This window comes from Ammospiza caudacuta, chromosome 5 (assembly GCF_027887145.1).
Source record: "Ammospiza caudacuta isolate bAmmCau1 chromosome 5, bAmmCau1.pri, whole genome shotgun sequence".
NCBI classification, from domain to species: Eukaryota; Metazoa; Chordata; class Aves; order Passeriformes; family Passerellidae; genus Ammospiza; species Ammospiza caudacuta.
This window is the reverse complement of record NC_080597.1, coordinates 43163188-43273585: the sequence shown is the minus strand read 5'-3', so window position 1 is coordinate 43273585 and position 110398 is coordinate 43163188. Positions and strand designations below refer to the sequence as shown.

Below are 110398 nucleotides of genomic sequence, written 5' to 3'. Positions count from 1 at the left end.
CGCCTCAAACTGGCCATGAGAACAAAATGTCATTTGGAAAAGTGTATGTGTTGACCAAACTGCTTGTAGAGACAAACTCTCAGGGTTGAACACAACTCTTTCCCTGGTGCTTAGTTCTTAGGCTGGCCTGCAGAAGTCACGGATCCTGGCATCCTTTACTCATTAATACTGAATTAATGCTGGAGCCTGGAGAAGCACAGTTTCAGTCTTGCCCAGGCACGTCTGCAGGCTGGAGCTAAGTTAACCCATGCACATGACAGAAAGTTCATGTTTCCAGCCTGGCTGTGGGAACACAAGCATTACCTGACCTGATAGAAACTAAAAGTAGCAAAGAGAGACAATGCATATCAAACATAAATGCTGTTGATGCAAAGTCTAATCACTGCTATTTCTGAGCAAAGTTGAATAATGAGTGTGTAATGGAGGATACACTATTGCTCAGTGTGGTTTCGATCTGGCTCCAGGAACCTGACCAACAACACCCTTATTGCACGGTCCAGCCTGAGGTTTGCTTGCAAAGCTTGCCCATCCCAAAGATCTGTCAGGCAGCTCAGAAAGGGAGAGCAGCCAAAGTACAGGAACAGTGAATAGTCTCAGAAACAATCACACTTCAAATCTGCTCGATGTTCCTGCTGTCAGTTATACAAAGCAGCATTAGTGTTGTAGGACAGACTATTTTCAGATAGACAAACTGAGTCAGATTTCAACGTTCACTTAGATTCTTAGTTTTGCCATTGCATGTGTTAGGGGTTTTTTGTTGGTTTGTTTTTTCTCCCCCACCCGAACTGGCTCAATTAGACCTAATGCCTAGCACATATTCCCTGGGGTGGGCTGCCAAGCTGAACTGTGACTTATGCTTATTATTTAAGGCTCTTCTACTGTTACTTGGAGTGATTTTGGTTACACCAGTACTGCTCATGCTCTTCCAAAACAAATTAATCAGATGGGGTCTGTGATCCTCCACAATTTTTAAGAGTCATGCTGCAGAGATGTGGGTAAAGGAAACTATGATCACCTGCTCAAAATCTTTTCAGCTGTTCAATTTATTTAATATCCCTCCTTGGTAAAATAGGGGAACCAAGGAAAAAACCTTTGATAAAGCAAGTTAAAGTCCATGGACAAAAGTACCAGAGGAAAATGTTTAGGTGTTGTAAGACTTAGCTCTTAATGAAGAATTTTCTTCCTTCCCAGTGAGATTGCTGTGCCATCCCTTAGATTGCAATAATTATTTTTCTCTCCAGTACTTTCTTGCATTTGACATGTTTTTTACTATTTCTGAGAGTAGAAAAGACCTTACAGTGACCTCTTTACAAGGATATTAATAATTTAAACTCCCGGAGAATGAAACTCCTTTTGTCACTTATCCTCAGCCTCACATAAAGGACTTTCTTAGGATATGCAATTTGATCTCCCATTAGTCTCTTCTTGTGGCCTGAATTTCCTCTTTCATGTCCTCTCTTGCATTTTAACACTGTGGAAATTGTTTGAAGCCAGCAGCAAGCTACAGAAGTTTTTCACTGCTAGAATTTCTTTTTCAAAGAAGCCTTGCTATGGCCACTCCAGTCTCCATTAGCAGAGAAGGCCTTTGAAATGCATGAGGCTCCACAGCATGGTCATAGTAATGATGAGCACACACACACACACAAACCCCAAACAAAAACCAAACACACACTTAAAAAAAGAGCTGTTTGTTTTCACTGTTGGTAGCCACCATATAATTAAGGTGATGAGAAGGTCTGGAGTCTGTTTGTCTTTTAAAGGAAGGTTACTCACACACTGGTTTCTGCTTTGCTGCAGGTCGGGTAAACTACAGCCCTGCGACTCATGCTGTGACTGCCTTGTTATTTATGGTTTCCCAGATGGATTTGGCTCTTGCATCTTGTCACAGCCTCAGTGTTTCCCTGCTAAGCTGTGACTGTCTCGTGCACTGTAAATGTGAGGTTACCCATGCAGTGCAATACCTGCCAGAGCAACTGCAGGATTGCAGCAGCTGCACTGGGGGCTGCTCACTGACCTTAGGGTGTGACAGAGACAGGACACACCCAGAGATGACTTGGCCCTGGCTCCAAGGGGGTTTCTGGCCTTCAGCAAAGCAGGGACAAGCTGCAAATACCCCCTGGGAGCTCAGAAGCCACATGATGGGCCCATACTGAGGAGGGCAAGAGCCCCAGTGTGTGGGCAAGGTCCTGGAGAAGTGCTTCCCTTCTTGGCCTGGTGTCGCAGACATTTTTTCATAGAAATTCTTTCTTTGGGATTTGTTCATCTTCTGGGAAGCTGAGGCCCCAGAAAAAGAATGTAAACAATTGTTATCGGCTGGTGTGGAATGTAACAGGTGCAGCAGTGATTGGGCTTCTGTGAGTGTTTGGATTTGCTGACCACTTACAGGAGAGTTTATCCTTGCTTTCTGCTGGACACAGAACTTTGTTATTCATTCTTTTCTATGCTATTCTTAGTTTAGCAGCCTCTGCAACTTCTCTCCTTATTCTTTTTAGTATAGTTATAATGTATTATATATCATATATCCATAAATCTAGCCTTCTGATCATGAACTAAGATTCTCGTCCACTTCTCTCACCCCAGAAGACCCTCATCAGGTCACTGTAATAGCTCGGTGTCCTGCCTGTGGCCACTGCACCCTGTGCTGGTGCTGGCAGCAAGGGGCTGGCTGGAGATGCAGCTAGAACGTGTTTGTTTGCTTGTTTTGATGAGCCTTCAGCTACTGGACCTGGCTGGCAAACCCTCACCACAGCCTCAAGCCAACAGCAAAGACCGTAGGTGTAAGCCCTGTGAGAGGTAATTCCTAACAAAGTAATGCAAGGAGAGCAAGGAAGAGAGTCAATCTGTTTCATCCTATCTGTAAGCACACAAAAGTACTCAGTGACTCTGCCAGGTAATCCTGGCATGCATAGAATTAAGTTTGTTAGTCCCTTTGGTGAAGCAGCATTAGCTAAAATGAGAGCGCATTATATTCAATCTATCAAGCTAATCTGCTGTGCTAATGCAATAATCTTGAAAAGACAATTTGTGGGAGACCTCTAGGGAGCTGGGGGTTATTTTGTTTTTCTTTTTGCCATTTCTGTGAGAGTTCAAGGCTAAATCCATGAAACATCCAACTACTGAGAAGGTATTGGAGCTAAAAAGGATTAGTAGAAAACAATATAGCTCCATCCATGGAAGGACAAATTACTTCATCATAGCAAAATAAGCATTTTGTTACCACCACCACTTCTTTATAATCCATTTCAGATTGTAGCCATGAAGGATTAGACAAATATACTAATAAGAGAGCAAAACATGAGATTTTACATGACTGTAGAAGAAAAAAAAGCAATGTGGATTAAACAAACACCCTATTGCTTGCTGATGCAGGTTAGCCTCTCCACAGCATCTGCTCTGCCCTGCCATTCCTGTGAACCTTAACAAAAGATGGCAAAACTCACATTTGGAGGTGACAAGCTTTTTAACTTTGTGGAGTTAGGATCAGGAGGGTCCCAAGGCACAAAATGACCTTAACAGAACACTGAGGCATTCTAGAGTTTAATGATATCTGGAGGGAATCCCTTCCATGACAAAATGAGCCATGGTGACATGGGTACCTCACTGATCAGTCTTTGTTGCACACAGGCGAACACTGATCTGCTTGGCAAACTCAATGTCTCACCAGTTTCCTCTCATGACTGGGTGACCTGCAGCTAACACCCACAGCAGTGCCACCCCTGTTAGCCTGCCCCTTAATTCTTACCCATAAGCTCTTGACTCATTCTTCATCCACACCTAGGCAGTGCTCCACACATTCCAATTGCTCTCTCACATAAGGAATAGCTCCACCATTCTGTCTTGCTGTCCTGTCTCACCTACAAATTCTGTAGCCATCCATGACAGCACTCCCGTGCTGGGAACTGTGCCACCATGTCCCTGTAACTGCAGTGAGGTCGTGGCACTGCGAGCACATGGAGGTCTCTGCTTATTCCTGTTTATTCCCTGGGCTGTGTGTGTTGGTGTACAGGCAGTTCAGAGAGGGAGTCAAGAGCCAGACTTCCCAGGAGGGGGCTAAGAGGGTCCACCACAGCTATATACACCCCTGAGGTGCTTAACTTCTGGCTCTCCTCTAAGGAGATGGCTAAGGAATGTTTGTTCCTGCTCTGGCTGGCCTGGCTTACTCCCTAAAAAGGCACTTTGGATTATTCCCCAGAAATTCCTCAAAGCCATTTTGGTAATGTTGTGCCTCTGTCAGACCACTTAAGCCGGTGTATCCCTATTGAAAGGGGCATCTCCAGTATACCATGCTGGGCATTGGATGTGAGGGGCTGGAAGACCTGTCTGTGCTGTAATCACCTGGAATTCAACAACAGTGTACCTGCAGGTGCTCTGTACATGTAGCTTATGGCTTTCATGAATCCAGCTAGATGGATATGTGAAAATACTTGTATTTTATTCACCAGTGGTATCTGGAACTTGTTGAAATTTTTATTTTCATTAAACATGCAAGACCACTATGTACTGTGGTGTGATTTGAATGTATAATTTAGAGGGAAAATTATTTCTTTATATTTTATGAGGGTTGTTTGCTGCTGTTTCTGCCTAGAGTTTATTAAATCAGATTTCTTTTGTAAAACCAGTTACATATAAGGTAATAGAGGACGCAGCACTGCATCTACAGAGTCTTTTGCCAAAAGCAATACTAATTATATACTTACAAAACTTTAAAAATTATTTTTGTCAGTCCTTATGAACCAGCTAAAATCTGTGGGTTTTAATGAAAATAATCTACAGAGTATGAAAGGTTGACAAGTAATTCCCTGTATAATGCATTCACCAGGTCATAGTAATTATAATAAAAACAGATTGACTGCCCAGATTTCAGAAGACAAAATCTATGAGTCACTTCTGTCTTTACAACTGCAAAGGTTATTTGGTTGGATCCCACACTTTTAGTCTCCCCATTCATCTGAACTTGGAGCACTGTTCCATTGCTATTTTCTATGAAATCCAGCAGAAAATTTCCTAGACTTTTATTAGTTTTGATACAATCCCATCAGCTGCACTCAATCACATACTACTCCAGACATTCCAGAAAGCCTATACTCCTGTACACAAATTTTATCAGGTCACTCATAGTAAAGTTTACTTTAAGATCAGCATGTTCACCATGGAGAGACCAGATTATGAATATTAATTTTACTGTATATAATTGCAGTGTTTAGTGTGAAATTCAAATACAGATACAGATTTGCACCATAAAGCTCTTGCTTCCACAAAGTCCACTGAAGAAGAAAATAATTTTGAAGCTAAGCAAGACATGATCAAATAAAATCCCTTGATTGATACTCTGGATACTTGAGTTTTATGTGCCTTAGTCAAGCAATTTTCTACAGTTTACAAAACACTAAAAACAATGCAGCTGAAAACTGTGATCTAGTATTTTAAAGGTCTTTCAGATTTTCAGGAAAATATATCACCATGTCATATCTGTTACAATGCATTAACACTGCTGACTATTTTGTTTTGTTTGTGGGATGAACTACTTTATCTGAACTACATTACAATAGCAGAATTGCTACTCTCTTCATGGAGAACTTCAGAAACATTTACAGGTTGGTTAAATATTGATTGCAAAATTTTTACTAGAAAAAATAGGACTTAAGTTGGAGAGGAGGGGAAAAGTACCCCTCTATTTTCATTCAAATTCTGCTTTATAAAGATAAAAAAAAAAGACAGAATAAAGTGAAAGTAGTGGGAAGGCAAAAAGCTTAGTTATAAATATTTGCTGAAAATGCTGTATGTATCAGCATGAAGTGCTTGTAGCATTTGCTTTTACAAACCTTAATGGGAAAAAAATTTTCTCTGTTTAGTGTGCAGACCTGCAGAGGCAATGTACAGCTTTACTTGGCCTGTGCCATGCAAGTGATTAACTGTGGATGTTTTTTTTCTCCTTGAGGACCATGGAGGGTATCCTGGGCCAGAGGTGGATGGACATTTTGTCCCAGGACTCAGCACGGTATGCTCAGCACAAGCGCCTGGACCTAGTGTGGTCGGCAGCAGCGGGCAGGGAAGGCAGTATCCATGAATATCCTCTGGTGTCCTCCCAGGATGTCATACCACTGCTCAGTCAGCCATGCTCCATGTTCTCACTTGGCAATTAGACCCTTAAATCTGACATGACAGATGACATTTTCCATTTTCAAATTTTTAAACTCTGCTCTGTCTTTGCTGAACCTTCACTGATGCCCTGAACGTGGGCTTGTTAAAGGTTTTCTGTGATATCACCAAGGTGTTGCCACCAAGCTCTCTTGTGCCTATCTACTGTGCCAGGGACAATAGATTGTCCCTGTCTATCTATTGTGCCAGGGACAGCCAAATTTAGCCATGTTTATCAAATGATGCATGATGAGGTATGTGTATTTGTCATTCCCATGCTTTAACATGTGCTGTCAGGGCATTAGCAGAACGAAGATTTATTTTGTAGTAACTTTCATGAGGAGGCACTGTAAGTGATCCATGTGATGGGATGCAAAGTGCTGGCAGCATGCCTGAAATTATCTCACTAATGCATCCCATTATAATGTGGTAATCACAGGGGACCAGGACTATTTATAAACAATTGGGTAGGGAGTCTCAGAAATTGTTTTACGCACGTAGGGAAAAGTATTCAGGCAGCTTCTAGTTTCAAGACGCCCAAGGAACAGGAAAAAGAGCTAATCATTTGGCCAGAAATGATTAAGGACAGACAAATGAGTAGTTTTGAGGCAGTTTACATGATTCAGCAGCTGGAAGCTGTGGTCACGTTGGTTCAAACTTAGAACCAAGCTGGAAAGCCCAAAAGCCGCCCTGGTTTTCCCTTGTACCTCCAGCCTCACCTCCTGCTATCACCAAGGTGCGTCCCTCCCACCTTCCTCCTGCGAGGGAAAGCAGTGTGGAAGGAGGCAGCGAGGCCACCGGGATGCCTGCTCAGCACGGATGCCCACCATAATTTGAGGAGGAACGTGCCCTTAGCTGCTGACAGCGGCAGCCGTGATGGGCACAGCAGCATCGGGCTGTGCGCCCTGCCGGCTGCCGGGAGGGACGCTCGGGGCAGCACCGGCAGCACGGTACCGTGTCACAAGCAGGGCACAGATACCAGCCCAGCTCGCTGCCAGAAGCCACTGAGCGCTCGGACGGCATCGGGGGTGGCCAGCACAACACCGAGAGGGCCACTAGAGGGCTCAGGCACTGCAGACATCCAAACCCGTGGGGTTGCCGTGCTCTGCAGCTCGGCCATCCCTGCAGCGCACCTCCGTGAGATTTACTGCGCTGGGCACCTCACTGGCCACCACCAGGAGCAAATGGCATCGGCAAAACACCTTCTGCGCCTTTGACACAGCAGGCTGTTTACTCAGAGACGCGTGTAAGCATCATCGAGTCCTTCTGCAAGTGCAGGGCACTGATTGTCGCTGAAACTGAGTCCTCAGAAGTTGAAAGCAATTACTTAAGGAGTGAATGAAGTCCAAATTGCCACCTACAGGGGATTTCCCATTTTGGAAAAATTTTTACTTTCTTCTTACTGAAAAAAAAAAAAGACATAATAATTTACTGAATACTTCAAAGGTAATACAACAGGGAATTATGTCACAGTTTCAGGTTATATTGTGTGCAGCTTATCTGTGTTTCTTGATTACTGAATAAAAAGGCAAGCTGTTCCTCAAGCTGAAATTGCCAATTTCTGCAATATTTTTTTTTTTTTTGCATAGCCTGTGAAAGCTGTTCAAAAGCATTTTGGCTGAACTGTATTCTGTCATTAAAATATAAATATTTTTCAGGAGTGTTTCAATTTAAACAAAATAAGAGATGAAATAAAAGTCTTAAATAAGATCTCATAATGTAGTTTTTTTTAAAGTATTGATTACTAGCTCACTGACTGTACCAGAATATCTCCATTGAATAGCTGAAACGAACTGCTTTTTCTGAGATTTTTCATGGGCCCTAATCTGCTGAGTTCAGACACATAGCCATGTGAAGTAATACACCTTTAAACATCTTTCACATAAGGAAACTGCATTACCTGATGTACTCCTATAAATTCTCACTATTTAAGACATAAGTTTAAAGTACAGAGCTCACAGTTCATGTTCTTATTGTCACCTATCCACCTACAAAACAAAGCATTGTCTAAGCAGCATCAAATTCCTGCTTAATTCTGCAGACAGGATGCTCATGTTTACTTTCATTTTAAATATAGTACAGTGAATTTTATCATGAAGACATCATGACATAGTTAAAGAATGTCAAGAAAGGCAAGTTTATCAGTGTAAGCCATGTGATCTTATTTTATTGCCCTTAAAATAAAGTAAACAATGAGATGTGCAATGGCTTCCATTTCACTTCTTACTATGAAGTGTGTAGGTAGGCGTAACACATTTATCAAATTAGCTGAATTAAATTAACTTACTGTCAGACAAACAGTTCTTACCTCGCTCTAACAATATTATATAAAAAAACCCCAGATTTCTAGCCTGGGTTTTTGACCCCTTTTTGCCAGAGCTGATGGAGATACTGTGTGCTTAAAAGTTCATCCTAGTTTTTGCAGATATTTAACAAAAATATCACCTCTTTCTGCAAGCATTTCCTTGTACCAGATTTTGGAGCATCTTGCTTAAAACACTACTATGATAGGTATTTACTAAGACACTGATTTTTTTTGTTGCCTGACAAAATTTGCTTTAAATATTAATTTAAATATATATTTTTGTGCATCATTGAGTATTTTTGGTTGGCTACCAGTAAATATCTATTTCAGTGTTTATATCATCAAAGAAGTGTACTGTGGAATTTTAATTTTTTAGACCTGGGAAGATTGTTCTTGTGTACAGAGGCCTGAGTTACAGCCCTTCTTTGTTCATACCAGTGAATTGCACTGCCCTTGACATTATTAAATATTTCACAGATATATTTAGTTGTAATATATCTATGACATAATATAACTAAATGTCAGAGCTTCAATACTGAAAAAACTCAGAGCAAAATTCAGCAGATGCCAGGATTTAATCCTGGTGGAAGGTGCCTACTGCATGTCCCCAGATTATTGCACAATGGGTGTTGACCACAAGCCCCTGCTGTGGGCTGCCAGCACCAGAGACCCCCAGGGACCAAAGCACAGTGCAGAGAATAAAGACACTCTGTTCTGAGAGGGGTGCTCCTGTTAGAGAGAAATTCTGCAATTCCCCTCTGTTTTCTCTCTTGGTCAGGCAGTGAGTGCTGAAGAACCTCACTGTCAACAAGAGACTTTTTGTTGGTTGCAGGAGATGGAGACAGCCCCTGTTGATGCTCTCAGCATCCTGACAGGGCATTGATTCTGCAGTGACTCAGAAGGAAATGTGTCACGTAATGAGTCACCTGCACTGCTGCTCACAGCACCTCTGCTCCAGCAATTTAGGTCTCCCATGCAAGCTGACAGTGACCTCATCTTACTTCTGATTCTTGGGATGGTGGAAGCAAGAGATGTCATCACCATGAGGGAAAATTATCATGGAGACTGCTCAACTGTTACTCTGGAGTTTGACATCTGTGGTCCTTTTTACTCTTCTTCCTTTTTTTTTCCTTTTTTTTTTTTTTTTTGATAAGGATGAGCAACTGCTCAGGTTCTCAAGCAATGAAAACCCAGGACAGCATTTTCAGAACACTGCAGCCACTATCAGTATAATTATAAATATTACTTTTGATAAATCATCATACACTTTAGACTATGGGTATCTAACTATGATCTACAGCTGGACAAAAATTGTAAAATGTTTCCTTTTCTTTTTCCTTTTTTTTTTTTTTAATTTATTAAAGGATTACTACAAGGAAGAATTGGTTCACTTACAAAGTAAACTGGAAATTAAAAAGGCCGAGCCATTACAGGAGGCAAAACGTGCGCCAAAGAAGCTACTCCTAAATAATACACACTCCTTCAGGGGAGGACCTAACACAACAAACAATCTCTCACTTTTTTCCATTTAGCTAAAGGTTTTGAGTTTTACTTTTTTACTTTTTTAATGTTACTTTTAAATGTAATGTTTCATTTATTTTTTTTTTAATTTAAATTAGTTTTTAATACAAATGGGTGATTTGTTTCCTGTGCTAGTGTTTTTAACAATTGCCCCACCCTCTCTAGTCTGGCTACTCAGAAAACACAAGACACAGTAGCACATTGTTAAGGGAAAGATGCTTCTCTAAAAGCTGCTATTTCTAGTAGTAACATACTGTAAAATTTTTGCTTCTGCATCTCCTACCAGACGTGGATCATGTTCCCCTGAAGACCTTAAATCTCCTTGTTTGAAAAGGCACCAAACCCTTTAAGGGCCCCTGAAAAACGAGAGCCTGCCATGAGGTGCTGTGTGAACTTTGCCTTTCACTCCAAACCCCATCCTGGGTGCACAGAGCAGTGACCCCCAATGTCTAAAGGAGTCACAGAGCATGGCCAGAGGTGCTGCTGTGCTGGCATCAGGCATCCTTGCAGAATTTAATCTCCTGATTAAAAACACCTTGCATAATCCACACATTGCACTATATGAGACAGAATTCCTGAAACATCAGCAGTTTGGTGGTGTGCTTCTATGAGACCTGTCATCAACCAATATGCATATAAAGGCTTTTGATTTCCTAATCAAAAGGATGAATTTATCTTGATTCCCCATATGCTAATGAGATTGATTAGTGAAAGATATAATATATTAAAACTTCAGCTGATTAAAACGAAATTATTCATTGCAAATCAGTTATCTGACAAGCTGGCCATTATCATGTTTCTAAACCAATCAAAAACCAATCTAACATTCTCAAGCTCTATTTTGCAAGTTATTTCTAAGTATTGACAACACAGGATAAAAACATTTCAGAAAACAAACATGGGTACTTAGGTTGATTGTCCATCAATGCAAGATGGATAAGTCTGGGTCACTTGGACTGCTCTTAACAGTTTTACTGAATGTCTGAAAAAATATACAGATACATCTTATGCATCTTCCAGTACAACACTCTTACATATGAATTTTATGTATCTTGCTAGAAGATACAGAAGATATTTAGAAGATATTTAGTTGTTAAAGAACTTGTTTTCTGTTAGAGGAGGGACACAGTGAAGCATTTACTAGTGTGTTTTTACGTTTCTGAAGAGGTGGGTCTGAACAGCTGCAGCATGCAAAATGGTGCTCAGGAACTTATGGCCTTTCTCAGGTTTTGCATGGCCTGCAAGGCTACAATAACCCCTTTCTCTTTTATAAAACCAGCTTTACGCACAGCAGTAGTGCTTTTTCTACCTATAACATCTCAAAGCTTCCTGCTGCTTTCAAAGGATCAATGTAGCAAATGCTCCTGTATTTCACACTGCCAGGCTCCTGAGGAAGCAGTGTAACATACCAGTTTGCCACGTTGCCCTGTGGTGGCATCAGGCCTTGGCACACCAGTGGGATGTGGCCCTGGCTCCAGTGGCTGCCACCTGCAGGGCTGGGACCAGTGCCCTCCCAACAGCTGCCCCCAGCTTCCTTCAGGGCTCAGTAGCAGCTAGCTGGGTAACAGTGCAGGAAAGCAGCCCAGGAGGGTGAGCAAAGGCTTTTGTAACCCCAAAGCTGCTGTTTGTGGTGGGGTACCAGGCATCCTGCAATGCCTGTGTGCCCAAACAGCCCCATGGCCCAGCTGCCTGGATGCTGCGATGGGCACAGAGTTATCCATGCCCACATTATGGCACTGGTCGGTGGCTAAGGCTGGCACAAGCCCTTGCCAGTGGGCTGGATGCCACATGAACAGATGAAAAGCAGCACAGCCATGCCAGGATCTGGCTGACTTCAGCCCAGGAGCAGCAGCACCGGGGTCAGCAGCATCACACCTGCAAGTTGTTGGTGCCAATGAGCTTGGCTAAAGGTTTTAGACTGAGGTTAGTAACAACGGGGCCACATTGGCAGAGGAGCGTGTTTCTGTCACTCCAGGCCATAAGCAGATTATCCCAAAAATTTGAAATAGGAGTTTAATGGCTGCATGTGAAAAACAGCTGGATTGAGTTTTTAAATGAACAAAGAGGAAACAATTATTTGCAAGGAAGGTTTGGGCAGGGGTTTTGTTTGTGGGAGGGTTTTCAGGCTGTCAGATTATTTGCATTTTAGAAGCATCAGATTAGAAATCCTGTTCGAATTCTTCACACTAGAAGATGACTAGCATGATTAGTGTCTGAATTTTGATCAGGTTTTTGAACATTTTTCTTCTTTCAAACCAAAATATCTACATAAAAACATCTTTCAAGGAAAAATGTCACCCAGTTTTTTCATAATTAGAAGGATGTTTCAGGAAAGCAAAATCTTTTATCTACCTTTTAAACATGAATGCTATATTTCCATCTGACTAGGAGGGTCACTAGAGTTTGAAACTGAGGTGTATAAAATGCATTTCCAGGAAAAAACTGCCATGTTATTGAGCAAGGCTGCAGTTTCTTAGACCCAATAGTCCTGTCACAGTCCTTTCCAACAGAAAGAAGTAAAGGAGCCACCCACTGTGGATTATGTCTTTATTATTCTGTCTTTTCCCAGTCTCCTTTTGCAAGAGGAGTGGCTAAAGGGGTGAATAATTTGCAGAGAATTGTGCTCCTCTAAGTATTGCACGTCCTGGGTTGCCAGACTCGTGTGTGTAGCTACTGACAGCAATGCCAGACCTTTTTCTAATCCAAGCACTTTTTTAGCTGCAATCCTTCTCACTTCTATGATGGAACTTCACATGTGACACCAAGGCATGACTGCATCAAGCTAAGGCTGGGCAGAGCTGGAGTGCATGACAGCAGCACCCGGGGGCCGGGAGCTGCACTGCGGCCGTCGCTGCCTTCCACAGGGAGAGATTTCATAATCAGTAGTCATGGCTGCCACACCCTTGGCCTTGGAGGTGATCCTCCATGATGTGTCATTGCTGGAAAAAAGCACTTGACTCCAAGGTGGGGTTCCCAGATGCCAAAGCTTGTTTTGGCACGGTGGGGTACAAGTACAATCCCTGACGTATCAGTTGCTCTGATGGCACTGAAGAAATCTGTGGACTAAACTTTCCCTCTGACAGAAGCAGCATAGCTAAAGGCTTATAAAAATTCTGTCATGCAAAAGAGTAAATAGGAGCTAAAAAGGTCATTCAGACTTCACACTGAGAAGAGAAGGGGGATGCTAAAGAAAGTGCTGGATGGAGGCAAGTGTAGAATGCAGAATATACCAAGCAGGGAACACAAAACAAAGGTCCAAAAAAGCATCCAGGCTAGCAAAGTGCTTGCCAAAATCTGAAACATTGAGAACATTCCAAAAGACAGAGGTTTATGGGCAAGAATGCCCTTTTCCACTGATGAGCCAAATGGAGCTGAAGAAATCGTCAAAGGCCAGAGGGAGAGAGAAAGAAAGAGTCCCTGATGAGATAAAGAGAGTAACCTACAAGGGAATCCCAGAATGAGGGGGAGGAGGTATGACAAATGGTGTCATGAACAGTAAAAATTTACTGACCTAAATCCCAAATAACACTAAAATGCAGTGGGGAAATCAAGCATTTATATGCTAAATTTCTTATGCTGCTTAAAATGAAATTCAGTTGAACATATTTAATTCAGAATTAGTGTATCCGCAAGATTTGGATTCGGGGACAACACAAACCAAACTAATAGGGTGTATTCAGTGGTTATCACTGCTCCAGTGCTGCTCACCACAGCTACATCGCACTCACAGTTAGGAGATCATGATATGGAGATGGATATATCATAGACCTTTACTATCTACACTGACACAGGCATCCAGGGAGGGGCCTGAAGGGACAGTGGCAGAGGCAGTGCTGTGGGTTCCCCAGCCCAGGAGAGGCTGGCAGCCACACAGGTCAGTGCTGGCACACAGCACCTAGGCACACACAGTGGATGTCCAGCGTGGACTTTTGTGTCAGCTTCATGCCACACTCTGCAGGCATTTCATGCAAGATCAGAATTTCGTTTTGAAAGGTAGATTTGCAATAATTCCATGTTGAATATATGATTTAGAGAGTACCAACGGATGAAAAATGTTTCTTTTATAAGATGTGAAAAGAAAATCACTTCGGGTCACTCCTTTGAGGAGGTAAACAGGAAAATATTTTTATATGTAAGCTATAAACAAAATATAAATATATCTACAGTAGAACTGATACAGGGAGGTGAATATCTCTGATATTTTTGTTGTGTTATTGCACTTTTGTTCCTTCTGTATGTGAAGTGGATTTCATTTTTCTGGCAATTTTAGTTGGGTGTAGAAGTAGTGTTTCAATACTTCCACCACTGACTTACAATAATCAGGGTATATCCCCTCTGGAAAAGTTCACAGTCTAAAATAAACAAGAACTTGCACTTGAGAAGTATGTCTGTTGGCCAATGAGTGCAAATGCCAGCTATATCTTGCAGACAAGAGAAATCAGAATGCATTTTAAAAATATTTTGGTTTTACCATTTTTTTCCAGTTAATTGTTATACCAGAATTTCAGGGAGGGAATGTTTGTGTGGAAAATATAACTAAGCATCTCTTTGTCTCAAGAAACCCAAAAGAAAAAGAAAGTAATGTGATATGCAGCATCAAGGACGACTAGTGAGCTTTTATTTTCATCCCAGGAGATGGGTTTAGAAAGTAGGATCCACAAATTCTTTGTTTCTCTCCAGAGAACTGTAACAGTACAGTATTCACACACACAACACACATGCATGTGACACAGCCTTAACACATAATTCTTAGTTATCTATCTTCCTTTCTGTGGGTGGGTAAAACCTCTGTGCTCTTATAAAGAAGTGAAAGACTGTTTGCCCAGTTTGGAGAATACAAATGAGGAATTATTCTAAAGTAATTCAATAGCTTTTCTTTTCCCCAAACTGTGATAAAATGCAAAATATATGACAACATTGCAAACAAAAACATCACTGTTTGCACTTTTCTAGATTAATTTGTACAAATTATAGCTATATTATACCACGGGGATTTTAATTATATGTTACAAATGATAAATTTTTAATGCATTAGACATGATTAAACTTATGAAAATGTTCAGTGGTGGTAAGAAAAAGGTAAAGATACATTTTTATGACTAGGGTTAATTCCTTCCTCTGACTTAATTTTATCTATAGTATCAGGAACATCTTCTACGGAAACTACTGTGAGGCCAAGACACAGAAGTCACTTGACACAAGACTAAAGATATTTATTTGCTGATAACTACTGAAAATTTCATTGAATCATGCATTTATTTTATTTGCAATGGCAACAGATAATGGATGGAAAAGGTGAGGATGGACCCTTGCAACAGAGCAACCATGTGGAGAAACACAGAGAGAACAGGCTGCTTCTGGGGGCAGGTTGCAAGTGATCTGCCCCAGGCTTTGCTGAAAAATGATAACCCTGGCTCCACAGCAGCTGAGAGCTGTCCAGGGAACCTTTCAGGGCAGGTCCTGACCTAACACACTGCAACCTGGGCTCCGTTAAACACAAATCTTCCACAGGTAATTAGCAACTCTAACAGTGATCATACCTATGATAATATTGAATCTTGTCTTCCCAAATCCTGCTTATGAAGGGGAATTGCAAGGGTGTCTATAAAACTCCTTAGGTAAATGTGAATTCACTCATGAAGAGATAGGCCAGCAGAGATTAATGCCTAGCAATCAGTGTTTAAGTGTCAGTTCAAATCCAGACAATTTTGGTATGTATGACCCACAATTCACTCCCTTTTTTTTTGCTTTGGTGGTTCAACAACTGGAAGTGATGGCTCCAGATACTGCTTGAGTGGCTGATGGGACAGCAAAGTCCACACCTGCACCAGAGGAGAGAGCAATACCCCCTCAAGTAGCCCAGGGCTTGCTATGATGGCTGACTCATGCATTTCCCCCAAGAAAAGGGGGAAGAAACACAAAGGCCAAATTTCCTGGTGCCTCCTGCCCAGCAGAGCGATGCAAGGCAGTGCTCTCAGGGCAGGTCCAGTTGATGTTTTGCAGACAGATGTGAGGCCTCTCCCACAGCTCATCCTCCCTGAAAACAACACAACTTTGTTAGATGAGCACAGAGATCTGATTATCAGGGTTCCTGGGCTAAGCAGCCTTTTGTCAGTTTGCAATGCGACTAGCTGTGGGATAAAAAAGCAGCCCAAGACATGGCTATCTACCCTCAGGCTGTGATGCCATGGTGCTCATGCTGGACTTACACATGGCTGGATCACTGCACACTCTGGTGCCCCCAGAATGGGCTTGCTGACCCACACAGAGCCAGTTCTAAGCTTTTCCTGATTTTATGTCAATGGCTGAAGGATGAACAGTACATGGCCTGGCATGAAGCTGGGCTCTTGATTTGGCACAAAGCCTGCTGCCACAAAATTATTCCATTTACATTTTTCTAAGCAAATGTAAACCAACAGAAGAAAGACAACTTTCTTTGAGAAAGAATATTGGGAATGATGAAGTCAGATTTATTTTCTGACCAAACCTCAATTGTTTTCAGGGCTCAGAGTACCAACTATCCTTTTACTGGTTGAGCATGAGAAATATCCATAAATGTCCTCAATAAAGAAACACTGGAGGCTGAGTGGGGAATATGGCATAGGGCCAGATTATATGTGGTCCACTGAAGTTATCTCAGATTATCTCATATTTGTACACTTAAAAAAAAAAAAAATCATACTCATCAGCCTTTGACTAGTAGTTTACCTGGGTGCTAGTACAGATTGCTAACAAGGATGTGGCAACCATAACTATTCCTCACAAAATCTTTTTGTATCTTTTGCCATTCTAACAATACTAAAAAGAATAAAATTCTTGCTCATGAATTGAATATAACTGTGATTTGTCATACTGTCTTTATCCCTGGGGAACACTTGAACTGGAAAGGCCAAGCTAACTGTAGGGTAATCCAGTCCATTTGAAGTCCCAGTGAGCAGCTTTACCTCCTCATTGGAGCTTGATAGAGGATATTGTTACATGACTTTTAGCAAGCCACTTCAGTTCTTTTTCATCATCTCCTCCGTTTCTGTCTTGTCTGTTTTGACAGTAAGCACTCAGGAAAGATTGTCCAGCTATGTATTTATAACACTAGAACCTTGATCTCTGGAGCTTGTAATTTAAAATAAATATGCCTTCATACTAAAAAACCAGACATAACTGAATCAATATGAAAACAGTGGATGTTAGTGTTGATGCCTACATTTTAAGAAGTTAATAACAATTTCGTGTTAAAAAATTGTTTTTCTGCAGTTGAATTTCCCAGCCCTGAAAATGGCAGGATCCTTTTGAGGTTTTTTTTTTTTTTTTTTTAGGAATACACATCAGGATTACATTATTTTATATCTAGGATCTTTCTACTAAATTCAATCATTTCTGATTTTCTTATGCCAATATATTAATTCACCATATATTTTACCATGTGTACAAAAGAGAGACCTTTGTGCATACCTTCCTAACACAGGCATGAGTAACAGATCTTTATATTTGTGCACAAATTTATTTTTCAGGAAACACTTCCTGAGTACACAGAAAAAGTAATATTTAGGCTTTTAATTTGAGGAAATGGACTGTACAATTTCTCCCAGCTAGCACCAGCCATCCAAGTGCCACACATCACACCTATGCCAGATCACAGGAGGGACACCCACCCTCAGGAGGCAGCAGAATGAGTAAAAATTCCCCTCTCTCCCCACTGACTTGTAGGAAGACTGGATTAATGGCTTGGATCAGGCACTTCCTTCTCAGACAGCTAAAGGTGGTGAGATGAAGTGTGTCCCTAGCTTTCAAGTTCACCTGACTTAACATCAAAAGAAAGTTTAAAAAGTAAAATATATTTGTGTATATGAGCTACAGGGCTCCTGCCAGTACGTGACACTGTGACACTGTGTCCCTTCAGTTACCAGTGGGAACCAGCCTTGCTCCATTGCTTGGTCAGAAGGGAAAGCATGTGTGCCTGTCCCTGTGCCCAGGCAGGCACCACCTGAGAAACTGCTGCAGAAATGGGGCTTTGGTGTTTCCATTTCTAGCTGTCACAATCCACAGTGAAGCAGGAAACATCCTGGATGCAGATATCATAGCCATAAGTTTTACAAATATGAGCAATGTGTTTCAGGCCTGTACCAAATTCTGTAGGGGTCCCCAACAGGCACAGCAGTTTGTTTGCACAAGAGTCACAGCTGGAGTGAGGTCAGTCTCTTGAACTAGAAGGATTTGCTGCTTACTGCAAGAATATTTATATCACTGTGCATGTGATCTCTAAGAGACAGCAAGATGAGAGAAAGAGATAAATTGAGAGAGAGAAAGAGAAGGAGAGGAGGAGAGACAAAGGGAGAAAGAGAAGATCTCTTTGGATCTTCAACTCTGAAGATGCTGCCACTTTCTTCAGCGCCAATCCAAGCAAGAAGCAGAACTAGGCAAGGAGCATGGCTGCAATATAAGCCCTGGGCTCTGCTGGTGGTGATGGGAACATGGCAGGCCACTGAATTTAAAATTCTGCTTACTTCTCCTGAGACATGTCTGACTGAGGAAGCAGCAAACTGCCTTCATCAGTTGATTTCCATGTGCAGAGCAACTCCTCTGCTCTCAGATGTGAGCAGTTCTTCCACTAAGACTACTGAAAATGATGAGCGGGATTGGAATGGGAAGAAGTGTGAGAGGTTCAAATATTTGTGCATGCAATATTTACATCTGAATTTCTGTATCACGAGACTTCACAAATCGCTTGGGTTCATAGTAAATGAAAGTCTGAATTTATGGTCCTGAATGGGACTAGAATAGGGAATCATGCTGGTATTCAAGGTATCTGGGACAGATTTATAAAACACCAGCACCCAATCAACTGCAGCAAAACTCGGGCCTAGGAAACTTTTGGAGGGTCCTGAAATGCGATGTGCACATATTTATATATCTTGTTGGGCAGTGTAAAGGTGAATAAGAGGTCAAAGGTAGCTGCTGTTGCTCCATTAGAGAACACTATAACCCATGATACAGTGGTGTTGCCCAGCTGGAAAGGCTCAGTCTCAGCCCTGTGATGGTAATGGCGACTGGAGTTTCCCAGAGATGCCAGGGTTTGGGTTTATGTAAGCCAGAATAGAACATAATACAATTCAGTGTGCTGGCTGCAGACAGAGATCAGCTTTGATGCAGGAAATTCCCTCTCTCATCAGCCTAGCAAGATGTTGCTGGTTGAATTGGCTAGGGAGGTAAGCAACAGCTCTGAACTCAGGATCTGGGTTTCAGCCCTCATGGATATGAACGTAAGATACCCTAGACCGCTGCTGATGTTCATTCAGAGACATCCCATGTGATGATCAGCATCCCATCAAAGCTTTCAACAGGGCAGGGTTCATGGGCTCATCGTGCTGCCCAGTGGGATAGTGATACTGGAGTCCTCTGGCTTCTGGTGGGATGGCAGACTATCGTCAGCTGGTGTACTGAGAGTTCATTTGCTGTGCTCATTAACACTTATTCAGAGGAGAGCACATTTTTGGAAATAGGCCTGACTGTCAATCTTGAAAAACTGTCAAAAAGCAAGAACTAGAATTCAGCACTTTCCAGCCCCCCAGGCTGTTCCCTTCCCCAGTCAAGACCTGTCATAAGGGAAACAAATCATTCTTTTGCCTTATATACTGTGATGGCTTTCCTCAGGCTGCTGGCTATATATTTGCCCATCATTTTTGAAAAAAATGTGGCAATAACTCTTTATTCCCAGCTTAACTTTTAATTATAACTATCTTAAACGCTTAAGTTTATGTTTCTTTCAATAGACAATGCAGCTTGATGGAGAGAATGACCTATGTGGGTCACATTCATTGTAACTACCACAGTTAGTCACATGGAAAAGTCATGCGAAGGAGACCCCAACACCTGAAATAAAACATTGCCTGTCTTTTGACATGATTACAAGTGATGTCCTTTAGGCCTCAGTACTGGAGCCAGTTCTGTTTAACATCTTTATTAATGGTCTGAAGGAGGGAATTGAATGTACCTGCAGTTAGTTTACAGAGGACACTAAATTGGGTGGGAGAGTTGATCTGCTGGAGGGTAGGAAGGCTCTGCAGAGGATTTGGACAAGCTGGATCAATGGGCCAAGGCCAATTGTAGGAGATTCAACAAGGCAAAGTGCCTGGTTGTGCACAACAACCCCATGCAGTGCTACAGGCTGGGAGCAGAGAGGCTGGAAAACTGGTCATCAGAAAAGGTCCTGGATCAACAGCTGGCTGAACATGGAGCCAGTCTATGTCGGGGTGGCCAAGAAGGCCAGTGGCATCCTGGCCTGTATCAGCAATAGTGAGGCTGGCGGGACCTGGGCAGTGACTGTCCCCTGTACTTGGCACTGGTGGAGACACACCCTGAATCCTGGGCTCAGTTCTGGGCCCCTCACTGCAAGAAGGACCTTAAGGCTCTAGAGCATGTCTAGAGAAGGGCAGCAGAGCTTGGGGAGGGTTTGGAGCACAGGTCTGATAAGCAGCAGTTGATAGAACTTGGGTTGTTTAACCTGGATAAAAGGCAGCTTAAGAGAGACCTCACTCCTCTCTACAACTGCCTGGAAGGAGTTTGTAGCCAGATGGGGATTGGTCTCTTCTCCCAAGTAACATGCACCAGCACAAGAGGAAATGGCCTTGAGTTGCAACAAGGGAGGTTTAGATGGGGTGTTATGAAAAATTTCTTTGCTGAAAATCTGGTCAGGCATTGGAGCAGGCTGCCCAGGGAAAAGATGGCATTACTGTGCATGGCAGTGTTCAAAGAATGTGAGAAGATGGCACTTGGGGACACAGGTTAGAGATTAACCTGGAAGTACTGGGTTAACAATTAGACTTTCTGATCTTAAAGGTGTTTTTCAACTTAAGCAATTCTATGATTCCATGATTCAATTGTTTCAAAAGAGAAAGAGCACTTCTGACCAGGCAGCTCTCCAATGAGCACCAGCTGACTGCAATCTTGAGAACCAACATAAGAAGGGTTTCTGTTTCCCCACTGCCATAACTCCCATCTCTTTGGGGATAATGTTATTCAGGAATGTCAGTCAGCACCTACTCTGGCACTGGCTTGTGTCTCTAATGCTTCTCTCCCATGGAAAACATATTTCCATCTGCATCATTATTCTTCTCTTTGTCTGAACAGACACTTGAAACTGCTATCTCTAATTCTTGATTTATCCTCTCATTTACTAGCACTCTGGCAGACTTCTTAGTTGCTATACAGCAATGTGAAGCATCTTATTTTGGGAAAATGCTACATTTTATCTCCTCTTTGGGGTCATATTACTTTCCAGAATTGGCAGACTTCTTTTTAAATTTGGTATTTTTTTCCCCCTGATACTCTGTTATAATTAGCACTAAATCAGACACTGAAGGCACTGGAGCAGAAGGCTGAGAAAGGGTTCCCTGGTAGTAAAAATATGAAAGACTGAGATAAAGATACTTCTGCTCCCAATATTCCCTCCTGGAAACTACAAATCCAGCAGATGAGAAGCCATCTGTGTGGATACCTTGTGATGCATTTTAACGCTAAAATAGTAATTGAGCTGCACTTCTAGGGCTTCCCTTGCCAGCAGCCATCCCTGGAAATCCCCTGTAGGAGTGAAAGGATAGATAAGGACAGTGCCATGGAAACAACTGATCCTTCCCTTACCTTTCCTAAATACACTAGCAACCGGAAACTAATTGCAAAAGTCAAACTAACTAACCAAGTATGCACAAATCTAAATATTTTGTGCTCAATTTCAGTGTAATAGTTGAGAACTATGAGTAAATACACTAAGAAAATGTGAGGTCTCAGTACTTTTATTATCGAAAAAAAAAGTGTTGTCAACACCTCTCTGTGGTGAGATCTCTAACATTAGATTTGGTGTACATTTTGACATACCTTTATCCTTCTGTTATAGAAATATTTTTAAAAAATCAAATAGGCTATACTAATGAAAAAAATCTGCCATGTTCTTCTAGGGCAATGATTAATGCAGTACAGTGCTGTAACTCTACAACCTTCCAAAGGAAGCGATGGAGAGACTTTTGAACATCATTAAGTAAGAAAGACATTAGGGAGAAGCTGCAGCTTCAAAGTCATAAGTCTCACACTCACAATTGTAAGCCCAGCAGAAAACAGCAAACTCTGCTTTCTGCCAAAGCAGTATTTCACTGTTTTAGCTGATCAAACACACTTTGCAATTCAAGTTGTTTTTTCCAAGGGACTTAATCCGTAATCTGGGAAAGAAAAATACAACTTTGTTTCACCACTGCTGAAAAGCTGCCAACTCTTGCTCTAGGTGATTGCACTGTATTTGTTTTTCCCGAAGAATACGGTGACAATACATAGGCGGGAGAAAGAAAGACCCCTGCTGCATTCCAATTAACTTTTTGTTCTGTTTAAAAATTGCTTAGAAGGTTGCTAGTTTACCATGTTCTGCCTCCACTCATAACTGAGGATGGTGACCTTACTATGATTAATTTAATTTCATGTTTTGGAGAAGTTGAACAGCCTAACCCTGCCCTACACATACTCTGGGCAATTTCTCCCACTTCTGCGACTGCATTGCCCACATCTGTTGGTGATACTTTTGAGTCACTGAGCACTGACAAACCCTCTGCAGCTAAGCCTCATAAAAACCGCAGAGAATTCCCAATGAACACTGAGATCCATAAAGCATTTGGGCATTCTAAGCACGCCTGACTCTCTTGTTGACCTCTTCCCAAACTTGCCAGCGAAGTGCTGTAGGCTTTTATCCTTCTGTAGGTATTAGCAGAAGCATTGGCCAAGGAGTGCACAGGGCTGGCAGACAAGTGTTGTGAGTGCTTCAGAACATGCACATTCAGGGCCCAGCTCTCAGGAACTTCAGGTGGAAGGCTGTGTCAATGGCACCACGAGGATTGTTGAGTGCAGGACAGGTTTTCTGTAATCCTGCTTTCTAGCTCCTTCACCTGTGCTGCTACAGACAAAAGTTTTCAGATTGACTCCTACAGACATTCTTACACTGATTGACGATGGATGTGTATCAGCCTAGCCTGTGAAATAAGTCAATAGTAAGAGACCATTGATTAAATGAGAATCAAAATAGCAGATGCATATCAGTTGGTAGACTTAAAAAAGGAGGTAAAACTGTACCATACATGGTTCAAAATGGATTAGGACTGTCCACACAAATTAGCAGTCCTTGTGTTACATGAGCTCAGGGCACTTCTTTAATTAAGCAGATGCAACTATGGGAAACAGGCCTCACCTTTGTAGCAAAATGTACTGAGTCAAGACTAAAAGCAGCAAATATATGAACACATACTTGGCAATACACCTTCTTTGTTGGTGGTCCCGGATGTTATTTTAACACATTAAAACACTAAATGCTTTCACTTCCTTTAAGAAAACAAAAGAGGAAGTAGAATACACAGCTACTACAGCTTGAGTAATGAACTTCCTCAACAAAACACAGACTTAGGCAGAAGGACAGGTTAGATTTTTTCAATTAACAAAATTTAAATCACAATTTACACATATTGTGAGGGCTGGTTAGGTTGTTTATACTAAGCTAACCAGTCTAATACAAGATAACACACTTTTTCCCCCATTACTAGCTCTGTTAAGCTATTCAAGCTTCTTGTCCTATAAATGCTAATTTATTTGCATGTAAACTGTAATTTTGTAATGAGCAGAGAGATCAGTCCATGTAGATGTAATGATATCAGGTTCTTAGTTTACTTGCATCATATTGTTGGGAATTGTCTTAAATGACTTCTCTTTGGGAAAATGGAATGAAAATTAGCTTTTAAAAAAGAAACTCAGATCACTAAAGTGTGAAATGAAATATAACGAAGCAAAATGTTTATAAACAGATATAAAAGAATCAGACTATCTAAACACTTATTTAATAACACTGAAGGTTAATTGTATTGATTGTATTTTTCAGTCTAAAAGTACCACTCCTATATTTGATTTGTGGTAAAAGAGGAAATGTTTGATTTTTCAGACTGAACAACAAAAGTGGTCCAGAAGTTCATACTATAAACAGCATGTCACTTTAGGTACTGTCTAATGGTTTGATTCTAGCAAATGCATGAATTTGTCACAAAGGAAAGGTTTATGATTGAATAATAAAATGCAGTGCTTTCCTGGATGTATATACACATTCACTTCAATGACACAGCAGCCATGCTCATCACACAACTAAAGCTGGTGGCATTAAGAAACTGGTCTCCTGGCTTAAAAGGAAGACTGACTGCTCTTTTATCTTCAAAACATATCTATGTTGGCAGACATGTTACTGCAGCACCTTTATCTATAAAATATTAGTGTTGTGTAACCTGCTGAATTCTTCAGTAATTCTAAATTCAATTTGGAGGTTCAAAATCAAACCTGAGAAGAAAGCACACGTGTGAAACTATTGAAAGAAACATGCTATTTCTACTCATCTCTTTGCTTGAAATTTTACTTTATGATGATTTTACAACCAAACTAAGGTGTCAGTGCCATTGGGGTTTTTTTTGATGGAGCAGAGCAGCCAGTTCACAATGATGTTGGCCATCATCCTGTAAACACTTGTGCACAGGCTTAGCTTTTATACCATTGACAGTTTCATTGAATTCAAGGGGATTATTTGCATAAGTGTTTTGTGCATCAACGCTTGCTGTATTCAAGTCACTGCTATAACACACATGTTTTGAGGTTCGATAAATTAAAAATCCACTTGGGTCATCTTGTAAATGCTTTTCCACTTTATTAACACACCAAGGGGATAGCTGGACCTGTCTATCCACTGCTATCACACTGCAGAGAAAACAGGAACCTTGACACAATTTACTCCATCGTCGGGTCGTTCCTGACCTAAAACTCCCCAGGATAACAGAAAGGCCAGGCCGCTCCTTCTGCCTTCTGCAATCCAAAGGGAGCTGTCAGAGCAGGGCCACGGGGGATGGGACGCCCCCTCTGGAAGCTGGAGCTCTTCCCACGGGAGCGCGTCCACCCGGGCTGGGTCTGCAGCGATCCCCGCAGCCCGAGGGTGCGGGGCGAGGGAGGATCGGGAGCCCCGCTGCGCCCTGACCCCGCTCAGCCCCACGGCCCGGCGCTGCAGGCCTGCGCGCCGCCCTCTCCCCTCAGAGAACGGCATCTGGGCCGGGCGCGCCCCGGCCAGCAGCGTCTCGGCGGGGCCGGCGGAGCGCGGCAGCATCCGGCAGCCCCGCGGCCTGCGGGCCCTGCCCCCAGCACTGGGCCGCGAATCCCGCGGGAGGCGGAGGGAGCGCAGCCGAGGGAGCCTCGCTGCTCCTTCCTCCTCCCCTCCCTCCGGTCCCGCTCAGCCCCTGCGCAGGGCCGGGCCGTTGCGGGCGGTGCGGCGGCGCTGCCCCCGCCCCTCGGCGCTGGCGGCCGGGACGAGCGGCGGCGGGGTCACGGCGGCGGCCGGGTCAGAGGGTAAAGGTTGCTCCCCCAGCATCCTCCGTGCTGGATACTCAGCCATCTTGGATTCGCGGGACAAGAAAATTCATGCGGTGAGTCCGGCCCCGGCCGCCCCTCCCCGGCCCCGCCGCCGACCCGGGCCTCGCCGCCGTCTCGGCCGCGGCCCGATGCGGGAGGCCCGGGCGGCGGCGCGGCCCTCGGCGGGGCTCGGTGGACCTGGGGCCGCCCCACCGGGTTTCCGTTTGCTTTTGTCTCCGAGGGGGAGCGGGGGGGACGCGCGGCGCCCGAGCCGGGGGCGCAGCCGCAGGCCCGGCCCGGCCCGCCGCCCCCTTCCCTCCTCCGCGGCCGCGGGCGGCGGCGGCCCCCGGGCGCCGCTCCGGGGCCGGGCGAGGCCGCGGCCCGGCGGTGTTTGCCCCCGCATCCCTGCGGCCGCCGTTGGCAGCTCGCCCTGCGGCCCACTCGGCCCGCCCGGCCCGCCCGGCCCGCCCGAACGGCTTCTTCCCGCCGCCGCCCCGCCGGCTGCTCCCAGGCCTCCTCCGTCCCTCCGAGCCCGGCCCCGCGGGGCCGCCCGGCCCCCGCCCGCCGCCTTGCCCGGGCCCGGCGCCGGGGCAGCGGAACCTGCCGCCCACGGCCGGGGCTGCGGCGGCCCCGCGCTCCGCCGAGCGGCCGTGCGGCCTGCACCGCGGGCCCCGGGCGCAGAAAGGGGGTGAGACGGGGGTGCTGCTGGCTGGCTTTCGGGTGAAAAATTATTTTCTTTTTTCTTTTCTTTTCGTTTTTTTTTTTTTTTTTTTTTTTTTTCTGCCTGCGCCTGTTTCACTCTCCTCCTGGCGGTGGTTAAGGCGGTGTGTAAACAGGTTCTGGCTTTCCCTCGGACGTGTTTGTAAAACAAACTTGAAAGGGATAGAGCGCGGTCGCCGGAGGAAGGAATCAGCCTTCCCCTGCCCGCCTGGGCGGCGATGACAGGCTCTGGCGTGAACCTGACCCGTGCTGGGAGAGGAGGTGGCACTGGGTGACAGGTTAGGGATAAGAGAGGGACAGTAGGGCGGTGGGGAAAGATGCAAGCGTCAGAGTTAGCAGTTTGGTTAGCGTATGTATGCTCCTGGTGAAAACAAGATACCAGCTAGTGGGTATTCTCGGTTTTAGGGTGGGTTTTTGTTGGTGAAGTTACAAGTAACTTTGTTTTGGAGGCTCTGTAGTGTGGGAAAATTAAAATATGCATGTGTAAGGTGGTATTTGCTTCTGCTGCCTATTCAAACCTCACACAAGCATGTTTAATTTCTGCTGTCTCCTTTGTCAGGGAAAAAGTTGTTTCCAACTTTGCACTGTTTTATCCCCAGGGGAGGAGAAGGACTTTCTGTGTATCTTTCCTAAATATATATGTTTGTGTGACTTGAGTGTGTGAAGGAGACACTCCTGTGTGCCCCAACACCAGCAGCATCTGGTGCTGGTGACTGGCTGCTAGTCTTAACTCTTCTGCTGGAGAAAAATAGATGATCAAACCTGCTGTCATATCTGTTATTTGAAAACTTTATGTTTTGGGAAACTTGGATGTGTTTCAAACTGTTAAGACTTGTGAAGACCTGCAAGAGCAAAGTAATTGTAGAAGTTTATATTGCAAAGGTGTCTTCCTTTGATCTGGAGAATTGTTGTGTATGTGTTGATGTACTTTAGGCTCTCTTAAAATGACACATTAATAGAACGTGGCTCACAGGATCAAGTTTTGTGAACTTGAACATGATGTATCTGTCCCATACCTTTTTTTCCTCTTCTTTTTGTCCCCCACTTCCACTGTTCTTTATGTTGAGTATTCAGCTGGTATCAAGGTGTTGACTGCTTCTGATTTTAGAAAGGGATTTGAATACTCACTTATCAAGAGCTGACTGACTTGACTTGCAAGTGTATTTCCGTTTCATTTTCAGGAAGCTGTTGATAAAGCTAAGAGCATAGTCGTAGATAAACCTTGTCTACACATCTCCTCTAGAAACTTAATATTGCTGTCAAAGTAGTCATTGTTATTGCAACCTATTTGCGTGTCAGTTCTATCAAGAAATGAAAGAAAAGCCCTTGGCTAAAATGGAGAATAAAGAAACACCAGAAATTTATATTTAAAAAAAGATTTGAATTCTCTTTAACAGAATCTAGTTTTAGATAATTGTCATTTAGTGGAAAAAATAGGACAGTTAGTGTGTCCTGAAGTTTGATGCTAAAAAATTTTCCCATAAGTGTCTGTTTCCACCTGAAAATTTTGGTCTTTACCTCCGTCACTTCATATGAGAATTCTGTGCGCCTGCAGCGGACCAATACATCTCAGAAAGTATTTCTGGTTTATTTTTATATTTCTAAGTGCATTTCTGTTTGGATAGAGATTAGCTTTGAAATCAGGAACATTATTGCTTTTTAAGTCTTTGTTGTAGCTTTCTTAAAAATTACCCAAATATTCAGGTTAGTGCAAGGTCTGTAGTGTTGTAATTGCTAAGTTGTAACCTCATTATAGTTTTTAAAGGGGCCTTGTATCATAACTTTGTTTATTCAAACATATCTTCCACCTTCATCTTTTTATGAACTCAGGAAGTGAATAGAACTTAAAAATGCACCACAATTGAATTAAAGCAGAAGTTTCTGTCACCTGGCTTTTTGACTTTATCTGGAAGCTAAAGCAAAATATTGAATGGCTTGTTTTCCCATGAGGTAGTGTAGAAAGTGCACCAAGTATAGAATTTTATTCAAAAGGAAGTAGACCCCTGTATCTAACTTTTAAAATGATGTCTTGTCTTAAAGCTATAATTTGCTTGAATAAAAGGCCCCTTAAAAATGTGTTATTAAAAAGAAAAAACCCAAAAATTCCTAAATTCATGGCAGAGTATTTGCCACATTTCTTGTACATGTTTATAAATGTTAGCTTAAATAGAAAGCCCTTTACCAATTTCAATAGAAGTACAGTACCTTAGGAAGTCAAATCAGTATTTTTACAATAGATTTAAATGATTGCTCTGTAAATGATCCAGTTTTCCTCATTTAAAATTACTCTTAATACAGTATGTATGTAAATTTCAAGGATTGACAAAAGCATAAAGTTGAAGTTAGGTTAAATTTGCTTTATCTGAGCTTTTGAGACATAAATAAGTAAAAAAAAAGTATGTGAGCATTCTGCTATACAGCAGCAATCTGCTAATATATTTGCTTTAAATTTATGTCTCAGTTGCACTGCACTGAACAATTCAATATAACTTGTTTCAGTTGTCTTTCCTGAGTAGAATTGGCCTTTTTTTTCCCCTCTTTTTTTTTTTTTTTCCTTTCCAGAAATGCTTTAGTACATAGGTGCTATGTTTGTGTGTGTCCTGTTGGTCTCCTGACCTAAGTTCCTGGAAAAGAACACCTGAGCCTATGAACACCTGAAATTTGTGTGGTCTCCTTGACTCAAAAGCACCTGCTTACATGCTGATGGTTAACTTTGTGCATGAGTTTGCAGGATGGATGGTGTATTTTGACAGCTACCTATGCTTTTATTGAGCATTATAACAGCATAGCAAGAATTGTGTCAAATGAAAATACTGCACAGTAGGATATTTAAGTTGTCCTTGTGGAATTATTTTGATTTTTGGAGCAGGTGTGTATATACCAAGCATGGTCTGTGCTCATCAGCAAGAGATTCTTATGTAGGATTGAAAATATTTTTGTGGTTTTGTGCAAAAATGAAGAAAAAACCTAACAAAAAACCCCAAAACCCAGCCATAAAATGTTCATTGCTTATAATATATATTTTATCTTTCATTTTTAATACTCAAATAAAATAGAATATTTTTGTTGTAGTGGTGTGCGCTAGCTCATCTTCTGCTCTGCTTGTGTAATGGGCTCCAAGTCAAGGTGTAAGTGGTTCTTGTCCAAAGGGGTTACTGAGAACCCTTAATTTGTCTTGCTGTAGCACTGGTTATCAGTAACATTACAGAAAAGTGTGCATTATTTTTTCCCCCTGTCTTGGTTACTCTGCCATTTGATTGCTTTTTGCAGTGCTAGTATGTATAATTTCACAACTCTACATTTCCTAGGAGGATTCCTTTCAAATTATGCTGGTAGGTTAAAATTTTATTTTAATGAAGACTTTTTTTCAGACACATCTCTCTCTTGTTAAATTGAAATGTAAGAGTTGTTAATCAGAAATTCAGTAATAAGTAAACCATTGTTTCTTCCTGTTTCCCTTTTCATTTGGGATAATTTATGGGGTGATAGTTTTTAAGCATTAGTTTTCACCCCATGTCTCTTGGGATTTTTTCCTTTTTTTTTTTTTTTTTTGGTTTATTGAACTTCAGAAGCATTTTTAAAATCCTGCTTTCAGATTTTTTATGTGCTTGAGATCGATCAATTATGTTTGAAAATAGTTTGCTGTGGTCAAGTTATTCATCAAAAGGTGTAGTTTATTAAACTGAAAACTGGTATAAAAGGCTGCTGTATTTGTGGTACATAAAATGGGAACTCTTACTTTGCATTGCTGTTGCTGAGCAGACAGTAATCCAGTGGGCTGAGTTGGACCATGCTTTCTGTGTGAGTTACCTACTGCAGTGGTGGGTTACTCTGGGTAAGTCATTTAACCAGTTCATAGCCAAGTTCTAGTCTGCAGTAAGGGGATAATGGTTTCCTGTGTTTCACTTGCCTGGTTCAGGACTCCTGTGGAGCCACATGCCAGTAGCAGTTAGTACATATGGTTAGCAAAAACAATGTTAACCACCCAAAATGGCCCTATACCAAGTTCAGTAGGTCTGCTCTGTCCTTACGTGTTTCAGAATGGCATTGCCATTTTCATTGAATCTAAATGTGTGTGCATTTGGAAACAATAGGAGGGGGTTTTTATGCACCAAAAAGAGGCGGTTGGACTTATTATGGCCAACTATTTTTAATTTTAAAATGTTAACATTTAGATTTGTAGGCAATGTCTTGGCAAGCTAGTTTTTCTAAAGCTGTCTTTGTAACACAGACATTGATAATGCAATATCATATATTATCTTTTCTGTAAAAGGGTTGTCAGAAAATGCCTGTCGTGGTGTAAAATGAGCAACTAATGCTTGTGTCAGTGAACTGTACTTGTCTTACTGTCTACATGACTGAGTTTTTGCTTTGAGCTTCACTGGAATAGTATTTTTCCCCTTCCAGCTTATGAAAACCTTGCATTGTTTGGGGCAGAATGACTATTCCTTGTAAGCATTTTTTATTTGAATCATGAAAACTATTCTTGCAAAGGAAATGTTGCCAGAGAGTTATAATGGTGGAAAAAATGTCTGCCAGTCTTCCTTCTGTTGCTCTGCTGTGCAGGGGACTTGTTTGGGTATATGCTTGAAGTCTTTTACCATTCAATAGTGATGAGGTTTGTGAGAAAGTACTTGTTGCATATAAATAATTGTTTTTTGAAAAAGTTATAAAACAGAAAAATAGCCGTGAAGCACGTATTTTGTGTAATGACCAAGTAAGCTAAAAACATACAGAAGAATGTAATCTCTTGAATATTTGTACCATGTATTGTTATGTGGAGAAGTGGGAATCTGAAAGGTTTTCAAATAGAAATCAGCTGTAAGCAATGTCAACTTTGGAAAGACTGACAAGATGATGAGCAATTCTGAATGTTAAAGTACCTTGTAATACTGTGTCCATCTGTAAAACTGCTTGACTCAAAAAATCTTTCTAATGAGATGTTTGATTATTTATTGCAGTGCTGGTACTGGTCTTGATACTTTTCCTAACATGTCAAAAGCACTATCATAAAGTAGAAAGGTACCTTATGTTGAAATCTTAATTTGTTGACTTATTTTCTGGATGTGGATGCACATTTCCAGTAAGATGAAATTGATCAAGATCAGCATTACACATGGAAGTAAGTCAGTATCACTTTTTATTTCATGGTGGAAGTCGAAGTAAATTACGGAATTCAGGTTCCTTTGCTACTGTGGTATGGAATTAATTTTTTTTTTTTTTTGCTTGTTTGGGGTTTTTTGAGTTTTCTCTTGTGTGTGTTTCGGTTTTGGAAATTTCAGGATGATATGATTTGGACAATAAATATATGTTTTGTTTCCCCCAATCTCCTGGAAGTTAAATTAGGCAAGAACATAAATGTTGTGAGACTTCTATGATGGAACAGGGACTTTCAAAATTTCTTGCAAGGATAAATTTAGTTTTCAGAAGTTTGGTGCTCTTTTGAGCTAAGCTTAGGTCAGTGTATGTTGTGAATACCGGCAGTATATGGTTGATGGCAAGTAGTATTTTCATTGGGATTAGCATTTTAATTAGGAATTGCAAACTCTCAATATTAGCTGTGATCCTAATCTTTTATTGTCTCTGAAAGACATATAACTAGTTTAAATGATTTTTTTAAAGCAGCTGGCAGTTCTTTTACAGTCCACACGGTAGATTCAATTTTACACTAATCTGAATTAGATTTTATAGCAAGAGTTTAGCAAGTCTTGCAAACTGGGATGGCCAAGCGTAGGTTGGTAACCAGGAGTGACTCACTAAGAGCAGACATCTTTAACTTCCCCTTAACAACGTGCTCCAGTGTCCAGCTGCTGGCCTTTACTAATGAATACCTGCATCTGCTGAGTCCAGTTATTAAAGCAAAACCATTTTGAGCAGTGTATTTTAAAACTTAGTAGACTAAAGGTACTTCACAGGCCCTTGTGTTAATGTACTTAGGAGAGGGCCTGGAGGGGAGTAACAGAGACTGCAAATGAGTAAACTGTTGGTGGTAGTAAATGAATAAACTGTTGATAGTAGAATGTGCTTCATGGATTAATTTATGTTTGTAAGAAACATAAAAATATAAAATAAGTCAGATATATATAGATAATCCAACTTCGGGTTAACTCAAAAGTTAAGCATTTAACTGAATTTGTATAAATATGCTTCTCTGTGGAAACAGAACTCAGAAGGAGAAATTAAGATTGGAAGTATGGTCCTACAGACCTCATAAAATTGTGTCTAGGTGAAGGAAGGAATTTCATATTTGTGCAACTTCTTGTAAAAGAAATAGACATGACCTACAGGTATGTATTTGCTAGGATGGCAGCTGGTTAAGCATCCTGTAAATAAATACAGGCAAACTTTGAGTGTCCGCACCACAACTTTTCCCTGAAGTGGGGGGAAAGTCACAAAGAGATGTGGAAAAGAAGGAAGTTGAGGGTTATCACGGTTCAAGTATTAAGAAGCAAAACAAATCTTTAAGAAAGTAATTTTTATTAATTCTTCTACTCATAACAAGGTCGTTATGATTAGTAGGGCTTTTGTGTTGTGGTTTGTTTTTTATTTATCTACTGAATGTAAGTTAAACTTTATAGTCTCAGATGGTTCAGTATTTTTGGGACTGTCAGGAGAGAGCTTCAGTCTGAATCGAACCTAATATTCAGCTCCAGCTGAGCAGTTGTTCTTTGTGCCTATTGATGCAACTGTCCATGGCTCTGCAACAGATTCCAGTGCAGTACTTAATTTTGTAATGTGCTTCTAAAAATAAGTGCATAGTCTTATGTAACACATCTTGTATTGTTAGCACCTAGAGGCTTCATCCCCACTGGTATGAAGTGGAACACATCCTACATGATTTTTGATTGTGGGTATTTACATCTGAAACACTTTCTCTGTCAGTGTCTATGGGCAAAGAGTAGCTTTGTTTAAGGAATGACTAGTAGTTTTAGGAATATCAGGTACCTTGTTTGCATGGTGAAGTATGTTTCTCCTCTGCATAATTGAGCAAAACAACAATGGAAAGGTTCTACATAGTTCAGTAGAGATTTGCTTCCCTAAAGAAACTCTGTGGATTCCTGCTCGTGGGTATGTGCACCTTCTCAGAGCTCTCACTTTATTTGGCTCTGCACTGCAACTGTAAGAGTTCTGAAGTCTGTGGATGCTGCAGACATGAAAATGAGATGTTAATCATATTGATGCAGCTTTGAGGGCAAACTCAAAATCTTGAAGGGTGACATTTATGATCAAATTACACTATTCTGTTAGATTTTGTACAACTCTTGCTGTAGTCTTAGCAATGTTTTGTTCTCTTTAATGTGGCTTTTCTCATGCTTTTTGAATTCAGGCTGCAAATAACATATTAACTTAGATGATAAAATGCATCATGTCTTGCTGATAGGATGACACCTGTACAGAGCAAACTTGTCATATGTAAATAAGGGACAGAAATCAAATTTATCAAGAGTTACAGCTTTATCTGAGTAACTTGGTTCTCATTTTTCACCACTGCTTGAAGCAGATGCTGTGCTTTTATGTTAGAGGCACAGCTGAAATTTCAGAGTAGAGAATTGAAAGTTCATCTCAAAGTCTGAGGCCAAAACAGAGGCAACCATTCTTTATTCTCTTAGTGTCACTCTAGAAGTTAATTTTCTATAGTGCTGTTTACAGACATCCCAAGTGCTTCACTGTACAAAATCTCTCTTTTCCTGAGAGATCTGGTACTTCAGTGAAGAATGAATTCAAAGGGATCTGAAGAAATAGATATTTGTAAAACTAAACAAACAGGTAATCTCTTGATTAGGTTGCATCTTTAACAATAAGTGAGATGTTTGTAGATGCTTTTAATAATTGTTTTATCTGAACAATTCAAATTATTTAATTTTCTAGCAATATCGTGGCCATAACTTTGGTGCTGGGAAGCACTGTCAGCCCTCAAACTTCCTTTTGTCAACCATGGAGGTAAAATCTGGTAAGACTGAAAATGTAAAGCTTGATATTTATGACACCAGAAGCCCAAGCTTCAGTGTTACGGTTACCCTTGGCAAAGTATGGGTTGCCTTTGTCTATCCTAACAAAGGCAGACAGCACATATACAGGTAGTTAGATGTGTGCCATTTCTACATGTGTGGGTTTTGTTCTTTGTTTGGAAAGGCTGAGACTGTGCCTGGGCCCCGGTGGAGCAGGCATGCCCCTCTGATAGGCAGGGAGAAGGTGGACAAGGGAGGGAGGAGCCTCTGGTGTGCAGACCATGCCGTGTTCTTCTGTCCCTGGTCTGTCAGCCCAGACCTAGCCTGTCATTAACACTGTGCTTGTAGAGAAGAAATAGCAAATATGTTCTGTTCTGTCTGGTATTATTTCCTCTTTTTCTTGACTAGGTGTCCAGGGAGCCAAATGCAAGAATAATGTATTAGTTGTGTATTTCAGCATTTTTGTGCCCAGTCCTTTTTTTTTTTTTTTTTTTTTTTTTTTAAAGGGTGTATCCCAGAGTTTGCTCGCCACAGCTGTCTGTCATCTGTTTGTTCACTGGTAAGAGAAGACTGCTAACATGAAGTAGGTCCTGCACTGAGCCTTCTTGTCTTGATTTGAGTAGGGCTGTGTCAGGAAAATATTGGTTTCACCAGGTTTATTGGGGGTTGTTGAGTGAGAGGAGTTTAATGAAAAGAATGTGCCATTCATTTTGGTGTGGAGAATCAGTACACACTTTACTTTAAACAGTAAAGTTTTACTTAATTGTGCTGTTAATATAAATTCTATTTGTGAAATTGGTGTGTTTATCCCTCACTCATCATGTAACTTACTATTTATTAAAAGCTTCAGAGTTTTATGGAAGATGGCATAACCTCCCTTTCCTGTCTAATTAAGCAAAACCTTGAAGTTTTATGTGAGGTTTATTCAATGTCTACCTTTTTGATTGCAGCTTATAGAATGAATGGTTGGTCTATTTTATTGATTAACACAGGGTCAGAATGAGCTCACATCCCTGTAATGTTGCTCTTGCCATGGCATGCTATAAAATTGTGTGGGTATGTTTTGATCCTTCTGAGATATGAATATTTTGGCAGTGAACATGTTTTTTGTGAAAACTCATAGTCACTAATAATTGTAGTGACACTCTAAAGTATCTGTGACTGTTTTTACTGGAAAAAAGTGCATAAGACCACAGAGAATGACAGATTTTGCTTAGAAGGTAAGCTTCTGAAATTGTTATGCATGAAGACCATTCAAAATAATTCAGTTGTCAGTGTTAAACTAATACTGAAACAAGAAAAAAAAAATGAAAATAGTCTTGCTTAATCCATTGCCCTCATGCTTTGTAGCGTCAAACCCAGAAGGCATATCAAATTTTTCCTTGGTTTACAATACAAAGTTCCCTTTCGTGGTGTGTTTCTTCTGTATGAGTGCAACTGCCACGGTTCTGCCCACAGCATCATTCTTTCTTTTCTTTCTTTCTCTTCTCTGCTTTCCTCTTAGAGGTGAGATTCCAGCGGTGGTAGGGATATGGGTGGTAAGAGTGCTATCTTAAAACAGGATAGACAGCTGCTGATAGAATGGGTTCCACAGCAAGGCCTTGTTATTCCTGGGAAATGTTGCCAGGTCCTGCTCCTGACAGCAGTCTGACTTCTGTGGAAACTGCCAAACTGGTAAAGTAAAATGGGCAAAAAATCAGAATTATAAATGGCAAGATTACTAATGAAAATGTGTCCCTTGAGTAAGAATGGGACTCCTAGTGATACCTTGTAATTACACATCTGTTATGAGAATCTAATATAAATTTGAGGTTTGAAGTGATAGAAATCTATGCAACACTGCTGATATGGTCATATTCTTCACTTATGGGTTCTTTAATATAAAACATGTTTTAAAATCTTAACTATTAGAAGTTTAAGATTTTTTTCATTTAGTGTGAGAAACTTTAAGTTGGGTTAGCACATAAACCTGGAAAGGAGCAACTCTGTTCCATCATCACGAAGGCTTTCCAGTGTTAATATAGGCATGTTATTCTGAGAACTAAAGTTTTGTCTGAAGACAGGGGTTTAGGTAAGTGCAAGACACTCCAGGGAGCCTTTTTTTATCTCCAGTACTCCCAGAATGCCTCTCTTTTTTTTTGCCTTAGGTATTCTTATGGTTTGTTGGTTTGTTTTTGTTTAGGGTTTTTTTTGCTTTTCTTACTCTTTCATCAGTTCTTTTTGCTGCATTTAATTTCTTCTCCTGCAATTTAAGATTGAAAAGTCATGTTTTGGATCACCTCATTGTTCTTCCTGATGCTTAGTTTTTGTCTTGTGATGTCAAACTTGTGTAATTTTCAGTTCATAAACTGAGAGGGATATAGGTCACTGTTTAAATGAGCGTTTGAAGTTTTCTTGCAAACAAACCCCTCCCTCAGTACATAAAACCCTGCTTCAGTGGCCATTAAAATTGCAAACTCAAGGAGTCTGAATTCAAGGAATGTTGGAATGAAGGCTTTCTTTCCCATCTTAACTCAGGTTCCATATACATGTCGCTGTTACACAGTTTTTTGATCAAATAATGTTTTTCCCAGAGCACTCTGGTCTCATTGGTCAGAGAGGTTTCATGGTGTTCTCACACTGAGGTTTTTCTTTTTTAATCCTGTTTTTCAGATCATGCTATCCAAAATTATAGGCAAATACAGGATTAATGTTTTCTCTCCAATTTCTTCATTATAGTATCACAGAAGTGCTTTATAATATGTTTTTGAAAAACTACATTTTTATATTGCCTCACTGAAATGACAGCGATGCATTACAAATAGAGAAACTGAGACACTGGCTTAGGATTTCATAACATAAATACCTTCATTTAATTTGCAGCTGTGAATAGTTAATGCTTCTCCATAGACTCATGAAATACTTCAGGCAGAAGGCACTTGTACAAATCTGTGTGTGGCTCCCTCAGCATTGTTAAAAAATAAAAGAAAATACAGACCTTTATGGACAGACATAAAATTAGTTTACATATGTGGCATTTAAACATCTTAGCTGGACATGTTTTCTCTCTATAGTTTCTGTGTCATTAATTAGAAGAGGATAGAAGGAGATCTTGACGGTGCTTCCTGGTCCATTGAACAAAAGGATGGGAAAATCCAGAAGGGATGGGTCCAGGATCTGAGGCTCTGCATGCTGTAGTGTCTGAGTCTTTATGGCTCTGTACCTACCCATCGGCACCTTACACATCTGTCTTTTTCTTTCTGCAATTTCTTTTTCTGTTCCTGTTCTGAACTCCAATTCCTCTTCTGGTTTCCTCCTCCTCTGTGTTCTAGCTATTCTCCTGATAGCACCCAACTGCTATTTAAGACAATGCCAAGCATTTCTCAGTGCTAGGATGGCAGCTCCTTAGCTGTCTCGTGGCTGAGCTTGCATCCACAGCAGGCCCAGCAGTCCTGTGCACGAAGGGGAAATGTGTTGTAGATCAGAGAGAGCCTGCAGGGTCTCAGTGCAGCCCGTGAGCACGGCCATGCAGAGCTGTGCAGCTGAGGTGGATTGAGCAGCTCTTCATTGTGGTGCTACACCGTGGTTTCCTAAGACAAGAACAGACTGAACTTGTCACTGTTGCACAGCATTCAAGTACTAGAGCATCCCAACAGAATAGATTTTTAAAATGTTTTCAGCTGGAGGGGAGTGTTTTTCTGTTGAAAAACACTGAACTATCTTAGCTGCTCTAAAAAAGAATAAATTTGACCAGTTTTGCCTGAAAGATGGTTAAAGGTTGTGTTTGGTCCTAAAAGGCGTATACATTCTGTAGTTTGGGCAAGTGAAATAATATGGGGTCTTAATGACTACTGCTATACAATACAATATTACTGCCTGTGCTTTCTGTAACAAGTTAAGTTGGTCTTAATTTAATAAGACTGAATCAGTATGTTTTCATAGCTTTTTCTTCTTCCAAAGTAGTGCATTTGAAGGCATTTTTAAACAAGGCCCAGATTAAAGTGCATTTCATGTGCATGCAATTTATTGTGCCGTTCTGAACATGAAGCATAAGAAGAACTGTAGAAAATGTTTTGAAAATTCCTTAGTTTAGAAATGTTGGCTTAAACTTCAAATTACAGGATTTTGTTCAGAAATCCCAACTTTAAAATACAGAATTTTCAAGGGGGACTATCTGCCCAAGATTTCTTTTGAAAATGGCTCAGGAGTTAAATGCTTAGAAAAAGTATTTTGTGCTCTTGATTTTTTTTTAATTTTCTTTTCTGAAATAAAGTGTCACTTTAGGAGATAAGTTGTGTCTGTAGCAAGATTATTGATATTTTTAGAAATTGATTGGAAAGCAGTTAGCTGTAACTTCATGGTTAAGAGATGACTACCGCTGTATTGTAAATGAAGATACTTTGTGTGTAAGGGTATAGGAGAGTAATGTCGTGAGAAACAGGGTGAAGCAATTAAAAGTGAAACTGTTACAAGAGGAGTGGATGTTTTCAGGTGAGGTGAAGATTTTAGTTTTATTTGGTGTGTTCACCTGCATTAAAACTGTTGTGAAAATAGTAAAGATGTTTATTTAAGGAATATATGACTCATTTTTTCCACTTTGTGTTTTACAAGTGAGACTTAATACCCAGACTCAGCTGTAAGTCTTTGAGTGTCAGCTATAAGATCCAGATTTATCCCACATATCTTTCTGCACTTTGTTTTATTGCTATTGAGTCTTCTGACTTCAGCTGGCTAATATGTAGGCATGTAGGCCTCTGCAAGTCCAGGTAAAGATGTACAAGAGCTTGAGTGTCCTTGACAGTGCATGCATACAGCAGAAGTGGGCATTTGCTCTGGGATTGAATGTGCATAACTGAAAGAGTACCTGTGTTAGGGCAATGTGTGTCACAGGGACACTGTAAATGTTGCTGTACCCTTGTCCTCTTCAGACTGTGCTTGTGGCAATACACTTATAGCCAGGCTTTATGTTGTGCAGATATGCTGCAAATAATAATTGGGGATTTCACTAGGATGGACTTAAATGCGTGAGTTGCTGACATGGTGAGTTGCTGAACTTCTTCTTTTAATGCTTCAATTTCCAGATAGGGATATTTTTTCCTTATTATGCACGTCTTGTTTTCAGTGTGTAACACAAGGTTTTGGTAAAAATCTTCCCATATAAATAGGGAGTAGAACTGCTAGACCTGTGCTAAGGCATAAGAACCCTAAAAAACCTGGTATCAGTGTAGCAATTACAGTATAATAATGATTGAAAAACCTTTGAATAATCTTTAAAAAAAAAACACAAAAACCCAAAATCAAACCCCATGCAACAGTGTACAGTCAGTAGGATCCCTGTGGGATTATGCATTTTTTGAAGACTGCCTCTATGTGTGTGAGTAGTGATTATCAAGATTTCACATGGGACAATGGTTAGCATATTGTCCTGTTAGGGATCAGTTCTGGACTCACATTTTCTTCTCTGCCCCTCTGTCCTCCCTGTGTTGTGGTCCTTGTCCTTCTTGGTGAGGGGCCTGTATTGAATTATGGTTTGTTTACTTCACAGACTGCTTACTGCCTGCTTTTTAGGCACAGTGCCCCTGGAATCTTTCCTTTTCAAACTTCTTTGTCTGACAGAGTCAGAGTTTGTATTTCAGAAAATTTATTTAGATTCTTTTGGTTGAGAGATGTGATAATTTTTTTGATGTATAATTTTATAAGGATGTGCGGTGTTGCTTTTGCTGTCTCAGTGTGTGCTTCTCCTTTCAGATGCAAGTATTAATGATTACCAATTCTGACTAAAAAATGTGTTTAAATTACGGTTTCATGTGGATTTTTTTCTTTTTAATGAATCGGAACAGTATAATTTGGATTAGGAGTAGAACATTCATAATAAAAAGTTTGCAATATGTAATTTTTGCTCAACGGCTCAGTGTCCTCTCTGATTGTGCACTTCTCTTGAGATCTATTATGAAAAGGTCCCTACTGGGCCACCATGCTGACAGTATGAAGTTAACTCAAGATACAGACTTTGCTTGTAAAAACCTCCTTAAAATGTGAGCTGCAGTACTTGCCACCAGTCTGTCCTAACAAAGTTCAAAACCAGGCTACATTTTTCTCCAGCTTTTTCATTGCTTTTTTATTGTATTTTTTTTCAAGTATGTAATGTACTCAAGAATCACTGAGTTTTAACAGTGTTAATTTATCTTTCTGGTGTTTTTGTTCTTTAAAATGTCTATTAGGCTTTCTAGCTGTAAAAATACACTTGATACTGATGGGCCTACATAAACTGGTGGACTTGCTTATAAACAACTACTTTAATTTTTTTTTTAAAGAGTTCTGGATAATTACGAAAAATAATTTTTTCTGTAAAGAGACAGATACATAAATGGTTAAGGGAGCATCCATGAGGGCAGCAGACATACATTGCTCCCATGTACATCATGTAACTGACACATGTTAATTATGGTGTGCTTCAAATGAGTAAAACACTGACACAATTTCTTTCATTTGGGCTTTTGCCTAACTAAACCAATTAGAAAAGATCATGACACTCTTTCATACTTCATTTAAAACTTTTAACTTATGTTTCATGTGGTTTTGAAAATTCTTGAAGGGTCAGTTCTTTTAAAAGGTGAATTTCCTGTTTTATTTAGTGTCAGCCTTGCTGGATTTCATGTCCAGCATTAAAACCAATAGTTTCTCGATATTGTAGTTAATAAATTTAGTTGTGAAGATTCCTTGTGTGTCTGTTTATATGTGTCTTCATCCTCTTACAGAGAAGTCTTGAGATTTCTGGATATTTTTTTCTATTTTTGGTAATTCTTTAGTGAAGAGTTTATATGTTTACTCTTAATTTGCAAATATGAGTTGCAAGCTCTAAACTGATATACCATCAGGTATATATTCCAAAATTGGACAGTTAAGATTTTTACATCTAGAGTAGTTTTGAGGGATAATATAACTTGAGATTGTGGATATGGTAGAATTTTTTTTTTGCATAATTAAGTGAGCAATTCTCAGTGAACGTCTTCCTTATAGAACCTTCTTATGGGAAATGCACCAAAATTTAAAGCATGATATCCATTAAAAAATATCTTTAGCTTGTGTCCAGATAGGAGACAGAGAGTACTGTCTTCTGTTTGTTTCAAAGTAGGCCTTTGTTAAGTGAACACTTTGGATTATTTGGATGTTTAAAATGACCTGATGGACATTCTAAATAAGGTCTTGTCTCTAATGTCTCTGTTAGCCCATTAAGTAAATAAGGTCTCTCTTAAGGGTTAACACAGACATTACTTAGGCGTTAAGTCTAGCTTTCCTCACTTAACTCCAAGGAACTTGCCATAGGGTTGTTGTGAAAAGTAAATGTCCAGATATTCCTGTGCTGCAGCCGAATTAGGAGCCAGAGAACAGATTCAGAATCTTTTGGCTTTCAGTGTCCTGGAAGGTACAAGTAGTTGATAAACAGATACCATTAAAGACTGTAAGGAGGGTGCCCCTTGACAGCTGTTTAAGGGCTTATAAAGTAGAAGTTATGATTATTAAGCTATTCTTCATTTTTGTGGTTGCTCTGATTCCTTGCAGCTGGTCTTGCAGCTCACCAAGGGCAGAGAGGAATAAGTTGTGTCGGTGAGAATTATTTTTACTTATCTGTCATATTTTGAGAATGCTGGTGTTAATCATTCATAGCCTGCAAAAGGTGTTTTCTGCCGGCAGTTGTAGTGGGTTTGGCTGAAATGAATTCATTTTCCCACAGCAGCCCTCACAGTGCTGTGCTTTGCATCAGTGGCTAGAAAAGGATTGATAACACACCACTGTTTTGGCTACAGCTGAGCAGCTCTGGCACAGCATCAGAGCTGTATCTCCAACATTTCCCCCACATCAGTAGGCTGGGGGTGGGCAGAATCCTGGGAGGGGACACAACTAGGCCAGCTGACCCAAAATAACCAAAGGACGTTCTATACCATATGAAGTCAGCTGTGATGTAAAAGCTAAGACAAAGAGGAGGAAGGGGGGTGGTGTTTGTTGTTTTACAAAGTTTGCCTTCTGCAGCAGTTGCTACAGGTGCTGAGGCCCTCCTTCCTGGGAAGTAGCTTGCTGAGGGGAAGTGGAGAGTTAACCTCTTGTTTTCCTCTTTACTTCTGCATGTGCAAACTTCTGGTTTTGGTTTAGTAAGTAGACGTAACTGTGGAATTGTCTTCTGTCTTTCTTTCCCCTGTGCATGTGGGAGGGGAGAGCGATTGAGCAGCTCGATGGGCACCTGATACCCAGCCAAGGTCAACCCATCACAGAAGCAGAAAACATTCGATGGAGAGATTTTAGAAAAATTGTGGAAATTGAGTTTTTGGACAATGTGGACTGTTCAGAACAGTGTCACATTTTCTCTTTTGGAAGCAAGACACAGAAACCACTTATGCAAGATGTTGGTTTCCCCTAGACAAAGATCATGGAAGAACAATATAAACATATTCTGTGGTGTCAGCCTTCTGAGTGAAATATCAGCTGCAGAGCAATGGCTCTGATACAGCCATGTCTGAGCAAGCTATTTATGATCACTACCAGCACAACAAGCTTTGTGCTTCCTTTTTTCTCTGCATTCATAAATGCTTCCTGGCAAACAATGGTCCGCCAGCACAGGTACCTGTATGAGAGGGAAGTGAGCAACTAAACAACCCCAAGAGATCTGGCCAGCCAGTAAACTGGCTAGAAAGTTGCTGTGAGAACCAATGCAGAAGTTGGTTGGCAGAGCCTCCTCTGATAAATGAGGAAAGTAATTTTTAAACTGTTCCTTGCTAGACCGGCTTGCAAGCCCTGCCTTAGGCTCTAACAATTATCTCTGATTTCCAGCAAGGCAGCTGAGTTAAAGAGAGCTGCTACATCCGGAAAAGATGAACAAGTTTCTAAAGAGATATTTCAGGTAGTTTGCTGTGTTTTTCTCCAGATAAAGCATGATCTAGGAAGCTATTACTGTTCTTGGAGGTTCTCACAGAATGAGGTTTTGGAGGTCACAGATGGGAGTGTTTCATAGATGGAGTGAGATCTTGGCTTGGCAATGAATTTAAACGTGTCATTGAACTAAGACGTTTTTGGTCTGCTCATGGTGTGATATTTCACGGAGTATCCTCTGGAAATTGGCTGAGTTGAGGTGAAATCCAAAATTCTTTCTATGTAGGATGGCTTTTTCTGTTTGAGCATGCATACTTCTTTTGCACACCATTTTCAGAATAAGTTCAGCTTTTTACAAATATCACATAGTAAGCAACTAACCCAAAATAGAACAGTTCAGTTGGGATGAATTTGAAAAATGAGTTATGGCAAAATTAAGCTATGTGGAGGAAAATTTTCAAATCTGCCATCTTACATGCCTCTCTGTTTTATTTTGGGTTTTTTTTTTAGTTTGGTTTTGTTCAGATTTTAGCTCTATGCCTGTCTTATCCAAAGGTAGTTTTCTGATACTTTCCCAACAATCAAATTTCCTTTTGTCTTCAAGTGTGTCTGTTTCCAGGAGCCAGACTTCTGTAGTAGCAAGTCCTAAGTCGTGCTCTTGGCTGCTATAGGTTGAGTATCCCTTATAGTAAACTTACAGAATTTATTTTGCTAAGAATAGCAGTTTTTATAGTACTGTTTGTCTCACTTCTCAAACTTTAAATGGAGACAGAAGCTGCATTCTTTGCATTCTGTCCATAGTGAGGGAATGAAGGAGGTAACTCGTGCTTTTCAGTAAAGAGTATAAACCTGGGATTTGCTCTTCTGCATAGTTGCAAAATATGCTAACAATTCCCTGTGACTTTTGTTTGTGTTGCTAAATTGGTTAAGATCTCTCCAGTACTAAAAAAAAAAAAATCAGTGCAGAATTTTAGCTTTAGAGATTCTTCAATAATATGCAAAGGAAGAAAAAACAGCTCTTATCATGTTAATTCTCATTCCCAGTCTTAGGGACAATGGGGCTTACAGTATTAGCAATCTGTTGCTCTCAGTGTTTAAATGGTACTGTCTGAGACCTTTGGGGTTTTTTCCCTGGCCTCAGTTTCTCTTTATGTTCTTGTCAAAATGAGCAAAAATTTAATGTAGATGTACGTGTTCAAGCCAACTGAAAGCAAACTCAAGAAGAGACCTATTGTTTGATCATATTCTTTATTAAACATTAACTGTTATGTTATGCTTTTTTCAAATCTTTGAATTTGTTCTTTTATTCTTTTTTGTTTGAAGAGTGTGCTGAACTTTCAAAAATATTTTGCATATTGATATTGTAACTTAAAACATACTCAGACTCCTGATACGTATAAGAACAGAGATTATACCAGCATTATTTTTTAATTGATTTGCCATGGAATGGTTTTGAATACTTGTTTTGTTATTGTATTGTTACAGAGCTTTTTTTAAGGGACAGAAGCTGTCAAATAGGTAGCAAGAAGTATTGGAATGTGAGGTAGCTAGCAATGAAACTATTGGGAAAAGTTCCTAAAAATACTATGTATTTTTATATTTAAATCCATGTAACTATCATGGTCTCTAGCCTTGACTTTGGAGCATTTTTGGATACTTTTGGATGATACATATCTTTTATTCTTAATTGCATATAATCAAGATAATCTCTGGGTGCTCATTTCTAGATGCTTAACACTGCAGAAGAAGGATTTAGCATACATAGTAACGTTTGTAATAATGAAATTTGACTTAGTCTTAAATGTTCTAGTGTATCTTACTTTAAAAGCATGATTCTTAATATATTGTAAAATAAAGGAGTGCTCAGTTTAGCTGCATTTATGAGTGCCTGTGTAATGACACAGTTTTAAATACAAGCTCGTTGTGCTTTCAGATGTATCTGTGCTTACATTAAAGAGAAATTTTTTTCTTTAGCTGCCATCTGAATGTTACTAGTGCCTTACGAACTAGTGAGTGCAATTACTGTTCTGGTCCATCAAGAAATGGAGAGCATAGACAAAATGGGGTAGCATAGACAATACTGAAACAATCAATAATTAGACCCAAAGAGTTTGCCATTTAGCCATTCCAATTTAAAGAGCAAAAGGCTGAATCATTTAGTGACTTGAGAACTGAGCAGGTTTATGAGAGACAAAATGAATAAACTTCATGTTTTTTCTAGGTACTTTGGATTTACCAGTCAGGAATAGAAAGGTGTTTACTAATCAAAAGTAAAATAACCTGGACACTAATCAGCTGCAAGAGATGTGCAGTTTGCTTAATTGTCAGTACTATCTTGCTCCATCTTATTCAATGAGTGTAAAATCTGGATGGGCCCTGGAAGGAGTAATTATAGGCTTAGTTTTGGTGTTAAATGCAGCTAGATTTTTGTAATTTTGATTGAGAAGTACACGTGCTCTACAAAGAATAAATTGTTTTATCTGTTAACCATGTCTAAATATAAGCAGTCGAGTCTAAATTGTTAATTTGGCCAAAGACAGTTTTCAGTTAAACATTCAGTTAAAAGAGACTGTGCTGTGATATTTAATGTGTAACCCAACTTTTTTTGAAATTCCCATATTAAGGATATGTTATTATGGGGCAGATATATATACTGGTGTGCTTTTTTTATATCTTTCTCCTTGAATTTTTCTCCCTTGCTGTCTGTTTAAAGCAGGAGGAGGGAAAAACAAAGGCAAAGGTGAAAGTCTCTTCTACAACCCTCTTTGCCTCCTTACAAAAAGGAATATGGATACAGCTTTATTTTCAGACCCTAATTTAAAATGGTCTGTGCCCTGTTGGTCTCAGTAAAATTCTCTGTGTGTAAAAGCACTTGCTTTGGGGAAGGGATTGACTCCAATCCCTAACTAAACATAGCTTGATTTAACTCATGAGTTTCTGATTTGACTTCAGTGAGGCTCATTGTGTATATGGCATTTCCACTTAAAGAGTGTGTTGTGTAAAAATAAAGTAAAAGAGTGATTGAAAGGGCACTGCTAATTTAAGTTGATCTTTTCCAGTAACGTATTTTGAATACTTTACCATGAGGCCTGTTTTATTTATTCAAATACACTTATTTTTCCCCTGTATATCACTTGCTGATCTACAATTTGCTGCAGAAACCTTTGCTAGTCAGCAAAGGTTGCTAGTCAGCCAAGGTATCTTGCTACTCTGTTCTCCTGGAGCACCTTGTGCTGTCTGCTGTCTCTCCAGGGCCAGGGTTGTTGCCCTTGTACACTGGTTGGTCTGGGCAGATGGGAGTGCATGAGCAGAGCACAGCGTCCACAGATACACCACAAAGGGGCTGTGAGAATGAAACCAGTGATCTGCAAAGTGCTCTCAAGCCAAACAAGCAAAAAGGCTAATGATATTTTGAATTAACTTTCCTCAGTGGTTTGGTATTTGTTTGCCAGCAGGGCTGACAAGAGCATAAACCACTGTTTCATGGTTTAATTAAGTTCATGAGGGGTATTTAGTGAAGTCATGTGCTCTTGATTCTCCACAGAGTATGTGTATATTGAGGGTGAAGGCATATCTCCATACCTTTTGTATTCCTGAGTCCTACTTAGGAGATATGTAGCTGTTTATCATGAATTGCAATTTTATTTTGCTCTGATATTGTTACTGCATTACTGTAAAGTTACTCTACTGACAATCTAAAAATAAGGGCATTTGGAGTTACCTTAATATCCACTTAACCATCAGTGGATAAAATTCTTGAAACATGCATTGGGTAATGTACTGTGGTGTTGAGTTAAATGGAACAATTGGAGAAAAAAGATACACCCATGTCTGGGCTGTGTTGTTTGAATAAATTAAACAAAATGGATCTGCATCAGTACCTGACTGGATTAGACTAGCCCAGACATGCGCTTATAGCTCCACATAAATAAATGATGTTTGAGGAATTAAGTGGGAGAAAACTTGGAGAATCTATTAGATGAAATAGAGTGAAATTCAGTTTCAGTGTATGAATGGGTTTAGCTGCAATGGTGTATACTGACCTATTTCAAACAAAAAAGCAGGAATATTGCAGATGTGCTCAGATGAGTGCTCTTGGTGTGTGCTGAACTCCCAGTGTCCAGGGGCTGGGTTGTTGCTGTTGGGACTGTCTCGGCTCTGTTTCTGCACACGTTGTGCCAGAGGCTGCATGTGCTCTAAAGCTGGAGCTTAGATCCTGCATAAAACAGTTGGACAAATGCTTAGTTACCCTGTTAACTTATTTGCCCAAACATCTAATTGAATTTAATGCTCCTTTAACTATACTAAACAAACAGAAAATTATTTTTGCAGATTTTTAACAGATGTGAAGATTCCTTTACCTTTGAGGTATGAGTCATGTAGGTGTTCACACAGAGATCCTTGTATGCTCACAGCTATTTGAATTAGAGACTTCTTCTATTTGTAAGTAGTATTTAGCTGGAGTATTCTTGGTGCCCTCCCCTGTTTAATGACAACACTTGGCTGTTTTTGTTTTTCCATGAGCTGTGCAGTTTTTTTACTTGGAGTTTCTGGCCTTTAAATCTACTTGCCCTACTTGTCATTGGCATTTGTGTTAGTGACCTTGTGATCTTTTCAAGCTCTGTGTATTGTAGGACAGGGCCAAAAGATGGTGGCAAGGTGAAAAAATTTCTCAATAGCAGATGAGATGGATGCTTGCTTATTTAACTTGTCTGAGCATGTGCTCCAGGATGCGGATTTGTGGGGCATGGTGGTGGATCTCTCTTTCCCACATCATCTGGGAATGAAGTAACTCCATAATACAATACAGGTCTGCAGTCATCTTTGTCTGTCAGAGAGAGCACAATCCCTAGGTGCTAGTAGGATAATGGCTTCGCTTCCAGGGTTTAGCTGAAGGCATGGCAATGGCCTGTGTACTAGAAACAGAAAAGGGAAGGGATGCATCCTGCGACCTCACAGATGCTATGCAGTAGCTAGATTGTTCTTACCTGCAGGTATGGCTGAAGCCCAGCTCTGCTTCACTGCTGATTTCTGTTTTCTTGGCTGTAGGAAAGAAATGTCAGGAGTTCTAGCCTTCTAGGGGGATATTCTTGGTGCTGCCTTCATGTCTGGCTCAGTTGACACAGAGAAATTTTAATAGTTAGAGTTTAGGGATAGGCAGGAATATGTTTTGCCAAAGCACTTGTATTTGTTGTAGAGGATCTGCTTGCGTTGTTCGACCTGAAAACAGATGGTCTCATGTTGACAAGTTTTCTAGCTGACAGCATCCTTTTTTTTCCCTCTTTTATTTTTTAGGGGCTTTTTTTCCCAAATAAGGTGACTTTTACACTTCTTGGAGACCTTGGCTTCAGTTTTTCCTCACTTTCTTTTCAGACATGAAGAAAAATAGTCACAGTTGAAGGCTTTATAAGCTTCACCTCTAGCTCTAATGACCCATTGGTATTCACTGTGTTTGCTGTGACTGTAGGTGTCCCCAGCAGGTTCATATTGCCCATTTTGTCCACCTTGCCAGCAGTTTTCTTTCTCTGAAGTGAAAAAAACCCAGAGAACCAACCAGACAACCAAGCCAAAACCACAACAAACTCTCTCCTCTTCTTGATGCACTTAGCCACAAGTCCTACCATTCATACATGTCCTACAGTTTGTCACTACCTTTATCTTTCTGAAGTCACTGTGGACTTTTGTTGTATAAAATTTTATTGCACTACAGAGAGAGAGAATTTTTTATTGCCTGTTTTTCTAATATCAAAAAGGAGGAGAAAGATGAAATAATTTTATTCTGAACCGTTCATCTTCTTCTCTCCCTTTTCCTTCAGTCTTTGTGACTGGCCATTCCTTTGGCCACTTGGGAAATTAATTGATGTGTCTCTTGATTTCAAGACACTGCATCACAGAGGAAGTATCTGTATTTTTTAGTGATGCAGATCTGCTAAGAGTAAAATACCTGATTGATTGGCTTCTTTGCAGCGCTAAGGTATGGTGATGATGTCTCCTTCAATGGGAATAAAATGGGGTTCTCTTAACTGAAATTCAAGAAACTGTATTGTTGACTTGAAGCATCTTTTTTTTTTTTTTTTTTCTTTTCATCTCAATGGAAGACTAAACTTTAGACTCAGTGCCCAGAAATTTTGCCTATGTCCTATTAAGTTGGATACAGCTGACTGGAGTAATTTGTCCTGCTACCTGGATTAAGGTCCTTAGGGTTGTTTTCAAAACAACTTTCTCCTTCCAATGTAAAGTGTAATTAGTGTTAGTTTTACTTAATCTATGATGGGATTCACAGGGCTTCCACTTAGAGTTGTCCATTCCAGAGAAACAGAAATATTACGTCATTTTTCTATAGCTGGTAAGTGAAGTGGGAGGACTAAGAAGTTGCTGTCTTTGGGTGACAGTGATGATATATATCACTACAGTATAGCAGTATTGAAGAAAATGCTGTAAAGTCACATGATGTTCATCAAGACAAAATAATTTAACATGTCAGGGATTGACTTTCCTTTTCGTTGTACTCTGGATGTTTTGAGTACCTTAGCAGAAGCCTCAGTCACTCCATGACTTGGATCCTGAGTGGGAGGTTTGGACCTGTGAGGTAGACATCCACAGATAGAGCTGTTCTCTCTCTTATGCATCCACAGATAGAGCTGTTCTCTCATTCTTATGCGTTCTTGAAATATCAATTTCAGTTTATGATTGTGAAATGGTGTGTGTTGTGATTTGAACACCTTAGCCCAGCAGGGTCAAGGTTTGCCTTAGACCAGTGGGAAAGTTTCTTGCTCTTTTGAATAATATCCATGCTGGACTTGCTTCCACCTATTGTTGGAAGCCTGAAGATACTTTTTCATTTTCATTTTTCCAGCAGTTAATGTCTTCCGGATTTAGGATAATTTTGGTCTAATATTTCTTTAATTAAAATTTGGGATTTAAATAGTACAATGGATATTGTGAAATATCCTTCTTGAGAAGAAAAACACTATAAAACAGCATTATGGTTTGGGTAGCTGTAATTTCCAAGTCACAGAAGAGAGACAAGACCATAGAAGTGGGTAGTATCAACAGAAAATTGTGTAGTTTCACTGACATTGTTAACACTTACTTATGTTAGCCCAAACCAGAGTTACTACTTTTTTTTCTTCTTAAATTTTTTTTACCATTCCCATGTGAAGTTGCTTTCATCTGCATGTTTATTCTCATTTTCGGTTATTTAAGCATTGGAAATGGCTCAGTATTACTGTGATGTCAATTGGCTACTTTCCATGCTTTTCCCTGTACAATACATTAAGATTTTCTTGCTAGTGTATTGTCTAAGAAGACTACTGGTGTTCATTTTTACCACTCCTCCTTGTAAGGAACCTCTGTTACATCTGTGCAGTGGTGACCAAGTCAGTGTCTTTGCAGTGCTGTATTTTTATAAGTTTTTGTGGTGACATTTACTTGCCCCTTTTTATCCATTTAGCAGACTGAAATCTAATTAAATGAATGTTTTGTAACTTTTTTAGTCATCTTTATTAAAAATAAGTAGTCTTTCCATTGGAAATTCACTCCCCGGATGAAATCTTCAGTGTATATGCTCTCCCAAGTACAGAGAAAGACATGAGTGTGTGCACAGATAAGAGATGTTGATTTTAGTTATCTTGTCAGAGGTCCAGTATGTGGAGGAATTAAAAGTGGAAGATCAAAAGGAGTTGTCAAGTCATACAGGCTAATGAAGAATTTTGAAGGAAGCAGTTGAGAAATGCAATTGAATGGGAATATGGTTTGCCAGAAACTGAATATTATCTTAGGTTTTATGAATTTGAATACTCTTCCATTGCTCTTTGTGATCTTTTCAGGACAGGAGGAATAAAAGAAAGCTTATGTTATAGGAGTTTTATATTTAATTTTTTTAAAAAAATCCCATCAGTTAGTAGAGCTTTTGACATCTGTAGTTGGTTGGGAGACCTTTTTATTGAGATCTGTATGTACACACACGTGTGTATGTGTTGTTTATATCTTGATCTATGGATTGTTATTCCCGTGTCCCCTAAGTCTGGTGAAGTGAGAATGTTTGTTCTGCTGGGATTGTTAGGTTGTCTCTGTGATGTAAGTGAATAAGGTAAGGTATCAAGTAGAGAGGGTTCATTTTTGTTTACAAGGATACTTGACAGAAAAGTATATAGACATGTGCATGTATTAGGATTATCTCTCCATTAATATGTCAAAGCTAGTAATTCATAATCCTGCATTATTTTTCTTCATAATTATCAGATGATGACTCTTTCGGAATGGAAACCGTTATTGTAATTTGGATTTACTATGCAAAGAAAAGACAACAGTGATTTTATTTCATGAAGTGGTTAAAGGGGAAACTGATGCTAGAACAAACTCCAAGTTCTTTCTCCCTACTTAATTTTACCTGCATAGTTAGAAGATTAACTTGAATATTTTTGTGCATCTCTACTTACTAAGTTGAGTCTAGGAGGTGACCTTTTCTGCAAAGTCGTGGTGGTTCTGCTTTGAGAGCTGTCTCCCACTTGAGTTAATGGTGGTCGTGTCTGTAGTAAAAGATCATTCAGAATTACTGGTCCTTTATGCTTAATATTTGTTTTCTGTTAACTGTCTTTTGTGTAGTTATTTTGTGCTCTTGCCAAAACTCTGCACATTTGAGCAGTTTATAAATAATTTTTGGTTGTCCTTAGAGCAGTTGATTGATGCCTGTTCTACTTCAGGCTTCAGGTGCTGCATCCTGAGATACTAATGCCAATGTAGGGCTGTCTTAGGCGAGTGTAAGATGCAGTTGAAATAGAATATGAGAAAGAATAAGTAAATGAGCTCCAAATAAATATAATAAGTGGTAAACTCTGTTTTAGTTTGTTGTGTGTGGCTGTTCAGTTACTCATTTTAGATGCTAGTTGCATATCTGTGTGACAGATAAAATGATCATATTCTCTTTATCATGAGCCATTAGAATTCTGGTGTGACAAATTTAGCATTATTGGCTTTGTTCCAATCAGTAAGATCAGAGGAAATGTGAAGTATGCTCCAGTAGGTGCAGTGACTAGGTCTGCCTCACTTATGCTTTACTGCTTCTAACAAGTTTGAAATGTGATTCACCTGCCTCGTCAGAAATCTGCTATAGGCAGTGGCTTGAGGTCACTCCAGGAGTGATTCTGTCCCTGACACTTGTCTTTGCCTGTTAAACCTAGGTGTTGCTTTTGAAAGCACGATTCTTAATGCAGGATTCTTAATGTTTGAGTTCTTCAGTAACTGGCAAAGAACCTGTACTGCAGACTTGGTTGGTTTGGTGGAGCATACAAAAGGGCCTTATTACCTAGAGAAAACTTTTTTTTTTTTTTTTTTAATTTATGCTTTCGTAGACAGAGGAGGACAGTGCTATTTCTCTGTAAGTAAAAAAAAAAAATAATTCTCTGGACAGTTTGTTCCTGAAAAAGACCTGAAGTAGTTGGGATTAGGATAACTGATCAGATGAAGGTTTTCAGATGTGTAAAGTCAAAGCAGTGTAAGAATATTTGAATTTAAAGAACAATGCTGTAATAAAATTAATATTCAACTATGGCAAATGCAAATCAAAATTAAAAATAATGAAATTGTCCATCAAGACAATTGAGTCTGAGGCTACAGAGAAAACATCTTTCAAAGTAATTCTTCTACAGGGAAAAATGTAGGCAGTATTCAAAATACATCTCAAATATATCTCAAATAGAAGCAGACTGTAAGAAACTGTATCTGAGTTTAATGTAGAGGAAATTTTGCAAAATGACATGCATATTTTAATGTGCTTCAGTATAAACACTGTTTTGACTGGATTTTTTACTGGAATTTCAAAATTAAATAATGAAATCTTTCCAGTAGTGAAATACTTCCTGTTGTCTTTGCTCTATGTAACCTAAGGTTTTCATGTCAGAAGCATCTTTGGTTTAGCTTTGCATTAATCTGTATTAAAGTTTGGAATGCTTGAAGAAAGGCTTTTCAATTTTTCTGGCCCATATTGTGTGTGTTTTGGTATATTTTTTAACTGAGATTTCTTTGTATTGAGACAGTTGTCCAGACTGTATGGTCTGAGGTTCAGACTGGGACTTGCCAATGTGAATACTGCATAGTTTTTCTGAAAATCAAATGGGGGAGGGAGGAAGAGAAGCTGTTCTTTAAGAAAATATTTTATTTTCCTTTTTTCTCTCAGATCTAATATTAATAGCCATTTTTTTCTTTTTATTTTTCAAAGATTTTTATTTATTTTCTGTGACCTCTACTCTGTCTTACTTCTTAAATAAGATTGTTCTTTGTGTATGTTTTCTTGATTGGGTTTTTTTTTGTTTGTTTCTTTGTTTCTTTTTGTAATGTTATTGTTAAGGTTTTTAAACCCCTAGTAATGTTTTTTTCTCAGCCTTGTTAAAATGGAGGGTGAGTAACTTAGGGTTTGAAAGCTAAAGCCTAAACTTAGGTTGCAGATGGAGTCTGATTGGGTGCTTCTCTTGAAGCTTATTTTGAATGGTTTTGTACAAAACCAAACTATGCTGAAACCACCATGTGTTCTCCAGTGGTGGAGCAGGATATTTGAGTAGAGAAGCAATGGATCCTGTGTATTTCAACAAGAGCTTTTGGCATACACTGGTACAGTCTACATAGCTTAGTTAAGAAGGTGTGTCATAGACTGAAGCTTCTGTAAGTTGTTTGGAAAACTGTGCTATGAATATTTCACTGTGCAATTGTAGGAAATTTCAGGTTTCGTATGCATTTTCTTGAGGCTTGTACTTGACACTACTTTTCCTGAATTATTGACAGATAGAATAGAAAGTAAATGCAGACACTTTGCATAAAAAGGCAGATACAGAAATGCCAAACAGTACAAATATGTGATGAGGAGTACTGCTCAGTTAGCAGGGAAGGAGGTAGTGCTTGCACTGAGCAGTTAGACATTCAAACCTGCAGTATGTTGTTGAGGGAAAGAGGGAAACTGAGTGTTGGGATGTATTCATAGGAGTGCCTGTGTCCAAACACTAGTGAAATACTGTGGCTGTGTTCAACAATGTTAGGACCTCACATGGAACACTGTGCTTAAAGAAGTATATTAACTGTTACAAGGACTAAAAAAGAATGGTTCTAGCAATTTGGACCAGAAATGCAGAGAGGAAGCTGTGCAACAGGAAAGTGAGAGGGAAATGGAATTGACAATATTGTTATAAAGCTTTGAATAAAAGGGTTTTTAGGAAACTGGAGAGTATTGGGATAGGTGTGGTCAGATGCTGGGGAAAGGTTCCTCAGGGAGATTGTATAAGGACTCCCATGAGTTTGAGAGCCATTTAATGGTGTTACTAGTAGATACTGGCTCCTACCTTCTGGAGAACTGAAAGCCAGAAACTACCATGCAGGGTATGGCAGCAACTGCTCCTCTTCAGTGTGAGGTATCTCTTTGCTACATTTCCTGCAAAATTTTTAATCAAATTAACATCTAATTTGGAAGGGAAGAATACTGTTTGTTGCACAGCCTTTGGGCTGAAGAATTCTCATTTCCTATAAATCACGGAAAATTAGGTGAAATTAGGGTGATTTTAATGAGAATAGAGTTTGTCTTCATAGAGGTGAAATAGACTAATATTTGGATAAGCATGTTCTCTTCTTAATATAACATTATTTACATATGTAACAAAACAATGAAGATTGGCATTTTCTCATTGAAAAGGTTATTTCCAATTTGGTTTGGCTATAGTGCTCTCAAGTGTTACCTGTTTTGGTACTTGAGTACCCAAAGGTACTTGAATACTTGAGGGTCCCACTCATGCTTTATCAATCCCTATCTTAGGGATGATGAAACTGGAGTGTTGTGGAATTTCAGCAATACTGTTTTAATAGTTCTGGTAAAGTTCACATTGTAATGGTGTGAGATGTCTTTCTTCCATTGGAACTAAACAAAAGGCTGCTTTTGTGTAGTTTGATGCTGTAAAGAGAGAAGAAGGAGGAGCTGAGTGAAATCCAGCTTCCACTGTGACACTGCCTAGAGAGGCTTTGCAACCCAAGCCCTTTCCCTTTTTGCAAGGCAAAGGAGCAATCTAGTCTTGTGTTGGAATTATGACACTTTAGGGATTATACCCTGATACCAATTCCCTGTGCTGTGATTAAGTTTGTCATATCTGATCAGGAAAAGAATATAACCCTTTGTCTCCAATTTCTCTTATGACTTCATTATTACTTGCATGCCAGCAATGTACATGCTTCCATCAGTAGGTTTATAAGACTTGTTGACTGAAGCCATTCCATGTAGAGCAAGTCTGAACTTAATGTGATAAATAAATGTAGTAGCCTTTGTGACTACAGTGTTAGAAGAAGCACTTAGTACTTAGGGATGCTAGAATCAAAATTGTAACATTTTAAGGCAAGTAAAGAAAGCAGCATTAGGGAGTGTGAGGTGAATACAGAATCTACCCAGAAGGGAGTTGAGCAAGCTGTGAAGTTTTGTCCTACACGTTGAAGCTCCTGAAAGATCCAGTCCCTTTCCAGGCAGGATTGTTTCTGTAAGGCTTAGGTGGTGTAATTTGTACTTTTTATAGCCAATGAAGTTATTATAGAAATCTCTTCCTCAAAAAAAGAAGCCTATGGGTTTCCACAGTATTTGATACCACCTCCATTTTGTCAGATGAAGAGCCAGCTGTCAGACATGTCCTTGTATCCAGCAGTGCCAAGTCCTACTTGCTTTGGGCAGCAGTACTGCTCTTTGCTGCTGCTGGTGCAGGGAGAGTCTCTGGATTATCTGGTTATGTAACTTGGGAGACCAGGTTCATTTTGCAGAACCAGAAGCATCTGAAACTTTCTGCTGGCTTTTTGGTAGTGTATGTTGACTTTGCAACCTTTTTAAGTGGAAGGAGAAAGACAGCAGCTTGCGTACTATCCTCTGTGTCTGTGCTGGATGTGATGAGGCTGAGTGTGCTGTACAGTGTGTGCAGACACTGGAGACAACAGCCTGCCCTGCTTTTCTTCCTCCCATTGCCCCACCATTGCCAAACTGGGTTGTGTTGCACGGTGCACTGGACCTGGGGCTGTGCTTTAGTTGCTCAGGGACTGCAAGGCTGACTGCTGTGGACCTGGGCAGCTTGGTTTCTTTTTTTCAGGCTTTCTTCTAGGCTGTGTTTGATGGTAGCCTCCATGAATAGGTCCCCTACAGTGTCAGTGCTTTGGGAATGATTTCACTGAAGGCTTTTGGTTGAATGGCTTAAAAAATTTTGCAGAATAAGTATGTCCAAATTACTTAGCAAATGTAGTTTGAAATGTTGCCACTTTTCTGAGGTAAGGAACTGTAGGAAAGTATTGTGAGAAGGGATGATGCAAAACATTTGCTGGAGTTCTATCATGCAGCTGCAGGACCCACACCTGGTTGTGTCATGCCTCTTTTGGGCATCACTCTTACAGTGTGGATGTGCTCTTTGGCTTTCTGGTCAAAAACAAAATAGAACTTTGTGTGCAACAGCAGGCGCCTTCTCTAGACCCTGAAAGGTCACCATCTGCTTTCCCAATTGCTTTTTGGTGTTCTTTGGTTTTCTATTTGTTTGTTTGTAATTGTTTGTTTTTTTTTTTTTTAATTTTTCTTTCCATTAATTTTTCAATAAACTAAGTATTCTGTTGGGGGGGATTTTGCTTTTCCTTTTTCTCCTTTGGATTTGGAAATAGGGAATTTGTGCTTTCAGCTTCTGGGTTTGTCTTTCCAGTCATCTCTGAAAACTATTGGTTCATGAATTTGAACTTGATCTTTTGCTGTTCCAAGCATTGGGTTTGGAAGCATTTCTGTCATTTTGTAAGGAGGAAAAATTCCCTGTAAGGTAGATAATAGAAAGAGTTGTCGGTATTCAAGCTCTGTTGAGGATAACAGAGAATAAATTACGCACAGTTAAAAATAACTTCAGGGCCATTTGTGATTTCTTATGTGGCATTCTTACAACGCAAATCTGTGTTACTAGAATAACTTGTCTGTACAGGGTAAAGGCATTTATGGCTTGGTGTTTAGAGAAAGGGTCTCTAGATCTATAGATCTAGATCTCTGCAGCCTTTAATTTTTTTTCCCTCTGGGAAAAAAGACCCCAACACTTACTGCTGATCGATTTTTTCCTAAATCTTCAAACGAACAATAGTTTTGTTTTAAAAATGAAATCCCTCTAGTTAATGACTCCTGCTTTAGTTTGAGCGTGATTGTTGCTTTTTTATGGCATTTGGATTTTGCTTTAAAACTACTCAGTTTATTAAACTACTTAGTTTATTTTCATTTTATTTTCAGTGTATAAAATGTTTTCAAATGGATTTTTTTCCTGTTTATGGAACAATAGGACTTGTTACAAGGTTGGAAGATAACAGTATATTTTATTAATAATGTTTTATTAATCTACTTCATTTACAGGAAGTGGTCACTGGTCAAAACTTGCTTACCTGAGCAGACACAAAAAATTAATGGGCAAAAATGCAGTGTGTAGGTACATTGCCATTTTCAGGGTGCTTGAGGTTCTTTGAGGAGAACCTCATTCTAAGGGAATGGGATTGGGTCTCAAAATGTAGGATTTCAGGTTTTAAAGTATTTAGGTAGTAGATATTCAACAATGATGTGTTGAAGGAACTGGCTTTGAAGTATATCAATGTGTTTCCTACCTTTTTCAGTTTTTATTAAAAAGTGACAAGAAATGTTGATGCATTTGAGTGGTCAAGAGAAATTTTTAAAAGTCTACCTGTACTTTAAAAATTTTTGCAAATACTTTTCTTTAAGATTTGTAAACACAGTGTTCCCAAAAGTGATAGTCTTCCCAAATTTGAACATTACTAATTTATAAAGTGTTTTAGCACCTTCAGTTTTTGTTGGATGGGGTTTTACTACATTCAGTGCATTGAAACATAGTGCAATAGTTGTTACATTTCAGTGTCATTTACTGCAGTCTGTAATCATAATGAAAGTTAGTCAGGGTTCTGTGATTGTAAATTTGCAGCAGTTTTACCCCACAGAGAGTGGTTGAGTTCTGCATTTTGGAATATGAATAAGAAACATGTTTTATTTATCCCCTTAAAAAAAAAATCCTTCATATTAACAGTCTGCTTTACACATAAACATTCTTTGGAATCCCTAGTGTTCTTTCAGCTGACATGGCAAAGGCTAAAAAGATCTATGAAAAACCCCTTTGGTCTTGTTTATACAGAAATGTATGTTGTTAATAATGATATGAAATACTTTAAGACAGCATTGCATTTAATTCAATAAAATCATCTTTGAAGATTAAAGGTTCAATATCAGGACTGTTTTTTATTTTAACATCAATAAGTAGAATTTCAGTGGCTGTGTTTTTTATTGCACGTCTCAAACTGTGGTGCTATGCAGTGTAGCCAGTTTTGATATTTATGGCCTAAACATAGAGTAGGAAGGAGGTGACGTTTCTAAATTGGGTATTATGCCATTTTAAATGTAAAATTTGTTACGTTCTTGTGAATTAGGGAGGAATTTGGTGGAATGGACTCTGATGGTTAGTAAAAGCTGACAAATTACTGGGAAAAAAAGTGAATGTGATAAAGCATGAAGTTAAAACCAGATGAGTTAGCTTTGGGGTTTTGCCAAATTGCATTTGAAAGTAGCATGGTCACGTTCCCAGGAACATGTCATGACATGTTTAGGATTCATTAAGCTAAGATGAGCAGAAGAGTCAAAACCTCAAGAATAGCTTGCTTTTGTGATTGCTGTGTTTTACATTTTGGCAATATGTGTTTGATTTTAATTATACACTCTGGAAAGTCCCAGAAGTGATTTTGAAGAATTTTTTCTTTCTGTTGTCATGTATTGTTTGTTATGCTCAGTTGGCACAGGTTAGTTTCTTGTTCCTCAGGGTCATTTATCAGTGTGTTCCTTTAGCATCCAAGATAGTCTCCAGATTGTTTTGGCTTTCTTAGAGCCAGGCCGGGTTGGTAGTTTACCATTAGGGACTGTGGCTTTCACCAGTAGTTTCTAAAAATTATTTTTGTGGCAGTCTCTCTTGCAGTGCTTAGACTGAGACCAGAGAATCCCGTGGTGTGGAATTGCAGTTCCCTATGCAGGTGAGAGCTATGCAGCAATGATATGTGCATACTGGTAACCAGGAGTTTGAAAAGTCGTAGTTCCAGATATCCTTGGTATCAGGATGACAGGAGTTGTCATGACTGACTTAGTTGCTGTGATAAGGAAGGCAGATGAGTGTTCTTGTTCATGAATTTATATATTCTGAACCAGGCAGTAGGGTCCCTTCTTAAAGCCAGTAGTGCTTGACACACATGCAGGTACCAGGGTAGGAGGAATAAGGACTAGCAGAGCTTGAGTGCCCCATGGCATATGATTCAGCTTATTTAAATTTGGACTAGATCTGATACTTCATGAAGCAGTACCAGATAGACCTGTTTTGAAAAACTGGATCCACAGATGAAAAGTCATTCATTTATTGAGCGTGATCTTCAGCTTTGTTCTTTCTAAAGCGTTTTAATGAGTTTGCCTTGTAAAAGAAACCTTCTTTGGTTGAGTACTTCTCTATCCATGTTGTCTCTCATTTCCAGTCTAGCACTTTTTATACCAAGGAATTTTACAGAAGCCTGTTATCCAAGACTGAATGCTTTGCTTCCTTTAAAAGTAGGTACTTTAGAACATGGCTTAGAATTGAGGGATGCTTTTGTAAGAACGTTTTCAGATGTAGATTTTTGTTTGTATTAAATCCTTTGCTGATTTGAACAGGAATGAGAAAGTTGTATTTCAGAGCCCCTGATGCAGAGATACATTTGTCCCTATGAACATATATGAGAAGAGGGAGCAAACTGTAAAGTTCTACTTTATGTTAAAGTGCAAGGCCACTTATAAAATTTAGTAATATTTATGTAAAGGGATTGGAAAATTGCTGTAGAGAACCGCATGCATACTTTGCTCTTGATGAGAAGAAATTCAGAAACATCAATACAAAGTAGAAGATCAGATAAGTATTAGAAGTCACAAAGTTCCCAGAGGGGCTCCTGTCTTTCTCCTAACTAGGATAAGTCACAGCTTTTCTTCCTTGTTTGTTGGATCACTATAAATAATTGATATTTGAAATAATTTTTCCTCTGAAATTTACCAACATTTTAAGAAAGAAGGCTGTTAAACTGAGAAACAATGACAAAAGGAGAAAATTAGAACTAACCAAGGATGCACTTTCTAGAAAACAAAAAGTTTTTCACTTCAGTCTTTTATCAATTAATCTGACTATAGACTTCACAGGAATCCCAGAGGAATGAGTACACAAAGGATTCAGAGAATACTTTCAAAGTGCACAAAGCCATAGTATAGAGGAAGTCTTCATAGAATTAATTTTTCATGAATAACCTGAAATGTGGAAACTTTTTTAAAAGACAGTAAAAATGTAAGTCCTTTTTAAAAGAAAATTTATAGCTCCTTAATTTTATCTGCTTAACTAGGGCTATGCATGCCTAAACTAGCTATCTAAGCATTTAATCTAGAGTTTAGCAAATTTATCTTTATTAACAAAAAAAAGGTACTTCAGATCATGCATCTTTTCTCTGTATGCTTTTCATGGCTTGCTGACAGATTGTTTTCCTTTAGTGTTTTTGAATCATTAATTAACAGGCATTGGTCAATATTTTGTTCTTTTCAATTGAAAATTTAGGCTGGGGGTTAATGCTTGATGTTATGTGAGAAGCATACAGGTGACAATAGTTAAGATCTTCTAGTACCCATGGATTTATTAGGGTTTTATTGTCATTTTTTCCCAGTGAAAAGGCAATTGAGCAAATAAAGAAAACCATGCCCAGGTGCTGGGTGCTGACTGACACCCTGTGCTGGAGAAATGGAGTGGTGCATGTGGTTGTTCCCCTCATCTGTGCTCTTGCTCCTGTCCCAGAGGTTTCTGTACTTGCTGTAGGGATGGTTGGACAAGGTATTGTAGCAAGGCCTGTGTGAAATTCAGTGTAACCCACCAGAAGTAAATCAGTGGTACTTCAGTTGCTACTTGTGTTTGCAGCTTGTCAGCAGCAGCCCTTGTAGAGCAGGCATGATGGAGAAATTTAGGATAGCAACTTCATTGGTCACCCTGGTTCAATTTTACCATCACAGACCATCTTGCTTAATAGTGTTTTCCATCATACAAAAATTCATCCTTTTGATAAAGTGAATATGGATAACAGAGTGCTTGCCTGGATCTTCTGATACAGTTTCTTGGCTGTTAAGATACTGTAAATTGAGGCTGTGGCTATTACATTGTCCCACCTGCTATGGCATAGTGTAACCATGGCTGTAACCACAGCTGGGCCAAGAACACAGCTGGCTGAAAACTTAAGGAGCCAGCCAGGAGCAGGACTGTGACAGTAGACTTCACTGCTGTGAAACTATGCCTTGTGAAAATTCTGCTCTGTGATGATTCCCACTGTAGTAAATCTTCCATTTACTAAACACAAAATTTTTGTATTCAAAGCCTTAGTATAAAAATTATATTCTTAATATAAGAATTGTCCGCTGAATGTATAGAAGGTTTCTCTCTGTCACTTCAAAATCCAAAAAGCTTGCTTATCATTAAAATTTCGTAGTTGCAGCCTGTACTAGATGGTGGTTATGTTTTTGTATTCCATCTTCCCTGTAACTGATTTATTGTCACCTTTTAACTAATTTTAAGGTATCCTAAATAACCTTATTCTCAGAAAATGCTTTGAGAGTTAAGTGAATGGCGTTCTACCAGCTATCTGTAGTACATCTGGTTTTCCTTGTTCTGCTTTTAAAGCTTTTGTTAGGTATTTAATTTATTGAATCATCTAGACTTTTCTTTGCAGTTGCTTGAAATAATTCATGTTGGTACTTTAGAAGTAGTAGATCCTCCTTTCCAGCAATCTCCAGTATTGGAGGCAACTGGTTTGTGTGCATTAGAATTTGTTAGATAGCGTTTAAGTTCAGATTGTTTTTAAAAAATCATGTGTTTGTGACTGATTCTTTTTCTGCATTTCAGTTAGATGTGGGTGATACAGTCTTGTCAAGGTTTTTTTTTTTGTTAATCAGCAAAAAGCTTTTGATGTGTGATATATATCCAGTCACTATATGAAATAGATGGTTTTGGCTCTTTTATGCTACCTGTATATGTTAATAATATTGCCATTTCTGAACTAGTTTGAAGATAAATTCTGGTCAGAGCTAGGAAAACATGCTTTTTGTGTTTGGCTAGGTTTGGGGAGTTACAGATTGTGCACTGTGCTTGCTCTATAGGCTGTTCATTTGTGCTGCCTCTGGGAACATTATTCTTCATAGCAATGAGCATTTGGGTAAGTTCCCTTTTAAAAAGGGGGGAAGGGTTAGCAAAAGCTACAAGGAATATATTTAACAGAAAAAACTTATGACACCACAGAGATACATAAACGATTTTTTAAAAAATGACAGTATTGAAGGAGATCAAGCACAAAGAATACTTCAATATTTGTAAACGCTTTTGACATTTGCAGTTTTTGAGAGCTAGTTAGTGTACAATTCAGTCACTTTAAGAGAGCTGCAGTATCTGGGTGGTATTTTGTTTAAATTAAGAATAACTATAAACTTATGCAACATGTAGCTGCCTCCAGTTATCCGGTATATTGGTCCATGATGAAATGTATCACCCTCCATATTCTTACCAGCTTGATGCTAAGGGAAAGACATATTCATGACTTTACTGTACTCACTTAGATTATGAAAATATTGTAAAGAAATTACTTTTTATCTTTCCTGAACAAGATTTATATCTGGAACAATGTTTTTTTTAAATCTTCTAAGATTCTACTTCAAAATTGTGGAGGCCGGGGAGGGCAGGAAAGGGATTGTATCACTCAAGAAGCAAGAACTTCTTTCAGGACTTGGCTGACTCCGAGTATACTTCAAAGAATTTGGCATCAGATCATGGTGTAGTGATTTAAATCTTCTGCTTTCTCCATCTGCAATACTGGTAAAATATGTTGAGATGAAAATTCATTTGAGTGTTTTGCTATTGCAAGTTTAGATGAAAGTGAAGTAATGCTGCTGGTCAGGATAACTTGGATAACTTCTGAATTTTGTGAAATCAGAACTAGGAACTCTTGAGTAAAGTGTGTACATTAGCTGAGGATTGAGAACTCACAATTAAAAGTACTCTTTTAATGGGAGTGTGACCAGAATAATGGAAAGCAGTGCCCTGTTGGTTGTTTTAGGAGGCTGTTGAGGCACTAAATGTTGCTGTTCTGTTTTGGGGCTCTGCATACAACTGCTGTCTCAGAAACTGTGAGGAAGGTCTGAGATGGAGGGGGCCATCCCATGTCTGGGGCTTGGGCCAGGTCTCAGCAACATTTGCAGTCTGAGCTTAGACTGCCAATTTGAGATAGCTCTGCTTTAAAATGTTGTGGTGTAAAGTCTGTCCATTCCAAGAAGAGTTGCTTTTAATTTAAAACTGGTGTGTTATTTCAGTTTCTGATATTTGAACAAAGTTTACAGCATAAAGCCAGATTTTTACAATATGGAAATCTGACTAAAGTCCATGTGCATAGAGAGGGTGCATAGCTAGTCTGAGTCAATTTTTGACAGCTTTAATGGACAACACAGTGATTGGAGAGGTTGAAATTAAGCATGTGCAAGATTAGTACAGTGGAAAGGCATGATAGGTGCATTTACCACTTCCTTAATTCTACTTGTTGATTGCATTTGTGATAGTGTCGTAGGGAGCTCAGTCTATGTATGATTTATCTTTTCCGCTGTGGAGTAGTATCAAATAATAAAAATTCTGAGGAATTGCAGTTCAGAAATTTAAAGTCCTAAATAATTCTGGTACTTTTCCATTATCTTTTTTAAAAGATCAGCAAATTCTTTTTAAGACTGGTTTGGCCTTGTACTTCAGATATGATGTGAAAACATTCGAAGTTGTTTTGTCATGCTTTATTTTGTGTCTGAACCTGGTATAGCCGTAATCACAACATAGCCTGGCTGTGTAATCAGAAGGTTGCAAGAAACAGGCCCTGGAATACTTAGGAAGCATCTGAAGAGTTTCATTTAATAAAAAGCATGGTAAATAAATAACCAGAGGGGTAAAAGTTTGTAATTTTGACTTGGATTTTTTCATTTGCCCTAAAGAGTCACAGGCTTGTTACGTATGTTTTAGAAGGACACTCCAAAAACCCATAAATGAATTTAACTTCAACATGTCTGTGCTTCTGGGAAGTGTTTCTGCTTTTGCAGACCATAACATTAGTCTGGAGAAGGAGAGTCACTGAGAGGCAAGTATGCTGCCAGGAGGTTGTGGCAGCTCATAAATACTTCTTTTCCTTCAAGTATTCAATATATTAAACACACTAATGTTTTGAATTTTCCAGTTGTATTTTAATGTAAGACAAGATGTTTGATGTGCTGTGTGTGCTGAATAAATTTTTTGGCCAGAAATATTTTCAGCTATTTCTATTTTTAAAATACCTCCAGGAGGAAAAAAAAAAAGTGCAAACCAAAGGGAGGCCTGTATTTCTTAAAATTCAACTTAAATTAAAAGTACTGTTATTACCTCTTTCCTGAGGTGCTTCAAAGAAATGGTTAGCAGCTTACATTAAAAACTTTATATATGAATGTACTGATAGAAGGTAAAAAAGTAGTGGCTCTCTTATTCAGTTAAGATTTATCTACCTCGTGCTCCCTGTACTAGCCCTCCCACATCCAAAGCCACCAACAATACACTTTCCCCCACCCGTCACCTTGGCAGAAGCTGGAGTAGAAATGGGTCTCTAGTAGTACTGATTTATTTAATGTCAACAAACTCCATCAGAGTAATGAAAGAAAAAAATATTCTGTTCTTACTCTGTTAATCATGCTGCACATCTCACTGTACAGTGCTTAACTGCAGGAAATGCCCAGGAAACCAGGGCTTATTTAAAATACAGTATTTTAGATTAACCAAACATGAAAGTTTTGACTCTATCCAGGAAGAAAAAGGAAGGCAGAGCGGCTGTCGTAAAAAGTTAGTGGAATTGGTGCTGTGCCAAAAAAAAAAGAAAAAAAAAGATAACTGCAATATTCCTGGAAAGAAGAAAATTTTTGTGGAAATGTCCCAGCTGGAGCAATGGTTGCCCTTTTAACTGAAGCACAGATGCAGAAATCTAGCCTCCTGGCTGAGAGTATCAGCTGAAAGCAAATAAAAAGTCAAAGGAGTCCTGTTGTTTAATTTTTAATCTTTTATTCTTCTCATACAATAAATGAGATTTGGCATGATGAAAACACCTAAATCATGCGATTATGAACCAAAATTGAATTAACACTTCAGAGTTTGTTTTTTCCATTTGGTTTACAGGCTTTCATCTGCATGTCTGATATATAGTACAAAAATTTTTAAACAGTAAATTAACCAACAGAAAATGGGGTTCAGTGAACAGATGCAGCATACTTAATAGATAGTGTGACAAACACCATCTAATAAGACTTATTATTTTGTAGGAATACAGATCTAGAAAGCTGATTTGGGTGTGTAGGAAGTGTTAAATACTGCTTGTACAGTATGTAAAGTAGTGACTACAGAGATAGCTGGAGGCACTTAGCAGATGAAACTCTAAGCTTGGCTTAGGTGTCCTGTAAGGGACCTCAGCAAGGTTAAGAGAAATGGGAGAAAAACACTTGCAGCAATAGAGCAGGTGTGTGGTAATGGTGATGTGGTAAAAGACTTGCTCACTGACAAGCATACAACCATGCCCTTGTAACCATCTTCCCTTGCCTGTGAGGCCCAGCTGACCTTCATCTTTCCAGCTCATCCACTCCCATCCCGTGCTGCTGCCTGCTGCCCTGGCAGTGTCCTTGATGCAGGCCATTTTCAATTTTGATCCCCTGGAGGGATACAGCCTCCCTAAAATCTGGGAGTGTTGTTTCCTCTTTCCTCACCACTAGCTTTCCTTGTAAACATTTCTGATTTGGCAGATTCTGATTTCAGTGTGTTTGTGTGTTGCTCCACCAGGGCTTTTCTTTTGTTTTGATAGCTTCTTAGAGGATTCATCAACATAAAAGGTTTTTGAGCTGCTCCTTGTAATGGAACCTTTGTATCATTTCTTTGATACTGGCTTCAGAAGTCAGACTATAGTGCTGGCTTGGAGTAGATGAGGACCTGGTTCATTTTCCAGTTTAAGCTGTGTTGGTCCATTTTTGCATTGTCTTGAGTTGTCTGTTGTTTGTTGAAAATATTTTTGAGCAGCTGTGAGTGATACAAAGCATCAGAGGTGGCAAAGTGTGTCATGCTGATATCAAAGCTGTAACAGTTGATAGAGAAAAAATACTTCAGCACTGGAGCTCTATTAATTGTGAAACTGGACTCCAAAGTATTTAATCTTACTTAGTTAGTTTATGTTATAATTGCTATTAAAAAGTCTTTTTTTTTAAATACATGATGACTGTTAAATACCAGTGATGAAGGAAAAGTCTTTAAAGTGTTTTTCTTCTCTCAGAACTGTTCTGAGCTTTTTATCAGAAGTCATCCTGTATTTCTCTTTGTATTTTTGAACATATTTGACCTGTCTGGGGATTCAGTGAGTTAAGATGCTGGAATTCCAAACTTGGCTTATGGCCTGTCTGATTATCACTTAACCTGCTTAGCTCCCTTCACAGGAGTGCATTTATGTCCCTTAAGAATCTTTGCTGCGCTACGTGCTCATACACGTGTCACAAAAGATGTATTGAGCAACTGCCCTGTTCTAGTGCATTCTAGCAGAGGGGCACTGCCTAGCTGAAGAGAGGAGCACTACTCTCAGGTCAGAATGGTATGTCCCTATTAAAATCCATTTTCTATTGCCAGTACAAGATGGAGCAACTTTTTTGAGACACAAGGTTCTTACGCCCTCTATATGCTTTGCCTCATCTGGCATCCCTGTTTGAATTTTCAGCTGAAGTTACTTATAACCAGTTCTATGACTTACTTCATACAGAAATGAGTTTTTAGAGTAGGAAGTGCAAACTTCTTTGAACTATTGGCTTTGGTCACAATTTCCTTTTTTGCTTCCATGAGAAATTTATAAAATCGGTTACATTTCTAAGTAATTCAGAACAATGTGCATGTGCTTCGTGTAATTTTACTTTATGGGTTCATTTCTGCAGTTACCTTAATCCTTTCGGCTTTCAGACTGCACATGCATCATGTGAGTTTGGCCATATGCACGGTTGGCTGCAACAGAATTTTGCTGAACACAGAAGTTGCATGTTTATCACTTTGCTCTGAGGATCACAGTGTTTAAGAAAATTCCACGTTCCAACTTCTTTCTTTGGGGCCTGGAGGAAATGGTAGGATTTTGTTATATCTGAAGAACTTAATGTATTAGGGATTTTCTGATCTTCTAAAGCCAGGCTTTACGATTGTATATGCTGTATTAAGGAAGTCTCCAGAGGGTATCTGAGTAGATCTAGAATTTCTAATTGGATAAATTGTCTTTTTGTTTCATTTTTAAAAGAATGTGCCACAAAGCAACAAAAAAAGGCAGGCCCAGGTATGAAACTGGAAATAAAATTCAAATAGATGAACTTGCTGAATAAGAGGTTATCTTATTCTGATTTGTTACAAAAGGAAAATTGCTGAAAAACAACTAAACTTGTTGTGTCAATGGTGAAATACTTAAAAGCAGTAATGCAGCTCATATGGCAAACTGCAATTTTTTCAATTACAAAATCAATTTTTAGTTCAAACTGCAAGTAGTTTTCAACCACTGTGTTTCTGAATTACATAATGGGATGAGTCAAAAGGTTATCAAGCAAAAGAAGGTAGGAAGGTGCCATTCTGATACCTGCCAATGTCACTTTTTTATTATGGCTGAGATGTAAAATAGTGATTGAGAGGAACTCACAAAATAAATTTCTGAGGAGCCAGGAAAAGTGTCACTGCAGTAATAAGCTTGTTATAAGGGTATTTGAAGACATTTCATTATCTTTCTGAAATGGAATTTTGACGTATTTTGGTTATTTATCTACCGACTTTACAGCTGAATTTCTTCTGAGATTCACCCATTCCTACATTAACCAAGTACCAGTTTTTGTAGGAAAGGTTTATTTTTATAATAATATCAGACAAGTAGTCATTGTTCCCAATGGACAATATTCCTTAAACCATGGCCTTGACAAGAAAATACAGCTGTGTATTTTACAGTGTGTGTGTGGGTGTGCAGATGTGTGCAGTAGTCAGGACTTGTGATTTCATTGCCATGTCTGCAGAGGACACACATTCCTCCTTCTCAGCTCCTGTCATTGACTAAGGTGGAATGCATGTGGCATCATCCTGATTTCTCCCCAGACTGCTCTGGATGGAGTGTGAGTTTGTTTGCCCTTGTCACTTCTGCAGATCTGCTGCTGCCGTTCTTGTATTTGAAAATACAAGAAAGGCAGCAGCAGATTTGCAGAAGTGTATGTGTTTTATGTGTTTGGATTTTGTTTGAATGGTCTATCAGAAGATTCTTTTCCCTATGACTATAACTCATTGATCAAACCCATAAAAGGCATCCAGCTTAAAGAGAAGTCATATCCCAAACTACTGTTGGTTGCTAATATATTTCAAGTGTTGTGTCTGTACCAGGAGGAGAACCTGCAAGACTTTTTCCCAGGATGGACTTGGTGTCAACCATGTTACAAGACAAGACTTACACTCACAATTTTCCAGTTCAGCTTTAGTAATTTCAATGTTGGGTTATTTTTTAATGTAGGATAATTTTTCCTATTCCTCCTATGCTATTTCAGGAGTGTTTTAAAATGTTTATTTTGTAAGAGTTAAAGATGATTAACAGCAGTTAGCATGTTGTTCTTGTTCAGGAGAATTTCTGTGGCTTGTTTAATGTTAGGGACTGCCATTTCTTGGATATAGTTTGTATGCAGCATAGATTCACAGTTGTAGTGTAGCTTTTGAAAGAAATATAGTGAAATACTCGGTTTGCCATAATGATGTTCTTTTGGTACTACAAAGTTGTTGTTTGTTATCATGGCATTATCATACAGTGTTCTGGTGGAGGTTATCATTCACCTTGAAGAAGTGGACAAACTGCGATTATGAAATGAGAAAACAGAGGATCTCCACTTCTGGTTTTGTTTTGTCTTTCATGTAGAAAATGAAATCTATTTCTATCAGTGTACTTTTCATATATTTTTAAATTAGCTTTAACTTATTGCTAAAGGTTTGGGATTTGAAAGGTTTTTTGCATTTAGCAACTTGGTAATATATATTCTATTGTATATCAGTTCCACTTTAAGTTAAATAGGAATTAATCTTTGGCGAGAAATAGGACCATAAACTGTAGTAGTTTTTACTATAAATTTAATTTATGCTAGCAAACCAAACTGACGGAATTCCAGCTTCTGTGTTTTGACTTAAATTGCAGGCTCATTTTGTGTTTCATGTGATTTTTGATAGACATTTTGAGAGACTCTTATTTCTCACTAAAAGGCTCATTAAGGGTCACTTTTGTAGATCCTTCCCATGTGTAAATATGTCATCTTCTGTGAAAACAGTGATTTGTGACAGACAAGAAATACAGTAAATATTGCCTTTGCTTATTAATACCTAGGCAGCAACATCAGCAGCAATAGAAGATAATTGGGTAGAAGCTCTGTAACATCAAACTGAGATTACAACTTTTAATTGCTTCCATGTAATGATAGTGTGCCTGTTGACAAACACTGTAGTCACTGGAGAGGCAGGAAGGGGAAGATACTGCTAGAATTCCTAAAAGGGTTTCTCTTTTTTTTCCCAGCTTGTATTACGGTGTATAGTTTTAATCTCACAAAGATGATGAGTTTCATCAGTTGTAATTCAATGTTGGTTTTTCTACTCTATGGAAAATTAAAAGTATTCATTCTCCTCTGAGATTTTATAGTATCATCTTAGTTTAGATTTGGCTATGTTAATGGCGTGAGGGAGCGCTCTGTAGGCACTGCCTATAGTAATATGGCAAAACAAAAAAATATAATTAGTTTTCATTTTTTAATAATTTGCTTCAGGATGTTAAGCTAACATTGATACACAATCATAGAACCACTTTATAAGTAAATTTTTAAGATTTTTTTGCAGCTTAAGACAAAATTTTTAGTAGTTTTTCATAAAAATTCAGTTTTAATAAGATATTTTTCAGTTATTGGTGAGACATTTTTGTGTGCTGAATTATGCTATACTGCAGTATTCCTCCCAATTTAAAATGTTTTAAAGAAGATATAAAGAGAAATAAGTACCGACTGTTGTTTTGGGTTATTTTCTCAGCTGAAGTATAAAGGTCAGTGACCACAGCAAACTGGTTATTAGATCCTTCAAGTTCATAAGCTTTGTACAGTGCTTCAAGTTCTCCTGTTGTTAGGAAATGTTCCACAGAAGAATTTAAAGGTCTTACCAGGTTTCTGACTGCATTTTGCTTGATGAACATTAGCTTGAAGTTGTGAGTTCTAAACATAGAATCATAGAATGGCTAGACTGGAAAGGGCCTTAAAGATAATCTGTTTCCAGATGCCTACCATGGCAGAAATACTTTCCATTAGACCAGGTTGCTCACAGCCCCATCCAACCTGAAAACTGGGGATGGGGCATCCACAACTTCTCTGGGAAGCCTCATTGTGCCAGTGCCTCATTACCCTCACAGTAAGGAATTTCTTCATAACATTAACCTAAACCTACTTGCTGTCAGTTTAAAATAATTTCCTTTTTCTCCTGTCAGTATATGATCCATATTTTGTGTAGGCTCCCTTCAGGTACTGGAAGGCCACAAATAAAGTATCCTCAAAACTTCTCTTTTCCAGGCTAAATAATCTCATTTCTCTCTGCCTCTCCTCATAGGAGAGGTGCTCCATCCCTCCAGTCATCTTGGTGGCCTTTTGGTGGATTCATTCCATGAGGGTGATGTCCTTCCCATGCTGGGAACCCCAGAGCTGGATGCAGCTCTCCAAGTGGGGTCTCACCAGAGCAGAGCAGAGGGACAGAATCCCCTCCCTCGCCCTGCTGGTCACACACTGCTTTGAATTGCCAAGATCCAGTTGTGTTCTGGTCTTTAAGTGCACACTGCTGCCACATGTCCAGCCTCTCATTCACCAACACACCCAAGCCCTTTTGGCAGGGCTGCTCTCAATCTGTTCATCTCCCAGCCTCTGTTGATACCAAGGGTTGCCCTGAGGCAGGTGCAGCTCATGCTTTGAAAGAAGTGCGTGTGTTCACTTGATCAGAAGTGGACAATGTGGTTTGTGGCCATGTATTAGGTTAGTTCTCTTAACTCCATCCTAATATGTAGCTCCTTCCCTTTCTTTCCTCTGTCACCTTGAATATTTTCTAATAATATTTTGCATGGAACTATCAGTGGGAGTTGTAAGTACTTTTGCAACATTACGCTAAAGAATGAATTGACTTAAGTGCACTGTTTCTACATTTTTAATGAATGGTTACACTGCCAGTGTGTCTTGTGCAACGGAGAACTGAGTTCCCACAGTAGAAAAGAAAGTACTTAGAGGATTAGGAGAGGGGAATCATGCCATTAGTCTGAGAGACAAGAATTCTGTGTGTAATAAAATTGTCATGCAGTTGGCATACCACTTCTGTGAGATTGTGTTGGCGTGTGTGTATGGATATATATGAAAGAGGAACTGAAATATAAGGGCTGATTTCTACCTCTCTTCACCTCACCAATTTAGACCTGTACCTGAAGGTCGAAAACCTCAGGTCTCTGTTAATTTCCAAAGGGTTTAAAATCTATTTGTAAGGGCTTCATGAACTCTGCTGTATTTACTTTCATAGCTGATTGGGCAGCGATCTGTCAGTCTGTGTATGAGGTTTCTCAGTGGCTTCTTGTCCTTGGATATAAGCAGCTAAGTTCCATCTGCAGATCTGTCTGCATTTGGCACAGACCCAGTTATTCTCACACCTTCTTAAAAAGAGTACCACAACAGTGTTTTTCCAGTATCTCTGCATATGCTTGTAGCGTGAGTGACTAATGAGCGTGTTAGTGAATCCTGGAATAAGTTACCATGGATTGGAAGGTGCCTGCTGCTAACCTGGCAACAGTATGACACTGTCATTGCATAAACCTGCTGTAATATAAAAGTCTGCATGGGGATAAGTGCTCTGATTCAGAAGTCTGCCAGCCGTTCACTGTCACCAGTGACTATTGGGAAGTAGGTAAATTGGCTGCTGGTTTTAGCTTCAGAATGAGCACAAAGTAAGAAACCTGGCTACAGCAGCTGCAGTTCAAGTCTCTAATCCCAGTTCCTGCTCTTTCTGTTGCTGGTTTTTAGCAGCTTGCCTCATATTACTGTGCTGTTAGTTTTGTGACAGGGCTGGATAGTGTTGTGAATTGTACCACCACATTTCTCTGTTGCGATCTGTGCTGTGGTTCACCCTAAGAACAGGAGACAGCTCTTTCTAGTGGAGTGGAATCACGTTCGGAGTGCCTAACATGAATCCTTTAGGTGCTTGCCAGAGTGCCCTCCACTGCCTGCACCACTTCCCTCAGTGGGAGTTTGGACAGCTTGAACACTGCATGTGACTGCTTCGCTTGGCAGCTTTGAACAACGCAAAATCACATACAAAAATGCTGTTGTGAGGAAGTGTCAGCAAAAAGTCTTAGAAGGTCTTCAGGATACTTGGGGGCAGTGATGCAGCTGGGTTGCAGACAGGAGCACTGCAGACTCCTCAGCCTTCCTGAACTCTTCCCCTACAGCTGCAGCCTGCTGTGTTTTCTCTGGAGTTCATCAGCACAGTTCTGTTAGGTGTCATGTAGAAATATGGATTTCCAATAAAAAAACAATATTTATCTAATTATTAGAAGTTTTCTTCATTTTCTTTCTTTATAACCATGCCCTTGTCAGACTCCATATTAATATCATTGTACTTCATCAGTCTTCAGGGAGTAGTCTTGATTAGTTTTTTGGGCCACTGTCATTTATGATTTTCAGTATAGAAAATAATATTTTTAAAAGTTTGAATTTAGTGGGGAATTTAAAATATTTTTCAACTTTTCAGTAGAAAGACTACATTTGGACATACTTTCTTGGACATATATTTTGAGAGGTCTGACCCACTGACTTAGAGATCTTTACAGTACATATGTAGCCAGCCACATGTAAACCTTTGAAGAAATAAGATCAAAATCTGCTAGGTCAAAGATAATAGTTTTTTCCCCTTATATAGGTCCTGTATTGTAGCTCAGGGTTTCTTATTACTTTAGTACAGTACCACATATGCATCAGGGACTTGCTTTCTATCACAATTCAGTTGTTATTCTGCTGATGTATCACAAGAGAAGGTTATGTGACAAAAAAATAATCCTTTACTTATCCCAGGTATTGTTAAAGGAGTACCAAAGAATTCTTTGGGACTTGTGTAAAGCTGCTTTTCTGCTTCTCTGGAGCAGTAGTTGGGTGAGACTGCAGCTTCTCTTCATTGCTGAAGATAGCTTTGCCAAAGCATTTCACTATCCTTTTTACTGCAGTTAAAGGCAACTGCTCATCCCTCTGCACTTTACTCAGGCAGAGCAAAGGACAAGATAATCCCCTTAGCCTGTTAAATGCTCCATCCCATCTGGTAGGTGATAATTGCATTGTAAGGGGATTAACACGGTGGGATATGCTTACAGTGTAATGAAAGATTCACTATAAGTGTGAAAGTCAGCTGATTGCATTCTAGCACTTGGGGACCTTATATTTGCACATATTTTGTAAAAACCATAAAAGACAAGTTTCATCTGGGGAAGGTGTGTAGTATCTTTACATGCCATCCTTCACATATTTGTAACAGATTTTACATTTGTTCTGGAATATCACTAGTAAATCCTCTTGTAGGAGTAGTGCAGTAGACTCTTGTTTAGCTAAATGTTTTGAGATCATTCCGTGGAGTATAGCTGTATTAAATGCATCCCAGGTGTTGACTACTGTTAATCAAAAGTACTGTGACTTTGAAACCATGGGGCTTAATTGTTACCAGTCTAGGAACAGCCATGTTATTTAAATACAGCTTGGAAATCTTCATCAGTAAAGGTGAAATTTGAATAAGCCATACTGTGAGGAATATCACAGTAATTTTGTGTCAGCAGGGATTTCTGTCAAGAGGATTTCTGGCTGAAAGTAACTCTTCTTGAAGCCAACCAAAATAAATATTTTGAAATTTCAAGCATGAGCCTAAGGTAATGCAGACTGACTGATTCTTTTTTTTTTTTAAAGAAGTTTGAAATCCCGTCTTTTTAAGTTTGTCTAATGCTGTAGTGAAGATAGTAAATTTTAAGGTTTAGAGCATTTCATAAGTGAACTCTACCTTAGCTTCCTTGCCTTTCGAGATTATAAAGATCCTTGTGAAGGTAAGTTCTGTAGGGCAGTAGCTCAGGGTTGATGATCACCCTGTTGGATTGCACTCTCTCCAGTCTCCCCATATGGTACAAGAAGCTGGGAAGTTGCTCTGTGCTGACCTGCATGTGCCACTTAGCTGGTTTGAACATTAACCTGGGTGGTTAAAACAGGGCTTGGTTAGTGCGCGCTGTACTGGGCCAGAGCTTCATAGTCAGGTGATCAAATGAGAGGTAGAGAAGTACACACTGTGTGCAGAAGATGCTTTAGTGACATTGTGTGACCTTGCTGCAGGATTGAATTTGCTAATGAATTAAGATTCTGTGACCAGCTGTGTGGCTGCTGTTTCTCTGGCTTCCATTTCCTGACTTAGCAGCACTGTGTGCATGTGCGATCCTGGGAGTAAGGGTAAAATAAAACCTAGTGGGTTTTTGTGGGCTGTCTGCAGTAACTTTGCCAGTCTGGGATGAAGTTGTTGAGTGTGGTTAAGCTCAGCCTTCTCTTAGTTATCATGGATCTGAGTGGGGTCAAGTTGAAAGCTGGTTTGCTGGTGATGAAATATGGAAGATTTCACAGATCTTTCTTTTTTCTTCTCTCTTTTATTTTTGCTATTTCTTTTAAGGTGACTGAGTTCTAAAGAATATTCTTAATTATTTCCTTTTAGGCTGAATGTTTACCTGAGGAGAGGAAAACTAGGGAAGTTTGCTCTTTTATTTTCTGACGTGTTGTAATTTTAAGTAAGCTTGAGTGTAAAATAAACGTAACAACACCCTTCCAAAAAATGAAAATATGTCCCCTTTACCCACCCCAATTGTTTCTGGAATATGAGTTTGTCACATGAAAATCCGTCTTGAAAGCACCATTACACTGGCAATATATGGAAAGTATTTTTAAGAGGAATTTTCAGATATTTAGAAATGGGTTTTAACCATCCTTCTATCGATATATATTTAAAATATATACCAACTATGTAACAAACCAAATAATATATGGTGTATAATACATTTTCTTCTTATTTAGGTGACAAACAGCATGTTTGGTGCTTCAAGGAAGAAGTTTGTAGAGGGGGTTGATGGTGACTACCATGATGAGAACATGTACTACAGCCAATCATCGATGTTCCCACATCGGTCAGAAAAAGATGTAAGTTGAATAAGCTTATTTTTTCTCCTTTCAGTACTGAGATAGTTTCAATATGTGAAATGTATGTGAGGAAGATCTTCATTTAGCTTTAAGCTGTACATTTCCAGCAGCAAGTGCTTTAATTTCAGTGAATTTATTCACGTAAACTTCAGCCATATACTTGCCAATGTTGTTTTGTGGGTTTTTTTTTTTCATCTTGAAGCATTGTGTTTGTAATTTAAATTGAGTTATTGATTACATCTTGTGCTTCTGTGCAGGGTCTTCAGGTTTTTTGTTGTGGTTTTGTGTTTTACATCTTCAGCCATTTTTAGTTTCTGATGAAAATGCTTTGTGCAATTTGTTTACTGAAGTAATCTAAGTTAGGTATTTCTCCTATTTGGAATGCCACACAGTTACAAAACTAGCAATTACTAAACATTTTTTCCACTCATTAATGACAAATTGTATGTTGAAACTGCATTGACATTAGTGAAGCTCTGCTGCTTCTTACCAAAGATAAATATATTAGGCAGTAAAGTATGTCACTTTTACATGGAGTAGCATGAAGAAATACATGGAGGACTTGAAAGTGTGGCTTGAAGTTCATGTCACCTGCAGGTCAGTAATATAATCTCATGGTAGGCTTGTAATTTATATGTGTAGGCAACACATCCTTTCTAACTAAAAAAAAAAGCAATTCCATTCAAATTTTTAAGAAGGTGAAAATGCTTCAAGTCTGCCTCCAAGACTGTCTAGAAATACGGTTAATAGCAGTTGTAAACATAGTCTTGATAGACCTTGGCCTGTGTCAAGAGAAGCATTTCCTACAGACTCTTAGATGAATTTTAATTTAGATTTTCAAAGAGAAGGAAATAGTTTAGAGAGTAGAAGGCTTTTTTAGACAAAATGCAATTAAAAAAAAAGCATAAATGCAGCTTTCCAATTCAGTTTCATAAATTGATAAGAGCCAGCAAAGGATGAAAATGTAGTACAGTGTAAACAAAACTAAATGGGCAGCTTTTTTCTCTTTATGTTGATTACACATATACATGTACCACAGATGCACATAGGCACAGTGGAATATTTATGATGTGGAATTACATCCTTTCTGTGGTCACCAAGAGGTGCAGCTAGCACTCAAAAACAATAGAGAGAATTTTTCCAAAGTTATTTTGGTACATTAAATCCCTTCTTTTAGACTTGATGCACTGAGGGTGAAATCATTATGGTGTAGTAAGAAAGATAAAGTGAGATAAATGCTATGCTGCACAGCATACACAGTGAAAGCTAATGGCTTGGCACATCGTTGACACAGTGAATGAATGTTTTAGTTGCCTACTTTTTCTGTAGGTAGAGTTGCAGAAGTGGATCTTAGAATGGCACTTGAAGAGGAAGAAGGTGGGTGTTCCATACACCAGGAATAACAAATGAGAAATCTTGAAGGCCTGTGGGAGAAGTGGCCAAAATGGGGCATAGAAGCCTGTAGTTGGCAGAAGAATGATGTCATTCCAACAGGAAATAGAAGAGTGGATTTACAAAAGCTTTTTAAAATTTTATTTCTAAATTATTTTAAGGTTCCCCAAGTCCTGTAGCTTAACTGTTGACCATTACAACTTTCTGAGTTTATGCTTATGAAATTTTAAACTGTTATATGCTATTCTGACTTTTTTATACGTTTATACAAATAAATTTATGGCAATAATATTGACTGTACACCTTTGATCAGTCAGGTATAGCTAAATGCATACTGTGTATTACATGTTCCATTTGCTCTTTCACTTGGCTCACAGTAGATGAGGAGGGTTGGAAAGGTTGTTACATTCTCTTAAGTTTCCAACTTCTTGCACAGCTTTGTAAACCTTTGCCTCTTGAAAATAACCATGTTTTCAAATAGTCTTTCAACTAGAATTCAGCTAAAAATGTTGTATATGAAAGTAAAATAAATATATTGACTCTGTATTGACAGGCTAAAATAAAATTGCTCAGAAGTTTTTCCAAGTAAGCTAATAAAGACTAATGTTCAAAACCTAGATCCAGTTTTATGAACACCTGGGGGAAAATTCCAGCGTTCTAGATCTTGAAGCACTTTGAATCTTTCTGTCTTCACATCTACTATGGTAATAAAATAAAGGCAGAAGACATATCGGGGAAAGAAGCAAATTACTCTTATATTATCTAAACAAGGTGCAATTTTACTGCAGTTTGTTATTCTTCCTTTTTCAACTTCAGCTCCATTTATATCTTTACTGAAAGCAGATACAATTAATGTGGTAGGCATTTGCAACTGACCTATAAAAAATACTGAAATGTAATCTTTTTCTCTCCAGTGTATGATATGTAGATATGAATGCAGAGTCCTTCATTTATGCTTCATTTATTTTCTAGAGTTCTTCCAACTGAAATAGAATGGTTTTGGTGGAAGCTTCTGTGAATGGACTCACTAAATTCTGTTTTTCAGCAAGGCCTAAAGCTTGTTTAATATTTGCCCTTATACTGGATATAGCTAGGTATTTCTCGTTTTCATTTTGTTGAACTTTTAGTGATTCCGATCTTGAGTTGCTGCTTTCCAAGGAACTGTTGCTGCTTGTCTGTAGGTGTACTCAAAGCTGGGGAATATAGGAATGGGGGAACCTAGGGAATGGTGAAATCCTTCTAAAATTTAGAGTAAAGGCTATTACTGCAAGCCTTTGTATAAACTTCAAAACTTACTTTTCACTTTATTTTTACAGTAAAGTCAAGCTAAATCCTGTCCTAAATGTGAAATATTTTTGACATGGGGAAAGAACTAGCAGCAAATAATTTTGGACATGTTACTTTTATTTCAGCCTCAGTGTAGCTAAGAGATAAAAGTTTTCTTTTAATTTACCTATTGTTTCACTAGAGAAAGCAGTTGTAAATAAACAGGACTAATACGGTAGTTGAAATGGAAAAGTTGCCTGTTACTCACATACACAAGTGCTTCCAAGATCATACAGATACTGATTGGATAAGTTATTTTAGGCCCACAATTATGGTTCCTTAGATGAGATTACATCTTGTTCAAGCCATCTTAGGCTTTTTTTTTTTTACTGAATAAGTTGCTTTGACTTGAATCATCACATGCTTGCTGAGCTAGGTAGGGGAGAGAAACAGAGTATATGCATGAATGCTCTGTCTGTGACTCTTTCTGCACTTGGTCAGTGAATGAATTATAAGCAGGTTAATAATCCCTTGGGAAATAAATTAGGTGTTTTACAGTACTTACAGAACAAAGAACAGGTTAAGAAAATAGTGTAACTTTTTGCTGGCAACAAGTGGGATCCTTTTAATATAAATTGATAAGATGATGCACTGGGCACCTGCAAAACAATTGCAGAGCTTACTTGTTGCTAATTTCACAAACTTAATTGAGCTGTCTGTGCACTCAGCAAAATAATTTTCAGGACATGGATACATGTATTTTTATTTGAATAGAGAACTGTAGAAATTGGTAACTCATGGTGCTCATGTATTTCTGAAACTACAGTTGTTAAATGAACAAAACAAAAATGCAGATGAGCTTTGAGAAAAGATTGGACCAATACAATCTGAACTTCTTTGATTTCTCATGTATGAGAATGTAAGAAGGGCTTCACAAGGTTTGACCAATTTAGCCCAACCTACTAAAAATGTGTACTTGAGAGTGTGAGATAAGGTCACCTTCTGTTTTGTAGCCATAAATCTGACAGTAGACACACATGTATTTTAATGAAGGTCTACCCAGTCGGAAAACTTAGGAGATTTTTTCAATTAATATTTTTTTCAAATCTTGGCCCAGACCTTCACTGTTCATTTTCTTTTCCAGTTGCTCAACAGATAATAAAATGCTTGCAGTGAGGTGGTAGTAATACTTCTGATTTGTGTTTTTAATTGTAGCAGGTGAGATTTAGCTTGAAGATTAGATTTGTCTCATTGCAATTGTTTATGTAACTCCCTAGCACTAGGAAGTTCCCAGATTTGGATATTGTGTACAGAAAAATGGGTTGTTGATTCTGGGAGCCTGCTTTCCAAAGGTTTCTTCCATCTTGAGCTGAAGCATATCTGTGGTGGATGACATTCAGGGGTTCCTCCATCATGAGACAGTTGCACGAAGGCAGATTTCAGTGATACTGATACAACAAAGGGTGGTCAAAGGCCTCTTACTGTGATTCTATTAAACTCCTAGAACCTTTACTTTTACTGTGTTTTGAAATACTTGGCCTTACAAGGAGGTGGTACTTTTACAAGAGAGAAAACCCTGAAGGTTTAGCTTGCCATTATGATTGAGATCCAGAATCTTGCTAAGTTTTGGAAACTAAGTGTGTAAGAGTTAGTCAGTTTTCTGGAGACAACTTTGACTTTAAGGCTGCTGAAGCTCATTGATCCAGATGAATTGCTGACTTTTTAATGCTGTTATTTCAGGATTCTGAGGAAACCTATGGTATCATGTTTCCCAAGGTATCTTTCTTGCCTTAGTCATAATTTTACATCAGATGCTTCGAATGGACTTGTATGTATTTAAGAATTCCCATGAAACCCCCTTGTGTCAGGAGCAGTTGTAGTATTCACACTAATGCTGCTTGGCTGAATAGAGATACTGTACATTTGCCTAACTTGTAATTGTCTGAATAGTTATGATCCATTTGTGGAGGGAGAAAAAACCCTAAAGTTTATTTTGAGAAATAAATAGATTAATGTCTTAATTATAAATGGCAGATGAATATTTTCACATGCATTACTTTGCATGTAAGCATTCTTGTAGATTTGACTGAATAGTGAGTTGGTTTGCCCTGCTTGCTTTGTGAAACATATGACTTAGGCTTCACTCTTTGAAGTGTGAGCTACAAAGCAATAAGAGTTACTTTTCACCTTTCAGAAGAGTGATTAAACATTCCTTGCATGTATTACTGAGTACACAATAATGTTTAAAAAAAAAAAAACACCCTAACAACCAACAAAAGGAAAAAAACCAAGAACAAACAAATGAAAACCCTGTTGGAAACAAACAAACTTTAAATGTATGGAAATTGCAATGCAATTGATAGTGGCAAAAGTGGAAAAATACTTGGAAAGATTGGCAGGGAATGAGATTAGTAACAATTTCAGGAGCTTTGTGTTTTAATGCAGTTCTCTTTCAGAGCCTATCATCATTCTGCCTAGAGTGTGCATTTTCATAAGAAAGTTATACAGTATGCTGAAAGAACAAAAAGTTTCAAATACAAAATGTTCCCTTTACTGTGTCACCTATGAATTTGCACATGAACGGATTTATCAAATAAGACAATACATCATAAATTAATTTTGCTTAGAGACAAAAGTGTGTTTTTATACTATTTCACACAGTGTGCAAATATGTGTCTGAAAAATATGTCCAAATGTAAGTTAGTTTACATCCCTTTACAATTTGGAATTATGTCACAAGGAAACTAATTTTACTGTTGATGACTGTAGTATAATTTTCATTATGATTCTGTTTGTATTTAGGCTTTTTATAGAATAATTGAATGACTGTGGTAGGTGTTCTATACTTTCCTGATTTTCATCTTAGCTTCATCTAGAAGCTTTATTTTACTGCATCTCCACTTCACAATGTATAATAATTTTTATATGTCAGCTCTAGCTTTTGAAGTGAGGCCCTTAACTAGATTAATTCCATGCGTAAAATCATGTGCATTTTCTAGAAGGGGAGGGTTGTGGTTTCTTACCCAATAACTCATTTCATTGAACATGCTGTTTTGTAATATTGATGGTTTATGAGCTGAGTGGTGGGCATTTTGGTTTTGTTTTTTTGTATGCAGCTGGTTATTTAATTGGTGTAAAATATTTGCTTTGTTGTCCTAGTTCTCAGTTTCTTTGGCTTTTTTTATAGCATCTTTCAATGAGCTTTCAGTAGTCATTTGGCTCACTGATAAACTGTAGTATCTATCAGATGATTTAATGTCTCTGCACAGGGAGAATTTGTTTTTACTTGGGTAGCCATGTTAACCTCACAGTAATAGTGTCATTGTCATTCAAAATTAGCATCTTGTCTCTAAGATATTGAGATATTGCTGCCATCAGAAGTGTGGTCCTACCTCCTTGTGCTCTCCAAGTGCTGCTGGAGGCAAAAGATCACAACCAATCAGAAATTATGAAATATGAAAGACTGAATAAAATTTCATTTATTTTGCAGTATTGTATTTGAGTTTATATTTCACAAATTATTTACATCAGTAATAATTTTCACTGTCAGATAATAACCTGTATTTATATATGTATACAAGGTTTTCATTGTTTTATGATATTGAGATTTGGAAATACTTTCTTGTAATATGGGACTTTTGTGAGTGCTATATTAGAAGGTGGTGTAACAAGGAAGACTAATAACACTACTAAAAAACTGCCAGAGTCTAGTATTTTTATCTGTTATTTCTTGACTCGTTTTACTACTGGTTTTATGTCAGTATAACACTTACTTCTTTTGAGGCTCTGTGGGTCAGAAGTTGTTAATAAATAGTGCAGCACAGATGGCAGATACCAGAAATAAAGTACTGTAAATACAAAATTATGCTGATGTTTGCATCTGTGAGAATTCCATCATTTATCAGGCCAGATACTTCTCACAAATTTGCTTATTCTAACACATTTTGCTTCTAGGAGTTGACTTTGTAGTGCTTAATCAATATATTTTAGCTAGGCTTGCTTCATGTTTAAGAAAGTAGCTTTGGGCTATAACTATGTTATGTAGCAGCCTTCACAGAATTGTTTTCTGAGTTTTCTGGGTGCCGCCCTGGTGACTTGTGCTGCCGTGGCAGTGCTGGCCCAGGCAGCTGTCCCCAGGCTGAGCTGGAGCCCGTTCAGCCAGCGCTGCTGCAGGGCCTCCTCCCACCGCCCTCTGCTCCTGTGTTCTGCACCCTCCCGAGAGGGTTGTAAAGTGCAGTGTTTTCTTCACACTTCTGGCAAATTTGAACATTTCTTGGTGCCTTTTTTTTTAGATTTGTTGACAATCTCAAATGAATTTCCTGCAGTAAACTGATCAAGAGTAATGAAAGTAGTTACAGAAAAATCTCTCAGCAGTAGAGATAGGGAATTGTCTGAGAGCCCCTTGCAGCGTATTGGTTCTTGGTGTGGACCAGTCGAGCAAAATTGGGCAGAATTGATAACTTGGATCATCAGTTGGGTTGAGTTTAGATGCATAATCTTCCACGATCAAAATTGCAGTCACCGTTTGAGACGCGTGTGTAAAATGATGTCCGTGTCTTGAGTGTCATCAGCCTGCCAGTACTGAGTGTTGGTCTTTCCTGTATCCTGCAAAATAAAGTGCAGCCTTCATGTTACACAAGGTCTTTTTTGCCCAGTAGTCCCCCTGTCCCACGGGAGAGGCAAGTCATAGGCCTCCTCTGTCTTGTAATAGCAACATTGGGAAAGCTAATAGAAAAAAAAATCTGCCTAGTTCAGTGACACAACTTTGGAATAGAAGCAGAAATCCCATGCTGGGTTTTGTGGCTGTTAACCACTTACAAATTTATCTAGGTTGTTGCAAATGTAATTCTGAGTGGTTTTTCCCTAAGATTGTAACATAATTGGGTAAAGCTTAATAGGTCTTAGCAACTGGAAGAGGCTTTAGTCACCTTGAGGCTTAGTCTGCTTTGGTTTTTATTAAGGTTATGACTTTTGGCCATTGTAGACAAAAAGAAATTCAAGTGACTACCAGTCACAGTTGCCAGTATGCTCTTGGAGAGTTGTTATATATTCTGTGTGGCATAATAATAATATATATATTATGTGTGGCAAGTAGCCCAGTCAGATGAAATAATGATTGCAAAGTGCCAGAAGAAATGTTTTTAGTACTACTAATACCATTCATCTTGAATCTTCATTATCTTTGCTGGACCAAGCTTGAGTAGACTATAATAGTGACTCAGAGACTTTGAATGCAAGTCAAGGTTCTGGTAATAGAGGTTAAGGTTTTGCTGAATTTCATTTTTGTTGCTGATCTAAATTGTATGGAAATAATGAAAAACCAAGACAATTTTAAACTGATCCTTACTTAGATATGACAGAAAAAGATGTTTAATAAAGTAGAGATGAAATAAGATATCCATGCAGCATATTCCTGGTCCATAAGATTTGAGAAATGCTGCATTTAATCTGCCTGGAACAGATCCACAGGATTTTTAATTGATTTATTTCTTGAGGCTTTTTATCTTTGATGTTCTGAGTATGTTATGACATTAAATTATCAGACTTACTGAATTCAACACTTGGCCTTTATTATGATTTTCTATAAAGGTTTCTCTACAAGTCATTTTGCAATTAGCTTTTTATGTAAAAGTAAGTGGCACAATAGATGTGACCTACTTTGCAATGTTTCAAAAGAAAATCCTCTTTCTAATAAGCAGCGTTCAATATAAATATTATTTACTACTGCTTTTAATTGAATTTTAAAAATCAGGTAGTACTCATTGTGAAAGAGGTGGGATTCTTTTTTCTCTCTTTAAAGTAATCTATTGCCTCTTAGGGATTTTCTAATTATTGGGGTTTTTACCCCAAGTTAACATTAAAAATAAAAGACTTTATGCTGAGGTCTGTAGCGTGTTCTGCTTATTACATCATGTGCCACCACAGCAATTTTTTTATTTCCCTGAGCAGCTATGCTTATGGGATATTCCTTTTTGGCTTAGCTGTTTTGCTTATGTGTCCCAAAGCTGGTAGTACTTTTTGATTGATGTTTCTAGCTCAGTGTCTGGTGTGTTGACTTTTATTTTTGAACTTGTGTGCCTTTATCATTGTCTCAGAAGGTGTCTTTTGACTTTCTGCCTCTCAATTTTCCCACAGAATAACAATTTTTCACACCTTGCAACATGTTGCTAGGATTTTCCAACTTGTCAGACTTGAATGTTGTTTTTTGAACCTCCCCATTTCACTTTGTCTTTCTTAAAAACTACTGTGTCAGCTTGTTTTATCAGTGTTTAATGAACATCAAGCTAACATTTGTTATCTTGGGATGGTGGGGAAAGAGTGCTTTTGAAATCTTGTCTCCCAAGTGTCCCTACTTCAGCATGCTCTGGTTCGTGTTGTAAAGCATTATTAAGTGTCAGTGAATTTTATTCCTTCTGAATGAAAACGGGTTGGAAGAGATGCTGCAGCACTGCACTGGACATGTGCCACTCACTAATGGACATCTAGTCCATGGCATCAAGTGGTTTAGTTTAGGAAAGCATACAGCAGGCTGGTAGGCCCCCAGAACCAACTTTTTTTTTTTTTTTTTCAAATTTATTTCCCTCCGTCTGCATCACTTGCTGATGTAGATATGGCCTGTGAACCTGGTTATGTGAATGCTGAGCTGATGCCACTGGCTGTTACTCAAAGTGGGTTTTTGTTCACAGTGAGTTCTTCACTGAGAAAGATCTTGCTTGTCCTGCTATTTCAAACTTCTTTGTATGTGTGGATGGTTGTTCCTGTAGTTCCTTACTGTCAAATACCTGCATTTTGTTCTCAATATGTGTAAAATGTATGCTGAGTTAGGTTCTGATATATTTTCTGATGGTCTGTGGTAATTGTCTGCTGTAATTTCTTTTATCATGTCTTCTGTATATATACAAAAACCCCCATAAATACTGTGTGACTTACAGAGATGAATGCTACTTTTGATACTTAGTGACTTACCCTGCCTGTCTTCTTTCTCATTTCTACCATCTGGATTTGGCCCCGGTATAGACAACTAGCAGATTTGGTTTATGAGTTTATTTGTTTGAATTTTACATCTGCCTAGATGATATCAACAAAGCAGTTTGCAGCTATCACAGTAAAGTTATTTTGATTTGAATTCTTTACTCTTAAGCTGAAAACCCTTGAAGTTGCCTTATGTCTAAGAATCCAGACATTTTTTTCCTTGAAACCATCCTGAAATTTAGCCCAAGTCCAGACTAATTCACTAAACAAGCAGCTATTTGCCCTTGTGTTACTAAGTAGAAATAGCATGTTCTGTTGTGGATGGAGAGATTAGGTCAGCTAATAACTTCTTGCTGCAGGGGGACAGTCAGCTGTACCTAGTGTTGGTGAACAGCTGATCAGCAAAATCAGGGATGGATGTTCCAATATTTAACTTCCCTTAAGATTACAAAGGGGTGTTTTCCCAAGTGTTTAAGTATATGTCCTGTTTCTCAAAGTTATGAAAACTTTACATTTCTTTGGAAGCATGGAGAACAGTTTATTCTTTTCCTCTCAGAACAATGGCTGGAAATGTAGTGTCAAGTGCCTACATTAGTTGCCTTCTTTTTTGGTAATATGTGATTTCTCTAAAGTGGGCATGGTAGAGCAGGAAATATTGCTTCTGACATTTGTAGGTCCTGTTCATATCTATGTACAAGCATGAAGCCAGCTCTTAGGGCAATAAATTTTAACATTAGAGTCTTACCTGAAGTTCATATCTGTTCGTATATACCTGCTGCTACCTAGCCAATCATACTGTGAATGACAATATGAAGCACCCCTTTGTTGAACAGGAAAGGATATGGTTGTATGAGGTGTGTTTTGCAGTGGAAAAAGACCTCTGATTTAAGTAAATGAGTATTTCTTTTTTCTGTAACGATGGGTCTTCTGGATGCATGGGTAGAAAACCTGAAAGCTTTTAGATCTTCTGTGGTCTTTGTTGCAAGTAAAATCTGTGTTTATTACTCATCATGTTTATTGATGTGTAATATACTGCTACAGGTGTTACTGTGCAGATATTTTGGGGAGTTCCTAAAATTTTTCATTACTCTGAACAAGTTTTCAGTTGTTTTGGTTTTCTTGGTGTAATGTGGTGTTGTCAACTTCCAGAGCAAGATAGCACAATATCTTTATGTCTTCAATAACCTCTTATTCTTCTTACATTTTAGATGCTGGCATCACCATCAACATCAGGTCAGCTGTCTCAGTTTGGGGCAAGTTTATACGGGCAACAAAGTAAGAATTCTTTTTATTAATAATATGTTTATTTTATGCTAAATATATTACAGTTTGACACTCTGGAACATGCAGATGGCTTTGTTTTTTGGTGATTGTGTAAAAATGACAGTATACATACATCCTTACATACAATTATTTTAAGATACATTTTTGCTTTGCTTCATATGCAATTTTGCAGTGTTTAGTGTGCAAAATATTATATTGTCACTTTATAACTGCTAAATATCCAAATACAATCATACTATAAAAAAATTCTGTGACTTAACAGACTCTCTGAAGGAAAACATAAAGAAAGCTGAGCTAAAATGAGCCTAGTTCAGAAAACTATGTAAGGAACAGAAGGAAATTATACCTTAAATATAACTGATATTTCATGCTCTACAGGAGCACAGTAAATCTTGTGTACATGTTTGGCAACTTGCATTTGGCAAAGAGCTATGCCATTAAGATTATTGCTTTCTGCATCACTGTTTTTTTCTTTCCTTGACAATGTCATGTGTCTGCCACTCCTATGGACACTGTTGTAATAGAAGAGCTATAGAGTGACAGTCACAGTGTAATGCTCCCTCAAGGACCACCTAACTTAGGGCCAGCATTGAGAACTGAACCTCTTGGTAACTGAGAGGTGCACTCAGGCAGTGTCTCAGAATACCTGAGTTAGATACTGTTCCACAAGTAAAACTGGTTGTGAATGTCACCTCTCCTGTGTCACTACAGTGCTTTTAAGTGTTTTCTGCTGTCTTGCTAAGTGCATCTGACTCAGATTCCAAGAAAAAGTGCCTTCAGAGTACTTTAGAGAGTCTGAACTTTATCTAGTCAAACTAAAAGCTTTGTTTGCTAGATGCATGGCCTTCCAACTTCTTTTGGCTTTCTTCAAATGGTTTGAAAAATACAGTGGCGTTTTGGGGTGCTTTTTTGTTTGTTTTTGGTAGCATTGGTTTTTTGGAAGGTTTTTTTCCCTGTCTCAGTGGTTGTTGAAGAGTGGCCCTGTAATATAAACTGCCATTTTATTATGCTGCTGAGATTTATATGAGCAGCTTCTAGCCTTTCTTAGAGTCATGTTTGGCTCTTGTCTTATATTATAGGTGCTGATTTTGGCACTGTTGAACCTTTCAGACTTTACTGTATACAGATACTAAAAAAGTATATTCATTCAGCTTGTCACAGTCATTTGTTGTTTATTTTTTAAGGTAATCTTTTTAATCAGCTTGGCTTTTCATTCAGTTGGTTGCTGTCCCTAGGATGTAATCTCTGTAACATGGAGACATATGTGCCTACAACCTTGAAAGTAAATATTATCAGGTGTCAGTTTCTACCAGATCTTGAGAAAAAGGGGCAAGAAACTTTTTTGTTGAAGTCATAGTTAACAATTAAATACTCTTTAGGAAAAACAAAGCTGATAGTTCCTATGCACTTTTAAGGATTGGTAGCTGTCAGTCATTAAGCAAGATGTCATATTACAGCATCAATGTAACCTTGACCAGTAAACTTGATCAGTAGGAAGGAAATCTGCCATTTCATTGGTCTGCCTTCAACATAACCCATATAGATCTTGTCTCAGTTAGAAAACTGGAAAAAGAAAGTGTAAGAAAAGAGGGTTTGGGGTTTTTTTTCTTCTTACAGTGAGTATTTCAACTGCCTCTCCTTGCTGGCCATATGGTTCTACTTCACTGTAACAACCCTCATCAGTAAAAAAAATCTAGTTTAAAGAAAGCCAATAAGAAGAAATAACCATCAGTCTAAAAGTGGCATTGCTAAAACAAATGCTTGCACAAAATTAGGTTGAATATCCTTATTGTGGTTTTTTTGGTGTGCTGTATCTAGTTTGGAAGTGTATGTATTTTTTCTTTACCATTTTATTTTTAAAATCCCATGTAATTTTTAATCAACATGAAATATTATTTATAATACATATTTATGCTCATTGAAATTATTCTGATGCAGGAAATTGCCAAAATATTTACAGTGAACACTGATGCAATCAACATTTAATGAAATGTTAGGATGCTTCTTATAGCAAGTCACACCACCTCTTAATCTGAATGTATAGAGATAAATCTGAGTGTTATACACTTGAGTTTTATTGCAAACTCCCTGGATTTGCAAATTGTAGGGTAGGACACAGACTGCAGTTCTTATAGTGTAAAAGCTGAATGACTGGGACATTTCTTCCGACTTTGTCAACAATAATATTTTGAGCATATGCTGTGTCTGTTCTTTGCATTCTTAGTATTTAACCACATTATGCATTGTCATATTCAGCTCTTCTGCTGGGGTGTTCTACCATGGGAGAGTGCTGATCCATCGGAATTTTCTTTTGTTTGGTCTGCAAGATAAGATTTTAAGTTCTGTCAGTCTGCCTCAGCAGCCTTATGCCAAAGCAGTAGGAACTGTCACAGCCATCGTTTTTTATATGCTTTGTTATTATTGTAATCTTGCACTAAATGACTTTTCTTGTCTTTGAACATGATTCTTAAACTACTTAATACAGAAAAGTGACATGAGAATGATGAAAAACGTTTGGACATTTTGAAACAGGGCAGTAATTGGTTATTTTCTGCTGTTCTCAGTTGTACCTCACTGAAGTGCTTGCTTTATTCGGTCACACACGATTGTTTGGTTTTAACAATGGGATCAATAGTATTTTCTATACATTCTGTATGTTTTTAAATGCTGAAAGAGGGCTGTTAAAATTCTGCTTGCTTTCTTTTCTGATAAGGTCAAACTTGATCACAGACACTGAAGTACTGTTGCCATAAAGAAGCAACTTTATGTAAAGAGAGAATTGGCCTCAAATGTTGCTTTTGTTGTCCTAAAAACAGTGTTATTGTTAGTTAAAGATCCATCACTTTCATTTTTTTATCAGAGATTTGCTTAATTTTTAGCAAGACAAATCAGTGTTCTAAATACTGTTCAAATATTTATTCAAGAGTAATTAGCATATTTGAGTGCAGTTACTGATTTTCCTAAAATTCTGCCGCTTTCTGAGATAAATTGTAGAATTTCATGTCCTTATTGAAAAACTCAAAATTCAATCCTTCATCTACAATATATGTCTCAAAGGAAACAAAGTTTTGGAAGTGACTTCAGAGAAATTCCTCAAAGAGCCATTCCAAAGTTAAACAGATATAGGCCTAAATTTGATAGTTGAGTTTCTTCTATCCAAACAAGGACTTAGTTTTGACACTGCACTTTCCTTCAGTCTTTACACTCTTTTTGTACGTTGTCGGCATAAATTGTTTCCATCTATACCTGATGGAGAAGACCTTGTTCCTGATTGCTCTGTATCTCCACCCCTCTGAATTTTTTTTCAATAGGTGCACTAGGCCTTCCAATGAGGGGAATGAGCAACAATACCCCTCAGTTAAATCGCAGCTTATCACAAGGCACTCAGTTACCGAGCCACGTAACGCCAACAACAGGGGTACCAACAATGTCACTTCACACGCCTCCATCTCCGAGCAGGTATTTATCAATAGCTGATATTTCTGCCATTGTGTCTTTCTGCAGAGCTCTTGTTAAATGTTCTGCATATTTTGCCTCATACTTTACAGTCTGATAAATTAAAAAAGAAGAAAAGTAGTGTTTATGGACCACTTACTTTGTTAGGGAAATAATACCATAAAAAAAGTAAGGGTTTACTGTAAGACAGTATTTTATTTTTGTACATAAAGGACAAATTGCTGGCAAATTCTGCTTCAGAATGTAAGAGGTAGTTATTTGATTGTGCAGTTAAAACTTTGCTATGGTGTCATACACTGCATGAGAATATAAAGATAGTAGGCGTGAAGTGCTCATTAGAAAAGAGCTGTAACACCTTTTCATATGTATAATACTTAAGTATTTATCTAAACCTGATGAAGGACTTGATTAGCATGTAATAGGTCATTTGGTATTTCTGAAGAAATTCAGAACTGCATTAATTATAGAGAGTAATCCAAACACAGTGTTTGGTCGCTAAGCACAAATTAAATTGCAGCAGCTTGGAGTCCATCCTGCATTAGTAATGTAAATGAGTAGCCAAATACTGTTGTACAGATTCATCTCTGTGGATGGTTTTTCTTTTTCAGGGGGATATTGCCTATGAATCCTAGGAATATGATGAACCACTCCCAGGTTGGTCAGGGCATTGGAATTCCCAGCAGGACAAACAGCATGAGCAGTTCAGGGTTAGGCAGCCCTAACAGAAGCTCTCCAAGCATAATATGTATGCCAAAGCAGCAACCCTCTCGACAGCCTTTTACTGTGAACAGGTAAGGCTCTTTAATTGGACCATCCCTGTACAGCCAGAGACATACTGCTCTGGAAATGTAATTTTTATCCATTAGAATAAATCTTGAAACCTGTGTCATGTACTCATGTCTGGGCAATAAACTTTGAAGCTCCTTGTAGTATTCTTGTAAGGTCTTTGAGGCCTTTAAGCTAAGTTCTCTTAAAAACTTAAAAAATACTTAAAAACTCTGTGTGCAGAGGACAATGATGTTGGATATTGATACATGTATACAAAGTACTGTTCAAATAGTATTCAGCTGTAGGGTAGATAATGAAATCCCTATGTGTAGGAACTGTTGAATGAAAATGCTCATCTTTTACTCTTTGCATTGCTCACTTTCAGTAAACTACAAGTTTTACAAATTGAGAAGGAAATATCTCTGAAACAATGACTGGCTCTTACTCCACACTTTATTAACATGTGGAAGTATAGTAGTATACATGTCCAATGGCTAATTAAGGTGTTTAACAAAATTTCGAAATTACTCTTGGGGAAAAGAATTTATGGCATTTACTTGTCAGGTGCATGAATTATGTGACTTTCAAAGAAGCATTTTCTAAATAGTTGTTTAGTTGGAGCAATGAAAGTTTTTAGGCTAGATTTTTGAAGCTTTTGAAGGTGTTTCAAATTAGAGTTAAATGCTTCAGATTTGTAACTGTAAAAAGTTTGCATAGGTAAAATTTCCACTAGGGAACCTTTTCATATTTTTATTTATGGAAACTTCCAAATTATCACCTTCTATCCTGTTTCAGGGAGAAGTAGATGTTGTGATTTTCCACAGGGCAGACATTCAGAATTTCACTCATCTGGGGGCCTACCTTTGGGCTTCTAACAGGATGAAACACATTATTTGTGGAGCTGTCTGCACAACCACAGTAATCCTACATGATACTTAGATTTTTTCAAACATTTTTGCTTGACCTTATGAACCTTTAGCTCATGTCCTTGTATGACAGAGACCATCCCTCTGTTCACAGTAATGCCATGTGTACATGGTCATGATTGCACACCATAACTGTTCAGCTTATAAATGAGTTGTGACAAACTTGGTCCTTTTCATGACCCAGCTTCCCACCTGCCCGAGTATGGATTGCAGCCTGACTTTTAACTACTGCATTTAATGCGGCTTCATTTTTGTGTATGAAATTATTGAGTAATGATCATGTTAGTCATAACTTGTTTGTTGAGAGATGTCTTAGTACACAATGGCTACTAAAACACTAAGCTATTTTGAAGTCATTCCAGTTGACCTGATTGAGCAGTGCCTGATGCTGCTGCTCATTGTTTTCAGAAAATAATTAAAAACCAAGTTTAGGCTAATATGGGTTGCTTAGGCTTGAATAATTTCAATTTTTTTTCTCCCCTTAATATCTTCCACTAGAAATACAAAGTATATATATCCTTTTGTCTGACTTTCTGGATTTTTTTCACAGTATGTCTGGATTTGGGATGAACAGAAATCAGGCATTTGGAATGAATAACTCCTTATCAAGTAACATTTTTAATGGAACGGGTGAGTTTACTCTCTTTAATGTTGACCTTAAACTACGGCAGAGTTTTTTTAAAAATAAGTCTAATTAATAATATTTTGTTCTGTTGCAGTGCAACTTTCTAACAATTTTCAGATGTTCCATAGAAACCCTGCTCCATAAGCAGTGCTAGGTAACTGGTACTGCTTTATAGCAGTGGATTTTAAAACTTTTGAAGACAAAGTGAAAGTAGTTCTGTAGTATATTTGCTGTATGTCACCTCCCTATAGATTATACTTATTCAGTTAGAAATACAAAACAGCTCTTGAACTTGAAAAGGGTATTGGAGAAGATTTATCTATATTCTGTGAAAACATTAGGCATGTAAAAGCAGTGTGAAAGCATTTTTTTTTTTTAATCTCAAACTCCTTTTGAGCAGCTGAATTGTCATGTAATCCTTTCAGTTAGTTGTTTAAGTTGTGATTTCTCTCTGGGAATTACTTCTTCATCTGAATTTAATGAACTAGAGAGAGGAAAATATCTTTGTCCGTAAATGATTTAGGTTCATGTGTGCTGTTGTTTCTGTATGTGGCTGCATATATGAAGCAACCTGAGGTGCTGGTGATGTCACAGGAATGGAATGGTTTGGGCATTCCGTAGGACATTGTGACATTTTTATAGAGCTGCAGATTTGGCCTCACCTCTGTAGCATTTCCTGCTGCAAATGAAAAAGAGTTCCCATGTAACTTGCACTGCATTGGCTTTTCAGCTGCTTCAGCTTTATCTTACCTTATCTAAGGACAATAGAGCTCTTTGATGCTGCTGCTAATATGGGTTATTCTCTCAAATTTCTTCTTGATAACTCTTCAAACTTTAAACAGATTTAAAACAAATTTCAATACCTATTCTAGAACTGGAATTTTGGTAGTTTGCCTGTATTCTGCGTGTACAGACTTTAATTCAAGTAGAGTAGGCTTTACTAAATGCTACTTATCTGTCGTTTGAAAGCAAACTTCAAACATACTGATGCTCTTTAGGGTCATCTTGTAACACAAAGGCTGTAGTTATATGTAATAATTACTGAATGAGAAAAAAGATCAACTCGAAAGAAAATATGTTCTACATTTATCTTGCTCATAATGAAGTCTCTGACAAAAATACATAAGGGAGTTAAGAATACCTGTTTTTATTGTAGATGGAAGTGAAAATGTGACAGGACTGGACCTCTCAGATTTTCCAGCACTAGCAGACAGAAACAGAAGGGAAGGAAGTGGCAATCCAACTCCATTAATAAACCCTTTAGCTGGAAGGGCACCCTATGGTAAGACCAAACTTTTGAAAGCCCTCTGAATGAAATGAAATTTGCTTTATTCACCTGTTGCTGTTCATAAGATTATAGACAGTCTTTTCAAAAATGCCAGACATGTGAGCTGCTAAGACTCATTTTTAAAAATGAATAATTGATACCTGTGATTGGAGACTCCCTTTCATAAGTACTAGAACACGTGTGTTCTAGTTTTACTGTCAATAGGGATTGTTGGGGTTTTTGGTTTGTCTAGTATGATTGCTCTGAGGCTGCTCACTCTAGAAATTTCTTAGGCAATAGGTTTTATTCAAATTACATATAGACAAAAGCTGTTGATGTCTGAGTAGCAAATTGCAGGAATAGTGTTTTATTAGTAGAGGTGTTACTGTGTAAAAAGTCATAAGCTGTAAACGTACTGTAAACTTTCACTGTTTATTTGATAGTATTTGCTGCTGTACTGTTCAGTGTCACCCTTATGATGAGTATCAAATTTCAAAAAATAACCTGTAAGCATCAATTATTATCACTCAGATTCCAAGTATGTGTCATATAATTCTTGCTGTACAGGTTAAAAAAATAATAAAAGGAAAAACCTTTAGGTGGATACAAATCTTACTATTTGGGTCTTGAAAAAACTCAGGTAAGCTTAGTGTGAGGTACACAACCTTCTTTTTGTTACTGCTTTAGTAGATTTTGTTACGCATGTTGCATCAGCTCTTGTGAAAAGTTGCTTTTATAACCATAAGTTATTTTTGTGACACTTGTCAAATTTTGAACCAAAAATAACTTAGTGTTTTCAGCTATAAAACATTAGTGTTCTTCAGAGATAGCGGCAACTTGAATTGGACAAGAGAGATACCACATTATCAAGAGAAAGTAGCTGCATGGATTTGGCTTAACCAGGGCCCTCTGCATAAGATAGCTGTGAGAAAGAGTTAAACAAGTTAAACTGAATTGTTAAACATGGGGAAAAAGTGACTTCCCCACATAATTACACTCAAAACCAAGCATGAATGGAGACTTAGTACAGCTTGAGGCTTATGTATGATTTTGTCCAACATAAAATGGCTTGGATGGGAAGGAACCCTAAGGACAGTTCCAGCTCTGGAAAAAGAAGACAATATGTGAAAAACTGATAGAAGATAGGAGGGAGATCCACACAGATGCACTTTCAGCAGGGAGCTTGAATTCAGTATTAAACAGCACTGCAGCATAAAAATGTCTGTAATTGTTCTTTTGCTTACACCATTTCCCCATTTTGGTGCTAGCATAGCTATTTGCATGACTGCATGATAAACCACGAAATAAAGTTCTCCAAAGAGCTACCCTGAGCATCTGCTTAGTGCAGCAGTTGAGTATGGAGGTAGAAACAGTCAAAAAATGAAAATGTGAAATACTTTGGATGTTGTCTTCCAGCACAAAATATGGAGAGCACTTCTGGTTGCGGACAAGAAAGAGCAAGCTCAAAACAGAGCAGAGACCTACTTTCCTCATGCTTAATTATTCAGGAAAATTGTACTTCAAATAGCTTTTAGATGGAATAAGAATTCCATTAAAGTTAATTCATTATCAATTTTATTCATCCAGTGGAAGAAATTGTAATAACTCTGGATGAAAAGGCTGAACAGCAGAAACAAGATTAACTCAATGTTGGTTTATTTCCTTAAATAAAGAAACATTGATCTCTAATTCCAGAACACTGAAGAAAGTCATGTGTTGTCATCTATGGAACCATTTTAGTCCTTTCCATCTACTAAGAATCTTCAAAAACCAGGACCTAGACTTCCTTCTGTCTTCTGTTCTTCTAGTGCAGTGTCCTTTGCAACCAAATCACTGAATTATGTCTCAGCAAAGTCTAGTCACCCTTGGATGTGTGATGTGGTGGCTTGTTTGGTTTAGTTTGAACTGGCATTAAAAACAAGTTCCTGTTCAGTTGTCAGAATCCATGTTCCTATGTGACTGGGCTGCTTTTTAAAGTTAGGATCAGAGCACTGAGAGTTACAGGCTAAATGTTTTCAGTTTTTATACTGAAAGTAGGAGTCACCTTCATGTCACAGGCAAGTATTTAATTGTTAACATATTCTGCTGCAAGTTAGCTGGTTGTCCTTTGAGAATACATGCTTCTGAAGAGATTATGCAAAAAAATTCTTCATGCACTTTGGGGATGGAGAAAAAATGTATTATACTTCTAAAAGCAGTACATCCTTATCAGTGGATTTACCCAAACACAGCTTTAACAATGCCTGTAAAGATGATTTGATTATTTAGATGTGCGAAACAGGTGCAGTGGATGTGCCTATGAACTTAACCCGGAGTGTGTCTCAGCTCACACTTAAATAAGAGGCTTTAGTCTAATATGTGTGGATGTTTTGAATGAATATGCTTTGTTTTGCTTTACCTGTTCTTTAAGTCATCGCTGTACAGCTTGCGCGTAATGAAAATGGACAGTAAGCAAGATCAGCAGAAGAAAGCGTTTTTACTTAGCAGTCATTTAATATTATTCTTGCTTTCATTTTGATGATAGTTGGGATGGTAACAAAACCAGCAAGTGAGCAGTCCCAGGACTTTTCAATACACAATGAAGATTTTCCAGCATTACCAGGCTCCAGCTACAAAGATCCAACATCGAGTAATGATGACAACAAATCTGTAAGCAAACCGTAAATCTTCTCTTATTTTCAGTGTTCATACTTCTTTTGGTGATTATATTTTAAAATGGTCAGTGATAATATTTGCAATAAGAGATTTTCAGTTTTTCCCTTCTAAATTAATGAGAGATTTTGTATAAGCAGCATTTAAAATGTAATTATGTAAATGGAATTTCTCAGTAAGGTTTTTGGTCCAAACAGTCGCCCTGCTTGGACACGTCAAAACTTATTTTTGAGAATTGGTAATATTTTTTAAGTTTATAATTTGTAATTTTTTTCTATCAATTGTAGATCATCTTTTTGCTACTGATGCCTCTCATCAGTTATCTACACATTTTAAGATTTTTCTTCAAAGTTGTCCAGTCCTTTAAAGGTTAGGTGGTACAATATCTCTTTAAGGTGAAATGCTTAATGGAGATGTGGAATCAGAGGGAACAAACTCTCTTAATAGAGAGCATTGATGACTATATTGTAGACTAGTGAGGTACATTATATCTTAAGTATTGGCATAATTACTGTCCATTAGATATATAACTGAGAGCATAAGATTATGGGGCTGTTCTTCATTGTTTACTCTGAAAACTTTGTAAAATGTTACAAAATGTTACTATATGCAAACAGTGAACTAGTTTCTACTTAATGATTGGTTTATTACTTCTAATTGCAAAAAATATGTTAATGACAGTGCCATAAATACTGAATAAGTAGTAGACATGACTGCAAACTCATGTAAGAACTGAAAAATGAACTGCTCAAAAAGAGAGACCTGAGGAAGTCTGGCCCCGCCCCAAGTGTTGTGGGCGGTTTTATCATGAGGAAAATGTTCTGATAGGATTAGTACTGTGTACAGTAAAGAGAGGGAGAGTAAATGTGATTAATTCTATAACTGTAGACTTGTTATAAAGACTATGAAGGAGTTAGAAATTACACATATGGCAATATATTTTGTCAGTAGATAGATTCCTGGAGCATAGTCTGTTTTCTTGCCAGACACAGTGTGTCTGGCATAGTGTTTATATCAGATATAATGTTTATATGTCTTTCCTCATAGCTGCAAATGTGCCAGTTGTATGTTACTTGCACCTGAAATTGGCTTGAGTATTATCTGTTACTGCGTCATGGAGTGTTATGCAGGAGCAGGACTGATGTGGTGAGCCAAGGAACCTGTGGTCACAGGCACTTGGTATATCCACTGTGCATTCCAACTCGAGTGTAAAATAATTTATTCTTGTAGACTGCAAACTTTTAGCCTATTAATAGTAGTTATGTATGACAGGTATACTTTGGAAAATTATTCAATACAACGTAAAGTTTGTCAGCAGAACTCAGGGGCTTCAGCTTGATGCCATTTATTGAAGTGACTTGATGTACTGGCTTGGAGTGCTTGACTGAAAAGATATGGGAAATAAGTATTTCCATTTTGGTTTTTTTTCATCATACCAACTCTGCAAATTATCTTTAATAGAATTTGAGTACATCAGGCAAAACATCATCCAGCACAGATGGGCCCAAGTTTCCTGGAGATAAAAGTTCAACTACGCAAAACAACAACCAGCAGAAAAAAGGGATCCAGGTGTTACCTGATGGTATGTGTCATTCCAGTTTTTCTGCTTTAAAAGTTTTGACAGTCATTTAGATTACCTTGTTGATTCCTCTGCTTCTTAAAAAGAGAAAATTAATTTGTTGTTCTTTCGCAGGTCGGGTTACCAACATTCCTCAAGGGATGGTGACGGACCAGTTTGGAATGATTGGCTTGTTAACATTCATCAGGGCAGCAGAGACAGATCCAGGAATGGTACATCTTGCATTAGGAAGTGATTTAACAACACTAGGTCTGAATCTCAACTCTCCTGAGTAAGTTTCTGGAATTTAATCCTGTCTTCATGTTTGGTTTTATTATGCTGTCATTCATAGTCCGTTCACTTAGTCCACTCAGCTTTTAAACCTGCAAGCTGGTTTGCCAAATAACATTTGAAAATGTAATGACAAAGAGAATTGTGCTTCAGGGCAAGCTTTCAATAAACCTAGTGGCTTTGTTTATTCTCCTAACTTCTTTAGGACTTTTTTCAAGGAATTGACAGTATATTGTTTATAAATGTAATGTATACATTCATTTTCTAATAATAATATTCCTTGGGGATATTTACACTTAACTCTCAGCAGTTTGGGGATAAATTAGATTTATATAGTGTAATGATGAACAGAGCACCTGCAGTGTTAGGCTGCACTGAAGATTAGTTTAAATGAAAGTAGTTGACTTCCAGTGACTCAGTTCACCTAAATAAACTAGTTTAGTCATCTAGGTTTGCTATAGAGGCAGTGGGGAGAAAAGTAGTTAGTGACTGCACAAATGCTAGAAGGAGTGCTTTAGACTTAGGGGAGATGAATAACCAGCCAACCCAGGGTGCCTTTATTTTTACACTAATTACTGAAGGAACTCAGATCAGTTTAGACAAAACTAATGTCTTTCAGATGACTGCAGTTGTGAAAAAAAAAATTAATTTCTGGTGCTCTTTCAGATGAAAATCTCACACTTTTTTGTTTTATCACAGATTTATATCGTGTTAGCCTTATAGACAGAGTACTATATATTTTAAGGTCTGCACATAATATATTAAAAAAAACAAGACCAGACAGCATACACACATAGTTTCCATCTTTCATAAATTTATATGGAGCTGCATGTAATCAGGGAAGCTTGATGAATGTGGATATCAAGCACAGGAAAAATGGCTCCTTATTATTCTGCTTTTCTGAGCAGCTATGCTGTAAATAACTGTATTTTTAGTATTTAATTACCGTACATAGTGTATTTAGATTCTTGGATGGAGAGAATAGGAGCTAACATTTGATGCAGACAGTTTATATGCTATAAAGCTGGTTTTACTTCATGCTGCAAAAAAGCTTTGCAAGCAGCCCATGCAGACCTCAGTGTCTGGCCTGCCATCTCTCCTTATGTTAAATGTTCTTCCCTTGCTCTGTGGATTATTGTTGGAAAAACTAAAACTATATCACATATGAAAAGGCAAATGTTTCTGCCCTGTGTGGTAGCTTGGTTGGTAAAAATACCTATGTGACATAAAAACTTAGAAACTAATGTTCTTTTAGAAACAAAATTTTAGAATTTTGTATTTATTGCTAGTGGCTTAAATTATCCTTTCTAACTGCCGTTTTGAGGAAGAGTAAAATCTTTACTGGTTAGTTTTAAACAGCAACCTGCCAGCACAAATTTTTCCTTCCCTTTTACATCATAGGCTAATAAATCAGAATCCACCAGGGTTGTGACAACTGTTCCTAGTTAAGTTGAAACCCTGCATAATAACACTGGATACCTGAAAAAGGTTGGGACCTCTGGCACCTAACTTGAAGGAAAGATAGATTTAAAATAAAATTTTGACCCTGTAGTTTCCAATGGCAGTTGAAATGCAACATTGCTCTGCATATTAAAAAGAAAAATAATAAATGTGACTGCTTTAGGAAAGTTTCCTCTTATCTTCTCACCCCAACTGAGGATTTGGTTGTGTGATATAGCTCTTAGGTTTGTGAAATTGATTATGGAGGGGTTTGTTGGTTGGTGGGTTGGTTTGGAGGCTAATTTTTATAAATTTATGCTTTTCTTTTTTCTTCAGAAATCTTTATCCCAAATTTGCATCCCCATGGGCATCATCACCTTGTCGACCTCAAGACATAGGTAAGAGAGAAATAACTATTAAATTCAGTATTAATATTTGCAAATTATATTCATTTACATGTCTTAATAGTTGCATCAATTCCGATTCTTTTTTAGACTTCCATGTTCCATCTGAATACTTAACTAACATTCACATTAGGGATAAGGTGAGTACATGTGTGTGTGTGAGTGCATTTTTTGTTAATTTATTACCAGTAATTTTCTAAATTTTCTTTCAGATAGATGTTCAAAGTCAGTGCATTTTGTGCATGTCCTCAATCTTTCTAGAAGCAGTGTTGAGTTAACAGGCTAATGTGACACACCGAGCACCCATTATATCCTACAAAAAGAGAATGGGCATGCAAAAAATAGCTAAAAAGCACAATGTGTGTTTAAGAGTTTGTCCTTCATGTGAAGTTGAATTTTTTTGTGATAGAGTTCAAATGGCAAATTAAATTGAGATATTTCTTCTTGAGATAAGATCAGAATTGTGTTTTCATTTATCTGTTGCATTCCATATCTACATGAAAAGGGATTTTTTGAGATATATATTCTTTCAACTGTTTGAAGGGATCATTGAAAAATAGCATAAGAAATTTTAGTAGTGTTACAAAATAGGGTGTGAAGGGAGCAAATACATGCAGAAGTTGTTTTGGTTTTTTTGAAATAAAATATGTAGATGGGAGTATGCACTTAACAGGGAGAAAATTCTGTCTTGCTCGTTTGTTACATCTCTATTTTTCTATTGTAACCTTTAACTTGGAAAGGCTAACTCAAAGTGGAGAAAAATTGTTTTAATAATTATTACTCCTGTTGTATTAGAATATAATTTTCAACACACTTAGAATAGAAGGATGGAAGTTCTGGATGTATTCTTATGTTATTTAAGTGGGGTAGTGTGTTTTAAAACATTTATCTATTGTGATTTTTCATCCTCATTTTCTTCAATCTTTTGCAGCTGGCTGCAATAAAACTTGGCCGATATGGAGAAGATCTCCTGTTTTATCTCTATTACATGAATGGAGGAGATGTATTACAGCTATTAGCAGCAGTAGAGCTGTACGTTCAAACTATTTTGTCAGTCTTATATGAGTTAAGCTATTGCAGTAATGAAATGGCAGATGTTAAAAAAAACCAAAACAAAAACCAGAACACCCAACAAGTTAGACATTGAAAGCAGGAAGCTTAGTCAATCTCGAATGGTAAAGCTTTTTTTAAAATACCTCCTCCAACCTTGGTGTCATTTTGTACAGAGTTTTTTTACATTTGTGTAGTGGAAATCAAAAGCCCATCTCATGTATTTTGCATTATGAAGCACTGTGGAAAAAATGGCAGGTGCCGGTCATTATTGAATGTGTAACTTGCCTGTCATCAACCAAATCAGAACCAAGTAAATACTCATAAAAAGAGTTTGCTGTTAGAACCTACCAGACTTGAAGTTTCTTGTGTATTTTAGTTTGAGGTATAAGAACTGTATGGAAGAGGTATGAAATCACAGGTTTAGCCATGTCGTAGAAATTTTGTTTGGGATTTGAATGCATTGTACAGTAAAGATTGAAGCCCATAAAGTTAGTTTATTAAGTCAGTTTCAGATAGCTAACACTAAGAATTATTTTTCCTTTCTGTTACAAATGAAAGATTTAACCGGGATTGGAGATACCACAAAGAAGAACGAGTATGGATCACCAGGGCACCCGGCATGGAGCCAACAATGAAAACCAATACGTATGAGAGGGGAACATATTACTTCTTTGACTGTCTTAACTGGAGGAAAGTAGCTAAGGTATCTCTTTTCCTTTGTGTAGATACTTTAAATACACTGTTGGCCATGTATTTTTACAACAACAACAAGAGTAAAACACAAAAATCTTCACAAAAATATCTAATATTTTCTTCTCCTGTTACATAGGTTCATTACCTTAATTTCTGATGTCTGAGAGAAATAAGGTTGTCTAAAACACTGCCTTGCTTGTGGAAAATAAGGAGCTGTCTCTCTTATTTCCAGTTTTCTTTGAGAGGTAGAAGGACATAGGACTTCTTTTAGGAGTTTTGTTAAAATGGAAAGCTCTTCTCACAGCATAGAGTTGAGTGGAAAGCATTATTTGGCATTTTAGAAAGTGCACTTGCAAACATTTTATTACTTTGTTTTAGAAAATTAAATAGGATGCTACCACACCTCACTTAGGAAACTTAGGAATTTAAAATGGATGTTGGATGGGTGCAGGGAATGCTTTTTTGGTTTTTGGGTACAATCTCTCCTTAACCATACTTAGGAATTCCATGCTCTGTTGTTTGAAAATCAGAGTTCTTTGAAATAACTTCTTCTAAAGAGGAGGCATATTTCCATGATGCTTGTTTTCTATCCTGTAGACCAGGAGGCATTAAACAATCAGAAAGCTATAGCTTTTTCCCTCCCCAGCTGTCATAATCTGTTGGTCCCATTCTGTCCATTAGTACTGTCAATAATGTTCTATGTCAGACCATCTGTAGATACTGTATCATACTCTTCTTTTCTCTAAAAAACAACAGATCAAATCAGATTAACCTTGAAGCCTTGAACTCAATAGATGTGATTCCAGCATGTTGTAACTGTATTTTGTGGTTCCACAGGTTTAGGTATTTCATAGAATAAGAAATCTTTTCACCTGCAGCCCAATTTATGAATTGTTTGCTGAAAAGGCATTTCATTTGGAGATTAGGGAACATTGCATGAAATAGTTACATGTCTGTTGATGTGTTTATAAACACCTATTTTAAAGAGAATAAAGTTCAGTGTCCTCCTTTGTCTATACAGCCATTTGGCATCTAGACATGGACTAGATACATGATCTTTTTATTTCCTTCCCCACTCCACCCAGTAATTTTGCATAGTTTGTGCAAAGTCCCCTCAAGAATTAACATTTTAGTTGCCCTGAAGGGTACGGCAGGTTCTTTATCCAGTTGTGTGTGTGACTCCTTGCTTCTGCTGACTTTTTACTGCTGCAGGCAAACTCAGGCATCTGTAACTGACAGGTTTAATGGTGAGCCCTGCTATTAAAGTTTTTCCTAAGTGCAAGATAATTCCAAAACTTCTAAACAAAAGTGCCACGCCTCAAAAAGAAAACACAAACAGAAGGAAACCATTTGTTTCTACTTGAATTACTCATTTGCTGCATGGTATACTTCCTTGGGTTCCCCAAGATGCTGTTTGAAGCTATTTTATTATTGCCTAAGATCATCAGAGGGGGTGTAATTACCTTTAGAAAGGATAGATTTCTTTTCTGGAATCAAATGAACGTGTTCTGTTTATTTACAAGCAACAAGCCTCGTGTAGTTTCACATGTCAATGGAATTGCGGTTTTAGTTTGTGTGGACACACAGCATTTCTTTTTACTAGGAGGAAAAAGATAATACTCATTGTGTAAGGATGATAATAATAACCTCTTCAGTGTCTCCTTTTTCTACCTGTGGTAAATGTATGCAGCTGCTATTTGATGCTTAGCATTACTCTAGGACAGTATTGTCTTTGGAATCTTGAGTGCTATTCTGAAACTCAGGATTCAGTGCTTGAGTGATGTACACTCCATCCTCCTGCTGGGCATTCCTGAGATATGGAGAGACAGGAGCACTACTGTTCTCTGAATGGTTTTTCACAAGGTCTACATAGATTCTCTTTTTATTTGCATGCTGAAAGTAATTCCCCAGCATTAAGAACCAATTGATAGCTAGTAAGAAGAGAGATAGTATTTTCTACAGTTTTGTACTTGTAGTGGTATTGCAACAATGAATGTGATTATTTTATTTATTCTCCCCCAATGTCCATAAGAAGCAATAATATCTTTTCTTCTAGGCTTGTGTATTCCATAATGTAAAAAATTGAACTGGAATATTATTTTGAAATTTTTATTTAACTTTGAGCAGGCAAATTGAGTATTGGTCACAGGAAGCTAGAGAATGATTTTGGGGAAAACTGAGATTTTTGTTGCATGGAAAATGAGTTGCATATTAGAATTAATTCTGTGACATTTTCACCTTTGATAAATAAATAAGAACTTAGGTACATGTTGTGTGATCTTAGCATTCCATGGTAATGTTACCTGTGGCATTAATTTCTGTAGTGCACATTTCCTCTGAGGAAGACTAATACAGACTCACCCTAACAAGATCAGCAATATTTGGTAACACTGTGTTGCTTTGGATGCAAAAAAAAAGTACAGCAAAGTAGTTTTATTTCTAACAAATGCAGAAGTAATTCATAAATATTTCAGGAAATTAGACTTATAAGGAGCTGGAAAAGAAAGAATTCTGATAAATTGCAATCTCTAATTGTAACTGTTACATTATTAGTGGATGCTGAGAATATCAGTTCCTTAGAAGGCCACAATAATAATCACTGCTGAACAGTTTCACTAGTCCTCCATTGAAGCTGGTGTACAGGAATACTTGCTCATAAATTATTGTCTCGTGTGCATATTCAGTTCTTTTTCAAAGTGCTTTATAAATTTGGTTCTTGTTCTACTGTAGATGTTCAAATATAGGGCAGCACATACCCTAATGTGCTGTGCTTTGCAGACATTGTGTATTTTGTATTATGAGCTTATGTATTTATTGTCCCTATTTTAAATTACACTGCAGTGTGAAATATTGCTGCACTGAAATACAGCAGTTTACTTTAGGTAGCACAACTAAATCTTAAAACTTAACATTTTTAAAAACGTAAACCAGTTGTGATTTAGTAGATTTAGTGTTCTGGATTGGTTATAACAAAAGCAAAGAAGGCTGAATAACTTCTTTCAAGAAAAATCAAGCAATATTTTTATCTTTTTTATTAAACTGTAGGCTCTACTTTTATATTCTTAATGGGTAATAAAAGCAAAGTAGCAGAATAATGAGAATTCCTGAACTACTAGGAAATAAAATTAATTCTGATTTGATGATAGTAAAAAGTGAAAAAATATGAATGATAAACTTCAAATTCACCTTAAATGCAAAATAAAAAGCAGAAAAATTCTGATTACACATGTTTGTTATATGGTTTTTCATCCTAGGGCATGTGGAAAGTATGCTGAGGTTAAAGACACTGATTTTTTATTTGGCTGAGGTTTTGGCTATAGTTTGCTGCTGTTGAGGAGACATGAGAGAGGAGGGGAAGTAGCTCTGACACCCAAAGTGCTTTCTACGATTGCACACTTACTGAAATCCTGACTTAAGTTGTCTGAAGTAAGCAGCTTGAATTTTCTTCTTACTTTTCAGTAAGGAGAATTAATTTAGAGTACAAGATTATAAAACCTTTTTACATTGATGATGTAGTTCTAAAACATGGAATTCTTCATGGGAGAGGAAATTAAAATTTTAAGTGTTTATTTGCTTGTCAGGGTTGTTGTCTAGACTAAATGATTCCCTATCCTGTCAAGATCAGTATTAATTGAAATAATAATTTCTGTTATAATTACTAGAAAGTTAAATTTATTATTCCAGTAAAGATGTGGCATAGTATTTTAGTTCAGCCCCTAAAGTGGGTCTTTGCCTCCATCTTTAAGTCAGTATAAATGCTACTTTTAAGTCCCATTGGGAATTTTTAAGCTAGCTATGGGATTTCTACTCTGCTCTCATGGACTTACACAATCCAGAATATTTTATCCTCATGCCTATTCTGCTAACTTTTTTTGTTTCGTTTTGCTCTATAATTGCTATGGATCATCCTAAGCAATCCTCTCCTACTTTAAGTATCCTTGCCTGTTCCTGTTTGTACATGTACAGACTGATATAACTTTGCTATCAAATAAGTTCTCAGGATGGCATGAGAGGTGATTATTTTCTTTGCATAGAACAATTTATTTAGTGTCACACATGCTGTAAGTTTTCACACACATTCAGGACTCATTATTTCTTGTTAATAATGGGTATCTAAGTTTTAATTCTTACCTCCATGTGGAAAAGAAAGCAATGTAGCACATTTATCAATGGATACCTGGGATTTTTAACATTTTTTTATATCTGTTTATGTTAAATAATACCACTGCTGCTGTTGACATCCTAAACTACAGTGGCAAAAGCAAAAACATAAAGTATACCTGTAAGTATTTTCCCCTATGTAATAAACAATTGGCTTTTAGTTTCCAGAAATACTGGTCAGTGAATTCTTTTTTAGGTATTGTCAGGCAGAACTTCAGGTGTCCTACGTGCTACTAAATATTGAATTTGAGCTTTACTGACACTGGGATGCAAATCAAGGCTGTTTTAAGCCTGTTTAACAGTCAATGACAGTTTGAAATATGAACTCACATACTTGTAGAGAAAATTTAGTAAGGAAACATACTCCTTCTGAAGGAGGGACTTCCAGTGTGTGGGACACAAAGGATTGCTCAGCCCCCTGAGCTTTTTTACAGACACCTTGCTAGCAGCTCCCACTGCCAGTAGAGGCTCACAACAACCTTAACTTTGGAAAACCATTTTTTAGGATACTGATACTCTCTGGTTTCTGATACTTACTGTATCTTACTGGTTTAATTAGCAATTTGCCAAGGGTCATTTTGAAGGCATTTCAGAGCTTGTGGAAGCTCAGTTAACTGATTGAAGCTGACCATAGATGGATAGTATCTACTGGCCCTTCCATGCTTATGTGAAAGAAAGAAACTTTGACAGCCATGAAAGGCAGAGAAAGCTTGAGTGGTATCTTTTCTATTATAAAATGACTACAGAATTACTGGAGATCATTGAATCATAGCATGATTAGGTTGGAAAAACATTAAAGACCATGTAGTTAAACCCCTGTACCATGGACAGGAACACCTTCCACTAGACCAGGTTGCTCAAAGCCCCATCCAACCTGGTCTTAAACACTTCCAGGGATGGGGTAGCCGCAGCTTCTCTGGGTAGTCTGTTCCAGTGCCTTGCCACCCTCATAGTGAAGAATTTATTTCTAGTACTCAGTCTAAATGCTGCCCTTCTTCAGCTTAAAGCCACTTCCCTTTGTCCTGTGCCCTTGCAAAAAGTCCCTCTCCACCCTTCCTGTAGGCCCCCTGAGATCCACTCAACCTAATCCAGCCTTTGACACCAAAGTACACATATGGACTTGTACCCCTTGATCTTGCTTGTTACCCAATCTCTTCAGTCTCAGCATTGTGTGTCTGCCCAAAAAGAGAGCATACACCAACTGGCATGCAGGTTTTATTAGGAATGCCAGAAGCAATTCACTTGTGTATATATGACCTAAAAAAGCCCAAACAAACAAACACAACACCTAAATAAATAAAGAAAGAACCCCCAAAAACCAACCAACCAACCAAAACCCAACAACAAAAAATCTTTGGCTGGAGTAGAGAGCTGGGAACTAGAAATGAAGCAGATGTGCAGCATTTCAGTACAGATGGCTGTAACTTTACATAGGTTTTGCTCGGGTTTTCCAGTTTTAGGGATAGCATTCTCAGGGGAGTGCACAATGCTTCGCATTTTCCTCTACTTTGTTTCTTTGCCATGCTGAATGTTCTTTTTATGCTAAATGGACCTTGTTTTGCCTTGAAAGAAGAGAGTTGCAAGAGTTGGATTTCCTAGATTTTATTTCTGTTCTTGCATTAATTTAGTGCAGATTTACATGTACTGAAGTATTATACTATTTAATCACTTTAGAGAGTGTTCTAAAACAATCTCTTCATTGCTCATGTGTTTTCATCTCTGTGTGAAAATAGTGGGCTAAGTTTGCTTTGCAGATACAGATGTTGTTCTGCTGAGGTTCTCCACCAAGTTAGATAAAATAATTTACTGTGCATGTCCAAAGTTGTTGTTGAATTACCAAGAAGTACCCCTAAGAAACAGTTCTGAAACTTGCTTACACTGTTTCTTGAATGAAGATTAAATGGAATGAGACACAATTAAACTGCTTAAAGGGTCTGAAGAATATAAAATTTCAGGTTTGGTGGGTCTAGGATGTAAATATGAGTATGAAATATGGAGGAATATTTCTATGAATTTTGGCTTAAGTGGGTCTCAGTACTTTTTACCTGGACATTTTCACAGAATCATTTATGTTAGAAGAGACCTCTGAGATCAAATCCAGCCTTTGATTGATCACCACCATGTGAAACAGACCTTAGCACTAAATCCAGTTGTTTCTGGAACACCTCCCTCATGTCCATCCTGAACCTCCCCTGGTGCTTCATGAAGCTATTTGGTCTGGTAGTATGACACAAAAATATTACCAAACTTTAGTTCATCCAGAATAAGCCTCTGTACTCTGTCTCTTTGAAAGACAGCTTTTGTTTATAATTCAGCTCATGCTGTGACTGTGTATTTGTGTTTTGTTTATGTGCATATATAAAATTGTTTGAGATTATAACAGAGGTTCTGAGAGTCATGTAGCATTCAAAAGAATAAGAGAAGTCTGCATGTTGTGGGTGTAAAGGCTTAGGATTGTTGTAATATATACCTTTTTCTTCTTAAAATATGGAATTCAAGGTAGCAAAGTCATGTGGTTTTCCCTTAGGATAGGCTAGTACTTGATCCCCTCTGTATTTGTGCTTTTCAAGTATGGCTGGTAGACTAGATGTTCACAGGTAAATGATACATTGTTTTATTTGTGTTTGTATTTTTTTTCTTTTTTTAATTGTAGGAGTTCCACCTGGAATATGACAAATTAGAAGAAAGGCCTCATCTGCCATCAACCTTCAACTACAACCCTGCTCAGCAAGCCTTCTAAAGACTTCCCTTTTCTTGGGGTATGGCTGTCTCAGCACAATACTCAACATAACTGCAGAACTGATGTGGCTCAGGCATCCTGGTTTTAATTCCTTGAGGATCTGGCAATTGGCTCATGCGAAGGGTCACCATTTGAGGTCCTGCCTTACTAATTATGTGCTGCCCAACAACTAAATTTGTAATTGTTTTTCTTTAGTTTGAGCAGGGTCTGAATTTTTGTTTTTGTTTCCTTTTTTGCCAGCAGACAAGCTTGGGTCTGTAAAGACAAGCGAGTACACTGACAAAAGTTTACCACTTAGTTTTCCAAAATGTAAAAACAAAAAAAAAGAAAAAAGACAAAAAATTAGACAACAAAATTTGCATTGTTCATTGTAGCACTATTGGTAATAAAAAATGTTTGTGCATTTTTATGTGAAGATCCTTCTCGTATTTCATTTGGAAAGATGAGCAAGGTTTGCTTCCTTCATTTTACTTCCCCTTCTGTCTTTGAAAGGCAGTTTTCGCCAAGCTTAATGCAAGAATATCTGACTGTTTAGAAGAAAGATATTGCCACAGTCTCTGGTTAGTTTCCAGGGTTGTGTATTACTGAGCTTCATCTTTCCAGAATGAGCAAAACACTGTCCAGTCTTTGTTACGATTTTGTAATAAATGTGTACATTTTTTTTAAATTTTTGGACATCACATGAATAAAGGTATGTATGTACGAATGTGTATATATTATATATATGACATCTATTTTGGAAAATGTTTGCCCTGCTGTACCTCATTTTTAGGAGGTGTGCATGGATGCAATATATGAAAACGGGACATTCTGGAACTGCTGGTCAGGGGACTACTTTGTCGCCCTGTGCACTAAAGGGCCAGATTTTCAGCAGCCAAGGACATCCATACCCAAGTGAATGTGATGGGACTTAAAGAAGTGAACTGAGACAATTCACTCTGGCTGTTTGAACAGCAGCGTTTCATAGGAAGAGAAAAAAAAAAAGATCAATCTTGTATTTTCTGACCACATAAAGGCTTCTTCTCTTTGTAATAAAGTAGAAAAGCTCTCCTCACTGCAGTGTTGACTTTGATTTGAGATTGTGAAATTATTTCTTCAACAATGAAAAATGGAAAAAAAATTGAAGTATTAAAACTATCGAGCTGTACAGTGGTTAAGACACTTGAAGAGTCTTTTTGCTGCTGACAAGTAAATTTATGAGAATTTCATATTCTTTTCCACAGTAAAGTTTCCACGGCTAAAGGCTTTGGTTAACCTTGGTTTCAGATCCCCTCTTTAGAATAGCAAATAATTTTTAGAAAGGTGGGTGGGGTACTATGTCAAATAATAGGAAGATGCTTCAAGAATTCGTCACTTGGGAGAAGCTTGGGTTAGAGCTGATCACAGCTTATTTCCATATTGGTGTTTTCCCACTTAAAACAGAAATACATTTCATTTGGTGATTGCTATTACTTGAACTTGCAGATGCAAATAAACATGAACATAGACTGTTTCTGAAAACTGTAACTGTTCTGAGCGGAGAAAGAAAAACTGAAGTGTTGGGATGGTTTTCTTTTTCTAGATATGATTGCCACTTCTCATTGAGTTGCCTCTGGTAATGCAGATCATTGAAAAATACCTGAAATTACCAAAGCAAGACATGTTAGTGAATCCTGGAATTCTTTTTTCCATTTTAACCTATTTTTCTATGCAGTGCAAAAGCAGCTTGTTTGCATGTATTTGAATTATGCTTGGAAATTGGACCATTAGTGACCTTGCTGTGGTTCTGTATCAGGTGTATGGTGAATCTTAAATTCTGAATTTTTTAATATCTATTTTAAGATGGTAAACAGAAAAATATTATTCTGTTGATTCTATTTTTTTTTTCTATTATTAAAGCAAAGTTTTCCCAGCTTGAAAGAAGAGAATGGTTATAATCCATATAATTAACACAGCTGAAAAAGATTGTGGCTTGTTCTGTTTCTCAAACCAGAGCAGATTCAAACATATATTTGATTATCCAAATACAAATTTATAAATTTTCAGAATGATAATTTTCCAAAAGCATATTGTTCCCGCTACAATGTAACAATTAATGTTACATTTTTTTACTGTCAGGTTCGTTATGACCTGAGTTTTTAGGTTGTTTTTTTGTTGGGTTTTTTGGGATTTTTTTTTTTTGCTAAGGATTCCTGAAGTG

At 38.2% G+C, this 110398-nt stretch overlaps 1 protein-coding gene across 6 annotated transcripts; it reads left to right on the top strand.

Moving 5' to 3' along the window:
* Positions 1–25255: 25255 nt before the first annotated feature.
* Positions 25256–108921, top strand: CNOT2 (CCR4-NOT transcription complex subunit 2). Of its 6 annotated transcripts, XM_058804713.1 has the most exons (18): positions 25421–25437; positions 33953–34034; positions 34539–34591; positions 75149–75271; positions 76601–76648; positions 86110–86176; positions 89497–89644; positions 90250–90432; positions 91886–91965; positions 93117–93242; positions 95752–95876; positions 97341–97461; positions 97573–97729; positions 99505–99566; positions 99663–99712; positions 100504–100604; positions 101184–101328; positions 108133–108921. In XM_058804713.1, exons 2-18 carry the CDS (start codon positions 34019–34021, stop codon positions 108217–108219), a joined length of 1692 nt encoding a protein of 563 aa, XP_058660696.1. In that variant the 5' UTR covers positions 25421–25437; positions 33953–34018; the 3' UTR covers positions 108220–108921. The 6 variants fall into 6 exon arrangements, with proteins under 6 accessions (XP_058660699.1, XP_058660700.1, XP_058660696.1 ...); XM_058804716.1 differs by lacking the exons at positions 33953–34034; positions 34539–34591 and having other exon boundaries at positions 25256–25437; XM_058804715.1 differs by lacking the exons at positions 25421–25437; positions 33953–34034; positions 34539–34591 and adding an exon at positions 26335–26361.
* Positions 108922–110398: the final 1477 nt, after the last annotated feature.

Coding starts and splice junctions, on each gene's coding strand:
- CNOT2 (XM_058804713.1), top strand. Junction 76,649..86,109: donor GGCACTTGAAGAGGAAGAAG/GTGGGTGTTCCA, acceptor CTTACATTTTAG/ATGCTGGCATCACCATCAAC. Junction 91,966..93,116: donor TAACATTTTTAATGGAACGG/GTGAGTTTACTC, acceptor TTTTTATTGTAG/ATGGAAGTGAAAATGTGACA.